The sequence below is a fragment of the Scleropages formosus genome, chromosome 6 (assembly GCF_900964775.1).
Source record: "Scleropages formosus chromosome 6, fSclFor1.1, whole genome shotgun sequence".
NCBI lineage: Eukaryota > Metazoa > Chordata > Actinopteri > Osteoglossiformes > Osteoglossidae > Scleropages > Scleropages formosus.
In genome coordinates, this window is record NC_041811.1 from 3,874,770 (window position 1) to 4,017,074 (window position 142,305).

The 142,305-nt window shown below is 42.4% G+C and overlaps 8 protein-coding genes across 32 annotated transcripts in view; 7 read left to right on the forward strand and 1 right to left on the reverse strand.

Annotated features, from left to right (window-relative positions):
• Window positions 1-1,574: 1,574 nt before the first annotated feature.
• On the reverse strand, window positions 1,575-17,437 carry piwil1 (piwi-like RNA-mediated gene silencing 1). 2 transcript variants are annotated; one of them, XM_018734403.2, is made up of 21 exons: window positions 17,287-17,437; window positions 15,562-15,645; window positions 15,363-15,450; window positions 11,812-11,940; window positions 9,782-9,996; window positions 9,537-9,658; window positions 9,352-9,432; window positions 9,019-9,216; window positions 8,814-8,922; window positions 8,259-8,385; window positions 8,060-8,177; window positions 5,470-5,584; window positions 4,686-4,873; window positions 4,492-4,564; window positions 4,022-4,222; window positions 3,097-3,200; window positions 2,871-2,941; window positions 2,630-2,783; window positions 2,264-2,389; window positions 2,027-2,174; window positions 1,575-1,923 (listed from the first exon to the last, which is right to left on the reverse strand). In XM_018734403.2, the coding sequence occupies exons 2-21, from the start codon at window positions 15,616-15,618 to the stop codon at window positions 1,807-1,809; spliced, it is 2,541 nt and encodes an 846-aa protein (XP_018589919.1). In that variant the 5' UTR covers window positions 15,619-15,645; window positions 17,287-17,437; the 3' UTR covers window positions 1,575-1,806. The 2 variants fall into 2 exon arrangements, with proteins under 2 accessions (XP_018589919.1, XP_018589920.1); XM_018734404.2 differs by lacking the exon at window positions 17,287-17,437 and adding an exon at window positions 16,912-16,958.
• Window positions 17,438-24,132: 6,695 nt separating this feature from the next.
• Window positions 24,133-26,846, forward strand: LOC108923619 (mucin-5AC-like). The gene is made up of 2 exons (XM_018734488.2): window positions 24,133-24,171; window positions 24,410-26,846. Exon 2 carries the CDS (start codon window positions 24,466-24,468, stop codon window positions 26,524-26,526), a length of 2,061 nt encoding a protein of 686 aa, XP_018590004.2. The 5' UTR covers window positions 24,133-24,171; window positions 24,410-24,465; the 3' UTR covers window positions 26,527-26,846.
• Window positions 26,847-33,625: 6,779 nt separating this feature from the next.
• LOC108923614 (protein phosphatase 1 regulatory subunit 3C-like) lies at window positions 33,626-36,740 on the forward strand. Of its 2 annotated transcripts, none has more exons than XM_018734481.2 (3): window positions 33,626-33,785; window positions 34,210-34,293; window positions 34,956-36,740. In XM_018734481.2, the coding sequence occupies exons 2-3, from the start codon at window positions 34,271-34,273 to the stop codon at window positions 35,854-35,856; spliced, it is 924 nt and encodes a 307-aa protein (XP_018589997.2). In that variant the 5' UTR covers window positions 33,626-33,785; window positions 34,210-34,270; the 3' UTR covers window positions 35,857-36,740. The 2 variants fall into 2 exon arrangements, with proteins under 2 accessions (XP_018589997.2, XP_018589998.2); XM_018734482.2 differs by having other exon boundaries at window positions 34,228-34,293.
• A 1,215-nt stretch (window positions 36,741-37,955) lies between these two features.
• gpat4 (glycerol-3-phosphate acyltransferase 4) lies at window positions 37,956-50,703 on the forward strand. 16 transcript variants are annotated; one of them, XM_018734508.2, is made up of 15 exons: window positions 37,979-38,086; window positions 38,727-38,785; window positions 38,912-39,013; window positions 39,682-40,026; window positions 41,731-41,800; window positions 41,908-42,214; window positions 43,876-43,950; window positions 45,158-45,247; window positions 46,345-46,438; window positions 46,541-46,656; window positions 46,824-46,879; window positions 47,033-47,118; window positions 47,233-47,361; window positions 47,453-47,532; window positions 48,135-50,700. In XM_018734508.2, exons 4-15 carry the CDS (start codon window positions 39,865-39,867, stop codon window positions 48,241-48,243), a joined length of 1,374 nt encoding a protein of 457 aa, XP_018590024.1. In that variant the 5' UTR covers window positions 37,979-38,086; window positions 38,727-38,785; window positions 38,912-39,013; window positions 39,682-39,864; the 3' UTR covers window positions 48,244-50,700. The 16 variants fall into 16 exon arrangements, with proteins under 16 accessions (XP_029108808.1, XP_018590024.1, XP_018590023.1 ...); XM_018734507.2 differs by having other exon boundaries at window positions 37,979-38,082; XM_018734509.2 differs by having other exon boundaries at window positions 37,979-38,076; window positions 38,912-39,023.
• Window positions 50,704-57,979: 7,276 nt separating this feature from the next.
• On the forward strand, window positions 57,980-80,960 carry LOC108923613 (vinexin-like). 3 transcript variants are annotated; one of them, XM_018734479.2, is made up of 20 exons: window positions 57,980-58,176; window positions 66,266-66,342; window positions 66,563-66,626; window positions 67,704-67,822; window positions 69,788-69,851; window positions 70,111-70,149; window positions 70,420-70,510; window positions 70,738-70,828; window positions 71,394-71,447; window positions 71,850-71,966; window positions 72,548-72,609; window positions 72,802-72,920; window positions 77,115-77,206; window positions 77,407-77,453; window positions 77,892-78,006; window positions 78,278-78,403; window positions 78,722-79,303; window positions 79,987-80,090; window positions 80,366-80,472; window positions 80,670-80,960. In XM_018734479.2, the coding sequence occupies exons 2-20, from the start codon at window positions 66,331-66,333 to the stop codon at window positions 80,729-80,731; spliced, it is 2,067 nt and encodes a 688-aa protein (XP_018589995.1). In that variant the 5' UTR covers window positions 57,980-58,176; window positions 66,266-66,330; the 3' UTR covers window positions 80,732-80,960. The 3 variants fall into 3 exon arrangements, with proteins under 3 accessions (XP_018589995.1, XP_018589994.1, XP_018589996.1); XM_018734478.2 differs by lacking the exon at window positions 57,980-58,176 and adding an exon at window positions 63,113-63,276; XM_018734480.2 differs by lacking the exons at window positions 57,980-58,176; window positions 70,111-70,149 and adding an exon at window positions 63,113-63,276.
• Window positions 80,961-82,813: 1,853 nt separating this feature from the next.
• Window positions 82,814-107,677, forward strand: LOC108923634 (PDZ and LIM domain protein 2-like). Of its 4 annotated transcripts, none has more exons than XM_018734527.2 (10): window positions 82,814-83,260; window positions 89,185-89,322; window positions 90,428-90,579; window positions 93,724-93,793; window positions 93,995-94,143; window positions 94,878-94,947; window positions 102,852-102,958; window positions 106,081-106,241; window positions 106,498-106,588; window positions 106,831-107,677. In XM_018734527.2, the coding sequence occupies exons 1-10, from the start codon at window positions 83,150-83,152 to the stop codon at window positions 107,021-107,023; spliced, it is 1,242 nt and encodes a 413-aa protein (XP_018590043.1). In that variant the 5' UTR covers window positions 82,814-83,149; the 3' UTR covers window positions 107,024-107,677. The 4 variants fall into 4 exon arrangements, with proteins under 4 accessions (XP_018590043.1, XP_018590044.1, XP_018590045.1 ...); XM_018734528.2 differs by having other exon boundaries at window positions 106,102-106,241; XM_018734529.2 differs by lacking the exon at window positions 82,814-83,260 and adding an exon at window positions 84,147-84,158.
• Window positions 107,678-112,971: 5,294 nt separating this feature from the next.
• rab11fip1b (RAB11 family interacting protein 1 (class I) b) lies at window positions 112,972-134,888 on the forward strand. Of its 2 annotated transcripts, XM_018734499.2 has the most exons (6): window positions 112,972-113,591; window positions 122,196-122,626; window positions 122,799-124,680; window positions 128,289-129,479; window positions 133,477-133,582; window positions 134,332-134,888. In XM_018734499.2, the coding sequence occupies exons 1-6, from the start codon at window positions 113,242-113,244 to the stop codon at window positions 134,533-134,535; spliced, it is 4,164 nt and encodes a 1,387-aa protein (XP_018590015.2). In that variant the 5' UTR covers window positions 112,972-113,241; the 3' UTR covers window positions 134,536-134,888. The 2 variants fall into 2 exon arrangements, with proteins under 2 accessions (XP_018590015.2, XP_018590016.2); XM_018734500.2 differs by lacking the exon at window positions 128,289-129,479.
• A 5,913-nt stretch (window positions 134,889-140,801) lies between these two features.
• Window positions 140,802-142,305, forward strand: part of brf2 (BRF2 general transcription factor IIIB subunit) — a 3,819-nt gene continuing 2,315 nt past the window's right edge. Inside the window, exons 1-3 of one of the 2 annotated variants that reach the window (XM_018734416.1) lie at window positions 140,802-140,878; window positions 141,691-141,883; window positions 142,284-142,305. The exon at window positions 142,284-142,305 is cut by the window's right edge and continues 38 nt beyond it. In XM_018734416.1, the coding sequence (XP_018589932.1) occupies window positions 141,715-141,883; window positions 142,284-142,305 (191 nt within the window). In that variant the 5' untranslated portion in view covers window positions 140,802-140,878; window positions 141,691-141,714. Of the gene's footprint in view, window positions 140,879-141,686; window positions 141,884-142,283 lie in introns of both variants that reach the window. The other variant, XM_018734413.1, reaches the window with a different exon arrangement.

Here is a 142,305-nt window from a genome sequence, read left to right on the forward strand (position 1 = left end):
ACTGGTGGGAGGGATTTGTCTATCCTGTGCACCGACTCGAACGATGAACCTCGGTGCAGAAAGTGGTAGGTAACAAACTAGGTTTGCTTGAGACTCATATCTGCAGCTACGTCTCCTTCTCTTAATGTAATGCATAAATTGTACTTTTGCCGAGATGTGCGTCGCTGGCGTCTGCTAAATGAATAAATGTAAATGACGGACAGAAGGCTCACCTCAGTGTAAACAGCCAGCACAAGAACTATATCTTAGTGTTCCCACAACAATCACTGATGATTTTAACTCAGCTGTAAATGTACAAAGTCACTAGGACTTCATCAAGACAAACAGCTACCGTTTGGTGGGTTTGCCATTTCCGAAACATTCCTACTCCAACAGCAGGACTCCCACCTAGGTTCTCTACAGATACTTGTAAAATAAATCCCCACTTTATGTTGCTAATAGGATCAATAAAAAAGGCTACCTAAAATATCACCAAATACATCCAGTTCTCAACAGTTTAATATTACTGCTCAATTGTCCTGGACTGAAATATTAAGTCCTACCAATTTCAACACAGTAAGACACAGGGATATGTCTGCTCTGGGGTGTAACTAGGCATGGGGGGGTCACAGTGGTGACCTTATGGTTAGTTTATCATTACAATCAATATTTGTACTAAAAAAAAAATTAAATGAAAAACAGGTTCCTCTATAAATGTTATGACACAGAAATGGAGTGCCATTTTACACTGTTGCCAGTTTCTACATGACTAGTAGATTTAATTTTTTACCATTTATAGAGACCTTAACTACATTTGTTTCACTGACCTGTTAAGGATGTTTTCTATTAAAAATGTATGGAATTAGATCATAGACTGAAATTTTTTTAAAGAATGTCTAGGTCATTTGTATATAGATTATTGGCATTATATGAAACATGAGCATGACTAAACAAGGTCATATGGAGTGGTTTTTCAAGTTCTTAATATTTACTCCATTTGCTCTTATTAGTGAGCAATCTAAATGTCCAGTATCTGGGTGTCTAATATTCTTTCTCTTCAGTGTTCTCTTCACTTTGTCCCCCAAACACTCTGCTCTGTCCTTATACACTGAACATCTCTGTTTTCACTGTGACAAAGATATGGGACTTGACTACAATAATTATCATTGCGCCACATCTTCACTTGGCTATGCTATGGATAATAATATTCACAGGGAATGACCACAGCAGATCCTCTCACTGCACACACCAATTTCTCTGGATACCACACAGGCAACTGACCACCCAGGACCCCTGGAACATATTAGCACTGTCATGAATACAGTACAGGAGAGTATAACTAATATTCTGGCAGTGAGGTTTTTGAAAGCTTTAGTCTAACAGATGTGGATTTACACTCATGCTCATGAAACAACCACATAAACAGTATGAAATCAGAACCTATCCATATCGTATTTCATAGTAGGAAAAACAGAAACTGTCTGTACTAAGTATAGATTGATGAAGGGAAAAAAAAAATTTAAAACAATTTTGAAATTGAGAATTTCAGTCTCTGAGATGAACATCGTCATAAAACGTCACGACCAAACACTGTCTATAGGATTTCAATGATTGGACCCTGAGTGCGCCAACTTTTATTCAAATGTTTTCAAACCCCAAAAACAAAAACACCAAGCCAAAAATCTTTCACACAAAACCGTGAAACTTCCAATGAAAATCGTTCCAGTGCACAGCAATGAACAGTGACTCACAAACAGTGGTGAACACGGGTAAACTAACTGAGCAGTGAACAAGCGCCCCCAAAACAGCATCCTTCCCTCCCCACAGCTACAGGTAGTACAGGAAGTCATCCAGGTTAACATTGGGCTGGCAGTGGATGCTCTGGCCAACAAGGAAGGCCAGCTTATGGGCGTACTGGCAAGGAGCTGGCACTCGGATGACTCCCTGAAAGAACAGGAGGTGGCACAGCAGTTAAGGAACTCCAGGCCAACTGGTATATGTTGTATTAAAAGCACATACTAGGGGGAAGTCTACATTTACAGCATACCTGCCAGTTGTAATACAGGTGGCATAGTTTATAGGTGAGCCTCTGCATGTGGTCAGGCTTCAGGCCGCTGCTATCATACACCACGTTGTAGTGGGTGGGTCCAACGGTGCCCAGGCGTACGGCCTGGCTGATTATGTAAAAGTCGTACCTAAAAAACAAAGCAGAAGCTTCTTGATCCCTGCAGACATCACTTCCATAACCTTGTTACACAACACCAAACAGCAGTTCTTTGCTTACCACTCAGGGCGGGTCACCTCTGTGTCAATGACTGTGCCAGGGGGCGGGTTTCCTAGCTTCCCATCAAGTCGAGCAAAGAACCGGGTAGCAATACGCTTTGTCACCACAATCACGCTGAGCTTTGGGCTGTGGGGGGAGCATGCATCTGCATTTCACCATTCATTGGCAATGTAATCAGGTAGCCACATGACCCAAGATCCATTGCAGCTCAATACCCATAACCCATGTAGGGCTCCGTTTGTTAGAAAAGGAGGACTGCAGATAGTGCCTTTGAGCATGACACCCTCACCTACAGCATTCGAGTACAAGCCAAAGCTGTACAAAAAAAGCAGGCCTAAAAAAACACTACACTCCAGGTAAACCCACTTGTAATCTTCCCCCACAGCACGGATGCACTCCATGATCTGAGCCACTTCGTAGTCCACGACACTGTGCAGCATGCCCTCACCCACGCCGTCCCGGTAAATGACGATGCGCTGTGGCATGCATCTGTTATACTTCATCCAAGTGTTGAGTGCCTCTGCAACAATGACCCGTGAGCATTTCAGTTAGCTTTCACTTGGAGTCAACCATCTGCCTGTCACCACTCTGTGACCTAGAAGCTTACCTCCCAGTGCCACCTTCAGAGCATCCATGATCTCCTGCCCACGACTCTGGAGCACACATTTTGAGAACCACCTGCCATTGGGGGGAACCAGATGGCACATGTAGCAGAAATGCTTGCAGAACCACATTGAGAAGTACAAACACACACACTGCAATATGGCTAGAAAAAAAAGGCATCAATAACACCCTCCATTTCTGCAGAGAACTCTGGGGCTCAGAGGTCTCACCTAGACATTCCCTGGTTGAGGCTGGCCACCAGTGCACCGATTGAACGTCTACCCGCAGCAGTGTCATGGTAGCAGTCGATACCCACCACCATCAGCTGCTTGAGCTGCACAACAGACGTTAGTCAAACTAAGGTGGCATGGCAGCACAGCAAGTAGCACTGCTGTCTCACAGCATCTGGGTTGTGTGAGAGGACATGGGTTCAATCCCCACTCAGTCTGTGTGGCGTTCACATGTTCTCCCCGTCTGTGTGGGTTTCCTCCAGGCACTCCGGTTTTTTTTCCCCCCCGACAATCCAGACATGCTGTTCAGGTTCACCCATAGCATTTGAGTGATAAGAGAAAGTGTGCTCTATTGATGTATGGATGAGTGACCCATTGTAGGTAGTGTATCTAGCAGTGTAAGTCACCTTGATGAATAAGGAGTGTAGGTTGATAAACACTACATAAAGTTCATTGGAAGTTGCTTGAGAAAAGCATCTGCTAAATAAATAAATGTACACTACCTGTGCAACCTGGTGGTGTGAATTATGACGTTACATACTGCCATTCTTCTGGACACAACCCACACTCTCAGCTTTATGGGTTCTTTAGAGCATGGAGTGCCATTCACACAGACTACTGGTTCTGAACATCTGTGGGTTTTAAGGTACCAGCTTTTACTATGTGTGGCTGTTCATATTGCACCCCTGAATATCAGTGAAAGGGGAAAGCACGTTCTGTTGTGTACCACTCACACACTGATCCTAGATCAGTCAAACAGTGAATCAGAGAAAGAAATAATGGCTGTGTAGATCTTAAATTCATACTGAACCAAAAAGGTAAACATACATGGCCTTTCCCAAAGCTACAGATATAGAACATGCAATCCACTTCTTGTCCCAAGGAGTATCACTGCCCCAACTACTTCTAGGCCAGCAGAACCTACCGGAATCTCCACGCTCCACAGCTCTCCCCCCATCTTGCAGTTCATTTGCAGGGCAATTTTGGTGGCAATAGTCAAGAGGGTCTGTGGCCGGCTTAGGGTGCGAGACAGCACACACTGGCTAGGTGTGGGGCACTCCACACACAGGTATTTCTTCACACAATCATATTTGTCCTTGCGGTTGCTGGGAAGGACACACACCACCTGACCAGAGAGGTTGAAAGAGTGCAGGGCAATCTATCATCACAGGCCTCCGTACATCATTTCCACTGCTGACACACCCAGGACTTTTCGTGAACAACCTCTTAGATGTTCAATGGTGCAACAACAGCAACAGTTTTTGCAGACTTTCACCTGGAGCCTTGAAACTGAAACCCCAGGACGTGCAGCCTTCTTCACTCTTGCCACACTTTATTAGTGACATGTGTCTCACAAACAGGGGGTGCTAAAGACTGAGTTTCACTGAGTCTTACCATCTCTGTGCCAGGACCCACATTCTGCTGTAGAGCCCTCAGCAGACCATCTTGTCGATCCTCATACTGAATCCTGTGAGCAAGAACAAGACAAGTGCTTTCACTTGGAAGCACTCCGATACGAACCAGGACACACGTGGCCCAGGTTCACACCAGCGCGTTGTGTGGGGTTTCTACATGTAGAGCTGTCTCACATGATGGGGCGCTGCATCCGAATGCCCAGTGGCTGCGATACTCGACCCAGTGCCTGCACCAGAGCCTGAGCCTCTTGGCAGTTACGCCGTATGTAGAAAAGAATCCAGCTGTCCAGAGGACGACTGCTGATCAAGGGCACACCTCTCATCTCCTTGGTCCAGTCAGCAGCCCAGGGATTGTACCCATACTGGCCAACAGAGGATCAGACACTATGATCAAATTGTACTTATTTTTCACTGATTATTTGTAGTTACTACACTGATCATGATTAGTTAGATGTATGGACGAGTGACCCTTTGTAAGTAGTACATCTATCAGTTTAAATCACCTTGGTGAATAAGGTGTGTGGACTGATACTACACAGAGTTATTGGAAGTCACTTTGGAAAAAATGCATTTGCTAAATAAATAAATGTAAAACTGGCCAGCTGATAGCAAAGTGTTAGTGTTGCTGTTGCTGTATTTAGTTCTGATGAATGCTGGTTCAAGATTGATCTACTGCTAGTACCCTTGAGCAAGACACTACCCATAACTGTTTCAGTAAAATTATTCAGTTGTATAAATGGGTAAAGAGCTGTAGATATTTCACCACTTCAATGCTTTAGGGAGAAGTGTCAGCAAAACATAAAATGGTGTTCATAAAAGTCTGTGCAACAAACCAGATACCTGGTTTTGCTCACTGCAGTGGAATAGTAGGGTATTTTTCCATGCAATAACATAAAAGTGGAGTACAGGAAGGCCTCTGAACATCCCCAATACTTCCTGTTGGACTGACACCCCTTACCACTCTGGGACCCTGCATGATCCTTTCGGTGGGAAGGATGCGAGCTGGCAGAGGAAGCAACTCGTTGTCAAAGTTCAGACCCCAGGTGTTTAGTTCCTTCTGCGCCTCTTCGCTACTGTAAAACACAATGGAGACATTTCGCTGCCCCGGTGCTCATCTGTGTGCTAGGGAAGCAGGAGGACACTAGACAAGCTCCATTTCTTTTAGCCATTTGTGGACGTATACTGGGATGAGTTTTTTTTTTTTTTTTTTTTGTCGTCCAGGAGTTTCACACTACTTCCAAATGAATGCCTTAAGTCAGTTCCTGTCTCAGGTATTTTGGGAGAGTGTATAGCCACACATAGGGATGCATAGCAAGGGCAGAACAGACACCATATCAACTTGTTCAGTCAGTGCAAATTTGCATTGTTTACATACACAGATTGCATGATACACTTGTGTCGCTTCTTGCATTAAAAGTTAATTATACATTAACTATTGTATGCATTGCGACACTTCTGAAAGTGATTAGAATGCACTTACACAATCATACAATTATGTAGATAAGTATTTGGACATTGACAATTTTAATCATTTTGGTTCTGTATACCACCACAATGGATTAATCAATCGAGGTGTGCTTTAAGTGTAGACTTTCAGCTTTGAGGGCATTTACATCCAAATTGCTGGAATGATATAGGAATTTGAGTGCTTGGTTTGTGTCCCCTGCCTTTAAGAGACAAAACATATTTGGACAATTGGCTGCTCAGCCATTTCATGGCCAGGTGTGTGTTATTCCTTCATTATTTCATGCACATGTAATCCAGATAAAACATCTAGAGCTGAAGTATGGCATTTGAATTTATAATCTATTGCTGTTAACACTCAATATAAAATACAAAGAGCTGCCACCATTGTTAGGCTAAAGGGGGAAAAAAAGCCTCAAAAGACAGCAAAGACTTAGGTATGGCCAAATTAACTATTTGGTACACTGAAGAATGAACAAAAACACTGGTAAACACAGGAACACCAAAAGGCCCAGGTAACCACAGGTAACTGTGATGGATGACAAGAATTCCCTCCAGTGGGGGGACCCTTACAACAGCTAGCCAGATCAAGAATACCCAGGAGGGACAAAGTAAACAATCAAGAGAAGACTTCAGAGTAAATAAAGAGGGTTTACCATAATATGCAAATAATTGGTAAACCTCAAAAAAGAGGAAGACCAGTTGAGAGTTTGCCACAAAAAAAAAAAAAAAACCCGCCACACAACACACACCATCTTAAAAAAGGCCTGTGGAGTTCTAGAACAGCATCCTATGGACACTTCAGACAAAGATCAAAACTGTACCAGAATTACTAAAAGAGTATGGAGGAATTAAAGGAACTGCTCATGAGCTGAAGCATACTACATCTGTGAAGCATAGTGAAGGTGGTGTTATGGCATGGGTATGTATGGCTGCCAGTGGAACTGGTTCCCTTTTTTTTTTTTTTTTTTGACTGCTGACAAAAACAGCACAATGAATTCTGAAATGTATAGGGCTACATTATCTACTCAGATTCAGCCAAATGCTCCAAAAGTCATTGGACGGAGCTTCAAAGTGCAGGTGGACAATTATCCAAAGCATACTGCAAAAGTATGCAAGATTAAGGCATAGAAGTGGAACATTCTGCAATGGCCAAGTCTATCACCTAATCCGAATCCAACTAAACATGCATTTCACTTGCTGAAGGCAAAACGCCCCAAGAACAAGCAGGAACTGTAGACTGCTGCAGTGAAGGCCTGGTAGAGCATCACCACAGAAGAAATAGCATCTGGTGATGTCTATGGGTTCCAGACTTCAGGCAGTCATTGACTGCACAGGATTTGTAGCTAGGTTTTTTTTTTTTAATTAAAAAAGGCAGCTTAATAAATTGTTAGTTTGTCAAAACTCTTTTGAGCCCATAAAATTAGGGGGTTATGTATAGAAACGGTTGCTATTCCTACAATATTTGACAAAACCTTTAAAGCTGAAAGTCTACACTTAAAGCACACCTTTATTGTTTCGTTTCAGAGCCATTTTGGTGGTGGTGTATAGAGCCAAAATGATGAAAACTGTCATTCTCCAAATACTTATGGCTCTAGGCATCTGTGATAATTCTATAAATGCGACATATTAGCTTTCGTCAGTGTACCATTTATCTGTACACTTTTGGCCCTCTGCTGTGCATAAAACCAATTAAAAAAATACTGAATATTGATTGTTTGTTAGCAAGGTTTGCTTCTGAGGTGCACAGTAGACAACTACAAAGTAGCTGAACAAGCCCATGTAGACGTCCATGCAACATTAAGAGGAATTAATGAAGGGAATCTGCTTCGATACATTATGCTATGATAATCACTTCAATAATCAACTTCATTTGTGTCCAATTTAAAGGGATCCGATGTTTTAGCCTAAATGGTTCTTGCATGTAAAAAGTTACCATTAAAAATTATGTTTTAAAGTTATGAGAGTGGGCAATATGAAGGGTTTTTCCAGTAATTATTACACCTTTGTAAGGCAGGGAAAGACCGCAGTCAAAGTAACTTTTCTGTCTAAACATTCCACTTGTCACCCCTCTCCCTTCATACTTGTGGATACTGTTGACGAATCTGAGTAGGCGCCTCTCCCTTTGCTCGGGGTTCAGACGGGTGTGGGCAGACAAGTCCTTCATGATGTTGAAGTCATTGCGCATTTTGTCCGTCAAGCCTGCACAGCTTACAAAAATCATCTTTAGAGGGGAATCAAACACCCTTTGTCCAGGAAAACAGCAAGAGACCAGAGCCATACCTGTCAGGTAGCAGAACTCCGGGACCAGCATGGCAGGGCCAGGCGGCGGTTTACCTGATGGACCCAACCTCTTCACATAGCTGACAAGGAGGACTTGATTTAAGTCAGTGACCTCCAGCCCATATTGCTGTGAAGAAGCAAAGATGTTGTTCTTCACTGTTGGATGAACATGCTGTTATGCATCTCAGAGCCCAGCACACCAAAGAGAACTAAAATGTACTAAAAAAACAAAACATCTTTTCCATTATTGCTATATGGCTCATCTCCTTGGCTTCCTAAGGACACTCAGGTCCTGTGGCAGATGCAGGCTTCTACTGCAGATGTTCTACCAGTCTATGTGTTTGACAGTTGATACCAAAAGGCTCAGTTCTGCCAATCAGACTGGACTCCGAGGAGTTTATACAATGAAGGACTCAAACGCCTAGCCATTATGGACTAGGACTCAAACCCTGTGCATGCCACCCAGCCTAAACAAAGTGCGGTTTCAAGGAGCAAATGGACCTTCTGAGCTCAGGTCCTGCTTCAACCCAACATGCTACTGTAGAAGAAACCCACCGTCTTGAAGTAGTCTTTGAAGCTGATGACAGTGCCTCCCCTTGTGAAGGTGTTGCAGGGTGTGTGGTCCCACGCAATGTCATCAACCCTGTAGGTTTTGTTGTTGTACCTTGACAAACAAGTACAGCCTGCTAGCAACTGGGCATGTACCAGCCTCTCTTTTATATTGGGGCAAAAGTTGGTCCCAGATGAGCGGCAGGCTTACTTGGTCAGCACAACAAGCCCCACCAGCTCCTTCTTACAGGTCTCAACAAAGAGCTGGGGTCCATGCTGCTGCTGCATGCAGGTCATGTAGTCGAGCACCGTTTCACTCCGCAGCACCTTGTGGCTGATGTCTGAGCACAGCATGATGCTAGACTCGTATTGCCGAATGGTGGTAGTGAAGCCCGGCCAAATAGTTAATCTGGTCATAACAAACAGACAGAGAGAACAAAGGAGGATATGAGTTGAAGCCATGTTGCAGCAGTGCAGTTTATTTTCACGGCACACTTTAAAGCCAGTTTTCATCCCCAGTTCTGAGACACAGGACTCAACCAACCTGTGCTGTGGAATGTTAAGAGGGTCTTGGGGGTTGTAGTAATGGCGGCCAACCTGCTGCATGTTCAGAATCCTCAGGACTCTAGAAAAGGAAAACAGATCCACTAAAGTGTAGTGTGAACACACAGACACAGCTGTAGTATTACAAGATAATTAAATTTTAAAGAAATAATGCAGGGGGAAAACCTCCTGAAGATGATGTTATAAAACTGGAGGCACACAGGTGAGGTGGGAGGCAGCTCATTGGTCAAAGTTACTGTGATCCTGACCTTCTCACCATGCCTGGTCTCACTGAAAAGAACCGTCTCCTGCAAACCGACATTTACAACACCATTTTAACCCCTCATGATCTACTGCATCACCTTGCTGTTATAAAAAAGAAGTTCTGCTTGATCATCAAAAGAAAAGGGAAACACGAGTCCATATATTACCACGTCATGGAGCCTCTTGGGCAGGAAGAGGATGGCTCCATCAAAGGTGCGTGCAGGTCCCAGTGCGTCTTCATGCTGGAAGAGTAGCGCCGAGCGAAGGCGGCGTGACTCCATTTGAGGGTTGTAGTCCACATGGTACTGGTAAAGCACCCACTGAGGATGGGACAGGATGCGGAAGAAGTTGGCTCTCAGCTCAACTGCAGTTCCAGAAACACCTTGGGGAGAAGGACAAGCATTACCTCAGTATCTGACTGTGACCTACAATCAGTTCACATCTTCATCTCCTTTATTCACAAGGGTCAGGTTGCCAATACTGGCACTCTTGAAAGTGTTGAAATAAAGTGGCTTCTGAGTTGCACGCTTTTGAAGACACCGACCTCTATCAGGGTTTTACTAGTCTAATTTCTAAAATTTAGATCTGTTGTAAAGTGAAAATGTCTTTGTCCTTTTTGGCAGTAAAATGCTCCCAAACAGAATAAGAGCCAAGATGAACAAAACGCAACACACAGTTAAACTGATCTACATTACTGTGACTTGGGGGTGGAAGTCACTCATGGAGCTACAAACTGACTTCTGGCTCCACTTGTGTTCGTAAGTGGAGGAGCTACTGCATTGAATCACAATTTGCGAAATTATACCATGAATGCCATATCTGCTGCCATCCACCTTTCCCTAACCCATCTGGACAAAAAAAAAAAAAAAAAAAAAAAAAAAAAGACAACTATGTAAGGATGCTGTTCATTGACTTCAGTTGAGCATTCAACACAATCATCCCTCAGAAACTGATTACAAAGCTGAGCCTGCTGGGTCTGACTACCCCCCCCCCCGCAACTGGATCCTGGACTTCTTGACTGGGAGACCTCAGTCTGTCAGGATTGGCAACACCACCTCCAGCACTACCACACTGAACACCAGCACTCCCCAGGGCTGTGTGCTCAGTCCACTGCTGTTTACTCTGCAGCACACTCATGACTCAGTAAAGTTCAGTTCAAATCATATCATATCATCAAGTTTGCTGATGACACTACAGTTGTGGGCCTCATAAGCAACAATGACGAGTCAGCATACAGAGAGGAGGTGACCCAGCTTGCAGAATGGCGCAAGAACAAAAATCTCTAAATGTTGACAAGACTAAAGACATAATTATTGATTTCAGGAGGACCCAAGTAGACCACTCACCTCTGCACATCAATGGAACAGCTGTGGAGAGAGTCAAAAGCTCCAAGTTTCTTGGTGTGCACATGACAGAGGACCTCTCCTAGACCCTGAACACTACCTGCCTAGTCAAGAAGGCCCAGCAGCGTCTCCATTTCTTACGAAGGGTGAAGAGAGCGAAAATCCCCCCTCCCATCCGCACTATGTTCTACAAGGGGACGATAGAGAGCGTCTTAACCAACTGTCTCACCGTGTGGTACGGGAACTGCACAGTCTCCGACCGTAAGACCCTACAGCAAGTGGTAACAGCAGCTGAGGGGGGGGGGGGGGGGGGAAGAGTTCCTCTTCCCTCCATCGACTCCACATACAAAAACCGCTGCATCTGCAAGGCCAACAGCATTGTGGACAACCCCTCTCATGGACTCTTCGACCTGTTGCCATCTGGCAGGAGGTACAGGAGCATCCGCGCCACCCCCAGCAGACTCCTCAACAGTTTCTTCTCTGAGGCAGACTTCTCAACACCCAGCTACTTCCCAATGCTCAACTGGCTCCATTGACCAATTAACTTAGCGCTACACTACTCCACAACTGCCTACAGCTCACAGCCATACCCGTGCCCTATCCTTTGTATTTACTTATTCATTGTCTTAAGCTATGTTCTGTCTTGCATCATGGTCTCTGAAGAAATGACATTTTGTTCCACTGTACACAAGCTGTATGGAGGAATGACAATAAAAACTACTTGTAAACAAGAAGTCAATTTTATTGATATGAGCAAACCTCATTGAAGAATACAATCCCCTCAACGTGGCCCTGCCATCTCTAACCCAGAATAACAATGCTTTGTCCCCATCTGGACACACAGAATCTTCTACCTGTCTTGGAATCCTTCACATGGGCCATGGCCTGTCTGGTGTTCACTCCAACATCAGGGAATTCCCGTCGGCGGCCACCCCTCTCAAAAATCTTCACTTGCTGGAAGCCAGCAGAGATCTGATGCAAAACTTCATAAAGACAAGCAGTAAAAGATCAAATGTTAGAGTGTGGAGAGCAGCTGAAAACCAAGTTAGCTGAATGAGTTAGTGACCATATTGATTAACATTATTTCCAATATTTTAAATACACACACACCCCTCTGCCTATTACCATAGAGCTAGTCACACATTTTTCCACCCAAATTAACACAAGAGTTAGATGCTCAACTTACATTAACATTTTATTGACAAACAGCACTCGCATGTGTAAATGATACTCATTTCTTCTAATGCTGGTCAGATCTCCATTGTTATGTTACTGTGCTTGATACTATAGACCATATCCCACTGAATAGACTTAAAAGCCTGGCTGGTCTAAGGGGTACTGTTCTGAAGTGTGACTCATTTAGCTAACCATGAACAATGTTTGGAAATCTGATGACTGCACCCTCTCCATCTCAACTACGATTCGATATGGTGTGCCACAGAGCTGTGGTAGGTCCATTGTTCTCACTCTATATGTCACCATTTTCTTTGCAAACACAACGTAAGTTTCCACTCATATGCCGATAACACACAGCTATACATTTTTTTTTTTTTTAAGCCCGATGACCCACTACATGTAGTGTGTTTAGCCAATTGTTTTACCAATATAAATCCACACACACACACACACACACACACACACACACACACACACACACAGTCTGAAGCAGCTTGTCCCAATCAGGGCTGTGGCAAACCAAAGCCTAACCAGGCAGCAGGGCAAAGGCTGAAGGGGGACACACCCTGGACAGGACACCAGTCCATCCCAAGGCACCCCAAGCAAGACTCAAACCCCAAACCCCTCCCAAGAGAGCGGGACCTGGCCAAACCTGCTGCACCACAGCACCTCCCCACTAATATAAATCTATGGATGACTACATTTTTTTAATCTCTAAATGCCACTAAAAGAGGTATTTGTGGTGGGTAGTGATGCCAAAACACTTGACACAGTCACACCAATCTTTACCACAAATGGTATTAGCTTCAAGTGTAGAGATTGAGTGAAGACTTTGGGTGTTTTGTTGGACGACAAGTTGTCATTTATATCGCACGTAAACGCTTTGACTAAATTGTGCTTTCTTCAGTTAAGAAATATAGCTAAATTAAGGCGATTCATATGTAGGCAGGATGCTGAGAAACTGGTTCATGCTTTTGTTTCAAGCAGGCTGGACTATTGCAATGCTTTACTATCAGGTTGTCCACAAAAGACTGTATCCAGGCTACAGTTGGTACAAAATGCTGCTGTGAAAATTGTCACTAGAACTAGAAAGCACAACCATATAACACCGGTACTGAAATATCTGCATTGGCTCCCACTTACATTTAGAGTCGATTATAAAATCCTCCTTTTGACCTATAAGGCATAGCTCCGGCTTACCTTTGCAAGATTATTGATTCTTATATCCCAGGATGATATCTCCATTCGTTGGATGCGGGTTACCTTAAAATACATGTTATCAATAAGACCTCAGTAGGAGGTCATGCCTTTAGCTATAGAGCACCTAAACTGTGAAATAGTCTACCAGTTACTGTCTGAAATGCCCCATCTGTCCCAATCTTCAAATCTAGAGTAAAGAGACTTACCTGATCACTTGAGCATATCACCACAAAATTTAATTCCACTCAGCTGTTTTTTTAAGGTTTTTTCCCCCACCGCTGTGTCAATACGGATTAAACTTATTTCTTCAAGTTATAAATTACTAATTATTTCTTATTGAGCATTGTTCCCTACGATAAGACCAGAGGGGACTGGCCGGCAGACGCACCCCATACTGACTGAAGATGACCAAGTGCCATGACGGACGAGACATACCTTGCTGAACTGGGAAATCAAGCTATAATATGACAACAATGCCATTATTACTTGTAACGTGGATCAGAATTCTTGATCTAGAATGCCCAGGAGAGGTGAGTAGCCACTGGCACCCACCCCCCCAAGGTTTTTTCCCCTCCCTCAACTTTCAGTAGGGAGTTTTTTTGCTCCTTTCCTCCAGGGCCAGTAGGCATACTTATAGCTTTATAAAAGCATTGGATAATGTACTACACCGGTCTAGTCAATTGTCTTCTTTGTTTCCTTGAATGATGCATTTGTTTCTTTGCTCTATGCCTGTGTCTAGATGCTGTATCACTGCAGAAGAGTGCTCTATAAAAACAAATTGAAGTGAACTGTTTAAAAATAAAAAAATAAAAAAAAAAAGCTTATTAGCTGATGATAGTAACTGAAGTCTAAAACCATGTAAAAAAAGGAACAACTTCAAAATGCTTTAACCTTTCCCCTTTAAATAAGCATTTGAGAAAGAAACTGCAGGAGTGGGATTTTTAAACTCAGAATCCCCCATTTCATGACTTAGGACTCCACATTTTAACACTCCCCTCCACCAAGATGACCTCAGAACACCAGATTTGTACACTAAGTTAACTCAAGGGAACTACATGTGAAAAAGGATTCAAACCAAGAGCCTTCACACTACAAGGTAAAGTGCTAACTATGCCACTATACGGCCAGTAATGAAACTGCATTTCAAAAATGAAAAACTCAACAACTGATAATATGAAGGTTGTCAATTCAAGCACCACTCCCCCAACTGCTGGAGGAAACATGACAAAGGAAGTAATTCTGAGCATTATACAGTCACATTTATTCATTTAGCACACATTTTTCTGCAAAGCAACTTCCATCAAGGTGACTTACAATGCTAGTAATGTTATGGTAAAGCTTTAAGTGTGATTTGTGTATGTGACCTGAAACTAACCCAGGAAAGAGTAAACACAGCTGAGGTGTATGCCCTGCGATGAGGGTACTTTAAACCAGTGACAATCAAGGGGATCCCTTGAAGGCAATTGTGCCTGTAAAACATAATAGTGGAGCAGTGAGACTAGCACATGAGGAAGTAGAACCCCAAAGTTACGATCCGCATCAAGCTAAGATGCAAGCAGGCTACGGTAGGCACCACTGTGACTTAGGACCGTTTTGGTTAATCGTCCTTCAAAATAGCGGCCAGATCCAAGGATCTGGACCGCATAATAAAAAAAAAAAGTGTCTGGTTAATCCAAAATTGTATAAAAGGTAATGTTTGCAAGTTGTCTGGCAGTTGCTCTGCAGACCAACTCGGTTTTATTACTCTCTAATAAAGTCTACTTGCATTTACAAAGTACCCAAAGAGTCTGATGTGTTGTCTCTGGAAACCACAACACTATACACTACTCGCAATGGGTCACTCATCCATACATCAGCATAACACATTTTCTCACTCACACACTATGGGTGAACCTAAATAAAGTCACTTTGGGCTCATCCAAGCAATGGAATGACAACAATGGCAAAGCACATCTATACTGCACACCCTGAAAGCATTAAAACCATCAGTGGCACTGAGTCCCTCCATTCTGCCGACTGGGTCCACTACCTTCCTCTGCCATTGCTCCAGGCGCTGCTCTCTGCCTTCCCCTGCCCACCAGTTCAGCCACCGGCCTTGTAACCTCCTGTTGGGCAGGCTTGGAGGTCAGGAAAGAGAAGTGACAGGTCAGGTAAACAGATCTACACCACACTCCAGCCAACCACTTTTTCCATTTTTTTTTTGTATTAGCAGCCAAAGGTGGGCTCACCATGCCTGGAGGTTGCATTTCACGGGCTTGGCTCCTGGCTCTGGCTCTTCCAGTCATCTTGAAGTATTCTTAAATTGCCTTTTTCTAAAACAGAGATGATGACCAAAGTCTTTAAACTGTACTAGAAGGAAAAATTAACATTTAATCTGCATAACTACTACAATTATTCAGTTTCACAGGGCATTTTCCATTAAAACCCAGGTGGGGCCACTTTACCTCAAGTGACTGTGCTGCAGCTTTTGAATGTGTGGTTGGAGGAGAGATCTCATGACTGCATGCCCTTTCTGATGTCAACCCTCAATATTTACCAGGGCTTGGGACTGCACTGACCATATACACACACACACACACACACACACACACACACACACACACTTTCTGAACCACTTGTCCCATACGGGGTCGCGGGGAACCGGATTCTAACCCGGCAACTCAGAGCGTAAGGCAGGAGGGGGAGGGGTCACACCCAGGACGGGATGCCAGTCCATCGCAAGGCACCCCAAGCAGGACTCGAACCCCAGACCCACCAGAGAGCAGGACCCCGTCCAACCCACTGCGCCCCCCCCTGACCAATATAGTATCACCATTTAATCTGAAGCACAAGTCTTTGATTATGGGATGAAACCAGAGAGTACCTGTTGGAAATCTAAGCAGCACAAGGAGAACATGTAAACTCCAGAAAGGTTGGGAACTCAAGCATACCTGTGAAATAACACCTGCATTTTATGTATAATAAGGAAGTATAATTATATACCGTTCCTTCTTACACTAGAAGGTCTACAGTTTTAAAGACTTTCTTAGAAAAGCTAAAAACTATCAACCACACGACACGTATGTGTTGCTGACGTCAGGAAATTCCTGAGAATGCAACACATTGATTCACTAGAAGAATGCATAAATGAATGTGTCCAAACCAAACGTGCCGAAATAAAGGAGGACAAAACTGAAAACATAACTGACACTACGGGGGGGGGGGAACGCATAAGTTAACACCTCTTAGCTATCGTGTTACTAACAGCCCGAATAGGAGCTGAAGGACGACTTCCCGCAAAGGGAAATTTAAGATGATTTATGGCCACACATCACAAACCGAGAGCGTGATTTTCGGTATTTGACTCAAATACTGTTTTTCATAAGTGAGACAAACTAAATTTTGAGCTAGTTTTTTTTTTTTTAATTTAAAATTTGGTTTTTAGTGTAACTGTAAGTCTCACTTATGAAAAATACTACTAGTACATGAGTTTTAAATTACGTATTATTCTAACACCGAGAAAACTGAACACGACGCTGGATTAGTTCACGTTAAGTTAAATAAACGTGAAATTCATTTCTCGACGACTTCTCATCTACCTCCGTGTTCGCGCGGACTGTCCAGGCGAGAGACAGACTCTCACAGAGTGAAGGACAAAAATTAATACGCGCTTCATCACTGATCCCGCGCGATATCCCTGCGCACGTCTCTCACTCTCACACCTTCCATGAAATCTGCTGTAACCAAAAAAATATCTTTTCATAGTCATTTAATAAATAACTACATTAATTAATGAACTGCCTATATTTGCTAAATACTTAGTAACGTACTGGGATCTATTTTTCTCTAGAACTAGAGATTTTACCGGTCGTGCTACTACGTAAAGATTGTCTTTTTTTTTGAGCCGAGTTAACAGAAACCTGTTTTACTAGCAACATAAAGTTTTAAAAACCAACCTGAGTACGTATACTTACCTAAGTTACTGGCCGTTCACACACCAGAAACCTATCAGCGGTAATTAGACATGGGTTTTTAAACGAGCAACTGATGCTGGTGGACGGGGCGGAGTGACGTCAGATGGATGACACGAGATGAACGGATAACCGTGCACCTAAAGATAATTATTACGTCCTATATATCAGCCCTCTCCCCTACTTTCCCTTTTCCGCCGTTTGAACCACAGTTTTTTTAAAGTGCAGGGATATAGGGAAGTTCTGCCCGTTTGCATCGCTTTCCTGCTAGAAGTGAATGTGGAAAGCCTTTAAATCATTTGTTTTAACCTGAAACTCTTCTCAAGTATAATACTTAAAGAGAGGTCTTTCTATGTGATTAGTGTACCACATGGGCACGATGGTTGAACGTGATCTGTGTTAATATTTAACTAAAATACAAATATTTTGTCCATGGAGTTTTGTCTGAGAATGACTTCATTAGCATACAGTATCTTCTGTCCTTCAGGTAGGTCATTGTAAGAGACGAGGCAGGAGAGAAGACAAGAGGTGCACTTGCCCCTTGATGAAGGCTTTATTTGCCCTTAGAGAAGGGAACAGGTAGGATGAGGTTTCATGCGAGGCTGGGAGAGTCGGGTCGGTCGGGACGCGTGCGTCGTCTCTGGGACCAGATTCGAGCTCGGGTTCGTCTCTGTCTCGTTCTCCTCCTCGGTCTCTTAGGGAGTGGGAATAGGGGGTGTAATCAGCCCCAGCTGTGGCTGTTTTGCCCCCGTCTCCGCCCCCTCGGGCCGCCTTGGGCTTGGCGTGCTGCAGTCATGTATGCCATTGTGGGCTGAAGTCGGTTGCTTCATATGTTGAAGGTAAATGTGTTAGTATGAGAAGATAAACTGTTTGGTGTGGGTGAGGCAGAGTGATGTGATACAAGTGAACATGATGAAACCCAAGGGAGAAGGTGAAGGAATGTATAGCACACCATAGTCATGTTCTGCTGTGGCACAAAACCCCATGTCAGAAAACAAGTACTGTATTATAGTCATTGCCCGGTTAACGTCACAGTTAGTTAGGGACCAAAGCTCCGCCCCTTCCTGTACTTGTCCACTAAAAATGCGACTGGGTTAAATGTTTGCTTCTATGAGGTCTTATGACTTGTAATGCCCTAGCTAAACAGTTTAGAAATGGCAATACATAACCATTTTATTATAAAATTGTTGGATTTCCATATTACACATTAAGAATTAGAACCAGTATTGCAAAATGGATTCATGAAGACCTAAAATATGATGCCCATATCCTGAATTGTCAGCTGCAGATGCAGCCATGGTATTCAATAGACTGATAAGGGAGAGGAGTCATCACACTGCAAAGCTTAGACTGGAGTTGCTGCAGTTGCTACTGAAAGCTCCTGTTTTGTGTTATCTCCTACTGCGCTATTTGTGTTTTTAGTAACAGTATCAGTCAAAGCTGTGTGTTTTAATTCATCCATCTTTACCTATATGAGCGTGGCCACAAATGTGAGCATTAGAGAACAGGTCTAAAAATGGCATTATCATAAAAGTCTGCCATCATTGACTAAATATGACTTTACAGGGGCTAACCTGCAGTGGAACCGCCACTTTATGATAGCAGTTCATCGGGTTCCTATTAACCAGTGATTCTCGCTCTGGAAAGAATGGATTGTTTTTGCAAGCATGTAACTTATAATCATGTTGATTGAACTTGAGGCAGAGTAATACAATGGTTAGTCGATATAAGCAGGAGAGACTAAGGAGACGGGAGCGCAGTGGTGCAGTGGGTTGGACCAGGTCTTGCTTTCCGGTGGGTCTGGGGTTCGAGTCCTGCTTGGGGTGCCTTGCGACAGACTGGTGTCCTGTCCTGGGTGTGTCCCCTCCAGCCTTATGCCCTGTGTTGCTGGGTTAGGCTCTGGCTCCCTGCGATCCTGAATGGGGAAAAGTGATTCAGACAGTGTATGTGTGAGTGTGAGAGTGAGACTAAGGAGAAACCACCAGATCTCCAATCTGGAGCATGTAGATGAGAGAGCTGGTGATCTGGTTTCATGTGGACTCCTGCGGTAAAGTATTAATTCCACAAATCCTGCTGTGTCTCCTTCCTGTTATATGAAATGGAAGCATAAAACTCAGATGGACTGCAGTGGAAAGTGGTGAATAATTAGAGGCAAACCTAGAGCCCTAACTACCATGCAGCCCCTGAGTGCCTCACAGTGTGATGGCAGCCCATTGCACAGCCCTCAGATTTAAAGAAAATCTTTAGTCGTAATCTCAAATTTTTATTCATTTAATGCTTGTCAAGTATTTTTTTAGAAGAAACTACAGTTGTATCACATGATATGCATAACATTTACATATTTTCTCCTATTTACAGGAGAAAAACAAGTCCTAGATAGAAGACTGAGAACAGTTCTCACAAAACAAGATGTATCAACCTGATCAACACTTGTGGTTCACAGTCATAAATATTCTCTTTGATGTCATTTGCTGTAGTCCAATCCAACTTGAGTTACTTGTTTTGAATTTATGAAGACCAAGTTTTTTTTGATTTTGCATGCCTCTTGACAGTCTGGCTCCTGTAGCGATATAAGCAGGGTGTGGCAACCAAGGATGAGATATTAGTCTAATCTAACACTGAAAGTCACTTTGGGGAAAAAAGTGTCAGTGAAACAAGCAGATAAAAGTAAAGTAAAATGCAGTTAAAAAAACAGAAGATGTTAGATTTTAGAGCTTAGTAGCATTGCCTCAATTAGTTAGCATTCTGAATTACAAATGACTGGGACACAGAGAGGACTAAGGAAGATCGGAGTAGCAGAAGGTAGCTTGCATTAATGTGTGTGTGTGTGTGTGTGTGTGTGTGTGTATGTATATGTATATGTATGTAGGTGAGTGATTGTAGGTAGTGTACTGTATTGTATCTACTACTGTTAGTGACCCTGGATGAGAAAGGTGTCTGCTAAATACTGAATAGTATTCATTGTACATCACTTTGGTGCAACGTGTTTGCTAAAGAAATAAATATAAATGTAAACAATATCAAACTTACTCAACTTTTCACATGCAGACAAAAGTCTGTAGAGACAGTGTCTTCATAGCTTTTTAAAGCACAGGAGTAGTTTCCAGAGTAATTGAGAGACTCAGGATTGAAGTGAAGTGTCAAGTGTGTCTCTGGGAGGTGCTGTTTGTGATTAAACCAGGTGAACTCCGACTGCCTGAGAGAGCATCTCTCTGTGGTACAAATCAGTTTCACAGTCTCCTCCTCTTACTGTTCCATTTCCTGTAGATGAGGTCATGTTCATGCTTAATTCTAAAGGAAAATATATAACCCATTAGAATAAATAAAAGAAATATCTTTACAGCAGCAAACAGTGCCTTTCTGTGACCCTACTTTTTTAATGTTTTGTTATTTCATATTTGGTAAAGTATTAATTTTAAAGAATCTCAATATACTGTAGTTGATCAGATAACATTGTTGTGGTCTGTTCAACATTGTCCAAAGCTATACCATGAACATTGTAATTTAATCAAGGCTTACCAAGAACTTGAGTTGCTTCATGTTTTGCAAACCATTGGTCCTTATTAGTGATAAATCTGAATGTACACTCCATCATCTGTGTGTCTGATGTTCTTTATCTTTGGAGTGCAGTTCTTCTCTTTATCCCTCAAACACTCTGCTATATCCTTATACACTGAACTAACATTTATATTTTGACTTGGACACACGTGAGGTTTCTATATAGTTTTTATTATAACACCACATCTTCATCTTCACTTGGTTTCCCTTTGGATAATATGTACAGGGAATGACCACAGTAGATCTTCTCACTGTACACACTGGTTTCTCTTTGTCCCATACATCCCACTGTCTACCAAGCACTCCTGAAAGACATTAATTATAATGTTCAGAAAACACACACAGTCTGAAGCCACTTGTCCCGAGTGGGGTCGTGGCAAGTCAGAGCCTATCCTAGCAACGTAGGGCTGTGGGGGAGGGGACACACCCTGGACGGGACGCCAGTCCGTCACAAGGCACCCCAAGCATGACTCGAACCCCAGACTCGCCAGAGAATGGGACCTGACCAAGCCTCTGCATCACCGTGCTCCCCCGTTCAGAAAACAATGTAGCAAAATTCCAAAGTCAAAGTTTATTTCATACAAAATACACATTTTAAGTATGAGATGCAGCAATATATTTTTATAAAAGACAATGGAAACTGCTTTGATTTCACATTTTTATTGTACACCAGAAATTAGCACTATGTAAGGTAAATCTTATATAATCTCTGGTTATAAGTCTATTAGTTTTTACCCATCTTTCTATAATTCCTCTATATTTTAAATGGAACAAGGTTTATGGACATTGACTTGATGGCAAATTGATTTCACAGTTCCAAATGTCCCTCAGGGTTTTTAAGCTCATCATAAGCACTGACAGAAAAGTGTATTGTCTTGACTCAGTCCAACACAGTCCTGCTGCCTATGAGTGTTTGGAATATGCAAATTATGTGTGTGTACTGTTATTACTTGTTGAGCCTTTTAGTCCCAATACTGCAGTTGGTCAGTAATGGTCCCACCAGGTAGGATGACCAGCGTCAGACACCAAAGTACAACTTTCCTGCTGCTCCCTTGTCTTGCTCTGAGCTCTTTATCACACCGTCTCATCCATATCTTCCCTCTGTACAAGCTGTGCAAAATGTGCTCTTTAAAAAACAGCATCAGAAAAATGTTCACAATTTTTGTTAGTTTACACAAACCAGAACACACCATCACTAAGAAGGCGAATTCTCTTTTCGGTAAGTTCTGCATTTACTTGTTTTTTTCATTTATTAACTCGTGAATATGTCACAACACAAAGTTTACAACACACACTGACAAGAAAAGGTGAAGAAAAGTATAGTTGGAGTAATGCTGATGGGCTTCACCGCAGGGATTTAAAGTAAGCAGACAGTGATGGCTTTCTGCATTTGTGCTACAGATGCAGGACTAAATCTTCCTTAGTGTTCCTCCCTGGGTTACTTCCACTCTTGATTTTGTAGCCACAAGCTTGACCTTCACGTAATTTTTACTGCATTATTTGCCATTACTGCACAAATTAAAATAATGCACAAATAGAATTTTGCTGAGATGTATGTCACTTTGGACAAAAGCGTCTGCTGAATGAATAAAAGTAAATGTTAATGTAAATGTACTGTTTACTTTTCCGATTGCACCAGGACCCTCTTCCTGCTGTTTTTCTCATGTGGCTCAAAGAGGGACATTCCCTGTAACTGCAGTATTTCCAGAAAAATTTGAAGGAAGAGAAAATAAATAATTTGAAAACGTTAGCAAAAAATTGATTTGACAGCATTATTTTTAGCAATTATTTTATGATGATAATGTTTAATGATGAACAATAATGGCCATCATTGTGATTGCTCAAGATAGATAGATAGATGTCCATGGAACATTGTGTACTGAACTGGACTGTGTACTCTTATATGCGAGAAAAAAAAAGTTTTCACCATTTACCCAGGCCATTTGAAAAGATATGCTGTCATATTTGGAGTTAATAGGCATCAACAAATCATTCTACATAGTCAGGAGTGGAGATTACATTTACATTTATTCATTTACCTGACATTTTTCTCCATGACTTATAATGTTAAGGTTCCAATTATTACAGGCTTATAATTATTTACCCATTTATGCAGTTGGGTAATTGTACTGGAGCAATTTAGGGTTAGTACCTCAAAGAACTACAGCCAAAGGTGGGAATTGAACCTGTGCCCTTTGAATCTGAAGACAGCAGCTCTAACCACTATGCTTCCAGCTGAACCATTGATGTGCTTCAATTAATCTGAAACATATTTCATAGATTAACTGCTGAAATATGTTTTCACCATATGTGTAATTTTCTTTTGAAATTTTATGTTAACCACATTGTTACTGGTTGTCCAAAATGCATGAAATTAATTCCTCTAAATGATATTTACGATCTATGTGGTGGGTCCATTGGTGCTGCAAACCACAAAGGCTTACATTACAACACCACTGCACACTACTACACACAAGATCTCCTTCAAGACTGGTTTTTACAAACAGGCTTGTTTAATTTCACATTTCACTGCTAGATAACATTTTCATTAATAGTAGCCTGTAAATTATTTCATTTATGTAATATACATTGTTTGCATTATTAATAATAACAAATTTTTACTATTATTATTTTTCTAAGTAAAAATGAGTTACATTAAAATTGTGTTAATTATAGTTTTACTTTTAAATGAACATTATTATTACAACTTCAGAAATTAATAAACATATGAAACATATAGTTGTTAATAACACTATGCCTCTCCTACAAATCGAGAAGAAACTGTGTGAGATGGGAACTTGCAATTCAACTCTAAGAAATATTTTTATTTCACAATAAAATGGGTTAAAAATAAACCTTTAATGGCCATGCCTTGCTGATCCACTGCCGATAGTCCTGAACATGTCAGCTGCCTGCTCATCATACACTAATTCTATAGTTAAGTGTTCATCGTGGAATAAATGGATAAGAAATATCTTAACACATCCAGTGAAAATCAGCATCTTACAAAACAGTGTGCTTAATATGATATAACTATCCAGTGTTCAAAGTCTATTTTAAAGTAAGATATCTCAAATAAGATCTCTGTCTGTGCATTGTTAGTCTTTTAAAGCCAATCAGCCTGTCTGGATAAATTAAATCATCATAACTAGACCCACCTGGCAGTGGGTGGGATCTGTGTGCATGGACCAGATCCCTGATGCACTCAAGAGTGCTTTTATGGCAGCAAAGGGAAGGATGTGGGATGCTTTGTACTTGCTTTTCTGAGCTTCATCATGGGGTATAGGTGTATGCTGCTTTGGCTCCTCCTGTGTTCCTTATTGCAAAGAGGTATATAATCCTCTCTTCCTTTTTTATGCATTGTTCCCCTGTGTGTCATCTAAAGAAATGTATTAAGTATACTTTTTCTGTGTAAGGCAGACCTTTTTTTTTTTTTTTTTTTTTTTAAATTTAAATTTTGTGCCCAAGTCCAAAAAAAAAAAAAAAAAAAAAAAACTGCTGTTATTACACTTAAGGCAAAAACTGTTTATCTGGTTTATGAAATGACTTGCATGCTATCTATCTATAGGCTTCCTGAGGCATCTTACACCCTTCCTCAAGAAAACTGACAGTCAAGTGTTCCTGATGTCTGCAAGTAAAGATGGGAAAATGGTGCAGGATGTGGAACGGCACAATCAGCGTGATGGTGTAGTACATAAAGACCGTTACGTTGTGGGAAATGAAACTCGCCAAAATGTTGAGGTGCACAACGCTCGCCGTAATATTGTGTTCCATAATGGTGATTTTCATGGTGTGGAAAATGATGCCTTCCAGGAAGTTGAGCTGAACAATGCCCGGCATGATATTGTGGTGCATAAGGGCCGCTTTCATTCTGTAGAGAATGATGGTCAACAAGAAGTTAAGGTCCATGATGCCCAGCTCAGTGTTCTGGTGTATGAAGGTAGCCCTAGCGCTAAAGATACTGGCACTCAACATCTCATGCAGCATGCTGGGGAGAATGCTGTAGTTGGTATGGACCTTTCAGAGCTGCCACCCAGCCAAGTTATCCTCAGTGTCTACCAGTCAGTCCCTGCAGCACGAAACCAAACTTCCCAAGTGACAGCTGCCCGTTCAGTGCAGCACGTTGCATCTGTGACCACCACAACTACTGCTGCCCCCTCTGGACATGCAAGGGAACCCCATTCTCCTGTGACTATGGTGGCTCTGTCTGAACCTGCTGTACAGCACAATGCATCTGTGACCATGATGACAAGCACAGCTGCTGTACAGGACAATACATCTGTCACCACCATGACAGCTGCTGCTCCTCCTAAGCATGCAATGGAACCTCCATCTCCTGTGACTAAGATGGCACCATTTGAACCTGCTGCACAGCACAATACATCTGTGATGACCACTGTGACAATTGCTGCTCCCTCTAAGCATGCAATGGAACCCCATGCTTCCATGACAAGCACAGCTGCTGCCCCATCTAAGCCTGCTGTGGAGAATAATGCATCTGTGACCATGACAACAGCTGCTGCTTCTAGGCATTTAATGGAACCTCACTCTCCTGTGACTATGGCACTGTCCGAACCTACTGTGCAGCACAATGCATCTGTGATGACCACTGTGACAATTGCTGCTCCCTCTAAGCATGCAATGGAACCCCATGCTTCCATGACAAGCACAGCTGCTGCCCCATCTAAGCCTGCTGTGCAGAATAATGCATCTGTGACCATGACAATGGCTGTTCCTTCTAAGCATTCAATGGAACCTCATTCTCCTCCGAGTATGGTGGCTCTGTCTAAACCTGCTGTACAGAACAATGTATCTGTGATGGTGACAACAGCTGCTCCCTCTGGACATGTGATAGAACCCTATTCTCCTGTGACAACTGTGGCTCTAGCGAAACCTGCTGTACGGCACAATGCATCTGTGACTACCGCAACTACTTTTCCTCCTGCGAATGCAATGGAGCCCCATGTTGCCATAACAGCTGTCCCTTATGAGCATGCTCTAGTTCACAATACATCTAAAATTGCCACACCTGCTGTGCCATCTTGGCATGCAATGGAGCACCATGCTTCCATGACCACACTTGTGCCACAATGCATGCTTGATTGGGACTACAATTCCTCTGCAGTCACAAGTACTACCCCATCTGAGCCTGCTGTACAGCAGAACTCATCAAAGATGAGTACAGAAAGTACTGCTCCATCTTTGCGTGCAATGGAACCTCATCCTTCCATGAACACAGGAGGTGCTCTGTCTGAACCTGCAGTACGGCACCATTCTTTCATGAGAACCAAAATGACTGTTGCCCCGACTGAACTCTCTCACCATGAGCACCGCCATGCTCCTGTGACTAGCAAGATCCCAACAGCTGCCCCATCATCTCCTTCACTGAAACGCCCTTTGTCCTTTCCACAGCTCCTTGCTTCTGTTTTGACTATGGATCACCCATCTGAGCCTCCAGAAGAGCTCCTTGCTTCTGTTACAACACAGCCCCCATATGAATTGGAAGAGGAGCAGCAGTTCATGTCTATCACCACAGCCTCAATACCTGAGCCTGAAGAGAAGCAGGTCATCCTTTCAGTCACCATGGCGCAACCAGCTGAACCTCAAAAGGACCAGATCCCCCTTCCTGTCACCACAGTACCACACTCTCAACCCAGATGGCAGCAGCTCCCTACCACATTCTAGTGTAAGTGAGCTTTGATAATGTTAAGTAGTTGCTGGAGGCTCTGTTCTTGTCCTTGTTCCTGCTCCTTATGAAATTTCAAAGTAATCTTCATTTGAACTAAGTTTCTTTGTAGGCTTTCTCTTATGTTGATTAAAGTGTTTTTGCTCACTTGCTGTTAACTACATACTGATTAAATTAGTTGTGACTTTCTGTTAGTGTATAACTGGTATTCAAAATATGGTTACCTTCATACTCTAAAGCAATGAAATGAGCCTCTGTGTTCAGATGAATATCAAATCTCATGCTGAAAGCTGAACTGTGGCAAAATAAAGCTGGTACATTAATGGCTTCTAGTAGCCTTTTTTTTGGTCTTTTGTCCTCTGGCTGTATTGAATTGCTTTCTGAAGTATGTTTGTGTTGGAATGTAATTAACCCCTTACCCAATAATCCCTTCAACATGACGTAGAGCACGCACACGCGTGCTTTCTGAACCGCTTGTCCCATACGCGGTCGTAGGGAACCGGAGCCTAACCCGGCACCTCAGGGCAGGGGGGGACACACCCAGGACAAGATACCAGTCTGTCACAAGGCACCCCAAGTGGGACTCGAACCCCAGACCCACTGGAGAACAGGACCCGGTCCAACCTACTGCACCACCGTGCCCCCCCTCCTTCTACATCTCTGGAGTACTTATTCTACTCCAGCATGAAGTTTTCACAAGACTACATTCCAACAGGCCTCCCAAGTCCTTGACACACTCTGTACCGTTGAAGCTTTTGCCACTTGTGGTAAAGATTGGTATGACTGTGTCAAGAGTTCTCGCGCTGGCGCCCCCAATTACACACACATCCACATCATCTGAAACCACTTGTCCCAAGTGGGATCACGGCAAGCCGAAGCCTAATCTGCCGCCACCACATGGCGCAAGGCTGGAGGGGGAGGGGACACTTGAACCGCAGACCCACTGGAGACCAGGACCTGGTCAAACCTGCTCCACCACCATGTCTCTCCCTTCCCACAATTAGTGAATTACTGTTAAACAGTGATCTTGATTTCTTTGCACACACCTCTGTCCATAACTTTCAGCAACTGTACATGTGTAAAGTTGTGGGAGGGGTACACTGCTTTTTGAATCTTTGCAAATTTATAACTGATTTGTCTATTGTTGCTGTAGTGTCTAGTACAGAAAATGTTACAAGGCTCAGGTCTTCTACATGGTGACCCTACTCAGGACTTCTGACTGCTGTGGGTACATTTCTTGATGTTTTCCCTTCATCAACTTAGACTATGAGAATGGGCAGCAAGTAGTTTGCCTCCACATGCCACCTTATTTTTAATCAGCAGTCAATCCCTTCCCCTTTCAAAGTATAGTTTTTGTTGGCATTCCAGATTTTTTTTTTTTAAAATTCAATTGAAGATGTTTATCGTTTGCAACACATTCCCAGCAGAGCCTTCATCACTTCATTCTCATACTTATGGTGTTTTTCTCTTCTTCCCCTTCTCTCTTTTGCTTCTTCTCAATTCTATCACCAAGTTCTTAGCCAGTGTCCCTTTCCCAAAAAAAAGTTATAGGCTGTATGTTCCAGTTATCTGTATTCTTTGATCCTTGATTATCAGTGTGGCTTCAAGATCAACCATTCCACTCTGAATGTGTTCCTTACAGGGTCATGCTTCCCAGCATGCTAGAATAGTCTCACTTTTGTTAGTCCTCATTCAGTTTGACCTCTTCAGCATTTGACACTGTCCACCACTGGATATAGCTTTGCTCTTTTGGACAGTTTGGAAGCAGTGGAACAGCAACAAAAAGGTCTGGTTCTTACCAGTCAGGTAGATCTTACAAGGTAGTTTTTTGCTCCTTGTCTTCGGTCTCAGCTGGTGTTCTCCAGGGCTGAGCTCTGGACCTCTTCTTAATCCTCACCTCTTGTTTTTTTCATTGACATGTGTTGTATGTGTTGTGTCGCAGTTTTTTTGGCATACCTTTTTTTTCTGCCACTACAGATGTTTTATGTCGTATTGCAGCTTGCCTCTGGAACATCTGTCCTTGGAAAATTAGTCATAATCTCGAACTTGCCCGCTCCAAGACAAAGATCCTTCTCCTCTAAGCAGGTCCATAACCTATTGGGATCTCTGTGAAACTGGACAATTTGTTCATTTCATCCACTTCATCAGTTAAGGGGAGTATTTCTTCCCTCAAGTTTTTGCTTTTTTTAACACATTGAAGCCATAACACAGTTGTACAGATATATCCTGTGCATAATCCCCAAGATCTGCCCTTATCTCACAAGAATACAGCTTCTGATTCAGATCATGACGATAAACCACCTGCACTACTGCAGCTCTCTTGTGTGTAGTCTTGTTTGCTGTCAAACCTTTCCAGCTGATACAGAATGCCCCAGTATGAGTTGTTTGACCTGCTAAAGCATTGTCAGGTGTCTGATCTCCTTATCTCTCTGTATTGGCTTCCTGCCGCTGCCTGTATTTAACAGTCTGGTTATAGCCTATGACACAGCACCAGATAGGTACCTTGATCAAAGGTACAACAGTAAGAGTTAGGGTCAAAACCTAAAACACAAGAGGCAATAACTATTACTCTACCCTTTTTAGGGGGAACTTACAGTGTTATAACCAGAACTCTTATCTTTGGGTCCAAAGGTTGCTGGTTTGAATCTCATCTACTGTTGTGCCTTTGAGACAGATACTTACCCTTAATAGCTCCGGTAAAATTACCCAACTATACAAATGAGTAAATAGTTGTACCTATCCTAAGCCACTTTTGAGTAAACCATCAGCTGAATGAGTAAATGTATCTATCAAGACTAATTCTACCTTTGGTGTAACTGGTTAAAATCCTAAGACCAAAGTATTGCTTTCTACAGCCTTCGCTCTACATATGTACACATTTTTATTAACTGCTGGTCTTTCTCAGCATCTCAGCGGGCCAGAGCCTAAATTGGTTAAAAAAAAGGCTAAGAAAAATAAGAGAAAGGAATCTTTAAGCATGGATTACTCAGATGTGCTGTGCTACTGCAAAGCAGTTTGTGGGCATGAAAGGAACAGGCTTTGTAACCAGTTCCTCAACAAAAACATGATGCTGTTAGTCCACCCAGCTTTTCTTTCCATATGTGTTTTTGGGAATCATGGCAACTGGACTTAGGCTCATCTGAAAATTTGGTTAGTCCTTAGAGGCCAACAATTCTTCATTATTGAGAATAAGCCGTAATCCATGGTACCAGAACTGATTAGAATACATATATCTGTATGTATACACACACACGTCATCTGAAACCACTTGTCTCATATGGAGTCATGGGAACCCAGAGCCTAACCCAGCAACACAGGGCGTAAGGCTGGAGGGGGAGGGGACACACCCAGGACGGGACACCAGTCCATCACAAGGCACCCAAGCGGGACTTGAACTCCAGACCCATTGGAGAGCAGGACCCGGTCAAACCCACTGCGCCACCACACCCCCTTATGTATGTATATTTTAATCAAATTTTATTCATTATTTATTTAAATTGTTCTTTCTGCTGCAGTTTTCTGAGGGTTGCCACACATTTCATTGTATTGTATACAATGACATAGTATCTTATCTTATCTTACTTCTATTAAAACTACATCCAAGTGCCAGCCTTTCCCTCTCCATCAGCACATACCCCACTTAGGAATTAGCTTCGAAGTCTTCCCATCTTCCCAAACACTCACTGGAGGGCTGCTTGACCGGGCTTGAACTGGCCTATTACGCTACAATGCCACTCTTTCATAATTTTCATCTCTGTGGGTCGTAATCTTTGCCCTAGTTTGTACCACCATGCTGGCTGTTCCAGTGTTATGGGAAGTGAACCCTTTGACTCAGCACAGATCAGCTTTCCATTTCTTAGGCCAAGACAGCATATATCAGCTTTAAGTACCTTGCTCAGTGGTACTATAGCCAGGGTGGGGGTCAAACCTGTAACCTTTGGTTCTACACAGATAGTATATCCAACCACTATGCAACCATCTGTCCCCCTTGTTTAAAGTGTTGAAAGATTTAAAGTGTAATAGTTTCAATTTCTTAGTAGCGATGTACTGTTTGATTTCTTTTAAGAGTGCTATAAGGTCAGTGTCATGCTTGCTTTGAGAGAAGGACGGACTCAAATGCAGAGTAAAGAGATGCGAAGTTTAATAAATCCAAATTGGTATCCAAAATCAGGTCGTGGGTCAGGCTATCGGCAGACGTTATACGAAGGACAAGAAAAACAGCGTGGTCAAAAAAACTGGGGCTGGGGCTGGGGCTGGGGCTGGGGCTGGGGCTGGGGCTGGGGCTGGGGCTGGGTTCACTGTGGCGACGTCGTACGGGAAACAAGAGAGGCAAAACTAGGTTCCGCACCCCGGCTTGCGCGTCGTCCCTCTTTATGCTCGCTTCCATCAGGAAACGGCAGGTGTAGCCGATGAGGTGGGTGCGCAGGATGTAACAGTCAGGTTTGTTATTAGAAAATTTGCATTTACGGATTTGAAATTTGGTTTACCATTAAAATAATTAATTTGTTGTCCTCCTTCCAGAAATCGAAGAAACGAAACAGCACATTTTCCCCACAACTGTGACAATGATTTGCGATCATGAATATTTACACTGATGTAATTTTGCACTTTTTGCCAAACTTGTTACAGTAAATTAGTACTGGCAGATTAAATACAGAATACTTTCAGTTTGGAAGGGGGTGCGGTGGCGCAGTGGGTTGGACCACAGTCCTGCTCTTTGGTGGGTCTGGGGTTCAAGTCCCGCTTGGGGTGCCTTGCGACGGACTGGCGTCCCGTCCTGGGTGTGTCCCCTCCCCCTCCAGCCTTACGCTCTGAGTTGCCGGATTAGGCTCCGGTTCCCCGTGACCCTGTATGGGACAAGCGGTTCTGAAAATGTGTGTGTGTGTGTGTGTACTTTCAGTTTGCTCTTCTCAGAAACCATAGTTTGTCTCTTTTGAATTTCTGAAGATAATGACTTGCTGGAGAAATTATATGAATCAGCTGACACCTCTTTAACCTTATTTATATAGTAGATACTTCTATGGTAACAACCATATTTTTCTCCAGCCCACAGGCCTAATACTCATGAAAGAATTCCAGTATGAGACAATGTAGGATATGGAAGTTACATCTTGTTGGAATAAGCCCAGAATGGCTTTGTTATTGTTTGTTGAGGTTAGGGAGAAACAAATCTTGTCACCTGATTACTCTTTTGGATTGAGTTATAGCAGTTTAACTGAGAAATGTCTGGGGATTCTTAAGAGTACCGGAAGGAATTACCTTGGTTGATATGGGAATCTGAAAATGATCAATGAATTCCATGTAAACAAATAAAACTCCTTCAGAACTGTACAACTGAGTCACCAATATAATGTCGTTATCAATAACCAGTTCTTATAGAATTGAGACTTCTTATATAAGACATTTCTGTTGTTCCATATAAAGTGCTGACAAAGATGACAGTCCCCTAGACCCAAAGCAAAAATGCTTACATATATATACATGTATACTTTTGCACTGATGACATTCATAGATTGAGACATTTGAAAATATTGTATTTCATTGCATTTCATTTTGTAAAATTAGTAATTTGCCCTCCCTACCTTCCTAAAGACAGTCAGATGCATTCCCTACTTTTTAAACCCTCTGAATCTTAAACTATAAGTCAGCTTCACAGAACCTATATTGTAACATTGCGTCAAAGTGTTCATAGCAGTTATTGTTTGGGCATGTTCCAAGAGTTGCAACATGTATAATTATATCGCTGAATAGAATATCAAAAGAACAAAATGTCCCTCCTTCAGGATTGTACAATTTATTCAAGTGATCAGATAGTTCTTTCCAAGGCGTGCTTGGGTGTCAAAAAAGTGTCTATCCTAAAATAAACAGAAATATAGTTTAAAAGTCTCTGAGACGTACATTTCTTTGGAAAAATGTGTCTGCTCAATGAATAAAAGAAAATATAAAAACTATTGAAACTGTGCTATATAGAGGAATCTGTCTGATATGCAGTCACCAAAACCGGATGACTGAAATGTGAAACAATGTCACTAAGACTTAGCGGCTTAGTGGCTATGCTGATGGCAGTTAAAGAAACTGGTGTAAGAACAATTAATTCATGGACTAATATTTCCTGCATAGATCGGTGGTGGTGGTGCAATAGTGTGAAGAGTGTTTTCTTGGCACTCATTACATTTTAGAACATCCTTTGAATGCCACAAAGTACCAAAATACTGTTGCTGACCAGGTGTGTCCCTTCATGGTCAGACTGGCCTTTTTCCAATAGATACTTCCATCAGGACAATGTGTCGTTTCATAAAGCACAGTCTGTCCAAGGCAAATAACTCTTTACTCAGAATGGTTCCACTAACATGAAAGAGCTTGTTCCAATGGTCTGCACAGTCCCCATCTCTCAAGACAAAAGAGCATCTTTCACTGAAGTAGAATATTATGTTAACACTGTAAATGAAAACATAATATTAAATGGTTCTAAATGATGTAAATGTTTCTATTTTTTACACATTTAAAATTTATAAAATTGAAATTAAGTGTAGTGGTCTGATCTTCAATTTTTTCCTTAATTTTTTTAAATTTTGGAAAGTAAAAAAAATATTGTGATACATTGGACTGTATGGTCATTCTCATATCTGGTCACCTCAGATCCAATCATGTAGAGATGAATTTTCTGCATATGGAATGATGTTTATATGTATTCTGTGTTACATTCTGACTGTATTTTTGATATATAAATATTACTTTGATATATATGTGTCATGGTGACTGTACTTTTCAGTAATCACTAGACCATTGGTTAACATGTAGTTCATCTTTGGTGTTTTATCCTCACATGTACAGTACTTTTTATACTTGTACCTAAACAAAGAATAGTTGGACTGCAAACTGAGTTATGTGTTGACTATGCTGGGAAAACAGTTGAGGAATGACGCATCCCTGGGTCGAGGGGAAGGGTTATGTACGCCACAGCATGCGTCATGAGAGAGGTATTCTCGTGTGTGTGCTCTTTTACTACACAGTCACACCCTAGCACTCTCATTGGGTTGCTTCGCACAAATAGAGGCAGCTGATTGGTAAGAAACTTGTGTTCACCTGTAGGCCACACCTGTGCATGTCAATGCCTTTCAGTCCACTTTAAAATTGCAGTTTTTCCACTGAAAGTTAATACTGGAATCAATTCTTCAATAAATCTCTTGATAGTATATTTGCGGACATAGTCACACAGTGTGAACTGAAGGATTGACTACTTTGCTTAACCAAGCCTGTAAGTTATGTTTTTTTTTTATTTTTTATTTTATGCAGATTAGATTTTAATTTAATTTAATTTGCCTTTATACTTCTTTGGCTTTTATTTTTTGCAAAGTTTCCTTTCCCCTAGCTATACTAAATTTGCACATATAAAGACAAACCACATTAATTTACATTTTCCCTAAAGGACTCAGGCTTTTCATTTAAAAAAAAAAAAAAAAGCTGTTAATGTCTAAGTGTGACCAAATGGTTTTTAGATGGATGCATGGATGGATGGATGGATGTTGACAACTTGCAATCGTTTGTATCAACTTCACATGTCAGATTTAAGTGGTTGGTGTGCAGCATGTGTTTATCGCAGCTAGACTCTGTTTCATACTGCTTTAGGCCTAATGTTGATGGTTAGTATAATTTGTTATTTTTTCTGTTTAATCCTGCAGCTGTCCTCATTATTCCAGGAACCCCTCTGGTTGGAAACCACTCTGTACACTGTAACACTGAATGTTGAAGGCAAACTGCTCAAAGTAAGGAAGTGAGACTTGTCTTCAGGGAGACTTGGTGTGATAAGTGTATGAGCTGTAGATTGCATAATGGGGAAGCAGGTGGTGGGATGGTTAAGGATAACCCCTTTCAATTGAAAAGCAGAGTTTCAAATCCCCATACCTTGGTCAAGGAACTTACACTGAAGCGTACAGTAAAAATAACCCTACTGTATTGTAAAAATGGTGAATCATTGTAAGAAGCTTAGTATCTTACTTTGATTGTTGTTTTGGAGAAAATGAAGTAATAAATATTGTTATTAATATTTTTGTAAGCTCTAATGACAGAATAAATGGTTCACATTAATGCCAATATTTAAATGGATATTGAGTTCCTCTAATAATGTTTAAGAGTTTCATTTATTCATATTTACTTGGTTGCTGCTGTTGTGCCAAATGGCACTCATATGAATTATTTCATCGCGACTTGATCAAACTGCAGTTTTAGCCCACCATTCAAATATATGTTTTAATTCAGGGTAAGTACCTTGCTCCAGGGTGTCGCAACATGTCATAACAGATGTAAACCTGCACATTTGAAAAGCTTGTGTGCCATCTCCAACTGAATGTTTGCACTAATAAGTACAACTGAGTACTCTGATATCTGCTTCTTCTGGTCCATGACCCTCTTCCCACATTGTCCCTAGAATGCTGCAGGTTCCCGAGAGATGCTGTTTTCAGCCAACAGTCATGCCGCTGAACTTGGAGGTTCAGCTGTGTGTGAGTCAGAATGCACCCTTGCAACACTTATCGGCCATATCCTCACTGAAACTCCTGCAGCCTTATGATTATGCAGCTCCACTGTGCCACCCTCTGGCCTCCCTGCTGCCTGTCCCCAACTTGAAGGGCCACGCAGAACTGCAGCAGTTGATCGCCACCTCCTGTGACAAGGGGAGCTTGAATCAAGAGAAGAAACGTGTGACATTTTCTGATTCTAAGGGCCTGCCACTTACGATGGTCCGCTACCTCTCAAATTCCAAGGATTCCATGTCTTCTGAAAGTGAAGAGGACCTAGAGGTGGCACCAGGCCAAGGAGCCAAGCAGAAAAGGAGACTGGGACGGAGACGGCGGAAGCTGAGGCCAGACTTTCACAAACCCAAAGGAGATCACCTGGTGCAGCTGGAAGAATGTGTCACGATGCCACAGATCTTCAGTGGCACAGTACGAGTCAGGAACACAGGGTCTCAAAAGGCTGTGAACATCTGCGCCACTTTTGATTCCTGGCACAGTTATTGCCATGTGCCCTGCACCCCACTGCAGCAGAACCAAGAGGGTGGAACCACCAGCCTGTTTGCTTTCAGCATCCCCCTTCCCCTAAACCTCAACCCTAGGGGGCGATTTGAGTTCTATGTCTACCACCCTGGAGCCTACAGCTTTCCTGTGTGGAACAACAATATGGGCCAGAACTCAGGACAGGAGATCCTATCAACCCAAAGTTCAGTTACTTTAAGGACTCTCCAAAGTAGGATAAGGAGGTGTGTCCAACCTGGAGATGCAGGACACTGGTTAAACTCCCCAATGTCTGAGCTCTTGGTCACCAAGTCCTGATGACATGGCCATCAGTTGTGGTTAGTAGTTAGAAGTTTAGGGTTAGGGATAGGAATTAGGGTTAGGAGATAGTGGTTAGAGTTAAGGTTGGGGTTAGAGTTTAGATGTCAGAATGGAGGGGTAGAAGTTAGGGTTAGGTCAGCAGCTTGGTGATGCTCTGGCCTAGATCCTGAACTAATTTTAGCCTTGGCTTCGTACTGTGCTCATGGGTTGTGACTGGTTGGTAATCAGCTGTCAATAAGGATTATGGTTTGGGTTAGGTGTAAGGTTAGGACAACAGCTTGGTGGTGCTCTAGCCCATATCTCGGACTAGTTTGAACCCTGATCCCCTACTGAAGTTATGAGCTGAGACAAGTGATGACCAGAATTTGTTGAAGATTAGGGATTAGTGTTGACTGCAAGTTTGGACATTGATGTAGTATTAAGACTTTCTGAAGCTGTAGATGTTTGGGATAGGCCTGGTGTAGTAAAGTGCATGGAAAAGCTTGAGGAGCACTTCCATACCACCTACATTTCATTTCAACTAGGTTAGAGATATCCAGGAACACACTGTGAGCCAATTGGCCTTCATGGTGGATTCATGGGACCAAGAACCTAAACCTGTCTCTCGTTTAGTTGCTCATGTAGCCTGCTGGAATATGGTTGTGGTTAATGGATTTAGGGTTGGGATATGTCCTTTTGGGTATGTCTCTCTGATGGATCAGGACATTCTGCATGTCCAGTCTATAACCTCTATCTTACTTAGTGGCACCAAGAACATTTTTTCATGGTTACTAAGTGCACTTCACATCAAACTGGTCAATAATTGGAGGTGCTCTGACTCAAATGTGCTTATTTATTTTATTTAATTTTGTTTAACTTTATTGTAAACTGCAAAGGGGGGTGCGGTGGCGCAGCGGGTTGGACCGGGTCCTGCTCTCCGGTGGGTCTGGGGTTCGAGTCCCGCTGGGGGTGCCTTGCGATGGACTGGCGTCCCGTCCCGTCCTGGGTGTGTCCCCTCCCCCTCCAGCCTTATGCCCTGAGTTGCCGGGTTAGGCTCCAGTTCCCCGCGACCCCGTATGGGACAAGCAGTTCAGAAAATCTGTGTGTGTGTGTATAAAATTCCATGCCATGCTATGCTTCCTTATTTATTTGCAATAGCATACCAGAATGTATTTAGTTTACAGATTTTGCCATCTTAACCGTGTCCTCAGCTCTCATCAGTTGGTTTTTGTATTTTTGTCATTTCCTATACTTTTGGAATTTTGTATTCCTGCACTGAGATTTGGCCTGGAAAAATATGAAATGCCAGATTTACATAAGAATGTTTTCATTAACAGAGGTCAACTTTTATTAATATTTATTAATAAAATATAAATCTGATTGATTCATGGAACTGAATAAAGACTGTACAATGGTTGAATTTGTTTAATAAACATAACTGACTCTTTATTTATCTCACTCCTTTGTCCAAGGTGATTTAAAATTTTAATCAGCTTTACACTGATTTACCCATTACTACTGTACTCAGATCAGTGCATGATTTGACACCTTCTGAATGGAAGGATACCACACAAAGCACTATGCCACCTGCTGTCTCTGAAGTCATGAATCAAAAAACTACAAAAATATAATGAAATACTGAATAAATTGAAGTGTGTTGAACTGTTGAGTTGATGTGTATTTAAATATGTAAAAAGGCATTTTCATAGGTTTGCTGATGTGTAATTGTGGTCTAGTCTGAGGTCTTACTGGTCCAGACTGAGGTGTGGAAACAGACACTTATACTCTAGTGTCTTCTCATTATTTACAAAGCTGCGTTTTCCGCAGTGTACAGTACACACCCTTAACAACCAATAATAATATTTTTGAGTTGCCATGGTAACTTGGGAGCAGTAGCTGATGCAGAATCATACACCTGTAAAGTGGAGGTTGCTGGTTCGAGTCTCACTGCTGCAGAGGCCTTGAGCACAAGGTACTGATATCTAACTGCTCAGCTTGAAACCTGAATACTGTACATTAATAAATGTGCAAATGGAACAGTCATTATCAACAGTTCTGCTCTCCGCCACTGGGTGCCGCTGGCGAACCCCGGCACTGCGTCCGGGGCGCACGCGCGACCCCTCTGACGTAGCACGACGCGCGCCGGCTCGGGCGGCGTAGGGATGCGGCAGGTCGGTGTTCCCAGGACAGTCATCAGTAGAAAGTGCTGAAGGGCGGCCTCGTGCGCGTGAGGACAGGGTAAATGTGTGTATGTTTGCTGTGTGTGAGTACGAGCACGCAGTGTTTAACTGTGGTGTTAGCCGCGTTGCTAACGGCGCGTGAACAGGATTGTCCGGAGGGAGGGAGGAGCGGGCCACTCCGCACGCGGGCTGTGACGGCGCCACTAATTGTTCCCTAGGCGTAGCTGCCTTCGCCCGGTCTTCTTTGCGCGTGTACATTAAACGACAGCGGATAACAGTACACACTTAATAATACGTTGTGTGTCTAGCGGTTGTTCGTGTCAGTACCGTGTATTCTGCAGAACAGAGAGACAGTAGTGACAGTACAGGTTTGATACTGAGTGGGATGATGATGACTGAAAGAGGTTGTTGTTGTTCATTCTTGCTGCTTCATGCTTGTGTCCTGTACAGATGAGCAGCAAAACAAAAGTTTCAGACTAGGTTGAAGGTTTGAATCTTTTTCTGCTGTATTTGATAATGTACCCAAGTTGAGCAATGTACCTATCGCTTCAGTGGAAATTACTCCACTCACTGTATAAAATGTGTAAATCAGTGTAAGTAGCCTAAGTGTAAGCCGCTTTGGAGAAAAGCATCACCTAAATCACAAGGTTAAGGTGTGTGTGAGAAACACACACCAGCCTGTCGAGCTGATTGGTGTTGTCTTTGCAGCTGTGAACATCCAGGAAGAAATGCATGCGGTGATGCTGCTTGGGATGCAATGATGCATGGTCAGCCAACAATTGAATTAGCATTTTCTTGCATGCACGCACGCATGCGCACGCACACACACACACACAGCCAGAACTCTGAGCCCAGTGCAGTTTTTTTTTTTTTTTTTTGTCACATCATCACAGATGGAACACAACCTTGTGGGGACAGCGAGGTCTCTGCATATGGACCAAGACTGACAATAATCTCCAGGAGGTCTTCAAGTTGCCATATGTCCTTTTAACCAGGTTGTTACAGGTTCGAAACCCTGGTCCTGGCAGGCTGCAGTCCTAACTAGTTAAACTTGTTAACAGTTTAAACAGAAATAGAAATCTAGAGCAGAGCTGAGAACCACTCATGTACAGTGTGCTCTTTATATTCAGCAGTTCTCCCACAAATAATAAAGAAATAAATGTCCAAAAAAAACAGGGCACAGATTAGTATAGTACGGTTTGTTCTATAATTGTAAGAATATTTTACTATATTATATTTTTTAAAATTTGTCTCTGTCGTGTTATTGAGTTCCATACAATATGCTCTGTAGCAGAATAGCTGGCAGTGTCCTTCTGTTTTGTGCCGATAATGTGAATGAATAGCAAGGACTCTTGAAACAGAAATATGTCGTGGAGTGATAATGGAGCTGCTGTACTGTGTGTATTCTGAAAAACACCTGTTTCACTGCTGTATGTTGGTGGTGATAGATTAGTAAAAACAGGAATGATCATTAAGCCAGGTCTCTGGTTTGACACCCTTTGGTTTAACAATAAATCAAGGCTGATGAGTAGCTCAGCTGGAGTACGGACCAATAGACCCCCACCAGAACTGGAGTTACATGTGTGTCCCAGCGTCCATCCATGCTAAACAATGCTTGTCTGTTACCTTTATAGACATCTGCAATTTTCCTGTGTCACCACAGAGACAGGGACCAGTGTCCAAAGAGATGGCTCTCCACCATTCTGGGTCGAGGAGTTTGATGTTCCAGGGATCTTCATGAAGGTCCGATTGCATCACAGGCTGCAAAGACTGAAACCGTACTGGGTCTGGTGACACCGAGTGACCTTTTACCCTGCAAAAGTCCTATCCACACGTAGCCATCAGGATGGACTGGTTCCCTCTGGACAACCTGCTCTGCATGCTCCTGGGCATCTCATTCACAGTATGGTTCACACTGCTACTCGTCTTCATCATTGTGCCTGCCATATTTGGCGTCTCCTTTGGCATCCGGCGGCTCTACATGAAGACGCTGCTGAAGATCTTTGAGGTGAGTCTTGAAGGGCTACATGGGGTCAAAGGTGCAGGCAGGGACACACTGGAGGGCTAATTGTACCAAATTCCATGAGAGGGACTGTAATTGTATTGTTGAGAGAGGCACCACTGCAAGTCCGTGTGTTGGAAAGTGGATCTATGGTTGTTATACTAAATTGATGCAGTAAAAATTACCCAGCCATTTAAGTGAGTAAATCACTGTAAGTCGCTTTAGTGTATAAACTTCACATCATAAGTCAACCTTGCAGAAAAGTGTGAGAAAAATGAGTTATACAAATATGTTAATTTTAGTGTTATAATGTTAAATTGCGTACAATGATTTACCCATTTAAATGGCAAGGTAATTTTTATTTATGCAGTTTAGGGTGGGTGCTTTATTTAATGATGCTGCAGTGGGAGGTGTCACTCAGACTTGCTTCAAATGTTTCATTCCACAATTTGATTATGGTATCATTTCTGTACATGACCCTGCAGTCCACAGCTTCTTGTCTGCTAGAAATACAATGAAGTTTAAAATGTTCACCTGTATATTTGTGTTTCATTTTAGGCCGCAGGTGTCGAAGTGGTTAAGGAAACAAAATTGGATTGAAAGTTAGTTTTCTTTTTTTTTTTTGCGCCCAACTGTTCTTTAGTTTTCAGTGTCACATTTAATACAATCTGGGGAAAGAAAAAAATGATCAGCTCTTGGCAAATGTTTGGGGGTTTGTCCAGTGTGAAAGACTCGATGAATTGGACTTGGTGTGATGGGAGCGGAGGCTGGTGTGTGTGAGCTCAGAAAACAGAAACGGCTACTCGCTGGACTTTGAGTGGGGGAGCAGAGAAAGCTCTAGAGTGAAAGATGGTGTGTGTGTGTGAGAGAGAGAGAGGTGGAGGAAAGACTCCCAAGGACAGACCATTTCTTTGTCACTGAGGAAGGTCCAAAGGCACTGTGTGAAATCCAGACTGCAGTATTGCTGCATGCAAAGACAGGGCTGGGGGGAGGAATGTGGAAGGAATGAGACAATGTGATGTGTGGGGGCATTTGCGCTCCAGCTGGTAATGCTGATGACTAGTTGGGACCACTGTGTGACTCTCCACCCACTCATCTGCTCTTGCATGGTATCAGACCTTGGTGCACGTGCCAGCTGTGCCTCTTCTCCTTTTCCTCATACTGCTGTTCGGACAGTTATTGATCAGCACTGTAATGATCATTGAACAGCAACTTGGGAGTCTGATGGAGCAGGTTGGCTGAGGCTGGTGTCAGGGTAAATCCTGGGAACTGGCTTGAAATGTTGAAAAAGTGAATGTCCATGTGGTCCACAACTGACTTTGTTTGGGACAAAAATAAATAAAAGAATTATTATATTCTCTCTTTTCTCGATGGCTACCCTATGAGGAGGTTTTACAGCATACAGAGCCCTGGACTCCATTGACCCGAGTGTGTCTTGTCAGGGACCCCTCATCTGCTCCTTGTAGGGCCTTCATTCATCCCCAGGGAGAGTCAGGAATACTGCGCTTCAAATAACATGAGTACCATTTCATGGGCAAAAAGGTTGCTGGGGAAACAGGTAAACTATTTCCAGAAGTACATACCATGTTTTTTAGTTGATGGCCATCATCCGCTGCAGCATCACTTTGTCCCACCAGTGATTGGTCTCACGGAATGAAGGGAGCATTCAGATTGGCTGTTCTGAGCGTCTGTCCCCCCGTGTCATTGCAGTGGGCCACACTGCGAATGGAGAGAGGGGCCCGTGAGAAGAACCACCAGCTGTATAAGCCCTACAGCAATGGTGAGGTGCTTGCACTGATAGTCCTGCAGCATGTGTGCAGTCACTTTACTTGTGTGTGGAACCAAACCTTAGTATTTAAATGTTTATATTTTCGGATGCTCCACCAGGCATTATTGCGAAGGAGCCCACCTCCCTTGAGGAGGAGATCCAGGAGGTGCGGCGCAGCGCAAGCCCCCGTGAGCTTGATGCTAACGGCACACCTGAGTTTGACATCTCAGACATCCTGTGCTTCTGTCGGCGTGGTGTGGAGAGCATCGTGGACGACGAGGTGACGAAGCGCTTCTCAGCTGAGGAGCTGGAGACCTGGAACCTACTGACACGCAGCAGCGCCCACTTCCAGCACCTCAGTCTGCGGCTCACCTTGTTGTGGGGGCTCGGTGTGCTCGTGCGCTATGGTGTCCTGCTGCCGCTCCGGTGAGGGGGCAGAGCTGTGTGCTGCAGGGTGCTGTACCTGGGTGTAGGCTGTGTGTGTTGCAATGGAGCAACCCATGCAGGCAGTCTAGTTTAACCACTTTTTTTTCCAATCACAAATATTAAGGAACATGCCCATAGCAGTCCTCAGGGCGGTGCTTTTGCCAGTGACGAGTGATCAGATACACCCGAATCCCCAGCTATTGCGGAATACCTGCAGGGCTTTACCTGCTGCTCCCATCTGGTTTGTGTAGTACACTGGCACCTGAACTTCAGAATCAGTTAGGACCAGAAGTCTTTGTACCTGCAAAGTCACAGGAAAAGCTGAATAACATATGTTCCTTAAGTTTTTAATTAATTAAGGTCCATAAAAACCTCAGGAAAAGGTTTAATAAAATGTAAAAAATTCTAATACTTCCATCCAGCTTTTTCCAAAAAACACTGTTTCAGTTCACTGTTGATGTGTAAGGCAGGGTACGCTCTGAACATACGCTACATCACAGTGTAATACTGTGTTTTTTTTTTTTAAACTAACTTCAAACTGCATTGAAATTAGAATTTGTCTAAAATGACTGAAAATAAAAGTCATCTCCACAACCTTCTATTCTGTGCTGTAGATTCATCACATCTGTATGTCCAGTGTCTTTCAGCTTTGGGCCACATTCAACTTTTATCAACAGTTGCTGCTTGATTTATTTACTGGTAAACTTCTGCAAACATTTTTGATACAGCTGTAGTAAATATAAATACTTTGAAAGGATTTTCATTTTGGTATTTTTATTGCAACCATGTGCAGCCTTATTACTGATCACTGACTCAGATACACCAGACGTGCACTCTAAACACTGTGGAATAGAGTTGAATTTAGCCACTCCCACACTACTTTTCTGTTTGGATGCTCTTGACTGCCATCCTTCGGCAGGGCGGCTAAACACAACAAAAAGAAATTTTAGAAAATAGGTAAGTCAAGAAAGTTAACAGAGGTGACATCTTGGTCTCACATTCCTACTCTAAATGTAGAAAAGAGAATGGCAAAGAAAATTGTTATAAATAAACCGGTGAAAATGTTCACATCTTTGAAAATATGTTGCTTGAACATCGGTAATACAAGGGGCTAGTAAATTACTCAGCACAGTGAGTAGCGCTGCTGTTTCGATCCCCGCTCAGTCTGTGTAGAGTTTGCATGTTCTCTACGTGGTTTCCTCCCACAGTCCAAAGTCATGCTGTTCAGGTTCACCCATGGTGTGTGAGTGACAAGAGCATGTGTTCCACTGTTGTATGGATGAGTGACCCATTGTAAATGGCGTATAGTTCTAGCAGTGTAAGTCACCTTGGTGAATAAGATATGGGCTGATAACACTACATAGAGTTCGTTGGAAGTTGCTTTGGAGGAACCCATCCACCAGAGGTTTACTATGAAAAAGCACATACCAAAAAAAACTGCTGGATGCATGGGTACTGAATAATTTAATGACCCCTTGTGTTACCGACTTTCAGTAACTTAACCGCTCTTCTGTCTCTTTCTCTTCCTGTTATGTGCTTAGTTTTGGATAAAGGGCCAGAGAAGCATCACTACAAGTGCATGTGAACCAACAGCCCTCTGTTTTTGTAACTCATTTCAGGCCCAGGGCCTTAACTTCTGACGAGTGTTCTCTGTCTTTCAGTGTGACACTGGCCTTTACAGGAGTTGGACTCCTGGTGGTGCTGACTACTATTGTGGGTTTCCTTCCTAACAGGAGGTAGGTGAGACTCCACAGCTGTGACACTGCAAAGCACACACACAAAACGACATGTGTCTGTGTTTGCTGCACATCTTTTAGATTCACAGCGATACGCTCTTTAAAAGTAATGTCTCACTTTACCTTTAATCTCTTTCTTAAAGTAGACTGGACAGCAATGCACTGTTTCCTCAACTTGCTAACAAAATTGGAACTGAATTTAATTGAATTGTTTTTTTCACAACTCCAAGCTAACCCCCAAGTCAAAATCTGTAAAAGCTTAAATATACAGCCCTAGCTTTATTTGTTCGTAAGTTAGGTGTTGTAAAAATTTCAAATACAGAAATACAAAAATACTGCATTATACTCACTACCCGCTTGTTCTGTTCGCAGGTTTGCTCATTTGCTTGAAATACAGTGTAACCCATTTTTCACCATTCACGGGCAGCTCGTGGCTATTCACGGCCATGTGCAGTAGGCAAAAAAATTCTTCAAAAAAAATTCACAGCGTCTCAGATTGGCTCCAGCAAGGAGAAGCTGCTTCTTTGTTCTTGCAGCTCTCGTGTTAACATGTGCTTGTTGTAATCCACATTTTTTTGCAGTTTTGCGCTGTTTTTGCTTTTACGCATCCAAGCGAAGTGCAAGTGAAAGTATGTTGGCAAGTGATCCCATGCAAAAAAAAAAAAAAGGCTGTAATGAGCCTCATTGATAAAGTACGAGGGTTAGGTAATCTTCTTTCTGGGATGTGTGTAGCATCTGTAAGCCGTGAATTCGGCGTTAATGAATCCGTAATTCGGTCGATCTGCCATACGGAAGAAGATATCCGTAGAGCTTTGTGTGAATTGGCATCTGAAAGTGCATAAGTGGTTCATGATGAGGCAATGTGCTACTGTAATATTACAAAGAAAACGGCGTACAAAAATACCTTAATAAAATGCACAATATAATAAGGTCTGTTCAGCTGAGCGCACCACCCTCTGTAGAGCCCGTCTGTCCTGCTGGGTGCTGTTCCCAAACCAGGCTGTGATGCTTCCTGTCAGGATACTGCCGTTTATCAACGTGGAGGGTGTTTGCATTGATTCTTGTACAAAGATCAGAAAATAGATGAGTGCAGAAAATATGTAAATAAAAATAAAGTGGAAAGTCTTTGAAAATTTGTCACTTGACCATTGTTAACACAGGCAGCCAGTGTACGTGGTTCTGTAGAGAGCTTGTGTGTTTCCTACAGGCTCAAGAACATCCTCAGCGATAAGGTTCACCTGATGTGCTACCGCATTTGTGTCCGAGCACTGACCGCCATTATCACCTACCACGACAGGTGGGTGCTCTGGGAAAACCTGTTCTTAGCCATGCCAACGCATTGCTGCTTGCACGCACAGATACATCACTGCCACTCCTATAAATGTCCTCGCCCAGGCGTGGTTTGTGCCATGTCAGGTGGCGGTTGACAATTTCTCAGTCTGCAGATCAACTGGCACATTCTGCTCTTGTCAGATGTGCAGCTTTGTCACCCCCCCCACCCTCTTGTGCTGACATGTCATTATTCCTCCTGTCTTTGAGGATCCAGATTTTATGCAAGGGTTCTTAACCTGGGGTCCATTGATGAGCTTCAGGGGCTCTGTGATACAATAAAAGTTTTAAGTAAGGCAATTACAAAATGGCTGTATAAATGGGTAAATCAGTAATCCACTGAACACTGTGTTGCTTTGGAGATATCAGCTAAATTTACTGTTAATACTATGTGTTACATGGTTCTAAGTAGAAAGAGAGTTTCAGTGCAACAAACTGAGTTGCAGTTTTCTTTCTGTATTAATTTCTTAACTTTTTTTAGGGGTTCTTAACTTTCATTACATGTTTAAAGGCATCTGTGGCCAGAGGAAGGTTAAGAACCCCTAACTATTTACCCTTGGTGTCTGCTGAGATGTCCCGCATTGTGTGCTGTTTATCGGCTCAGCCTCACCAGTGTGTCTGCCATTGTTGTTAATGACACCTCCCATCTGTGTCAATGGTTTTTCACATTCATGTGAATTGGAAGAAACTTTGCTTCAGTTCTTGCAGTAATCCCTGACAACCAGGAATACCTTGTTCATCATAGTTTAAATTAACCTGAAGTGTCTCATATTTATTTTTTTTTGACTCTTTCTCCTAAATGACTTACAGTGGAAGGTCAGACTTACACCAGTTTATCAGTCTATAGCAGGGTAATTTTTACTATGTTAATTCAGGTTTGATGTCTTCATTAAGGGGTCTACAGTAGGAGTGGGATTTGAACCCAGGACCTTCTAATTGAAAGACTGCATCTCTTAAACACTTTAGTATTTTGCATGGCAGCTGCAGGGTCGTGGGTGTGTGAAACTGTGAGGCCATGTGACTGCGAGGAGCTGATTTTCATGTTGTCCATTGCTCCATCCATAGGGAGAACAAGCCGAGGAATGGTGGGATCTGCGTGGCCAATCACACGTCTCCGATTGACGTCATCATCCTGGCCAGTGATGGCTGCTACGCCATGGTGGGTACAGCCCTGGCCAGGGAGGAGTTTGTATATGTATATATGAGTGTATGTGCAGGTAGGCTTTGGGGATGTGACCCTTCTCGCTACCATGTTTCCCAGGTGGGCCAGGTGCACGGGGGACTCATGGGCATTATCCAGAAGGCTATGGTGAAGGCATGCCCACACATCTGGTTTGAGCGCTCAGAAGTCAAAGATCGACACCTGGTGGCCAAACGGTATCACTGCATTGTCCTTCTTAGGCCACGCCCACGTGTATCCTCGGTCTGTTGTGTCTCTCAGAAAATATGTTATGACTTTTTTGGTGCCATACTTTTTTGTCCTGTTGTTTTGTTTCTCTTTGCTGTAGGAGGTGATTCTCTTGAACCATGTCCTTCTCTTCCAGGCTCAGTGACCATGTGAAAGACAGAGGTAAACTGCCCATCCTCATATTCCCAGAAGGTGAGTCCACTTACTGTGCTCAAGGAGTGGTCACTCAAGGGCCAAACTGATCTTTCTCTGTGTATGTGTAATTGTGACTGTTTGCTAAAATTTTTGTTTCTGTGCATGTAGTGCCTCAGGTGTGCTGAAGTTGTGTGTGTGTGGTTCACACAGGCACGTGCATTAACAATACGTCTGTGATGATGTTCAAGAAGGGCAGCTTTGAGATTGGTGCCACCGTGTATCCGGTTGCCATTAAGGTAGGAGCCACCTGCTTACTCTGTCCTTCATGTCCTACTGGCCTATAATCCCAGTCATTCCTCTCATGCCACTCCGTCTCCTGTTCCTGATCCCGTTGCACGTTCGGCATGCAGTATGACCCACGCTTTGGCGACGCCTTCTGGAACAGCAGCAAATACGGCATGGTGACCTACCTTCTGAGGATGATGAGCAGCTGGGCCATTGTGTGCAGTGTGTGGTACCTGCCACCCATGCAGCGCCAGGTGAGGAAGCCCCATGCAATGCAATGACACTGCAGTCATGTAGCCCCAGGTCTGACCTTCTCCTCACCAAGTGCCCTTTCTGCTCTCACAGGAGGGTGAGGATGCCGTGCACTTCGCCAACAGAGTCAAAGCAGCTATTGCCCAACAGGGGGGGCTTGTTGACCTGCTGTGGTGAGCGCTTACCCACACACGCCACCAAACATATTGTTTCTACATTTTCCCATCAGAACTGGCAGAATTGACCTGTTTAAAGGGTGGGTTCCCTGCACATTTGACCACCCTCCAATAACAAGCCGTTCCGTCTCATTGGTTTAATAAATGTGACACACTTACAATAACAAAGTAATGGACAAATAATCATACGTACAACATTATTGTTTTAAAAAGTTTTTTCCAAACTTTATTAAACACACTGACCACAACACACCATGTCGATCACTAAATTGTCATTCCCTAAAACCCAGTGCAAATTAACAAAAACACCAAAACTTTCAGATGAAAAATACTTCCAGGAGACACTCATTAAATGACAGACATTAATCTCACGGTAAAGAAAAGTCTTAAAATATGTTACATAAAGCGTAAAGTCTGTCGTCTGTACTGTTCTTTACATAGAAATTCAGTGACAAAAAGCAACGTAGGGCACTCTAAAATTTTTGTTAAATCTCACCAAAAGCTGAAATAAAATTTGCAAAAATCAAAAACACAAATATCCCATTACTTCTCTATTCCTCTTTTGCTAACCCTCTCTCCCCCTCCCCTTCTCTCTTTAGGGATGGGGGGTTGAAGCGAGAGAAGGTAAAAGATGTGTTCAAGGAGGAGCAACAGAAGCTGTACAGCAGGACACTTGTGGGGACCCACAAGGACCGCAGCCGCTCCTGAGATGGAGAGCAGAGTGTTCGAGGCTCAAGTACACGTCCCCTGCACGGACAGCCTGACTCTGATTGGCTGTCATCCTGCCAGTCACGCTCCGTCTAGTCAGAATTTGGGAACACTCCTGTTTTTCATTTTTATTTTGAAATGTTTGTTTTGCGTTCAACAGTCATAAGCAAAGCCCTGCAGGTTTACAGCAGTTAGTGTTGATGAGCACACCTTCCTGGCTAGGGGTGGTGCTATTTCCCCAGTCAAGAGACTTATATATTAAAGTAAAACATACTCAGTAAACTTTAATTTTTTTCATATCCTTCCTGTTACCACAGCTCATGTTAACTTTGTTACGCTACAGACATACATAATGGTGATGTTGCTGCTGTTCTTGTTGTTTTGAATTAGGGAGGGGGTTATGGTGGCCAGTACCAAAGCGGAGGAAATGAAGTCATGTGATTATCACAGGATTGACCTTCTGCGTGAGCCTGGCCCTCCCATACCTAGCAGTGGCATGGTCCTTTGTACCTGGGACTTCCTCCCTGTGTCAGTTTTATAAAAAAAAAAAAAAAAATTAAAAATGAGCTCCCTTCTCCTTTGACCTCTGACCTTTCTGTGACAGAGAGGTGTGTTGTATGTTGTCTTCTTTTTGGCTGCCCAGGATGCACATACACTGATATGTTGTCTCCATGGGCATGGTAGGTTCTTGGTGGGCGCATCTGCCCACTTCTGCCATCAGCATTTGGAGAGAAGGTGATGTCAAAAGTCAGCAGATTAGGGTAACCATGGGTCCACTCTGTGCTGTTCACCACCTTCGTCTGGACTTAAGTAATTCACCTCAAGGAGGAGGCAAACACTCTTGTAATGCGTAAAGTACTGAGTAAATTATATGAAAGACTAATGAGGCCTGTTGTGATATCTTTGCATACTGATATCTCAGTATGCTCCATTTAAATTTTCAGTTTTCAATTCCTTGTACTGGCAAAAATTTCAATTATGTATTAAAGTGATTTAATTGTTAAAGTAATGTCCTTTCAAGCCCACAAAGACAATTGGATTCTGTCCTGGGGACATTCGCGCATATTTCTGTGTTCTCCACTGTGGCATAAACCGATTTAAATGTGATATCGATTGAAGTTATTTGGGGCATGAAAAAAATGCTACAGACAGCTGTTGCAGTTTGTGACTCACAGCTTAATTGCAATATTGACATTTTATGAAGTCATGTATACATATGTATGTTTGATTAGGTGGACTTACTCTTCCAAGAGAATGCATTGGAATTTATATGTTTTTCTGTGGCCCTTTTGTGTGGTTCTCCAAGTGTAAATTATCCATTTGAGTAACAAGAAATGTATTAGAATGTGTCACCTTGAATGAATGTGTATTTCAGTTGTTCACTGCCAATATGTGTTTGTTATGGCTGTAACCACAGTGATCAAGTGTGTTATATCACACATTTAAGCAGTCAGGACTCTGAGGTCCCTGCTATCCCTCCTATTGTACTGCTGTGACACACGCTAAAATATACCATCGCTCTCTGAAAAATGACAACAGCCAGTGGTCGACCACGAATGAACCAACCCCCAGAAGCCGCATTGGTCACAGTCCCGGAGTTGACAGGGGACTAGCGCTTGTTTATGATGCTGTCTTTTTAAATGAGCAGGACAGTCACTTTATGGGGTCATTGCAGTATCATTTGTGGCATACTTCTTGTGACCGTGGCTACTGACTGACACACTTGCACCCTTAGACTGCATAACTGGTGTAATATTTGATAGAGGTGTCAGACAAGTGGTGTAACATGCCTGGCTACTCATATACTGAGGGGCCACATATGAACTGAAATAGTGAGAAAGCAGCAGTTGACATTATTTGTCCATTTGTCGGCCACTTCTCTAAAGAAACTTTCAGCATGAGGGTTGTTTGCCGATCCACTTGCCATGATTTTACCCATTTATAAAACGGTAATTTTTATTGTATCATTTCTGGGTAAGTACCTTGATCAAGAGCACTACAGCAAGAGGGAAGACTGGACCCCAGGTGCCACTTGCTGCTTGTGTTATAGGCATCCACAGAGACATATGGCTGTGCAGTCACCGCATTGCTACTGTGGTTATTGTTTCACCAGTTCTTATATTGTTAATGTGGAGGCTTTGCCTGGATTATGTCCTTGGAGTTTGACTTCTGCCTCCAGCCTGCTGCTAGCGCCTCATCACTACTGTGGTCATGTTTCATACTGAAAGGAAGTGTTTACACTCTTGCGCACACATCTGTAACCACGTTCTTGAGTTTTATTGCAGCCATTGTTTGCGCTGTCATTCAGCTTACTAAAAAGTACATTCAAGTGGTCCAGACATGGCATTATAGTTTAATAGTATATTATAGCACTTTGGTGGCAGGCAGCACTACTGCCTAACATCTCCTGGGCTGTGGGGTTAGATGCTGGTTTGAATCCAACTCAGTTTGTTTGGACTTTGCATGTTTGCTGGTGTTTCCTCCAGGTGCTCTGCTTTCCTGCCACAGCCCAAAAAGATGTTTTAATTGAATTTGAGTTTACGTGTGTGCATCTGTGTGATTGTTCTGTAATGAAATGACATACCATGCATGGTGTCTTCTGCATCACAACGTATACTTCCTGAATAGGCTTGGAAACACCCCGACCATTCACTATCAAGTTGTTACTGATAATGGATGGATGAGTAAGTAAGAAAAATTACCTCCTTGACCTGTATGGTTTCACCAGTTTATCCATTTCATGTTCATCAGTCCGCTTGTATTTCTCTCTAAAATGTATGTTGCTTTCGAGAAAAGTGTCTGTTAACTAAATAAATGTAAATGTCATAAATGAACATACCAGTATTCACACACACACACATTTTCTGAACCGTTTGTCCCATACGGGGTCGCGGGGAACCGGAGCCCACCCGGCAACTCTGCATAAGGCCGGAGGGGGAGGGGACACACCCAGGATGGGACGCCAGTCCGCCGCAAGGCATACCAGCATTCTAAACTGCCAAATGGGGAGCTAGAAGATCTGGAACTTAAGGATTTGCAGAAATTCATTTTGTACCTTCATTCTTCATGCAGGGGGTGTAGTGGTGCAGCGGGTTTGGCCAGTGCCTGCTGTGTGGTAGGTATGGGGTTTAAGCCCTGCTTGGGGTGCCCTCTGGCAGAGTGGCATCCTATCCAGGGTGTGTACCCTCGCCCCTGTACTCTGTGTTACTGGGTAGACTCTGGCTTTCTGCAACCCTGCTTGGGGCAAGCAGTTGTAGACATTGGGTGGTTGGTAGTTTCTATAAGTACCAAAGCTACAGTATGAACAGTTTGAGAAGGAAAATGCTGGCTGTCATTTGCTATTGGCTTTTCAACAGAACCTAAGCTGTGGACTGGTACTTCTACCAGGTTTGCACAAATACATTTCTCCCTTTTAGCTAACTCATATGGGAATCACCTAAAAAGCCCTTCTGACCAATTAATCCACTCAAACAGTATGCAAACTCCTTATTCTCTGGGCCAAAGGATTTTTCACTCACACTAACTATTTAATTTCCCACACAGTAAACATACAGTACATTTCTGAACATTTCCTCTTATCACTGGGTGTGTTATGTCTTTAACGACAGAGATTTGTTGTCAACAATTTAGAGGCAGGATTATCTCTTTTGTTCTGTTATCTGTGTGGCCACAGCCATTATTGAGGGTTTGTCACCACAGGGTGACTCAGGGCCTACGCCTCCTGTCAAAGGAGGTGTTTGAAATTTGCAGGCGTTTATTCAGCAGTTGGACTCTACGTTCACACCTTACACTCATAGCCTGTGGAGAATTAGAGTGAACCTTGATAACGTCTAAGGTTATGGTGGCCTCAGTGGCATCACTGTGAATCATGGATTCTTAAAGACAAGGAAAGACTTCTAACAGGTTCAAAAAGGCACTTTAATATACAAGCTGATTTTTTTTTCCCCTCTTTTTTTTGCTTCCATGAAAAACAGTTTATGGGAAGGTCATTTGCCTTTCAAATTTGGCAATTTGTGGATCTGGAAAGTTCTGTAAGTTAAAGTTGAAAGTTCTCTCTGTACATGGCTGGAGTTCATATTTCTGATTATGCGCACACAAGGTGGGTGCAACCAGATTAACCAGTTCAGTGTCCTGCAGATTATCAAAACATCTTCATTTTTCAACATGCCAAACAGTTGCAGCAGCATCACATTGCATCCCAAAAGAGGGATTCTCAATGTTCATTTCAGTCTTTTTTGAAAATCCCATGGCATGTTCGTGTGTGTGAAATAAAACTGAACTCTCAGTGTGTGTACTGAGCCTGGCACAGCCTTTGCAAATCAGACATGGTGTGGCCCTGTCACACAGAGAAGGTGGGGCGCTGCTTGCGGAGAAGTTCTCGCAGTTTGTTGTCGTCGTCATCCTCGTCTGGGTCCAGTGGTTTGTTGTACGCTTCATCCTCCACCTCGGCCACAGCTTGCTGCCTAGGGGATGGCTGCGTGGAACTGGGCTCCACTGTGCTCTTCTTCCGCCATTTAGTCCGTCGGTTCTGGAACCACACCTGGAGAAGGAGTTCAGGTGACAAAAGAGGGGGGCTTCCAGATCTTGCTTATTCTGAGAGGTGGATTCAACCTGTTTGCATTTGGTCAACTCTTTGTTCTACTGTACAAGAATTGTTGAGTGTGACATTAAGAGTTAGATGTCACTTTGACTGTATTTTGATAATGCTGCATACCATGACCCTAAGATTTGATGATGTTGATGGTGTACAATGATGTGTGTTCATGCATCTGTCTGATGTTGATCCACAGTACCTTGACCTGGGACTCAGTCATACCGAGGGAGCGAGCCAACTTAGTCCTTTCAGGTCCAGACAGGTACTTTGTCTTTTCAAAGGTCTTCTCCAGAAGGAAGATCTGGTGCCCACTGAAGGTGGGCCTGGTATGCTTCTTTTTACCAGGCATCTCACCCAAGTGACTGCAGTCTGTTTATGATAAACATCCCATACTGTCACGGATGTAGATGAGATGTCACAAAGGTAACTGATCTTCCTGTGCTTCCTCACCATTTCCACCAACAAACTGTTTGAGGTTTTTTCAGCAAGAGCAATAAAGTCAGTAGAAATTAAGTTTCAAAATCAAGAGGTAATGGTGACATGTATAGAAGTGTTTCACGCAAATCATAGACTTCACTTTCTTCTGGTCCAGGATCCTAGTCTGATACACAATTCTGCTGTATGAGTTGTGTTTGACCTGCAAAAGTGTCCCCATGTTTCTTCCCTCCTAATCTCTCGCCACTGGATTCCTGTGACTGCCTATATCAAATTCAAGTCTCTGGTTATGGCCTACAGTATCATTACTGGGTCTGCTCCCCAACATCTACAGGACCTTATCGTTCACTACACCCCAAAAAGGCTGCTGTTATCCTCCACTTTTGGCCGCTTGATGGTCCCTCACACAAAAAGTTCAAAACCAAAAGCCCAAAGGTTTTTGGTTCTGGTTCCAAAGTGGTGGAATGATTTCCCTCTCTCATTCAGAACTGCTGAATCCTTCTGAAGAAGGGTGTCAGAATACAGTACATCTCTTTCAGACTCAGACTCTCTAGTTTTTCTGTATGTTCCATTAATTAAAAATAATTATTTTGTCTTTGTCACAAGTATGTTTGTATTTCTTATCAACATTACATGTAACTACCCATGTAATTTATCCTGGTTTAAACAGTAATAAATAGCAGCAACTTCATAAAGGCTATAAGGAGATGTACTTCTTGGTAGTAAACAGCAAATATTGAAGGTATTTACATTGCTTATCAGAAAAATAAGATTTTATTATGGCAGATACAGTCCTTGTAGTATTTCTTTGTTTTGTAACAAATTGATACATAAATCGCTTATAAATCCTTTTCAGTGTCACAATTAATATTAAAAACCTAAGATGATGGAAGTTCCTGGAGAAGAAATATAGCATACTCTCTTCAAAGGATGTTAGCAAAATAACGCTAATTTAAACATCAGAAACAATGAGTCAGAGCCTTTAGTTGCAGGACTAAAGCTGAATCGGAACAGGAACCTGATACTCACCAGTGTTGAACTGCGGTCTGCCAGCTCTCCAGTCGCCTCCTAGATCCAACCTGCAGCCACTGATGATTGGGGCACCTGGGTCTGACTTGGAAAGACCGTATAGTGAAGATGTGTAGTCCCAGCCAAAGTGATCTCCTGGAGTAGAGGTGGGCAGGGGTCCAACCCGCATGGGACATCCACTTGAATCTTGGGTGAAGACACTTTTCGAAACAGTGGTTTGCATGGAATAAGGGTACATTGATACCTGAAAGTCTGGAGTGAAGTGTCCTTGGCCACCCAGCCAGAGAGATCCTGTAGTGTTAGGGTCCATGATGACGCCTTACATCTGGTTCCCTCAAGATTTCCTTGCTCTTGCCTACAATGCTTCCCTCCCCTCTGACAAGGGAGCCTTTTAGTTTTATCTTTCTTGTCCCTTATCAAGAATGTTTCCTCACCCGCACAGTATTTGGTTTGGGAGTCACGGCTTCCAAGTGCTTCCTTTTGGGTTATTCGGCATCTAAAATTCAGACAAGCTCTTGGTGGTGATCCAGATAAATTGGCTCCCTCAACTTAGTTGAAAAAGACCACAGAGATTTATTTGCAATGAAGTGGCGCCATTGTAATAGTATCATCCCCAAGAAATCCAGGTACTGCTGTTTGCAGAGTGGGGTACCTTGTCACAACTGGTTCTTAAGACTAATTACAGTAATTCTCTCCAGCACCATTCACTTAAAAAGTACTGACAACTTTTTGATAAAAGACACCTGATTAGAATTCAAACAATGATTGGTTTGAACTTCATTACAAGTCGCTCATTGGCTACACACAATAACTTTTTTTCCTTAACACGACCCATATCCTATAGGCCTTGTGTATTCTTAAAAGGCAGTGGCTCATGAAGACCAGCTTGCAGCAACAACCATGTGGGTTAGGCCAGCAGGACAGCCACAGTGACCTAATGCATGGATCACTGCCCTTATTCCAGCCTTGTGACTCTATATCTTTTCTTAACATATTGAAATCTTCACTTACAAGCTGCTTTTTTTTTTGGGTTCATCTTGTGTATTTCAGGAGTAGCATGTAGTATAGTTGTTAGGTGTAACTTTGGGATTAGAGTCCAGGTTTTGAATCCCTGCTCCTGCTTTAGTTCCCTTAAAGAAGGTACTACAGAACTGAATGTACTCTTGGTTGATTCAGTAAACCTTATTCCCCTCTGTAAACAGGTGAGTTGTTCTAAGTTGTTTATTGTACAAACCCAATATTTGAAGTTGCCTAAGACAGAAAGATCACTTTACCAGATTATTATTGATTATGATGGGTGGCATGGTGGCACAGTGAGTAGTGCTGCTGTCTCACAGCACCTGGGTGGTGTGAGAAAACTTAGGTTCAATCCCTGCTCAGTCTGTATGGAGTTTGCATGTTCTACCCATGTCTGTGTGGGTTTCCTCCCACAGTCTAAAGACATGCTGTTTAGGTTCCCCATAGTGTGTGAGTGACACAGAAAGAGTGTGTTTCACTGATGTATGGATGACTGACCCATTGTAAGTAGTGTATCTAGTGGTGTAAGTCACCTTGGTGAATAAGGTGTGTGGGCTGGTAATAGTATCCATTATAAGTTGCTTTGGAGAAAAGCATCTGCTAAGTAAATAAAATGCAATCTATAGGTGTACATCTTTTAATTTGCCTTCACTATGGATATATTAAATATTTTATTCATGTGGGATTCAAGTATTTGTTCATGCTCATTCTTTCAGTCTAAACAAAACCCTGAATCCAACAATATCAGTTAATTAAACTGAATATTCAGTACTGCGAACATCTGCGTTTTTCAGCACTTTTATTCGAAACATGTAATTATTCCTGTTCAATCAAAATGGCTCCAGTAAAAATGTTAGAACCAAGGGTAAGAGCCTTGAAGTCGAATTTGATTCATAGCGCCTGCTTGCATGATTTTAATTGTAACAGAGGGTACAGAAGTGGTTTGATTACTTTCTTCTGTACGTCTTAGACTGACTGAAGAAACTTACACACTATGAAGAAGATGAAAACCTCTCACAGACTTAGCTGGATTCAATGCCAAACCCACAGCCCAGAAGCAGTACCATTGCTACCCCCTGTGCTACTATGCCACTTAAAACTTAACATACTGTATTTCAAAGGAACTGCAAAGATGTTACAGTGACTAGGGACTTTTGCAATAGCTATAGTTTGCAGTTTGCAGACACAAAATCACAGATATTGCCAAATTCTCTGTCTGTGTCTGATAGGGCTGGCAGTCATTTCTCCGACAGACACACCTGTGAAAGTGTTTGCTCTTGGCACATTGCCAAGTCAACACGGGTTACAGGTCAATGCAGGTCAAGTGCTCTAGTTACACCCAAAGCAACTTTAAACTTCCTTTCCAGTCTAATCCTGGTTTGTGCCTTCTCAGACAATAGGGGGTGTGGCCAGCCTACACTGATGAGTGACAGAATTTACTCACTCCTCCAAACATTTACATTTCATTTACATTTATTAATTTTAGAGGCATTTTTCTTCAAAGCAATGTATAAGTGTAAACAAAAGACAGATGAAGAGCTTTCAATGCAGAAATGGAAGACTCTATGCACAACTTGTCTGATAGCACCATGTTGCTGGTTCACATCACTTAAAGTATCAGCCTATAGAAGAAACATTCGAACAGTAAATATATAGTTGTAGTAGATGGTAATGAACTCATTTACGTAGCTGTCAGGAAATCAGAAAAGAAGTGGTTATGAAAGAGAATAGTTTGAGACCCTTCTTGAATGCTGGCAGGGATTCAGGAACTCTGAGCGACAGAGGGAGATTGTTAAAACACATCAGGGTCGAAACTGAGAACTGATGGGGTTTGAATTTTGATGCCCCTGTACCATTAAGTGGCCATATGTTGAGCGCAGTAGTGTTGCTGGGATGCAGGGAGTGATCAGGCCATCTAGACCCCCACAAGTCATGAATGAGTCAATATCTCTGAGGGAATTCTGCTTCGCTGTTTCTGCCAGTCAGTTCTATAATGACTGTTTAGTTTGCGGAAGGCGTGTGAGATCCTGTAACGTGTTCATACTATCTTCTCAGCAAAATTGCATAAAGCCATCCTACAACACTTGTTTCTCTTTCTTTTCCCAATACCGCCCTCCCATGGTTAAATCGCACTCCAACATTAGACCAAAAAACCAGTTGATTTTATCAAAACACAGCTTTTCTCAACTTAAATGAACATTCTCATTTTTCTTCCTATTCTATCTCACTGCATCAAAGATATGTTCTCAACACCAAATTTACTCTTAAATACACATTGTCCTTATAAAAATTTGGAATTCTGATGAGACTTCAGCCTGTAGAATTCATGCCAGTTCCCTCTCCAGTCCTCCTCCAACAAAGAGAACCAAACCGGTCTGATCGGGCCCATTTCACCCTCAACAATCAAAAGGCTGATCATTTATATATTCTCCAAGATGACTGTGTTGGAAAAATCAGCGGCGCATGGCATCACGAGTGTAATTACACGACTGGTTACTGGAGGACAGTGAACTTTGTAGGGGGGTCAGCAGCCAGGGAGTTGCGTGTGTCCCACAGCATGAGGAGCGCTGAAAAAGCTGCAACCTGGAAGCTAGCACTGAATGACTTCTGCATAAAGCAGATTAGTGGACAAAGAGGACCTCAGCCCTCAGAGCAAAAGGGGAAGATGAGAAAGACGGGAGAACACCATAGACATGACCTTTGACTGCTTATCGTGTTAAATATTTATCTTGGACGGCGTGGCAGGGCACAGTTGAAGTGCTGGGGAAGCGAGGAGTGGAGCTCTGCTGGAGAGCAGCTGGATGAAGACATGTGCCTGTGGTGCAGTGGACTGGACCAGAGCGAACTGAACCACTAGGGTAAAGCTGCTTGGGTTTGAGGTTTGGTAAATGGGAGCCATGTGAACTTGGTTTGTGTTCCTCCTTGCAGGTTGTTAATAAAAGTACACGTCTAAGAGAGCGTGGCAACAGACCCTGTTGTACAGAATGTAAGCATGGAGAATACAGGGTTGTATGTAGAGAAGATGTTTTTCACTGGTTCCTGTGGCTGAGATATTACACTCAACCAAAACTGGACCAATAGCTGTAGCGTTTAGCCACTGTTTCGTTGCTCCACTATGTACAGCAATGACTTAGCAGGTCAAAAGTTGGACTTCAGAGTCCTATTTGTTAACATTCCTGCTGAGTTCTAGTAAAATTTGACTGATTTACAATGTTCAGGTATCATTGCTATATTTTCTTTTATCTGATTTCCATACAACTTAGTGATGTACACCATACCAGGCATCTGAATACATCAAGTTATTGATCACCAGTTTTATCAGATTTTGCCGATTTTATACATTTGCTTATTTTGTACGTTTGTGGTGTTAAATCATATCTGGCCAGTTGCAGGAAATCAATGGGTGAGATTATAATAATGAGCAAAGAGTAGAAAATGCCAAATTCAGGAGTTTCACACACACACGTCCATACAGACGAGCGGTATCATTTCAGGTAATCGATCATAAATTCCAAAAGAAATGATAATGACAAGGAATGAGGTTTGTTAAAAGGTGTAACAGAACATTAGGTGATCATTTATGTTTTTTAATTAAAATAATAATATAAAAAATAATAATTAAAAAAATTGTTGGAAGGTGATCAGGAATCGTCTATTAAGATTTATGCAGCTACTCGTGTGATGAACATTAGTGTATATAGTGGAAAGACACAAAGTAACTTTCCTTAAGAATCACACATCTGCAGCTATGTTTCTCCTAACGTAATGCATAAATTGTATTCTCTGAGATGTACGTCGCTTTAGAGAAAAGCATCTGCTAAATGAATAAGTGTAAACCTAATTGCTTAGTTTTGGACAGGAACAACAAAAACAGGAAGCTGTCTCGAACACAGCACAAGGCTTAAACAGAAGACTGTGCTGTGTCATGTCTACAAGACTACTTTTTCCACTTTTTGCTTTTCTTTTCTTTCCTTGCGTTGTGTTTGTTGAATGATGAAAGTGATGATTGTCTTAAAATTTCTGCCACTGCAATCATGGATTACTTTTGGAATCTAAGTCTCATTATGACTATGCCATCTGAGCTGTGACGTGGTGCTGCAGACCCAAGAAAAACTTTTTTTTAAGCAGATGGGTTTAACCAGAATATGCATATAAATGTTCTCAATTTCCTTCCTGATTATTTCAAGCAAAAAGCAATGCAACTGAATCTTCCTGGAGAAGATGCACTGAGGTGGACCAGGCAGAGGGCCACTCATTTACCTGTTTTAACTGTGGCTTATCATTGTCCAGAGTCAGTCAGATGACATTTATATTTGGACAGTAGATGGTGCATCCATTAGAATACTTCCTTTCAGTTGAAAGACCCAGGTTCAAAACCCCTTCCTGCTGTAGTACCTTTGATCAAGGTACTTACCACAAATTGTTAACACAGAAATGACCAAGATGTATAAACAAGTAAATCATTGAAAATAATTCTACAGAAGGAAAGTGTGGGAGTGACTAAGCTACCTTACACTGAGACACACACAAGTTCACAGTCTTCAGCATGCCATTTCTTGGCAGTATGCACAATCAACAATGTGCACATTATAATCTATATCCATACTTGAATGTACATTTTGATACCTCTATCGGCATCCAGCTATAAACAGATTTAATCCCATTGAAATGTGAACTTGTATCATACCAACTACACCTATTTATATTTAATCTCATTTCTTTTTCCACCTCTGTGCTCATATTACATAGATAAGCTCATACACATCCCTATAGATAACCGTACTGTTTATATGCTTATTGCATCATCTTCTTAATTTGTTTGACCTTTTTCATACCGTTTTTCTGTATGTTGAATGTGTCTGAAAATGCATCCAACATGTTAAATCCTTATTGCTGCAAACATACTTGGTGTTAAAAGTTATCTTATCTTATACACTATGACACACCCTCACACATAAACACACAAACATATCTACAGGCTCTGTGACATATGGAATATGGAAAGCTTAAACTACTTCCTACTCACTCTGAATTTGAAAGACTGCCAGATCATCTTATATATCATGTGATTCAGTCCTCTGTTGGATCTTCCTAACTTAGAGCAACCTGCAAGACCTGGTCTTCTTAGGATCAGGCAAGGACAGTACTACAGTGGAGAAAGAGTGTTTACTGGAAGAGCAGCTTATTTGTTACAAAAAAATTGTTGGACTGTTTTGAAACCATCAAACCATCAAAACCCTAAATCAAAGTTGACTTAATCGCACAGAAACAATTCAAGCAGCGCCCAGAAGACAACCTGCTAATCAGTCATTAAGCCCTATACTGTTGCTTTGCTCAGATGCATTACATTTATTCATTTATCCGATACTTTTCTACAAAGTAACTTACAATGTCAGGGTTACAACTATTTACCCTTTTATACAGCTGGGCAATTTTTTTTGACTGGAGCAATTTAAGGTAAGTCCCTTGCTAAAGGGTACTACAGCCAGAGGTAGGGATAAAACCTGCAACCTTTGAATCCAAGGGCAACAGCACTAATCACTATGCTACCAGCTGTGCCTAAGATGATTATGAAGTCGTAAGTTGCATTATTACACACCTGGGTTCCATAACTGGAGCAAACAATTATAAAACACCAGTGCCTTGGCCACACCAACCAATTCATCCTTCACAGTACGTGATCTACAGAAGCTCAACAGTTAACCTAAAGTGGGGCATCTGAAGAGCCAACAGACCACTCTTGAACTTCCTTTTGCAAAAGCTACTGACTTCCAGCTTTTCAAGCCATAGAAGTTTTGTTTCTGATGCTCCTCTACATTCTATCCTTTTTCATATGTAATATTTATTTTTATGTGAGATTCTGTACCTTATGTCTCCTTGTATTTCTGCACAGTCATGACTGAACATTTTGAAACGTTCTGAGGAAAATGCTGCTGTATTGAAATACCTCCCATATAACAAGGAAACCTTTTATGGTCCCATATTGTCTGGAATTGATTGAACAAGGTAATTACCATCTTGGACTCCATTAGTGGTGATTTGCTGTGTTAGTCTGCAGGCTCTTTATTGCAAATTGTATACTACCAGCATTGACAGTTAGCAGATCATGCCACTGGAGTAGATATATAATGCCTCACTTTCCATTGCCAAGTCATAAATTCATGTGAAGAACATACAGTAGATGTTCATACACATTCTTCATGGATCCTCAGCAAGCCCTAGTGTAAAGCATTGCATTATTATATATATTTGGTGGATTCTTATGGCAGAGTATCACTTTTACATGATAAGCCTTTAGCTCTTCTTGAATGAGAGAATAATATGTGTTCTGAAACTGTCAAGAGTATACCCTCCATCCAAGTTTTCTTCCCAGCACACTGCTTCAGAGTCCCTAACATAGAAGGATTGTTCTAAAATACTAAGATACAGCAGGCGGCATAGTGGTTGGGTCTGGCTTCTTGCAGGTTGAGGGTCCCTGGTTTGAATACCCCTCATGCTTTTGTATTCTTCATCAAGATACTTAGCCTGAATTGATACAGTAAAAATTACCATGCTGTATGAAAAGGTAAATCTTTGTAACTAGCTTATACAAACATGAAATTGCAAATTACATTAAACAAGTGTATTTGATAAATAACTGTTAATAATACCAACAGCAATAGAAGAGATGTAGCATCAGTAAGATCAGTACACAGATACAAGTGGCTGAAAATCCCTGCTTAAATTCTCCAAAGCAAACATATTACTGATTCTGACTCAACATACTACTGATTCCTGATGCTTGTGGGTAACCAGCTTTTGAAGCCAACAGCCCTGGTTCCTGTCAAAGTCTAGGGATAACTCTGTCGCCATTGAATCATTTTCTGCTTCTCTTGATCCAGTATGCTTACTGCCCATAACCACATATGCTGCAGCGCTATGTGTGGATTTGTGCTTAATCTTAGCCATACTGTTGTCCTTGTCTTACAGCTCTGAAAGAGTTATACTTGGCAGGTGTCCCTTGCTGAGAGGTTGGGCTAGCTGCATGCTGTTCTTATTAACTGCTTCCCACAGATGGTGCTGAGAAAGGAAATGACACTGGAAAATTATGGTGAATTATTTATTTCTTCTTGCGACAGACTGGCGTCCCGTCCTGGGTGTGTCCCCTCCCCCTCCGGCCTTACGCCCTGTGTTACCGAGTAGGCTCCGGTTCCCCGCAACCCCGTATGGGACAAGCGGTTCTGAAAATGTGTGTGTGTATTTATTTCTTTAAAAGACCCTCAGAGGTTTAACATAGAAGCTTGATACTGAGAGATATAATTCTGTGTCTTTTTCAATAACAACAGCTATTTTGCATCTAGTTCAAGCTTGTATACTTTTGCATAATTTCCTTGAATGCTGAACCATTCCCAGTGCTGACTGGGAAAACAGTTTAAAGGTGTTCAGAGTGCAACATACGACAAGGTCAGCTGCATTTGTATCAGTTAGACCACATTATATCAAAAAATTAATCATATGATTCGTCAGATGATTTCACAGGCTGTGAAATTCAGAGGGTTTATCCACCTCCCCCTACCATGGTTTCTCTTCCTTTCCCAAATCGGGCCCCTTCTGAAGCAATACAGAAACCACAAGAAGTGAAAGAAGGAGTGAGTACTCAGAGAAAGTACTGAGAGTAGGCAGAAACAGTGAATAAAGTTACCCAGAGTTTTTGCAACCTCATTTCAACAAACAGCTTCCTGTATACTTATGCCATCACATGGTATCAGAAGTGGGATTACGAAGACACTCTGAGACACTGCCCCACAAAAAAAGCAGAGATGGTGTGTAGTTGGGGGTGGGCAGAGCTGCAGAATGAAAGAGAAAGGTGGGAGGGCTCACAGTGAATTCTGTTCAGTCCAGCAGTCGGTGGGTGGAAGGGAAGATCTATATTTTCTCTGGACTCTAGTAAGCTTTCCATCAAATCCGACGACTGAATGGTGAGTTCGACTTCAGAGGAGACTCTCACCTCCAACATCTGCTCAGTTTGGTGAATGGGTGTGACGCGGTGACTGGTGACATACTTCTCTATTTTGGTCCTCGTGATCTCCTGTGGATTCAGGTTTTTGTGACTGGCTGAACTCTTAATTGTGTTGGATTGAGTTGCTAATTGAATTCATTGCACAATGATGATACTCTTAAACTGAAAGGATTGTCTGAAGATGCAGTATCTTCAGTAGTAAAACTGTAACAAAGATGAATGTTTCTCCCTCAAAATATAATTGTGATTTAAAAAAGTCAAATTCTAGGACTATTACAGTCATCCTTTATTAGTAACTGGGGTTGATTAATCTAGAAGAAATTCAAAAATAATGATATAAGTTTTGCTTGATTTTTAAATATGGACAAATAAACAAATTGCCAGAGTTAAATGCAAAAGAGTTAACTTTTGCTTTGCTCCAGTGAGAAGGTCCTCCTCCTTCAGTGGTCCTAAGGATGCAGTGCTGGTGGATGGACAGCAAGAGGCAATCTCACAGGCTTTGTACCTCCTGCTATTTTGTTGCTGTAGTTTAACTGGGTGGCACAGTGAGTGAGCAGCGCTTGGGTGGTGTGAGAGTGGGTTCAATCCCCACTCAGTCTGTGTGGAGTTTGCATGTTCTCCCTGTGTCTGCGTGGGTTTCCTTCCACAGTCCAAAGACATGCTGTTCAGGTTCACTCACAGTGTGTGAGTGACAGAGAGTGTATGTTCCACTGATGTATGGATGAGTGACCCATTGTAAGTAGTGTATCTAGCAGTGTAAGTCACCTTGGTGACTAAGGTGTGTAGGCTGATTACACTGCATAGAGTTCATTGGAAGTTGCTCTGGAGAAAGGATCTGCTAAACATGTATGCATTCAATTCCTATCTAATTCCATTACATTTTGGAGTCAGGCAATTAGGTGTGAGGACTGGGTGTGTTGGAAAAGAGCAAGATATACCAGAATGAAATTTGAATATTGATTCCAAAATATGTAAATGTTGAGTATAGTTATGTATTTAAACTGCACCCTTAATTCTTTTACAGCATAGCTTTCTGGGATTTGCAAGGAGGATATTAACATGTGGTGGCATCCATGTAGCATTGCACACCTCCCCAACCCCAAGCAGTGGAGGGAGGCCCTGTTACCATAGTTACACTTCCAGGGCAGTTTAAACAATACGGTCAGACAACCAGTTTAATGTTGGACGCTGAGGATTTCTGGTGTTTTCGAAGCAGGGAACAGGGCCGACTCGGGAAAAATGAGCAGACCATTGCTTTCTAACCATAGACCACAAAGAATGTACTGGACCCTCCTGTGTATGGTACACACAGTTTGGAACCATTATTAGTGGAGATTTTGATATGAGTATAAAGTTTAGTGGAGCCATGTTGATGTTCAAACTGCTGGGAAAGCTGGAGAGATAGACTTTCTGGCCTTTTAAGGTGTCGGATAGATTTTTGTTTTACCACTAGATTTTGAGCCTGCATTTTATGACTTTCATCCAGATGGCTAGGCTTATACTGAAAATTAGCTGGACTAATAGAAAATAAACATACACTGGAAAAAATATTTTCAGTTTCTGTCCAAAGGATGAGGGTGAGCTGTTTGTGTCCAAAGGATACAGTCGATGTAGTATTAAATCCAAAATAAATGTACTAATTACATTACATTGTACTAATTAAATGTACAGTGGAAAAAAAAATGTACCCCAATAAGACTCAGGATGTAGTCATCACTGGTCACTGATAGCTGACTGTGCTAATTGGGCAATGAAGCAGAGCTGTACTGCTGAACATTTTGTGTCTCCAGAGTTTAAAATGTTAGCAATGAAAATCTAAATATTACTATTTCCGGAAATGGTCAGATGCCCTCACATGACCAAATAGGTTATGACTTCCTGTAAGTTGCAAAATAGTTTTGCATTTAATGTAAATTAGGGTATACACCCACTGCTTCCTCACTCAGAACTGCTGAATCCTCCACATTCAGCAGAATTTTCAAAACACAAATTTTGTACCCAACTCTCATCTGTTTTGCTCTATAAACCTTCCCTACTTAAAAAAAAAAAAAAAACTACTGTCAGTTCTACATATGACAGTTGTGTCATGTTTCCTGGTTAAATTGGTAAATCACATGTCTACATCTATATCATTTCATCTATTTCTGAAATGCACTTTATTTCACTCCAAGGGATATGCTGCTTTGGAGGAAAGCATCTGCCAAATGAACAGCTGCAAACATTATAAATGTCAATTGGTCCTGAACACAGATAAACCCAAAGGCAGGAAACTCTTGACAAGTTTACTGATGGATGATAATAGTTTTCATTGCTGTTTCTGTGTGTTGCGTGTGCGCAATTGTGTGCCATATATCAGCATGGTTGTAGGACGATGGTGTGGCAGGTGTTTTCTGCACCCTAACACTCACACTGTAGTGAATGAGACCTGCATGTCCATCTGTCCAAGGGTGGGTTCTTCAGATGCACTTATTCATACCTTCCTGGAAGAGGTGTTTACCCATTGCTGAACAGTCTCCTCTTTTCTCAGTATAGAGGGAGCTGTCCTGCCTTGGAGGTATCAAACATAACGTATTCTGTTTGCTCACTGTCAGTGGAGGCCGCAGAGGATCACCAAAGACCACTGAAGCTGCACCTTATGTGTGTGTGCGGTGTTTGAAATGTAGAAAATCTGCTCTCGAGTCACTGACAACACTCTGTGAACAGTCCTTTTTCACTGGTCTGTTTCACATATTTCCCATTACTCTTCATGGGAACATGTTTTTCAAACCGAAGCTGCAAACATAACACTCAGATGTGAAGTTTGCAGATATACCTTTGGTCTTGTGGGGGTGGCAATTTAAGAAGGTTAGGGTGGGAACGGGTCACAAACTGAAATTTACATCAGCACTGTTGCAGGAAGATGCCCTCTAGCGCTCTTCATACCTACTGTTTCTATTTTGTGGGATTAGGCATTGAAGACACGAAGGGCAGAAGTGTGACCAGGCCAAAGAGACACTGACTGCACATCTTTGACATGCTGCCTCAGGTATGGCAATGGGGGGAAGGGACACTGACAGCTCAGAAGATCAGGGCTAGCTAGGGGATCATATCATAAACCCTCTTTTTCCTCTGAATTTCCCCCATAAGCAGCTAAGTCAAATTTCTAAACATACATCTAACATGACAAATTAATTTCCCTACAAACCCCTACATGTGTCAGTGTAGGCAGTCTTTCTTTCTGTCTGTCTGTTTTCCCCCCTGAGCAGGTGGTTGGTGGAGACTCTCATACCCTTAGTTTTGGGGCCAATGATGATTCATCAGGGGCACAAGGTAAGGGCCATCAAGACATGGAGACAAAGTGAATTATGCTGACTCAGGAATTGACTTCTCTGATCCAAATTTCTTATGTCATTTGCTTTCTTGCTTGAGTCTCTGCTTTATGAGTTTATGTAACAGCTGGTAGCGTAGTGGTTAGACCAACTGCCTTTGGCTCCAAAGATTGCAGGCTTGATCTCCACCACTGACTGCAGTACCCTTGAGCAATGTACTTACCCTAAATTGCTCCAGTAAAATTACCCAGCTGTATAAATGGGTGAATAATTGTTACCTTAAAACTGTAAGTCAGTCTGGAGAAAAGTATCAACTAAATGTAACACTTTTCTCCACAGCAACTTAATGTTAAGCAATTTGCCATGATTTACCCACTTATATACCTTGGTCATTTTTATTGTATCAGCTCAGGGTAGGAGCCTTGATAAAGGATACTATAGCAAGAGGTGAGATTCACACCTGGGTCTCTGGATTGCTAGACAGCAGCTCTAACCATTGACTACCATCATACCCAAACCTGTCCTTCTGTTGGTATAATGCACCTTGTGTATCGTTATATGTCGCTTTGGAGAAAAGCAATTGTTCAACGAATAAGTGTAAACATAGTTAATTTTTTCAGATGTTCTGTCCAGAATCACCCAGATACCCCTCCAGGATTTGAAGCAGCACTCTATAGTCCCAACCCCAGTTCCTTAGGCTCTAAAACATACTTTGTTGCCTTGACAGTCCTTAAAAATTTAGCCCATCCTTCCATCAATCCCACCCCCAAGGAAAAACTTAAGCTTGCACTACAGTGCTTGACAAAATATTTTTGTTTAAACCTTTTCATGCAGGTAATATTTCATAACTATAGTAACTGGGTTATTTCTAAAAGTAATCAGTTTTTTACCCCAGATTGTCTCCTGATTTTTCATTCCAGCAAAGCAATTTGGATTTGAATATGAATGCAAGTGTATTTAGTAAATCACAGGTAATTGGATACATGTGTTGATATAAATGCAGCTGCAGATCAGTTGAACAGAAGCTTAAATAATTAGAAGATAAAGTTTTTGTCATGGTCTCACCCACTGGTTACAGCAAATCAGGAAAGACGGGCTGCCACGCTGCCTCGCCGGGCCCCCTGGGAGGAACGCCTGGTCAAGTTCTCTGGCATTGGCCCCGTTGATGAGACAGGCTTGCCGCTGGCTTCCAGATCTGTGAGACGATTTCCACTTCATCTTGAGGAACTCATACTTGGGGGGGGGGAGGCTTACACCTTAGAAGCATTTAGTTTATTTCTTCTTACACAGATGAATTGTAGCCAGGACAAGTTTCTTTTTAGTCACACACTTTGATTTGATAATTAAGTGACTATCAGTTACTCAACCTAGTTACAGTATAAAGCAACAGTACTGTTTCTAATGAAAGCTTATTATAATGTCGCTAGTCATGCTCCTGTTTATAGCACAACCTTGTTATAAGGCTACTAGCAAGGTTACATTGGAAACAGGAGTTTAACTAGTAATCTGACAACATTGTTAGAAACAGAAACTAAAAACTTTTCCAGAAAAGCTGGGACACTTTCTAAAAATGCAACAAAAACTAAAAACTAATCTGTTCATTCACTTGAACCTTTATTTAACAGACAAAAGGACAAAGAAAAGCTTGTCAGTATTTTCACTGATGAACTCAATTCTATTTGTTAAATATAAACAAATTTAGAAATTGATGCCTGCAACACACTCAAAAAAAAAGTTGGGAGAGAGGCATGTTTACCACTTGGTCACATCACCTTTTCTTTTAATTACACTTTGTAATCATTTGGGAACTGAAGAAATCAGTTGTTGCAGTTTTTCAAGTTGAATTTTTGCCCATCCTTGTTGTATGCAAGACTTGAGCTGCTCAACAGTCCGTGGTAGCCGTTGTCTGATTCTCCTCTTCATGATGCACCATACATTTTCAATAGGAGAGAGATCTGGACTGTAGGTAGGCTGGTCAAGCACACGCACTCTATGCTTCTGAAGCCACACTGTTGTAACTCGTGCAGAATGAGGCCTGGCATTGTCCTGCTGAAACAGACATGGAGTTCCTGGGAAAAGACGTCGTCCTGACGGCAGCATATGTCTTACCAAAATTCCAACATAAGCCTCCGCATCAATGGTATCTTCACATATATGCAGATCACCCATGCCGTGGGCACTGATGCACCCCCATACCATCACAGAGGCAGGTTTTTGCACTTTTCGTTGGTAACAGTCTGGATGGTCGTTTTCATCTTTGGCACATACAATCCCAAGTCCGTTTTTCCCAGAAACAAGCTGAAACAGACTCATCTGACCACAGAACACATTTCTGCGGCGTTTGTGCGCAAAATTAATAAATGACTTCCTCTTTGCATAATACAATTTCAAGTTGCATTTCTTGATGCAGCAGCAGACTGTGTTGAGTGACAATGATTTTTCAAAGTACTCCCGAGCCCAAGTGGCTATGTCCATCATGGTAGCATGACGGTTTCTCAAACAATACTGCCTGAGTGCTCGATGGTCACATGCATTCAGCAGCGATTTCCGCCCTTGGCCTTTAAACTGCGAAATTTTCCCTGACTCCCTGAATCTTTTCATGATATTATGAACTGTAGATAGTGAAAGACCTACATTTTTTGCAACCTTGCTCTGAGAAACACCGCCTTTGCACTGACTCACAATTCTATCATGAAATTTGGCACAAAACAATAAACCACGACTCATCCTGCTTGCAAAGACTAAACCTTTGGTGGATGCTCCTTTTATACTCAGTCTTGATAATCTCACCTGTTACCAGTTAAACTGCTAATTGTTGAACCTTCCAGAACAGCGTTACTTTTAACCTTTTCAGTCTTGTTTTGCCTCTGTCCCAACTTTTTTTTGAGTGTCTTGCAGGCATCACATTCTGTTGTTTTTTATATTTACAAAATACAATTATCTGTGTCAGTGAAAACACTGAAAATGTTTTTTCTGTACTTTTGTCAGTTAAATAAAAGTTCAAGTGATTGAACAAATTACAGTTTTTAGTTTTTGTTGCATTTTTAGAAAGTGTCCCAACTTTTCTGGAAATGGGGTTTGTAAGTTAATGATAAGTTTGTGCTAGAGACAGGGGGTAAGTAGTAACTGCTCTTGTTACACTCATGCACTTGGTCCTTGCAGAGTGTGAACAAGCCCAGGGACTGGTACCGAACCATGTTTCGACAGATTCACCAGACATCTGAAGGTAAACACTTGGAAAGGCCTGGATCATCTGTGTCTTTCTCAGAGGCTAGAGGTCAGAGGGGGACACACACAGGTGTCTCTCCTTTACTTCCATACATATTAAATGTCCTAATTTAACTTTTTTTGTTTTAATTTGAAAGTCAGTAATTTAAAATGAATGTGTAAACGTAGCATTGGCCCAGTCATTCCCCAAGTTCATTCATGGTCCTGGTTTCTGTACCCTCTGTCAATCCCATTTTTTTCTTTGTCCTGCATTCTAGAACTGTACCATGAAGATTCAAAGACAGGAATTGTAGATGGTCAGTAAAACATTTGACAATAATATAATGTTGGCACACACTATATCATTAAGGTATTATCAGAATCAGTGCAGAGGGTGCTGGGGCAGAGAGTCACCCAGTGTGCATTAAAGGTCATATAGTCAGCTGACATGTATTTCGTATCACCAGTCTACAAACATCAGATATTATTTAATATCAGGTGTTGAATACAACTGTTTGTAACTGGAGAGCTTCCTTGACAATGACCAGCTGTCCCATTCTGTCCCCCTTGTACACACTGCATTTCAGACTCCACCTACCCTGGTAGAACTGGAGACGATAGGTGTCCTTCCACGAAGGACCACTTTACTTCTGTCCACTGTGGAGTCCCAGCCAATCAGTGAGTCTTACATGGGTGCCATATCACTACCTGGGGTCAACAAGGCACTAAGAAATCTTTTATTTGTGAATATGAATGAATGTATTACGAGTATCATGGCTGTTGGTTACACTACTGTAATGTTTTATACAAATTCATTTTTGCTGGTGTTGTGTATTGCATTTGGTGTTTTTAAATACTGCATTGTACTTAATAAAGTTGGAGAAATGTCTTTCTATTCATTCCAGGAATGATGTGACGCATGGGGAAGTACTGGAGCCCAAGAGTACATTGGACTTCATGCTGAGACAGGCTGCGGCCCCAGTGGATCAGAGTCAGGTTGGTGGGAGACAGCCTCCTTGGTGTACAAAATACACATTTGTTAAATTGTCTTGTTGATTGTGGTATTCTTTCACGATGTACAAATGCATGCTCTGTGTATTGGAGGTGAGGGGTGACATCACATTTAAGGAATGTATTAGTAGAACATTGGAAATTCAGTCCCAGGAACATCCTTTGTATCCTTTGATGAGACCTTCTTTGTGAATTTAAATGTCAATTTATATAAAATGGTAGACTTTGGGGGGGTGCAGTGGCGCAGTGGGTTGGACCACAGTCCTGCTCTCCGGTGGGTCTGGGGTTCGAGTCCCGCTTGGGGTGCCTTGCGATGGACTGGCGTCCCGTCCTGGGTGTGTCCCCTCCCCCTCCGGCCTTACGCCCTGTGTTACCGGGTAGGCTCCGGTTCCCCGTGACCCTGTATGGGACAAGCGGTTCTGAAAATGTGTGTGTGTGTGTGGTAGACTTTGGTCCCATTTTCCCCATCTATCTGAGCTTGGGGATTTAAGCTACATGAAAAAATTTCTGTGTGTTTCAGTGTAATTTTATTTACAATCCCTCCAACCAGGCTCAGCTTTCACCTGACCTGCTTCTGCCCAAACCCCGGCCATCTTCTGCAGAGGTGAGAGATGGTCATTAACCAAGGATTATAAATCCTCATCTTCATTATACAGCTCAATCCCAGTTGGATTCAACCTGTTGGTTCAGAAGAAAGGGGGGAAGTGGTGGCGCAGTGGGTTTGGTCTGTCCCTGTTCTCTGGCTTTGAGTTTGAGTCCTGCTTGGGGTGTCTTGCAACGGACTGGCGTACCGCCCTGGGTGTGTCCCCTCCCCTCCAGCCTTGTGCCCTCTGTTGCCGGGTTAGGCTCTGTCTTGCTGCAACCCCACTCGAGACAAGCGGCTTCAGACAATGTGTGTGTGTGGGTTCAGACAAACCAGGGTGTAACCCAGAGTTTCATTGCTTCTTTCTGACTTGAGTCCATTCCGGTTGAGCTGTAGGATATTTGTTACTGTTCTCCTTTCCAGGTGAGCCTGGTTTCTGAGCTGAGTCAGTTTGAGGCTGAACTGGACTCCGATATCCAAGTTCTGGAGCAGAGGCTGTCTGAGAAACAGAAGCAGCGACAGCAGCCAGCCCAGGGTGAGGTACTGAGCCCATACCGTGCCATCTAGCTTGGCCCTCACCCATCCAACAGTACAACAGATACATTGCAACTGTAGGGGACACCTTTTATTCTTTCTGAGCTCTTCACTGCAGCACTTCTCTATATTATTCCATTTCCCCATTAATTTGCTAAGCCAGGATGAGTCCACCTAGGCAACACCTGTATGGGATAAACTAGAAAGGAGAGTGAGAGTAAAGCAGGACATGTGCTTCCTACACCTCTGTGAATGGCTCCAGAAGAGCTGTGAAGACATGGCATTGTTAACCAAATGTATCATGGAAAAGATCAGTTTCAAGAAAATGTACTTGCATGTTAACTTTCTGGAATGTGTATTCACATTTCAACTTTTCGGAATGTTCACTCATGCTTTTGACTAGGACTGTAGTATGAAGTAGAAATACAGGGAACTGGGAACGTAAACATGGTGTGTGCAAACAGCCTGATAATTTGAACCTACTCACTTAATAGATTTTGCAATTTTCAAGGTCAATCATACAGTGTACACGATGACACTGAGGGGGCTTTCCATCCCAGATGTGAGTGTCTTTCCTCTTTTCCTAGGAGGATCGGAGAACCAGTGTTGATGAGACACAGGGTACTAGTGGGGTCTCAAGAGGAGGCAGGTAAGTGACAGCCTGCATGTACTGTATGTATGTATGTGTGTGAAAGACTCATCCTGCATCATCATGCATGTTCTTTGCAGCACACACACCAGTGTTCTAGCATCACCAGAAAGATTGTTTCAGTTCACTCTACCATACACACTTTTATTTGTACCAGATATGAAAAACAATATTGTGACTTTCTTTTCATAGCCCTTTGCCTGGAGCCATAGCACCAATCACAAAAGAGCTGGGCAGGACATCTGTCAGCCATTCAGCTATTAGTTCTGTGATTGGACAGAAGACACCAGTCTCCCCAGCACATGCAGAAGGTAATCTATTCATTATTATCAGTACCCGAGCAGTCAATATTATAATTAACTTTCAGCTCACATCTTTCTCACAGGTGACTTGGTGTTCATACACTAGACTACCAGCAATGATTTAGCAAATAATTGTAAGTACTAACTAAACATGTAAGGTTGTTTTTGAGAAAAGCACCAGCTTCAGAATAACACTAATTAGCCACATGACAGTACAAAGAACACCAAAATGTTACAATACTGCAAGCACTAAATTTAAAAAATACTATTTACTGTCCCTTCCTGGATCGGGGCCTTGGTGTGGCGAAGGGCTTGATTGATCTAGGGATCTCCAGAGCTATGTCATCAGGAGCAGTATGCTCCTAAGGCAAACAGGTCTGGAGTGAAGATCCAGACTAACACAATCTGAAAAACCCAGGAACAAAATGGGAACAAAAGAATGTTTACCCTGCCCAGAATAGGGTCACTGGGACCTACCCCTGGAGCCTGGCCTGGGGGTAGCGTTCCTAGGTGAGCACCTGGTGGCCAGGCAGCCAACGTAACCTGGCCGGGCTCAGTATGAAAAGGAATTATGGGGGGGCCATGTGGGTCCACCACCCACAAGGTCCTACATGGAAGTTGGGTGCATTGTGTACCAGGCAGCGGGAGGGGGCGGGGTGGCACATGGCGTCGCGGCCTCTCGCGACAGAAACTGCCTCTTGGTACGTGGAATGTTACCTCACTGGGGGGGAGGAGCCGGAACTGGTGCGGGAGGTTGAGAAATACCAACTAGATATAGTTGGGCTCACTTCCACTCACAGTGTTGGCTCTGGAACCAAACTCCTCGATAAGGGGTGGTCCCTCTCCTACTCAGGAGTTGCATGGGGTAAGAGGCGCTGGGTGGGTGTGGGGATACTCACAAGCCCCCGGCTGGCTGCCATACAGTTGGAGTTTGTCCCGGTGGACGAGAGGGTCGCCTCAATGCGACTTAGGATCGCAGAGAGGAAAACTTTGACTGTTGTGTGTGCTTATGCAGTTCACAGTATTTGACCTTCTTGGAGAGGGTAGGTGGGGTTCTGGACAGGGCCCCGCCTACAGACTCCATAGTCCTGCTGTGGGCTTGAACACTCATGTTGGCAATGACTGGGAAATCTGGCGAGGGGGTGATTGGGAAGAACGGTTTGCCTGATCTGAACCCAAAGGGTGAAATGTTATTGGACTTCTGTGCTGGTCATGGTTTGTCCATAATAAACACCATGTTTGAACACAAGGATGCTCATAAATGTATTTGGTACCAGAGCTATTTGAGCCAAAGGTCAATGATCGACTTTGTAGTCATTTCATCTGACTTGAGGCCATATGATCTAGACACTTGGGTGAAGAGAGGTGCTGATCTGTCAACCAATCACCATCTGGTGGTGAATTGGATCAGATGGCGGGGAAAACTGATGGACAGACCCGGTAGGCCCAGATGTTTAACGTGGGTGTGCTGGGAACGACTGTTGGAGGACCTCGTCTGGAATGATTTTAACTCGCACCTCCGGGAGAGCTTCTCCCATGTCCCGGAGGAGGTAGGGGACATGGAGTCTGAATGGACCCTGTTCGAAACCTCCATTGTGGAAGCAGCCAGGCACAGCTGCAACCAAAAGCTTCTTAGTGCCAGCCAGGGTGGCAACCCAAGAACCCGCTGGTGGACACAGGTGGTGAGGGAAGCCATCAAGCTCAAGAAGGAGGCCTTTAGGACTTGGTTGGCTCTGGGGACTCCTGACTCAGCAGACAGGTACCGGCAGGTGAAAAAGGCAGCAGCGGCTGCTGTTTCAGAAGCAAAATCCAGGGCATGGGAGGAGTTTGGATAGGCCATGGAAAATGACTATCGGTTGGCTTCAAAGAGGTTCTGGATAATCATCCGGCAGCTCAGAAGGGATCGACGGAGCTTCGCTCAGGCTGTGCTCAGCAGGAGTGGAGAAACTCTGACCTCTGATGAGGACATTGTCGGGAGGTGGAAGGAGCACTTTGAAGAACTCTTAAACCCAAGTGACATGCCTCCCTTACAGGAGTCAGGGCCAGAGGGTTCCAGGCTGTCAAAATCCATTTCCCTGGTGGAAGTCACTGAGGTAGTGGGTAAGCTCCACAGTGGCAAAGCACCGGGGTGGATGAGAGCCGCCCAGAACTGTTTAAGGCCCTGGATGTTGCAGGGCTGTCATGGCTGGCACTCCTCTGCAATGTTGCATGGACCTTGGGGACAGTGCCTTTGGATTGGCAAACTGGGGTGGTGGTGACTATCTTTAAGAAAGGGGACCGGGGAGTGTGTGCCAACTATCAGAGTATCACACTTCTCAGCCTCCCTAGGAAAGTCTATGCCAGGGTGCTGGAGAGGAGGCTCCAGCCGATAGTTGAACTTTAGATTGAAGAGGAACAATGCGGATTCCGCCCTGGCCGTGGAACAGTGGACCAGCTTTTTACCCTCTCACAGATAATTGAAGGGGCATGGGAGTTTGATAATCCAGTTTACATGTGTTTTGTGGACTTGGAGAAGGCCTATGACCGTGTTCCCCGGGAAATTCTGTGGAAGGTGCTTCGGGAGTATGGGGTACCAGGGCCACTACTGTGGGCCATTCGGTCTCTGTACATACGGAGCAAAAGCTGTGTCCGAATACTCAGCATTAAGTCAAACCTGTTCAATGTTGGTGTTGGGCTCCACCAAGGTTGTGCCTTGTCTCCACTGTTGTTTGTGGTCTTCATGGACAGGATATCAAGGCACAGACGAGGCCAGGAGGGCATTCTTTGTGGGAGTCGGAAGGTGACGTCTCTGCTTTTTGCAGATGACGTTGTCCTTTTGGCACCGTCACGTGATTGTCTCCAATACGCACTGGAACAGTTTGCAGCTGAGTGTGAAGCAGTTGGGATGAGGATCAGCACCTCAGAGTCTGAGTCCATTGTTCTCTCACGGAAAAGGATGGCATGCCCCCTCCAGGTAAGGGGAGAAAATTTGCCCCAGGTAGAGGAATTTAAGTATCTTGGGGTCTTGTTCACGAGTGAGGGGAGAAGGGAGCGTGAGATTGGCCGCAGACTGGGAGCAGCGGCAGCAGTAATGAGGTCACTGTACCAGACTGTAGTGGTGAAGGGGAAGCTGAGCCATAAGGTAAAGTTCTCCATTTACCGGTTGATCTACGTCCCTACCCTTACCTATGGTCATGAACTTTGGGTAATGACCAAAAGAATAGGATCGCGGATACAAGCGGCTGAAATGAGTTTTCTCTGCAGGGTGTTGGGACTCACTCTTTGTGATAGGGTGAGGAGTTTGGACATCGGGAGGAACTCAGAGTAGAGTTACTACTCCTCCACATTGAGAGGAGCCAGTTGAGGTGGTTCGGGCATCTGATAAGGATGCCGCCTGGGCACCTCCCTTTGGAGGTATACCAGGCATGGGACGGGGCCCCGAGGTTGGCCCAGGACCCGCTGGAGGGATTATATCTCACAGTTGGCCTGGGAATGGCTGGGGATCCCCCAGGCTGAGCTGAAGAAGTTGCGGGGGACAGGGGTGGTTGGGCCTCTCTGCTCTCCCTACTGCCACCGAGACCTTATTAGGACAAGTGGGATAGAAGATGGATGGATGGATGGACTGCTTAATGTTATTTATATGATGCCTTTATCAAAGACATTTTTGGGTGTGTATGCTGAGCTATTTACATTTACATATTTAGCAGACATTTTTCCAAAGCGACTTCCAAGGAACTCTATGTAGTGTTATCAGCCCACACACCTTATTCACCAAGGTGACTTACACTGCTAGATACACTACTTACAATGGGTCACTCATCCGTACATCAGTGGAACACACACACTCTATCATTCACACACTATACTTTCAATGATTTCATTTAAATGTGTGGGTAATTTTTACTTTACTAGTTCAGGATATGTACCTTAATCAAAGGCACTACAGCAGAAGTGGGAATTTGAACCCAGGTCTTTCACCTGCAAGGCCACAACTCGCTCCACAACCTGCTGCCTGATTTTTAACAGTGATATGGTCACTCAGCAGTCTCATCCTGACTGGACAGTACGCTGATTGATTAGCAAAATTTTCCAGAAGAGTGGATTTTGCCTTATGGGGCTGCAGAAAATTCTTCCCCCCCTCCCCACAATTTGCTGCCTTTGAGGGTTCTATTTGATGTTCTATTTGCCTTTGAAAGCTGATTAACTCCACCCCCACTCTTCCAGGTGTGCTATCCCCAGGATCAACCATGTTCTCAGTCCTGTCCCCCATGGGTAGCCCAAGAACTGAGGAGAGCCATAGCAAGCCTGGTGAGAAGGTGAGTACCTGCCGATCCCTGCTGCATATTCTGCTCATCCTCTTAATTCCTCCCTCTCTTTCCATTATTTATGCATTTTCAAAAAAATATTCTTTCAAGGAAATATGTGAGTGTGACTTGGTCTCATCTAATCTGGTCAGTCATTTTCCTGCAAACCTCTGGGATTAAACTAATACTCTTTGCCTCTTTTGCTTGCACAGATGAAAGCTGCAAGGGCCAAATTCCATTTCCGGGCACAGCTGCCCAGGTGAGTAGTGCCGTCCACCTATTTACATATGTATATTGGAGTGGTTTAGGCTTGGACACGTTCCCAAGGTCATGACCGCTTTCTAGGGGTTATTAACTGCCCTCAGGGAGTACAAGCACATAATCATGTTTGGATATCTGGAATTCTTGTACAAAAGGAAATGACACATGTGACATGCATTTCTGAGCACATTCCTAACCATTGATTGCAGCTGAGAGAAGGAGTACACAGATGCCACTCAGCTTTCATCCCTTATTTAGTAAGAGTCACATTGTTGTTGCTTATTCATGTACTACTGGGGGGAACTCTTGTTCCAAATGATTTGCATGCCCTCTGTTGTCGCTTGGTCAAAGAGCTGTATTTGTGTGTAAAAACACAGCCCCACTTTGTGGTTGCTTAGTGTTCATTGTGGTGCAACCCCTGACCTGCCTCCCTCAGCGAACTGACCCTACAAAAGGGGGATGTGGTCTACATTCACCGGCAGGTGGACGCCAACTGGTTCCACGGCGAGCACCATGGGAAGGCCGGGCTCTTCCCAGCCAGCTATGTGGAGGTGACCTGTCCTGTCCTCTCCACATGAGGATGATGAATGATCTCCATAAATCATAACATCCAGCACTGTTTTGGTGAACATCATGGCTGTTGGTCAAGCAGATGATTACTAGAAGAAGATGTAATGTTGGGGCTCAGTGATTATTTAGAGGGACATAAATATATTACTTTCCCCAGTTATGACACACCCAGCACCTCTACAGCTGGCATTATATGTTGCTGCTGGTCACTCCGGTAACCCTGCATCTCACCTTATCTTTCCCCCTCTTCAGATCCTCCCACCATCAGAGAAGCCCATGCCCATCAGGGTGCCAATTGTCCAGGTGCTGGAGTATGGGGAGGCAGTGGCACTCTACAACTTCACAGCAGACATGCCTGTAGAGCTGTCCCTCCAGAAGGTCAGGGGTCATGCAGCCCCTCTAATGTCCTCCTGAGGGTCAACCATCTTTTTTTTTGGTCCATTCTAGCAGACAGAACATGTTAGTGTATCTCCTAAACTGTACGTGCTTACCTAATACAGGACATTTTTTTTTTTTAATCATGCTACATTTTGGGGGTGGGGCTTGGACAACTTCCTGTATCACAGAAATATGTCATGCATATATCATATGTTGATTTCTATGTATGATACATTTTTCTGTATCATTCGAGACAGTTAAATATATATTATGAAATGCCAAATACAATATCAATAATTCTCTTCCCATGTGTCCCAGGGTGAGCGGATATGTGTGATCCGATGTATCGATGAACACTGGCTGGAAGGTCGACTTCCTAATTCCAGCCGGACTGGAATCTTCCCCATCAGCTACGTCCAAGTGATAAAGATGCCCCGCACCAAGTCTGTGGAAGACAACCCTATCTCACATTCCTCCATTTCCATCAGCCCCTTGAGCCTAGGGGTCTCTGACCACAGCCCCCAGTCATTCGCAGCCCAACCAGATCCAGAGCCGTGTCTCCCACCCTTGCCAAAACAACCCCCCTTCCCAGGGAGCAACCCCAAATCTCTGTCTCCCCCAGGCCACAGGGGAACGGTGGCATGCCTGCTTCAACTGCCACAGTCTTACTCCCCGTCCTTGGTATATTCACACACAGAGCCCACCCTCACTACAGAACTCTCCAGTCACCTGCCTGATTCCACCCCCAGCCCCACCTCACACACCATACAAACAGGAGTTGTGACCAATCAATGGGGTGGAGCTCAGCTTGCAACATGCCCGTCTGTTAACAGAGAGGATGGTTCAGATGTGGCCATGTGTGCAACAGCAGCTAGACGGACATCAAACACAATAGCTCAGGTCTGCTGTTCTTCTCCAGTAGGCTTCCTGTACATCATGCATGAAACATGTAATTACTGGCAGCTAATGAAAATAATTAGTAATGAATTCAGTTTGAGAAAGGATCTGCTAAATGAATAAATGTAAATGTGATTAAGCTAATTTGTAACTTGCTATTACTATATATAAATTACCATTCATGGTGACAGGAGGATGTCTAGTGTATTCATTCAATATTGTAATCCAATGAGTCTAAATTTTTCAAACACAGGTTGACCACTGTGTAAGTGGCAGATAGTTGTGCTACTGAAACAGAGCTGACAGTTTGTTTTCTTGTCTTTGTCAATTAAGACACTAGTTTTGTTTTTCCCTAATCAGGTGCACTGGTTCCTCCTGTTATGTCAGAGTTAAAGTTCAAGAAATTAACATTTGCAGTTAATTTTTAACTACAGTTTAATGTCTGTTTTAAAAATTTCTGTCATTTGCACCTAAGACTTTGGCAGATCATAACCAATGAATATGTACAGGGGCATCACTATTGAGCTTTTATTGATTGTGACTTAGTGGAAAGACTGACTGGAGATTTAGGAACAAATAAAGTTACGAACAAACTTTCAGTCCCGGTTGCATTGGTAAGTTGAGGAGTTAGTGTATTTGGAAATGTAAGCTTACTTTTTGGTCCCCTCCCTTTGGTCTTTTTTCAGAGTGATTTTTACTCCACAGCTTTCCAACTAGTAGCTCCTGAAATGGGTCCACCCACAAAACAGGAGCCAACCAGTCGCAGTTTCTCAACAGTCCTACCACAGTTGTGAGTGGCTGGGTGGTTCCATTAACTTTTTTGTTGGTGTTTTTGGTTTCTTCAGGCTGCAGTGTGAAATGGGCACTAAGGGAAAAGCTTATGAAACTAGCATATTCTGAACGGGTCGTTACTTGGTCACTTAGTCTGTTTAACTTTGGAGTTTGAAATGTGACATTTTCCTAAGTGACATTTACTCAGAGAATATAGGTATAAGAGACCAGGTTCTCCAGATCCTAACCTTTGACACCGCCTGTGACGTGATGTGCTGTATAATCTTCCTTCAGGTACAGAGCAGTGTACAACTACATCCCTCAGAACAGGGATGAACTTGAACTTCGTGAGGGGGACCTTGTGAGGGTTATGGAGAAGTGCGACGATGGCTGGTTTGTTGGTAAAGTGTCATATGTACACCTTTAACCCTGGTGTTAATGGATAGAGTCAGTTTTGCTGTTGCCTTCTGCTGCTCACTTTAAGAGCGCACTGGGCAGTCATCAGGATGTCACTTGAACTTTGAAAGAGTGTAAAAAGAGCATGAGTTTTTCAGCTTGTGACAATGCATTGATAATAAATTATCCTCCCCTTTGACAGGTACATCTGACAGGACAGGATTGTTTGGGACATTTCCAGGAAATTATGTCACCCAAGCCTAAGCCTCTTCTTGTTCTTCAAAGTGGACAATTGCCTTGAAGATTCTCGTGCAGATATCTGGACCAGAAGCTTTTATAAACACAGCATTGGGATTCATACATGGGCAGATCACGCTGATGCACCTCAACACCATGAGGACTCCTTAACATCCAGTCACATGACATCCAGACTATCAAGCTGCTTCAAGTATCAACGAGCTCAAAGTTCAGTATCTGTTGAACCAAAATTCCATGTCTTCCATCACCTACCAGGACCTGGCAGCAAAGTGACTGTGGAGATAAGAGTGTAGGGTTCACTTTTACTGTGTGCAGCATGGTAAGAGTTTACCCAAAAGCATCTGATAAATGTGTTTTCACTATCCTTGGTATTCATTTCTCACCTTTTGGGTTAAACTTTCACTCAAGTTGCGTAGAGACTCTTGGATCTGTCTGGTTTGTCATGCCTTTATCATCTATCATTCTTCAGCTTGCTTTGCAAACCAGCCCACTACCATTCTGATCTGCTTTTTCATATTTAATAATCATGTGCTACTGGTCTCTGATTTATTCCATTTATAACACATAATACAGTGAGAGAAATGTGTCATGAACTAATTTGAATCAAGAGACTTCCTAACATCTTCACACTCTAAAATGGTTTATTATCCGGTACTCAGTCAGTACATTCCAATCATCTTCTTTATGCTGAACATGCAAGATCTGAAAAGTTTTTCATCTTCTCTGTTCACGTGTATATGTCTATGTGTAATATTTGCTTGTAAACATACTGTATCAGACTGTTGATTGAACTAAATAAATCTTGGTCAACAATCAGAACATCCTTTGTTTTTGTTTATAAAAAAGCTCCATATCTGAACATATGCGGTTATGGCTTTTGAAATATGGCAATTCATAAATGTTCTCAAATTCCATTCTAAAAGTGGCTGTGTGATCATATCTCAATGAGGCTGGGACCTGTTTCCTGTTAGCTTTCATACAGTAGCTTAGAGGCTCCACTGGTTAGTGGGTGCAGTGTTCAGCAGCCCCATGACTGGCTGTCACACATAGACTGTGAAAGGTGTGCAGTGTTCACTGTCGAGGGAAAGACCTAAAGTTGGACAGAGAGATAATCATGCAAGTTCTGAGGGAGAATGTCAGAGAAAGACTAGTAAAGGAGACTGGAGAGGACAGTACTGAAAGCAGAATGGGGAAGGAAAAGTAGTAGAGGGAGACTGCAGGACGGAGACTGGTGAAAGGGGATTAATAAAGGGATACGGTGGGAGAAAGAGTACAGTAGAGGAAGAATAGAATAGGCAGACGGGGAGAGAGGCACTGGTACAGTGTGACTGGCAGAGAGAAAGAGACTCGGGGACGCTTTAGGTACCGATGCGCCTTTACGCACGCGGTGTATCCGCGGGACAGCCTTGTTGCAGCCCGTCGTTCTTGAGTGACTTGTGCAGATTTATTTACGACGATATATGGAAGGCGTTTTTAAAAGATATACTGCCTGGTTTCGGTGATATCGAAAGAACGTGGGATAAAAAATACTAATCGATCGATGTTCGTCGGGAAATTTAAAATTCATAAAATTTTTTAGTGGAGGAAAAACCTGTCAGACGGTGAGGTCAAGCGGCGTTCGATGTTGTGAGCTTTAAATAACTGAAAATTTGAAAGTCATGTTTTTTTATATTTTTATATTTCTGTTCAGACAATTTATTTGAATTTGTTAAGTTCAGCTAAAAAAACGGAGCGTCCTGTAGACCTGGCTGCAAACATAACAGAGAACTGAAATGAACACAGAACGGGGCCAAAGGATGGTCACGTATTCTCACATCAAACATTTATTAAAATACGACCATCTGCAGAGAACATGATTATTCCATGAATGGTGTGCTACTAGTAGGAGAAGCAAAACGGGTCCAGCTTGAACATAACGCTCCTTCACACCTGACAGTTGTAGAAAGGCTCGCTCTCTCTCTCGCTCGCTCGCTCGCTCTCTCTCTCTCTCTCTCTCTCTCTCTCTCACACACACACACACGCAGAGACAGACAGAACGTCTCGTTTGAATCTGCAGGTGGCGCATTCAGGACCCTTCTTCTCTTTTTCTAGTCTTTTCGGTCACAGTTTCGCCGGTCCAAGGCAGCTCAGGAGGAACATTTGAAATCATCAGAGGTTCTTGTCTCTTCGCTGCGATGACCACGAGCTTCCTGAGCGTGTGAAACAAAGCGTCATCATGATCATGAGGTGTCGGTCCATGGTCCCTGTTGGTCACTGATAATGATTGAATTACTGATGGTCAGTGACGGTCAGTGATGGTCACATGGACAGCAGAACCACGCAGGCAGTGCAAGCCGCTTGTCATCTCACGAAACCATAGAGCTGAAAGCAAGAAGGAGGAGAAAAGAAGAGAGAAGATCGAGGTCCAGGAACTCCGGGCTCTGCATGTCCTCACTCCTCCTACACAGATCTCTCAAACATCTAACAAACTTCCAAGGAACATCCTCTGACAGAGATCTGACTCTCGTGTCTCTTCAGACCCTCGGACGCTTCTCGGTAGGTCTCTTGTCTGCACGCCACAGCGTCTGTTTGTTTGTGGAAAGAGATCTGTTGATTTTTCCACACGTGTGCAACTGCTGTAAGAGTCACACTAGGAGTTCCAACACCAGCAGTAGCTGGAAACTCCACAAAGCTTTTCGAACATCTGTTCCCGTGTTTTTAAACATGATGATTGTTTATGTGGAGTATCTTGATCTGGCCTTCAGCCGCTTATATTCATTTATTGTCTACAATTTTCATAAAATAAATAACTATATATTCATATTGATCTTCTGTTAGGGAGGCGCGGTGGCGCAGTGGGTTGGACCGGGTCCTGCTCTTCTGTGGGTCTGCGGTTCGAGTCCCGCTTGGGGTGCCTTGCGACAGACTGGCGTCCCGTCCTGGGTGTGTCCCCTCTCCCTCTGGCCTTATGCCCTGTGTTACCGGGTAGGCTCCGGTTCCCTGCGACCCTGTATGGGACAAGCGGTTCTGAAACTGTGTGTGTGTGATCTTCTGTTATATTTTGTTACACAATAGTTCCTTCCTTCATTCTTCATTATCATTTCATTATCTTGTGACTTTCGAGGTACTTTCTGTACTAAACAAACCCAACAGCAGCAACAATAATAATACACACACACACACACACACACACACACACACACACTTTCAGAACCGCTTGTCCCATATGGGGTCATGGGGAACCGGAGCCTACCCGGCAACACAGGGCGTAAGGCCGGAGAGGGAGGGGACACACCCAGGACGGGACGCCAGTCCGTCACAAGGCACCCCAAGCGGGACTTGAACCCCAGACCCACCGGAGAGCAGGACTGTGGTTCAACCTACTGCGCCACTGCGCCACCGCACCCCCCTCACTACTACTACTACTACTACTACTACTACTAACCACCTAAATGTGAGTAGACTGTATTGAAGTATCATGCCCCAGGTTTGGACAATTCCATACTGTATTATTTTAACTTGGGCACGTGGCAGTCAGGTGTATAGTTGGTATTCAATCTATTTTATGTTTTAACATTGAAAAACAGAAAACAGGTTCGACTTAGTGTGCGAATCCAGTTAAGGGTGTGGGTGCTCTAGACCCCCTGGTATTTATCAAACTTAAGCAAAGATGGTGTACACAAGCTTACCGAAATAGTTATATTTTTCGTAACAGGACACTGTATAACTATTTCAGTAAACTTCTGTGTGCTTTCCCATCTTTGCTTTATGTTTTAACATATACAGTTTCTAATATTATGCATTTAAAATACGTTGTATACATTCACCTTGACCCTACGACTTCTGGCTATTGGGTGGCAAACAGCTGCTCTAAAATCTCAATCCATTGTATTCTCCAAAGCAACACATAGTTACTACACTCAGCTACTTAAACCAATTTACTCATTTAAACAGCAGGGTAATGTTTATCGTTTCAATTCAGTAAGGGAACAGTTCCAACTACCATACCACCTGCTGTTTTAATATATTTTACAGTAGTAGTGGGATTCAAACCCAGATCCTTCAGCTGTAAGGAGGTGTCATGAATCACTGCAGTGTCAGCTGCATTCTAATCTCTATAATATATATCTAATTTCTACCCAGTAGTACCTCTTAAATTGCTTGGTTAAAGGTCAGAGTCACGGGTCAATCTCAAGTACTAACACTGCAATTATGAATATAATAAATTATATTTTATCATATCAATATACAGATTTAGGTGTCTTTTTTACATTAGAAATGTATTAGTATATAATAGTTACTTAAACAATTAACCAAATGCAACCAACAGTTTCTTCAGGAAAACAGAAGAGCCAAGAGGGAGGTTCTCATTTGCATGTAAACAATGAACACTGTTTCAGAATAAACAAACATAGGATTTTTTGCATCATTAGCGCTTGGAGTTTAAACATTTACTCCACCAAGCTGCGTAATTATTGAAGTGGTTTGATTTTAGGTTGTCCCCCATGGCACTAAAACATGGGTTGAACCTGCAGCCTATCCAGTTCCTTAATGGTTACCGAACTTTGAATACCATCCCAGTATTGGTTTTAGGGCTGGGATGTTTGGGGTGGGAGGGGTCTGCTGTCTGCTGCTGTGTTGCTCAATCTGAGGAATGTCTGCAATGAACGGCTCAGTCCAACGGTCAGGGCTGCTGAAACATGGCTGACGTGCACTGCACAACCATGATTCTTCCCACAGCAGCTCTGCTGTGGGGAGAGGGCAGTGGTTGGGGGTTACTTGGTTGCCACAGGGCAGAGAAGTTAGTGCAATTCTTCCCTTTCCTTGTGATAGAAATGTTCTATGAATACACATGTACACATATATAGTACATTCATGTGTGTAGTGGCACCCAGCAAAAGCTATGGTACAATATGTGTATTGTATTATACAGTACAGTAGTACAGTAGCAACACTTTACACTGAGGATAAGCAGTGGCTCACAGAGATAATCTCTAGTGCTATAATAGCACTGAAAAATATTAGCACACCACCTCTTTAGCTTACCAACACAACTGGGGTCAAAAGTAACTTTTTTTGTTCATAACCCCATAATCTTGCCACTAAATCACAATCAGTAGAAATGTATATATAATACAGACTTCTCTCATTTTATTTACAGACCAAGGTTTGTAAAAATCTTGCAAATAAAAATACTTTCATAATTTCACAATTTGGGGGGTGCGGTGGCGCAGTGGGTTGGACCGGGTCCTGCTCTCCGGTGGGTCTGGGGTTCGAGTCCCGCTTGGGGTGCCTTGCGACGGACTGGCGTCCCGTCCTGGGTGTGTCCCCTCCCCCTCCGGCCTTACGCCCTGTGTTACCGGGTAGGCTCCGGTTCCCCGTGACCCTGTAAGGGACAAGCGGTTCTGAAAATGTGTGTGTGTGAAAATTTCACAATTTTGTTTACTTAGAGCCACATTAAAATAAGTCATTTAAAATGACTAAAATGTAAACACTCTAAATAGCGTGGAAGTGAACTGAATTAAGGTGGACTCACACTTGTTTGAGTACTCTTTCCTGCCATCTACAGTATCTGCTCAGAGGATAAACATATATTATGTCTTGTCAGATACAAACTGAAATTTCTAAAATTAGACAAGCAAAGAAAACGTAAAGGAAACATACATTTTCAAAAATTTATCTCAGTTCATTACACAAGGAGTTTGTACTTTGGAAAACCAGATGTTAAAATAGTACAGTTGGGAGAAGTTATTCAAATTTTTAAACTCATCTGTGTGTATGTTATGCAGGGGAGGTTACAATATTTTACCATGAGTAAGATGGCCAGCTGAAAACTGATGTACCAGCATGTGAACGCAGATTAGGAACCCTATCCTATTCTTATAGAGAGAGCCGACTCCCCTACTCCAGCAGCATATCCATCTTTCCCCTCATGCCTTGAAGTTCTGTCTTGGCCACGCTCCACCTCGGCTCCAGGCCCAAGAGGTGGAAACCATCTAATCCCTCCGCTGTTTTCCAGGAGCTCCATGGCAGATGCTTTAGGAAGAATTCATCCTCTTTCTGAACTTTCTGCACATAATTTTAATCAGACAAGGAAACAGTGCACTCATTAAGACCTGAACTTGTCCATCATGGTCAACGGCCCACGTCCATGTTGGACTGGTGCTAGCAGACTGCCTGTAAAAATAGCTGTCTCACTTCTCATCACCTCCCAAACCAGGTACCCTTGGCTTGCTACAATGGCTAAGACTGTGGACTCTCCAGGTTATCTCACAAGCTTCAAAAAATTAAAAAATTTAAAACTTTGCCATTCATCATAAATGGATGGATGAAACAATCTTTAAAAGCTTAATAATACATGTTGCCCTCAGTTTATATGTGGGTTACACTCTATGAAATCCTCATATGTAGTGACAACAAGCAAAAAATATTCTTGAAAAATGTTTAAATATGATTAAAGATTTTTATTGCATTACATTACGATTCTTTTCAAATTGTTGAAAATTACAATATTTTGTCTCCACAGTCTACGTTCCAAATTATGTCATTGATCACAAACACTCAGGAACAGGTGATCAAGAGCTGTAACCACTGTGGAAGTGAGCTGAATCAAGGTGGTATCAAACTCCTGTTCTGTTTATATGCTCTTTACTGTTATCAATTGGCTGGGTGCATAAGCACAGGCCATGTTTGCATGGCTGTAGACAGAAATTTTATAAAACAAGTATGGTTGAAGCATGGGGGTGTAGTGGTGCAGCGGGTTTGGCCTGTGCCTGCTCTGTGGTGGGTCTGGGGTTTGAGTCTCACTTGGGGTGCCTTGCAATGGACTGGTGTCCCATCCTGGGTGTGTCCCCTCCCTCTCCCCCCTCCAGCCTTGCACCTTGTGCTGCCGCATTAGGCTCTGGTGTGCCGTGACCCAACTTGGGACAAGCAGTTTCAGACAGTGTGTGTGTGTGTGTGTGTGTGTGTGTGTGTGTGTGTGTGTGTGTGGTTGAAGCAAAACTCAGGGCAAATTCTTGCCTGACAGGAGTGATCACATACAAAGAAAAGTACACAAAAATATCCCTGCAGTGAGTGTATTCATATGTCATAGCCATGCCTCTAATAGATCTGGAATTGCTAACTGGACAACAAAAAGTGCAGAGGGTAAGAACATTCTGCTGTGGTGGAGCAGTAACAGAGGGTGGTCAAAACAGCTCAGGAAATCATCGGCACACAGCTACCAGCAGTCCAGGACACCTACACCACACGCTGCCTCAGAAAGACGATGCGCATCATGAAAGATCACAGTCACCCTGCACAAGCACTTTTCTCTTTTCTGCTATCTGGAAAGCGGCTCAGGTCTGTTCAAACCTGCACTGCTAGGTACAGGAACAGCTTTTACCCCACTGCTGTAAGAGTATACAACACTCACCAACGTGCCACCTTTAGTAACTAGAGTTGGACTGCTCCACCCAAGCACATTGGTTGATCACACAGTAACTTTAAGCATTCTCATGTTCTAAGTTCTCTGGCTGTATACTAGTATTATTGCTGTTACCATTACTTATTGTTATTGATATTTGCATTATTCACTGCTATTGCCATTGTTTTGTTTTGTGCAGTACTTCTATTGTCTTTGTCCATAGTCTGTGGAGAAGCATTCAAGAAGAATTTCATGATACTTGTACCTACGACAATAAAATTGAAATTTGAAACTTGTAACCTCTGGTTTCCTCTCATAGTCCAAAGACATGTGTTTCAGGTCAACTGGTAACTTTAAATTGCCCTTTGTGTGTGTTAGGGTGTGTGGGATGGACTGGTGCCCTTTGAAGGGTGTCCCTTGCGATACACCCTATGCCTAGCGACAGGCTCTGTACCACTACAACCCTGCAATAGAAAAGCAGTTTTTCATAGTTGGTGAATATTTCTTAAGGCAGTTTACTCTTCAATCTGCAACTTGCTCCCTCCACTGCAAATGTAACCCTAAAATAAATACCAGAAATAATGGCCTTCTCCACTGTTTTAACTCACCTCTTGCTCTAGTAGCCTTGTACTTGCCTTGAACGGGTAGTAAAAATTATCCTGCTCTGTAAATGGGTATATCAGTGTAAGTAGCTTATGTCACCCTGGTGAAAATTGCCAGAGAAATGAATAATAATTATTTGGCAACAGGTGGTGTAGGGGTTAGAGCTGCTGCCTTGCACTTGAACAACCTAGGTTTGAAACCTGCTTTCAGATTTAGCACCCTTGATCAAGGTACTTACCCTGAATATATACAGTAAAAATTACCCTGTCGTATAAATAAGTTGATCAGTGTGAGCTACATTTGGGAAAACTGCCCCAACTAATTGAATAAATACATTTATTCATTTAGCAGACGTTTTTCTCTAAAGTGACATACATCTCAGAGGATACAGTTTCTGCATTACATTAGGATTAAAATAACTCAGTAATTAAGTCATGCCCTCCATTTCTCTCTCTCCACCCCATGCACACAGGTGGATCATCGGCAAAGAGAGCAAGTGACGGACTGTGGTCACATGATGGCACTCTCGGTGAATCTGACTGGCCCATCTCCTTGGGGCTTCAGGGTGTCTGGTGGGAGGGACTTCAAAAAGCCCTTAACAATCTCCAAGGTGAGAGGCCTGTCCACTGTTCACTGACCACTGAAGTGCCCTAACATGGGGCATCATTCCCCATAGCACCTCCTTCCTGCCAGTTTGAGGAAGGGACCAAGTAAGCAAATGATTACATTACTGGCAAACGAAGGATGAAGTGCCAGCCTTTTGTTGGCTTTCGTTTCGTTTTGTTTTACAGCTTCAGTATTTTCTGGGCAGGAACAGGAAGAGGAAATCGGACATCTGCATTTACAGTATTTTGGGAGGGAAGCTGCTGCCCAGAACAAGTTCACACAGTGATTTGGTTCTGATCTGTGCACTCTGTGTCATTGCATGAGAAGAGCGCTGTATAGAAATGAATTGAATTGAATTGAACTGAACTGAATCTGAGCCCTGGAACCCGTTTCCCACAATGGGCTATCAGAAGCCAAGGTCCCTCTGTATTAAATTCAGTTCATTTTATTTTATAGAATGCTTATCTCACGCAATGAAACAGAGTGCTTTAACACAGGCGTAAGGCAAGAAAAACAAATACTCTATTGTGGTGTGTGCTGATGGGATCCTATGAAGGAGTAAAATCTATGTCCTCAGTTTCTGTGAAAGAAGACAGGGCCTGAGTGAGAAAGCCACACAGCATTTTGGGTCACCATGGCAATGGTTATCTAGCACTCACTGAAACCCAGACATTCTGGCAGCTTTTCCGGTTTGTTTCTGGTCAAACCGAAGACACATCATTTTCTCCATATTTTTCACTGGGCTGGTGTTGGGGACAGTGTTTTGGGGCCCTTGGACAGGGCTTAGGGTTGGGACATAGGCGGGGATTGGGGGCAGAGCTTATCGTAATATCCGAGACCTCTCTGAGGTTGAGTTTCGGTTGCATTTGGGGTGGGCCCTGGAACACTTGACTGTATTTTGGGTGATGTTTCATCTCTGTGATCTTTTTGTGTATATTTTTTTTGTATATACATTTGCATATATGTACTGTACTCTCTGCATACATTGCATTTTTTTGGGTTGGCTTGTTGTGGATTTGTCTTCTGCATGCTTTTCTCTTGGTTTTATGGTCTGTCTTTGCTTTGTTGTGTGTTCCTCCCTATGCATACCTGTCTGTGTACCTGCCCAGGTAACTGGGGGCAGCAAGGCAGAACTGGCCAACCTGCGGCCTGATGACATTATCCTAGAGATTAACGGGGAGAGTGTGAGTGAGATGCTCAATGCAGAGGCGCAGAATAAGATCAGGAGCTCCAGAGAGCAGCTGCAGCTCCTGGTGTTCAGGTGGGAGCTCTCTCTTTACCCTCTGTTGATGTGCTGACCCCATCTAAACTCTCAGTCCTCCAAATCTCCATCCATACCACCACCCTACCTGTTCCCAACTAGCCTACCTTGACTCACTCTCTACCACAGCTCCACAGACATCTTTTCTAGTAGTTTCCAAGTGGGAGGGATGCTCAGCCAAAGCACACAGCTGCTAGAATCAAACAATGTAAAATTGAGGCGACAGCCTATCCCTGAAAACAGGCCTTCATTTGACAACCATCAAGACAGAGCTCTAACTGGTTCCATCCGCACTGATCTCTCAGTGGCCAGAGCCAGGATGACCTCTAGGGAAACAATAGGCTTCATTATCCCAGCATATCCTGGGTTCCCATTGTGCCTTGTCTGTTGGCTGTGATATCATTTAAGTTGCACCCTCCACTGTTCCCTGCAACACTCCAAATAAACAGACCCCCAAAAAGTGACATCACCAAACACCTGCAGTTACAAATGGGTTCAGTAGCTTGAAGAGTCTACAGTTTTGCTGTTCAGCCTGTTTGTCAAGGTCAGAGAAATAAATAATGCATTTCCTCTGATTTTGCATTTTCTTGTCCTGCTTTGGCTTTTGCTGTAATTTGTTGTTTTTTCAACTTCTTGCTGTTTAGTCCTGTTTTTGATTGCTGTGCTGCAGCCAAGTCAGGAGATTATCTAACATTCAAAGAAAGACAGAAACAATCAAGTTTTGGCTCAGCATTTCAAAAAGAATTTTAGTGTAAAGGTTTTTAGTATATTAATTTTAGAAATCTGACTATTATATATGTGGCTGGCTGTTAGCAAGCTGGAGTTTACTGTTGTGGGGTGTTTTGAAGTTTGAACACACAGAAGTGTGAAAACAATAAGGGTGACCCCTGAACACAACAGTATAAGGGTCTTCTGATGATCAGTGACAGAGGTTGGGGGATTTAACTCAGGATAGCTGACTGAAGCTTTAGATGCTGTGTTATTAGATAAAAATGGTGCATTTAGCAGAAGTCAGTCAAAAATATCTGGTAAAGGTCAATAAGGCCCCAGTTTAGAAACATCCAGGATAAGGCAGAAATGATAAAAGCAGGCATCATCAGAGGATCACCTACCCCTATCTATGTTAACATAAGGGGCAGCAAATGATGTTCTGGGTAAAGCTTTTGTCTTGTGGTCACAGCACCTGGGTTCAAATACTTTTTCTGCGGTAAAAATTTCCCAGCTGTTTAATCATTGTGAAGTTGCATATCTTGCAATGAACATCACCTGAGATAAAAAGTGTCAGTTAATAATGGTTAATACTACATGTGCATTCCATAGTATTAGTTTTGATACTACAAGTGCTCTTTGACCTACACAGGAGGTCTGCTCCGACAACCTCGTAAATTGACTTCATTACAAAATGTAAAACTCTATTATAGGAACTTAAGGACATATCAACAATTAACATGTATGAATGATACAGTATCTGTATAATAGGGTGTTTTTACTTTTCACAAATTTAACACATTATTCATGTTAAGACATAATTATTATATAAATATAGTACAGTGTCATATTTTCATGTGGCACTCTCATTTTCATTTCTAAATCCGTTTTGTTTTTCTTTTCTATACCAACACAATATTCATGTTTCAGCTTGCTAGACTGTAAATAAATAGTGACTTGAATGGAACCACAAAGTAAATGTTCTGCAAATAAAACGCTTTCATAAACAAAACACAGTCAATAACAAATATGGTGCCCTGTGGCAGCATGACCAGCCAAGGAAATAGTGCATATATCGTACAACAGGCGAAGTGGTTGGTGATAGATGTCATGAACAAATGATGGGACTCAAATATAATGTGATAAGGTTAATAGTACAGCTGTTGTAAGTCGCATATGTCATAAGTTGAAGACCACCTCTATTTATAGTTTTGATTACACTTATTCATTTAGCTGACACTTTTCACCAGAGCAAATTACAGTATTAAGGAAAATTTTACGGGAGCAATTTAGAATAAATTGCGTGTTCAGTGGTACTTCTGCCGGAGGTGGGGATCAAACCAATGACTTTTGGATCCAAAAGTAGTAGCTCCAACCACTCCACTACCAGCTGTCCTGATATAATAAGCTGGCTGTCTCGGTGCCCTGATAATGGAGACATTTGATAGCATAGTGATTAGAGCTTCTGCCTTTGGATACAAAGAGTGCAGGTTTGAGTCTCACCACAATCTGCAGTACCCTTGAGCAAGGTATTTACTCTAAACTGCTCCAGTAACATTTTCCAGCTCCATAAATGGGTAAATAATTGTAGGTAGACTAATGGTGGAAGTTCCTTTGGGGAAAAGCATCAGGCAAATGTAAATGATAATAGTTTGCAGAATTACCGTATAACACTTTGACCTGCTGTACACTGGAATATAGTCAGTAATTAATTGTGTCAGTTATATTATCTAATCTCTGAAGTATCCATCCATCCATTGTCAACAGCTGCTTGTCCCGAGCAGGGTTGTGGCAAGCCAGAGCCTTCCCCAGCAGCGCGGGGTACAGGGCCGGGGTGGAGGGGACACACGCAGGATGGGACACCAGTCTGTCGAAAGCTACCCCAAGCAGGGCTCAAGCCGAGTACCTGCCATACAGCGGGAACTGGCTGAACTCACCAGGCTGCCACACTCCCCCTCCTCTGAACTATAGCTTTAAAATGGTACACCATACCTAGTAAACCCTTTTTTAATTAAAAGTAAGACCTTGACCGCAGGGCTTTGACAAATCTCTGCTGAAACTGCAGTCTTCAGCCCCTTAATTGGTTTTGAAGTGTTTATTACTGTGCATTCATCTAACTCACACTTTTGTTTAAATTCAGCTTATAACTTGCAATTATTTATCCATTTTTACTGCTGGGTAACTTTTACTGTATCAATTCAAAATTACTTCCTTGATCGAGGGTAGGGCAGCAGGAGCACAGTGTAAACCTGTGTCCTTCGAGCAACTCCGACCACTACATCACCTGTTGCTCCTGTGTAAAGTTATTTAATTTAAAGATGTACATTTGGTATACAACTAAGTAAAAATACAGCATTTACCTGGGATATCCTCAAATTGTCTCATTAGGAAGAGTGTCTCTGACTGACTACCCCTTTGTGTCACTGCCTCCCACAGGCTTGAGCTGCTGACCTCCAGACAGACAAATGGAATCAATACACCTGAGCCGACAGCCAACCTCTGTGAGGTCAGTTGCCCTTTGCAATTTTCAATAAATGATGACTTATTATTTGTGTTAATTATGAGTTCAAGCACTGACTGAAGGTATTGATGAAATGATTGGCTTTTAAAAGGTTACTGTGTTCACTGTCTTTCAATTCTTTTGACGTGGAGACAGAATTTGTTGCTGTTTTAATGTTTTTTTTTCTATTCTCCCATACTGCTGGAGGAGCTGCATGCAAACCAGGATGTGGAGCAGAGCCTCAACAAGCAGCTGGTCTCTAATCCAGTTTCCCAGTTGCTAATAGCTTGCTCCTCTGAGCCATCTGTCACCGCTCAGGGAATTGTGGGGTTGCAATCACCTACTATAACCAAGAGGTAACTAGTTAGACACAACATGCTGACAGAGGCCACCACTCTACCAGTTTGTTTTCTAAAATTCTGGCATGAATAAGACCTGTGTTGATCCTCCAAGACAGTAGATGGTAGGAAAAGGCACCCAAACAAAATTCGATTGCAAAATTCCTGGAATTCAATTAATTTATATTTACATTTATTCACATAGCAGACACTTTTCTCCAAAGCAATTTACAATGGATACTTTGTAGTGTTACTAGCCCACAAACCTTATTCACCAAGGTAACTTACACTGCTAGATACACTACTTACAATGGGCCACTTATCCCTACATACAATTCACTTTCTCAGTGTTTACGGTTTGTGACTGGAGTTCCTGAACCTTAGTAATTAGTGACAAGATCATCAGTGCCTACTGAATAGAAGTTTGTGGAGATTATATATTTTTTACTTTGAGTCACTTTAAATTATTTTTAATGTAGCTTAAACTATTAAAAATCTTGAAGAGTATTTTCTAAACATAAATTTATTACAGCTATACCTAAGATTCTTACAGAACCATACTGCCAAATATTTTAAGGGAAATTTCTGTTGTTAACCTTTTATTGAATGTGACTTAGTAATAAAAGTGAGTTCAGAGTTACAAACAAAATAATTCATGAGCAGACTTCCCATCCTAATTGTGTTCACAAGTAGAAGACCCAGTGTTTATAAAATTATTGTCTTTGCTTGTTCTCTGCTACCTGGTTTTGTAGCATCCATCCTCAATCCTGGTCTCCAGTGGAGAAGCCCTCCAGCCCCAGGGTCTCCAAGTCCATTTCACAGGTATGTTGTTGCCTGTCCTTTATATTTTCCTCCACCAGGTTCCTCCATCTGTCACCTGCCCTTAATTAACTTCTGCAGCATCTCCACCCACCCACCCACCCATACGTAGCTTTGCTCTACCTGTTTCTCCCCTTTGTTTCTGCACTCGTCCTCTGTGTTCTCCATGTTACGTAACTTCTTCCACCATAAACTTGGTCTTTCCAGCAGAAACAAATATTTTGACTGTTTTATTATTGTCTAAATGTCAAGAATTTCCTGAAATCATGTCTGAAACATAATGAGTTCTGATGTGACTTGGAAATTCTTTTGGGTTTTAACTCCTTCTCTTGTATCAAAAGTAAAAATGTTCCTCTTAGGAGTTGGTGGGCAGAGCCACTGGCCTCCTGAACTTCATTTGTCCATGAAGTCACTCAGGGTTTTTTGGTGTCTACAGACAGACATCTGTCCATCACCCCTTATTCTTGTATCTATAAAGATACATTTAGATATATAGGATTAGGAATATTTTAGATATACACACATGCAGATCATAATGAAGATAAAATGTTTTTTTAAAGTAATTATGATTGCATATATATGAACATATCTGCATAGAAGACAAATGTATATTTTGACAACTGAAAATGGGCTGAGAAACATATTTTCATGAGTGAAGCTGCTTAAAGGAACCAATAGATATATACTATTTACTGCATAGAGTGACAGCTCTGATTCGTAGAGTTTGTTTCATAGATAATGTCACCCACAAAGTTGCATTTCAAAGACACAGAGTGGCGATGCATCACAATTTTACATAATATATAGGGCAGCAATTTTCTATAAAATCGTTTCTTTATTACAAAGCAAGTCTTTAAAATTTTTTCCAATATTACAATTTATTTTTTGTGTTTAGTGGTAAGATTCGGTGCCCCCAAAATTTAATTTCCCCCTTGCAGATTGCATAGGTTTGCTTATTTTTAAAACCATTCCTGGAGTCAGTAATGACATGAGCTGTGACCAAGGCTGCCCTGTATCAACAGTACTGGCACACTTTGCTGGACCTCTGTGATCCTTCTGAGGAATCAACAATCTACTGTCTGGTGTCCTTTTGAGGGGAGAGAAAGAAGCTAAATTTTCTGTGTTTCCATGGCACTTCGGTGAGGGGTAAACTGAACAACCTTGCAAAATTTGCCGTCGTGTATACAGGGTATGTGATCTTGAGCTTGGAAAGTTTGGAGCTGCTGGAATGTTTTCCATTGGACTTTGGGGAGATGTTGACAAGGGACTAGATAGGGCTTTTGTGAATGTCTTTCACCATGTTTTAAGGGGCTAGATAGAGGTATGCAGTGAGAGGACCATAGCTTCTAAAATGTTCTTCTCGAAAACTTTGTCACGGAGATGCTTTTCGGTGCCCATGTTTTGTTTGTGTGGTTGTCGTCAGTCACGCGGGCTGCTGGGAAGCCAGCTCTACCGTTTAGAGATCAAATTAAGATGTAGTTGGAGCAGCATAAGAATGCTTTGAACAGTAAATGTCTTCGCAAAACTGCAAATCCCCATCTGAGCGTCCAGCTCTACAGTGAAGCAAACACTGCAGACACAGCTGGAAAAAATTATCTTGCCGTTCTTTTTTTTATTTAATTTATGGCTGAAAGTTCAACTCCCATCAGAATCAGATGGTAGTGGTGACAGGATCGAAGTAGAAATGGCGCTAATGATCTGGATGAGGCCCAGGAGTATCCCACCTCCCCCAGCACTTGCCCACTCTCGTAGAGAAACGTTCCCTCGGGGATTTAAGGTCATGCAACTGGGGCAATGTAAACTCATCTTCCAAAATACAAATGGGGAATCCTTCATCTTTAAGACTCAGCAGACTGATCTTCTGTAAATGTTTTTGGGGAGGAACCTACTGCCAGTGAAGGCTGCACAGACACACTAGGACACAGGGGTCATTTGACATGCATGCAAAGTATGAGGGCGGCACATGGTCACTAGCTATTCTGGGAAACATGCTGATAGTCTTCCAGCTACCCGATACATGTCTTTGCACATGCAAACTGGTTCTCTGGTCTATCACTCTTAGGTAACTTGGTGGCTGTCGGAGACCTCAGAGATGGTGAACAAGGGGTTGTTGGTGTTCGTGTGGTAGGTGATTCACCTGAAGGTGGTGTTCTAAGGAAATGTCAGTCTTTTCAGAGGTCATGTGCCCCTGGGGAAGAAAACTAAAGACAAAAAAGAAGAAAAGGAGGTGGGTTTTCTAAAAAAAATAACAGGGATTTCTGGGATAACAGTTTTCTCACCGTTTTATCAACATTATACCCCTAGTGTGTGGAAAAGTGCACAATGTGCATGTTCCTAAATAGCTCTTTACTCCCAGCCCACCCAAATGACTGCCCCATCCACACTTCAGTCCTCTATAATCTCCATACATACTGTTTCATCCCCCCTCATCCACATCCTGCCATCTTGTCATCCACAACTGATCATCCCTTCATCATCTACCCATCAACACTCTTTTGTTGCCCCCACTTTTCACCCATAGGAATCCAATCATCTTCTGTTTTGGAATCAAGGAAACCCTGACACTATTTTATTTATATTTCTTTATTAGTCAGTAAGATCACGGGAGACACACATATGAGTGTACCTGAGGATCATCCCACTATCATCCACACACTCAAACCCTATCATTTTTACATTACTCACCCATCAACACCCCATCATCCCTGCATCAGTCTCTTATCCACACAATCTCAGTGCCTACACAGGTCCAAGACTATTTCTGGGTCACAGTTCCAGTTTGCTTTGACAGGTTCAAGGCATAGCACTTGTGTGGGTAGGTGGGGGTGGGGCCTCATTCTCCTGGACATCTGAGTAGCCAGGCAGAGGCCCACAGAAGCCCCCCAAGTTCCTCTACTCTGAAACTTTCCAGTGAACTGAACATGCCTAACCAGCCTGACTGAACAACTGGTTTATTTTTCCAGCTTCTGATGTGGAAAGACAGGGTTCCATTCAGTCAGAGTACCCCACCCTTATTAGGCTCCACTAGTTCATAGCATCTGTCGACTGTCGGCCTGTCAGACTGGGACTAATGCTGGCCCAACCCGTGACTTTCCTTACATAAATGTCTCTACGTCACTACCAGGTGAAATAAGGGAACAAGAGTTTAGTGGCATAATACCAATGATAAAGGAAAGGAAAGTTAGGTCGACCTTCTACAGCCAGATGTCAAGGAGACTGCATGAATTTTGGTTTGTTCCATGATGTAAAACTGTAATTGTGGCTACTGCCGAAATTTGATTGTATGTTCTGATGTCTCTACCAGTGCTGCCTTTGTTGGGTTTCTCTGAGGGTTCCACTGAAATGGAAGGTACTGCTATCGGTGTGGTCCAGAACACTGAGCTCAAGGTTATTTACATTTAAATGAGGCATGGTTCAAATGGTGCATGACCGGCATTCGTGGCCTGGAAAGCAGCAAAGTACTGGAAGTGACCATTATAGTGTTAAGTTGCTGGCATCGGGTACCTTGACATTGTCTGCTCTAAATCTAAATGTCATGTTCATGGGCTACAGATGGAAATGTTCTTCAGAGGAGTCTAAACCCTGGCAACAGTGGACCTTCAGGGGGTACGTAGACGTCTCAGACAGCAAAATCTGTATGTGCTGTGCACAGGAAATACCATGTTGATATATACTGTAGAAAGCTGGCCTGTAGTGTTTTTTACACAGCAGGAATGAGCATTTTACAGCTGAGGGATCTGTAGGCACAGACTGGATATAATCGTACAATCCTTATGCCTGTGTTAAAAGCGCTCTGTGTCACTGTGTGAGAGGAGCACTCTCTAAAAATACACTGAATTGAATTGAATCATGACTCTGATCAAAATCATTTTGGCTTCCAGGGGTTCTCCCAGCTGACATGTTTTCTTTTCACCTTTGTACACACTGATATTATTGACAGTTGCACCCAAACTGCTATTCTTGGGGGCCAGTTGAACATCAAATTCAACCACCAGAGCTATCTTCTCTTTTATCTCTAACACTGAACATAAAAGCCCCAGTCATTGGAAATACCAGTTAGTGTCATTGTACCCTTAAGGAAGAAACCAAATTTCTTATTTAAACATGAAGGCTGGTTGCAGTGTGAAATAAACAATAGGAACTTAAATACTGTTGTACCCTGAGATATGGCCATATGGCTTACAGAAATTTGACTTTACTTTTCATTTAGCACCCTCACTTTGGCTTATGAGGCATTACTTTGAGACTTACACTGACTATCTCTAACACAGAACACAACAAGCTCCATGATCAATATGTAGAAACTTCACGATTACGTTGTAGAGGTTCAATGATCAGGGTGAACAATCTCCATGATCAGGTGTTAGCTGTTCCATGACAAGATTGAATAAATTCCTTTACCAGGTTGTAGAAACTCAAAGACCATGCTGTAGATGCTCTTTCACCAGATGTCTGGGCTTTAGAACTTCCATGTCCAGACTGTAAAAGCTCTGTGACCAGATGACAAGTCTATAGAAGCTCTATGACCACATAGAAACTCCTGGAACAGAGGAAAACTTCCTAATTTCACCCAGAAAAACAGTTTGGGGCCACTGCATACAATGTGAAGACAACCAATCCCCTCTATTTACATTAGGGCCTACAAGGATGTCAGACATGACCTGCAGATGCTGGTGTGTGTGCATGGTGTATGATGAACATGGTAGGGAGTGACTGTGAGGGTGTGAAGTGAGATATGTGCATAATGTGGACAATGGAGTGTGTATGGTGCAAAGATACTCTCCATTGCTTGGTCCTTTTACATTTATTCACTTAGCAGACACTTTTGTCCAAAGCAGCTTACAACAGATACTATGTAGTGTTACTAGCCCACACCTTATTCACCAAGGTGACTACACTGCTAGATACACTACTTACAAGGGGTTACTCATCCATGCATCAGTGAAACACACTCACGCTGTGACACTCATACACACTATGGGGGAACCCAAACAGCATCTTTAGACTGTGGGAGGAAACCAGAGCACCCAGAGGAAACCCACACAGACAAAGGGAGAACATGCAAACTCCATATAGACTGAGCAGGGATCAAACCCACGTTCTCTCATGCCACCCAGGCACTGTGAGACAGCAGCGCTACTCGCTGTGCCACCGTGCCACCCATGTTCTTTTCTAAGAACTCGTAATTCTACTTTGGATTCTACTCCTGCTGCTGCTCCATCTCTTCATAGCTGCCTGTGGGACCAGGACCAATTACACATTGGCTCTTTTTCAGCCACATTTCCGCTGCAGCACTACACATCAACACAAACAGTCTGAGGAATTGGGACTCCCCATTGTTCTATGGGGCTCCAGCATGGGTGTCCAAGAGTTTCTGGGGTGGGGAGGTGCTCGCCACCGTTTGTAAACTGGTATTCGAGGAAGCTCAAACATGCCTATAAAAGGTGAGGATTTAACCAGCGCTGCTTTCTGATCACACAACATCCATCACTCCCTTGCTGACCAAGGCTGCCCTGTGTCATGGGACAAGGGAGCAAGAGCACATGCTGGCATCACTTGATCTCTTATAGATAAAGAGGCAGCAAGCAGTCATTGGAAATATCAGTTGTTGTCATTGCACCCGTCAGCAAGACATCACATTTATTTAAATGTGAAGGCTGGTTGCAGTGTGAAATAAACAATAAGAACTTAGTCATACCCTCAGATACCTCCATTTACATTTAGCTAATGCTTTTGTCAAAGCAATTTATGTTAATCTACCTACCTTTATTTACACATTTATACAATTGGGTAAATGCTTTTGTAAACTAAACAGCTTATAGGAATTTGACTTTACTTTTCATTTAGTACCCCTACTTTAGCTTATGAGTGTCTTACAGAAGGGGCTAGAGAGTAGAGGTGAGGTAATAGAAGTGGGGGTGGGCTTTATTTCAGGACAGGTTCTCTAGGACAGACAAAGGCAGTGGTCAGGTACAGGCAAGGGTCATTCAAGGTTCAGGTGTCATTACATGGGCAAAGCAAGACTCAGTAGTCAAACACATGGAAGTCAGAACACAAAACAAGCCATATCCCTGATCCTGCACAAGCCACTCAAGGAGGCATTTACAAGAGTCCACAGTGTTGCATGGTCACGGAGCTCCCTTTATACCAGGCTGGGTTAACAAGCAGCAGGTGCGGTCGCTTGACTTGATCCCGGGGGCGTGACAATGAGACATTACTTTGAGGTTTACTTAGGCTTATGAGGCATTTCTTTGTATTTATGAGGACCAGATTTGGATTTCACACCTCCCAACAGTAGTTTGTCCCCTGTTGCGTTAAGTTCACAACTTCTGTTAGACATTTTTTTTCTCATTCTCCATCATCCATTGTTTGCTAGTTTCACCTGTTATAACCTCACTGATTATAACTTTGTTTGAACTGTCCAAACTTTGTCAGCCTTTCCTGAATGGGAATTCACTTACATTGTTTTCATTGATTTTTTTTTTCTGTCCTTACTCTTCAGTTTTTTTCATTAAAGGATGAATTAATACTCAAACACTGAGTATCATAGGGCTACATGTACTGTTCCTCATTATTAAGTGTACAGTATACAATTGCTATTTAAGGTCTGAATGACTGCAGGTAGACAGTCATACAATATTATAGGGTAATTGTTGTGTTTACGGGTGCAGTAACTACACTCGAACACAAATAAAGATAAGACGCGATGGATAATGTTTTCTTTTTCCTTTACTGAACCACGTGCAGCAACAACTCTTCTACCCTTTTCTGTACATATTGCCGGCCAACCAAACTCTAACCCATGGTACTATTAAGAGTGGCCTATTAACACTTAGCCCGGAGTTTTCACTATAATCAATACACAACAGTAATTAAGGTAGAAAACTGCATTTTATGTAGATTTATAATAGCTAATTAGTAATAGTTAGAAATTCTAATTAGTATTAATAGTTAACTATTGAAGTAATAATGTCAATTTTAATGGGATTTGGTGATATTTTAGTATAAATGGGTATTATTTTTTTAGCTCACCTGACAAAAGGTTTTTCATGTTTTTTGTAAGGTGGGGAAGACTGTAATAATATGTAATTATGTGCAAAACAATGAGGAATGATCATTTTTACATTTAGAAGCTCCTTGTAAATTCATCCCCTTTTCTTTTGTTTCTTCAGTATCTGCCCCTGTTAGGATTCTTCAACTGAGTCATGCAATAATGTTCTCACAGCACAGTTTCCCTAATGTCTCAACAATGTTCCATGGCAGCTCAGCGCAAGCTGATTGGGTGCAGCATGGCTGCACATGCTGCCAGTGGCGATGGTGGGTAGGAAGTGGGCAACCCTGCAGGATGCTGGGATTTTGGTTTGAAGGCTGTGCCTTATTGGACCTTATTCCCGGAAGTTCAGCAGCACCAGTCAGGTGATGGCTTGCTCCTAGCCAGCCTGTCCCGCAGTGGTGCACTGTGGGAAGGCGAGCCTGTCGTGCACCACTGAGGCCCCTGTGTGGCGCCTGCCCTGTCACTCTGAGTCACTGGTGGTGTGGTCAAGCATGCCAGACCACATCAGAGCTCTGACTGCTCACACTCCATCCTTCCCAGCTGTTGAAATGCACACACTTCCATGCACACACACTGAAATACACTGTCCCACCCATAAGACTGTAGCACTTTCACTAAACTGGCCATGATGAAATCTACTTTAGTATACATTTGGAAAGAGCATCCTCTTTTGGCCAGATGAAGACATGCACCCTGTATTAAAACAGCAACTCAGGGAAAGAACTAGTTGTAGTAATATGAGGTTATAACTCAGTAGCAGGTTTTCCAGTTGGAGGTGCTGGTCATGATGCCGTCAGAGGTAAACAAGTGGAGGTGTGGATGTTCTCTCTTACTCACCCCCACATTTTTTCAGGAGGTCTCAGCCTTCAGTGGCATCTCTTATTGGACCTCCACCCCTTTGGAGGGTGAATTGGGCCAAAGTCCCACTGAAAGGGACCTATCATCTCCCTGTGGGAACAGGTAAGGACATTCTCTCAGTTAACAGAGATCATGATAGTCAAAAATCATGTTGACTAAGTTGTGCATATTAATAAAGCACAACTAAGATATTACCAAATATACTCACTCCAAGTTTTGTAAATGGTCCAGTCACAAATTTAGAAAGAAACAAACATTTTCATGTTTATTTTCACTTGCCTTTTATTTGCTATCTTATTTAATAGAATTTCTGTTTGTAGAGGAGCAAGCTGGATGTTTTTACCTTCAGAGCCAATAAATGATGGTAAAGAGCATGGCAGTATCTGTCTCCCTTAATTCAACTGACTTCCGTAGTGTTTACAGCATGTGTCTAGTGTTCCTGTGTGTTAGTGATCAATCAACAAGATGATGAACAACCTATATTCATACATTCATTTTAAATTAGTTGTAATGAAGTTTAAAGTTAATAAAAATATTCAAATAGTTGTACATGTTTTAGTAAATTCTGGTTATTCATGAGATTTTTATAAAACCTAACATACAAATAAATTGAGAAATGATTCCAATATTAACATTTTGTTCAATGTGAACAAGTTGCAGACTTCCTGTCCTAGTTTTATTTGAAAGAAAAGCAGAGAGTGTATTTGCAAAAAATTTATCCAAATTTACTTTCGATTTGGATTCGTAGATTTTGGATTTGGACTTGAAGATATTAAACAGACATGTTTCTAGGCTACTCTGACCTTGAGGATTTTGTTGAGGTAATTACCGAGTTGCTGGAAGATGTAAAAATTATTTTTATTGAATACTTTACCTGAAAGCAGTTCACCTTTGGGACCTGCAACAGTTGGAGTCGTAGTTCCACTTTCATCTCTTGTATTAGACTCTAATATTATCCCCCCTCACTCTCTAACTGGCTACTCATCCCCTCCTCCTTCTTTAATTAATTCTGTCCATCATCCAATCAGGCTAATCCTGCTCCGTTTGTAATATCCCAGCCAGTGAGAGGCTGTCTTGGGGCACACACTGGGTACACTGGCGTTCATCTCTCTCTAGAGTGTGTGTGTGCGTGTGCGTGGCCGGCCAATCAAGTCCAACACGCTACGCTGCAGTCCTGCTTAAACTCTTGTCTTAAGGTCCAGTGAGCTGAGCAGAAGCTTCAGAGGTAAGCTGTGCATTTGTTTCTGTCCCTTTTTCAACTGTTTAGTTTATTGTAAAAACGTTGAACAGCTGTTTTTCCATTGTCTGTGGAAAATATCTTCTTTTTATTATCTGTACAGTATAATTGCCATGTTTGCCTGCATATACCATGATTAAACCAAGAGCGCTTAAGGTCTCTTTAAACATTTTGAAATCACTCTCTGTGATTTATCGCTGGGAGAAGTTCGTGGAGAAGTTCACTTTGATCACTAAAAAACTATGTCTAAAGTTATGTACAGTATAAAATCAGAGTACTGCAGAGCAGGTTGATGAATACAGAGACACGAGTGTTTTTAGCAGGGCTGTTTTCGGTTTTATTCTGTGGTTGCCTCCTTCCAGATGGGCCAGATTTTTGGGCTGGCAGCTGGGACAGGAACACACATATTTATACTTACTCAATAGGCAGACACTCTTCTGAAACCAAAGTAATGCCCGCCATTAGGCTCACTCACTGAAAAAAGTGCATCAACTAGAGACAAAGGTTTATTGACACAGCTTGTCTGTCTGATACCACTGTGTTGCTGTTTCACATTCCTCAAGTAGCTCCTTACAGAAGTGACTTTCAGATACTAAATACATAGATTATCATAGCATATGGCGTTGGACTCAATTATGTAGCTGTCAGGAGATCAGAAGAGAAACAGCTCTGAATGAGATGGGTCTGAATCCCTTCTAGAATACTGAGAGGGATTCAGCAGCTCTGGGGGACAAAGGGTGTTTGTTCCACCACAATGGGGAACTGATGTGTGTTTGATTTTGGATGCCTCACACATATATACAAGTATATGCAAACACACTTGTGCATGTGCACACACATGTTCTTTAGCTTATCAAGGGGTAGACATATTTAATTAGATGTGCCCTCAGTCCTCAGCTGTCAGCGTCTTAAACATGATAAAAGGACTTCCTCAGATCTTTATGTGAATGTGTGTGGATTTTCGACATGTTGAGGGTAATAAAAAGAGGTTATTATTCACAACAGGAATAACATTTAAACAGCAGTGGCTGCAATTTTCCACTGCCTGTGGTATTTTCTCACAGTTGAACTCACGCCCGTCAAGTTAACACCCATCAATTAACTAATGAGGAAGCCAGCCAAGGCTGCTGAAAGCGTTCATGATACAGACTCATAAAGCCACCTCAAGAGTGTGTAAAATCACAACAAACTGGCTGCAGGGGTTCATGGCTTTTAATTTGACAGTTGATTCGTGTGGAATAATTGTAGGACAGAGAACATGCATAACAAAATCAACCACTGTGCATTCTTCCTGTTGGTTTTTTTCTTCCAGCTTGTGTGTGGAGGTTTTTGACAGATGAGACATTTGAAGAAAAAAATATTTTTTTTATTCAGATGTCTGGAGAGAAGTGTGCACTGGCTTCTCAGATGCTGAACGTAATTGTTGCTGGAAGCCTCTTCCTAATAATGAATTGTTGGTTACGCCAAAGTCTCGTTTACAACCGAGTCATAATTATTAAAAGTTTAATAGTACATTTCTTAAATTGTTCACAGGTTAGGTTCTGTAAAAATTTCAGATGTAGTAAAAATAAAAAATTATGAATTTTAGTACTTTAGAAAAAATGACAGCATAAAAATACATTTTATCCACAACCTTTTAACTAATGCTGATTGTACATCACTTCATCCCATAAATTTGCCAGCACACAAAACACTGTAAACACTGAGGTGTAACTGGGCAGAGCTGTAAACACTGCACAAAAAGTTGAAATAAGGTGGTTTTACGCTCCTGTTCCGCTGGAGTGTTCTTTGCTTCCATCTAATGGCTGGATAGGTAAAAACACATTGTTTTTACTGTTTACTCAGCTACAAATTGAAATTTTTGAACACACAGACAAGTGAAAAAAATGCAGATAAATATAAGCAATCTGGAAAATGTTTGTACCTTTGAAAATTTGTATCTTGACTGCTTTTTGCATGACCAGCAAGTATTTAAATACCGCTGCAGACCCCTGCCCATTTGTTCCAGTCGTGACACAGCCATGCAGAAGCTCGACCAAGACTCGGAGGTCTACAAGATGCTGCAAGAGAACAGGGAGTCACGTGCTGCACCACGACAGTCCACCACCTTCCGCCTGCTGCAGGAGGAGCTGGAAGCTGAAGAGAAAGGTGAGGCCAGAGATCCCAGTGACAACCAGCAGGGGGCACAACTGCTCATCAATTTGTCTTAGGCTTGCTTTGTATGCAAGGCAGCAGGGCAGCTGTAATTTAAAAAGTCTTTTTAAAAAGATTTAATTTGATGTTTTGTGATTTCAGAAGATTTTCTTGTTCACTTGTACATAGGTTATTTGGTTTTACCAGAGAGTGGTGCGTTAATTTCCCTTGTGCTTCCCCTGCTGTCCTGCATACTGTCTCTTTGTTCTAGGGGCAACCATGCGGTTCTCAGGGCGGCCCAAGGCCTCCTTTACCGGGATACAACATCTCCACACTTGCGAGAAGTGTGGAATCAGCATTGTGTAAGATTTTGAATTAATTAAAACTAATTCATAAATAATTAATAATACAATACTGGGAGAGCAGGTAGTATAGTGGCTAGAGGCTTAAACTTGAAGGACCCAAATTCAAATCCCACCTCTTTCTGTAGTAGAACTGATCAAAGTACTTACCATAAATTGATAGTAAAAATTTCCCTGAGAAACAAATGAGTAAGTAATTGTGAATTGCTTGCAATTAACTCTGTGTGTGTCGCTCTTCATAGCACTCAGGCGATCCGCATCACAGAGGGTCGCTACCGTCACCCAGAGTGCTACGTGTGTACCCAGTGTGGTCTCAGCCTGGACATGCGTGGACATTTCTGGGTAGAAGATGAGTTGTTTTGTGAGAAGCATGCTCAGGAGAGATACCGTGGTCCAGGCAGAGGCTTTCATGCTACTATTTCACCCCGCCATTAGGCTCTTCCCACTCCTGCCAGATAAAGACATGTTCCTTCTTTACCATACACGTGGGTCCACACAGTATTCTGTGGTGTCACCTCTGCATTGTCCCTTGTTCTCTGCAAGCCTTTCCTCACTCCAGCCTTTGAAGCTACTTTGAACCCTGGGACCCTCCAATTTTCAGCCTTGCACCAAACCACACCCACACTAGCAGCTCCTACCACATTACTGGACTTGATGCAGTGCACCGCTTATCATAAGAAAAGAGGATGTTCTGCAGCAGAAGAGTTGTGTTTCAAACCCACTGGTATGTGGGCTTTGGAACACTTGGGGGAGTTTATCTTTGAACTCAGGGGCTTTATCTTTCTTTCACATGTAGTTTTTTTGTAAGTGACAACAGTTCAAGTTCAGATCATCAGGTTATCAACTCCTTATGAGAACAAAAATTTCCGTTTGAAACATAAGCCTTGCTGACACTGAGCACCACACATGGTGAACAGCCCCCCGCCCCCACGTCTGGAGCCGGTTACCCTGCATGTCTGTCATCTTGTTTCATTGCTCGGAAACCTTGTGACTTGTGAAAGAAGACAAGTTTTAAAGAATAAGCTAAAAGAAACTGAAAAAAATGAAAAGACAAAGGAAAGCCTTACATATCAGTTTAAAAACATTAACGTTGCAATTATTTACCCATTTATACAGCTGGGTAATGTTACTAGAGCAATTTTAGGGTAAATACCTTGCTCAAAAAATCAAACCTGCGACCTGTAGGTTTAAAGGTAACTGCTCTAACCACTACACTACCAACTGTCCCTTAGCAGACACTTGTTAACACATTTATGTTTGAATACAGAATTTACAATTACAGTTACAATTATGCATGAGTATTGCTCATCTAAACTTTGAAATTATATTTTTCCCAGGTTTAAAAGACAAGGCAAGAGTTTTACATGTTAGGTAAAAAAAAATGGGTGACCCTTTTGTCACTCAGGAAAACCTTATCTATTTTTTTATTTAATTTAATGGTGATTAGGAGTTTATTTTTTGAAAAGTAAGGTATAAGCAGAGTTTTAGGAACAACTTATGAAGCCAGTATTTCTTCACCAGATTTACTTTGAAGCCAACAAACTTAAACTTTTGACTGGTACTTTCAGTAGCTGAAACTATAAGATGCTTCCATAAATTAATCATATTTTCATGTGTAATCAAACTGTGCATGAGTTCAGAAGAAGCTGTGGACACACCCTACTCTTGCTGAAGTCATGAATAGCATTGTTGTGGACGCAAAGACGATTTTTCTTACGTTACAGTGATCTACAGCAGTACGAGTGTTCTTGAATGATAACATGATGCATTTGCTACTTTGTCCTAAATGAAAACATCTAGCAATTACATAATTAAACAAACAGGTGTGAAAAGCTTTTTGGCTGCACTGCACGGGTTCTATCCTCTGGTATTCTGCTGTTCTGCTGGTAGCAATGCTCTCAGACTGACCTCTGCAAATAAAAATGTGTTTTTTTACTTGAGATGTATTATTTCTTCTTCATTTCCATTTTGTTTCTTAGACAGATACATTTATTTATTTAGCAGACACTTTTCTCCAAAGCAACTCTGTCAATGAACTCTATGTAGTTATCAGCCCACACGACTTATTCACCAAGGTGACTTAGACTGCTAGATAGACTACTTACAATGGGTCACTCATCCATACATCAGTGGAACACACTTTCTCTGTCACTCATACCTTACAAGTGAACCTGAACAGCGTGTCTTTGGACTGTGGGAAGAAACTGGAGCACCCTGGAGGAAACCCACACAGACACAGGGAGAACATGCAAACTCCACATAAACTGAGTGGGGATTAAACCTACATCTTTTCCCATCACCGAGACACTCAGAGACAGCAACACTACTCACTGTGCCATCATGCTGCCCAATTAAATGTTTAAATTGGTAATCTTTAATGTTAATGTTTAAACACAATGTTAAATGGACTTTTTAATAATTTGGTTTTCATTACTTTGATTATTCAGCAGTTTTTTCAGATTTTTTTAAATTCAAAAATATTGTGATGCACTGGACTGTCCGTTCATTCCAACGGACACCCACAGTCATAAACATATGAACTGTTTCTTTTTCTAAGGTTGCAGGCTGACAGGGAGCTGAATGAGTGGAGCCTGGTCACCCATAAAAACTAGGACATATCCTGGATACTCAGAGCCATTTAACTTGTGAATTGAACTATACCAAAGATTCAGCTTTTTCTGTCTGATTTGGTGAAGCACTTTAGTTCCAAATACCATTTTACACAGCTTATAGTGTGGTTGTTAGAGCTGCTCCCTTGGGATCTGTAGGGTGCCAGTTCAAATCTCACCTACTGCTGTAGTACCCTTGAGCAAGGTACTTACCCTGAATTGCTCCTGAAATATTACCCACCTCTATATATGGGTGAACAGCTAAATGAGTAGATGCAAGTTCTGAAACAACATTTTACCATCATCTAGAGTTTCTCCTACAGGGTTCTTCCTACCGACTATTGTGCAGCTCATAGATATTGTGTTGATGGTCTCTGGAGGTTCTCATTCTAGCCAGACTCCACCCTGTTTGCCAAAGGGGTATCCCAGCATGCACTGGGCTGTGTTCCCAACTTAGCAGGGATTTGATTTTTTATAGCACCAGAGTTCATTCCACACTGATGACTCCTGCAACTTACACTGGTGATGTGCCAATACACATTGGTTAGATTAATGCACCATGGTTGCTTTTTGCCATTAAAGGAGTCAAGGCCTCCTGGTCCAAGTCATGTCCACTGTTTGGTACCATGGCGATTACATCACTAATGGGTTGCTGTTTCCGCTTGTTGCATGAGTTATTAGCCATGTCTTGGGAGGGGAGCGTGCAAGCGTGTGGAGGTTTCAGGGTGTGTGTACCATTGAGTTTTTCTTTCCCGAAATCCTAGTCTGAATTATGATTATTCATCTCTGCATGATTCACAAACTTAGCCAGCTGGCTGTGTGTTTGATCACAACCTACTGTATGGGTTGCTGTGGAGAGATGGAAAATTAACCATGAAACAAAAATGGAATTTTCTGCCACAATGATTCTATCTTCCAAACTAGACACACACATACTGATAATTCATACGTGCACATACACACACTTAGTGATACAAAAAGCCACTCAGCCTTCTCTGTTTCCATACACTTTATTGCAAAATGTTTTGTTGTGGAAGATTTCATTTATTTATGGATTTTAAAATGTCACAGCGGCGGACATAGGTTGTCCAGGTGTCAAGGTGAGTCCAAATTTGTAATGAGATGTACTCACTGGGGATGTTTCCCCAGCCTTTTTTTGTAAACAGCCAGTAGAACACACCCTCTGTTATGTCCTTTGGGCCTACACACCCATGGGAGCTGGGGGGGGGTGAGATATGAGCATGACCCAACTGCCAAAACCCTCCCCCAACCGATGGATTGCATCAATAGCATCAATAACAACTTCCTTCTCTGTTAGCATCAATAACAATTAGGGATTCAAGGTCTTTTCTATTATCTGATACTTCTGAAAATAAAAAACACTTTCCAACCCATCTACTGTCTTTGTTTAGGCTTTACAGTTGCTGTATCTGAGCACAAATCCACAAAACAACCATACGTAGGGAAATTTGCATTCTGTTTCTCGCAGACAGGGTTAGATTGCCACCATCTGGAGCTAACATGTCACTATGCTTGAGCAGATGCCTGTCCCAGCGAGTGGCAAGCACAATTTCCATATAATGTTGGAAAATGTCTCTGATTGGCTTGAGGTGCTTGTTGAATAAGAAGGATAAAAATCATTTGCACTGCATCATCTCATGACAGACACCTTGCGGACACCTTGCGAAGGTCAAAAGTCAATAACTCCTCTGTTTATGCATGTTTGTCTCTCACCATGGCATGTTTCCACATAAAATCCCAGACCTGACCTCACATCTGGACTGCAATTCGCCGCAAGCTGGGGAATGATTATTCCCCCAGACAACAAGTCACAGACAATCAATCAATGGCGACGTGCACGGTGACCAAACAAGCGGAAATTACTGCACTCTGCGACGAGTGACTCTATCCAAAATCACACTGGATTCCAGGTGGACAGAGAAGGAACTTGCAGAAAGCGAACACGAGTTTTTCACCTGCCTCAAAGGGGCGAGACAATGGTTACTTGGCAACCAGTCTCCATGGACACGTCATTCCAGAGCATATGATGAGCAGCATGAAACTCATGGACTATAGCCTTATAGAAGTGCATTAAAGAAAAACATTCAACCCTGCTTACACATCAATAGTGAGCACTTCTGATATTTTGTAGCGGGACTGACGTAAAACACCCACTCAATACACAAATAACTATGAGTGCACAAACGGCAAGAACAGTCAATTTCCTCTTCGCCAGACCACTTCCTCAATTACCAACATGACTCCACTTTAAAAGTGACCTGAGTGTGACAGCAACACTTTTGTTATCCAAAAGCATCTATTAAAAAAATATGTATATCTATTAACATATTATTATTTATGCTCCGGGGGGGGTGCGGTGGCGCAGTGGGTTGGACCGCAGTCCTGCTCTCTGGTGGGTCTGGGGTTCGAGTCCCGCTTGGGGTGCCTTGTGACGGACTGGCGTCCCGTCCTGGGTGTGTCCTCTCCCCCTCCGGCCTTACGCCCTGTGTTGCCGGGTTAGGCTCCGGTTCCCCGTGACCCCGTATGGGACGAGCGGTTCTGAAAATGTGTGTGTGTGTATTTATGCTCCCTAATGAGCATAAATTTTATGCAACTATAGCCCAAGTGTGCTAAAGCAAACAAGTTTAGAAAACAGTCAACATTAAGCTCATGTCAAGGAGGAAACACTTATGGATAAGGTAAAGCTACCTGTTTAGATCATATGTTTTTTGGTGCAAGTGGTAGCATAGTGGTCACCACCTTGTAATTACAAAAACCAAGGTTAAAATCCCCACCTTAGCTGTAATACTGTTGCTAAACCTACTTACCCTGAGTTTATACAGTAAAAACAATCATTGTTAAATAACTGAAATCACTCAGCATACAAGTATACTATAACATGCAAAATCCTCTAGTATAGGTGTGCGTGTGTGTGCGTGTGTGTGTGTAAAATTATATCCGGCTCAGTCGTTGAGCTGATTTCTTCCGGGTGCTCCGGTTTCCTGCCACAATCCATAAACGTGCAGTTTAGGCGTACTGGAGACGACGCTAAATTTCCCATAACGTGTGTGCTTCTGGCTATCTTGCAATGGACTGGCGTCTTGTCCAGGGTTTACCTTCGCTCTGCCTAACATGTCTTTATTAATTAAAGGAACAGTTACTACCACACTACTTGTACAGTTTTACTCCATGCAAAACTCACTTTCAGAACGCTCGCTACTTCGGAAACGTCCATCTTCCACTTCTGTCCAATACCGAGCCAGGATGTAATGACTGATCGTCGTCAAACCAATAAGAAAACAGGACTGCCCAGGATAAGGAGTGGGCAGCAGTGCGTGTAACTTTCCTGGAGAAGCTGCGTAAAGGCGCAGATGGACTTCGGGGGACGGTAGGGGGATCCTGGAGTCTGTCTAAGCGCGTGCGGTTCGTTGTTTTTAATATCAGACTGTAATCGCGAGAATCATGGACAGTTAGGAACTCATCGTTCAAGTTACAGTAAGAGAGGCTGCGCCCTTCAAAGGGACTGAACTAGTACTGCAGTGTGTGGGAAAAGTTTTCGGCGCAAGAGGATCTACCTGTGTGTCACTTCACGCACACTCAGCATCTGATCTGGACCTCCACTTTGGACACTTCTGACATACTTCTGTTCTGGACATCTGGATCTGCACCTGGGACACTTTTCACAAACACTTTTCTGGCGTCCAGGATCTAACTTTGGAAATTTTTCTTTCTATATTGACAACTGTCCTCTTTAGATACTTTTCCCCCTATATATAACACAAACTGTCCACTTAGAGGGTTTTCTGTGCAACAGACTATCCACTTTGGAAACTATTCTGTTGCAGCTGGATGTCCACTTCACAGGCTGGATTTTTTGTGCAGGGGGATTTGCACTTTGCAGACTTTTGAGAAAGACTTATTTGTGGAAAAGGATCTCCATGCTAGTGCGTTCTACTGCCACTGCAGTTTCAGTGTGAACAAGGCACGGTTTGTGGGGGATCCTCTTTCTCTAATCCAGGACTCTCAGCCTCCAGCGAAACAACAATGTCTTTGGCAAACCAGAGCCAACAGTGGTACCCAACAAGCGTGAAGGTTACTGTCATCCAGGCAAGGAACCTACGGATCAAGGGCAGGAATGGCACCAACGATGCGTATGCCATCATGCAGGTGGCCAAGGATAGGTTCTCCACTATAGTGACTGAGAAGACTGTGAACCCAGTGTGGAAGGAGGAAGCCACCTTCGACCTGCCCCTCTTCCACCATGGTAATGCCGAGCGCTGCACCCTCTGCGTCCAGGTGATGCACCGCGTCCAAATGGGATTGGACAAGATGCTGGGCCAGGTGATCGTCAACCTGCTTGACCTGGAGGAGGACAAAGACCGCAATAAGACTGAGTGAGTGCCTTCAGACTCGCACACCATAATAAAAACAGTTCTTAGTGCAAGGGAATTGGATTTTATGGTGTAAAAAAGTCCGTGTAACGTGCCAGCAATTCCAGGTTCTAAGTTCTGCAAGAAACAGGAACTGCACGTAATTAAAGACCCGATGTACTGAGAGTGTCTCCACTACACAGACTTCTGAAATTTTCCTCCTTGTTATATTTAGTTTGGAAATCGGTGAACTTTAGCTTAGTTTGCTGTTGTAGCTCAGACCTCCTGATCGCTTTTTCTTGATCTAAGGCCTTTGCAGCTATAATTGTAGCATATTCCAGAAAGGAATGTACAACTTCCTAGTACTGATATCATTGACATTCCTCTGTGTTATGTCATTTCATCCCCCCATAACACACACACACACACACACACACACACACACACATTTTCTGAACCGCTTGTCCCATATGGGGTTGCGGGGAACCGGAGCCACTGGAGAGCAAGACCCAGTCCAACCCGCTGCGCCACCGCGCCCCCTTCTCCCCATAACAACACATCAGAAATGTAAATTTGTGAGTGCTGGGAGGAGAAAGACCTGACATATAAAGGGACCTGGAACTGAGATTATGATGTTTCCAAATATAGCATTAGTTATGTGTCTTCTGTTTCGACAGCGCACATGAAAGGCATTAGTTTAGGGTAGTTTAGGGCATTAGTTTAAGGTAGCACTGTGTCCAGTGTCCGGGTCCTGCTTTCTGGTGGGTCTGGGGTTCGAATCCCGCTTGGAGTGCCTTGCGACGGACTGGCGTCCCGTCCTGGGTGTGTCCCCTCCCCCTCCAGCCTTACGCCTTGAGTTGCTGGGTTAGGCTCTGGTTCCCCGCGACCCCGTATGGGACAAGCGGTTCAGAAAATGTGTGTGTGTCCTGTGTTCCATCTAATCACATTAAACCATTAGCCCCTTTGTCCTTTTGGAGCCAGTGAAATGGAGAAGCTCTGTTTGTTTTTCGTACATGGTGTAATGACTGGGATGGGAACAGACGATCAGTTGTTTGGGCTTGCTCCTGGTTCAGCCAAGGCGGCCAGCATACCGAGTTTTTGTGAGATGCCCTTCAAGTGCCAGATCCTTGGGGCATTAGTCAAAGTGGAAATTCCATTTACATTTATGTTTACATTTACATTTATTCATTTAGCAGACACTTTTCTCCAAAGCAGCGTACATCTCAGCAAAAATACAATTTGTGCATTACATTAAGAGAAAGAGACACATCTGCAGACGTGATTCTTAAGTAAACCTAGTTTGTTACTTTCCACTTGATGCACCGATGTTCATTGCACGAGTAGGTGCATAAAATGCAGGATAGATGAATCCTGATAAAAAAAATTGTAGGAAGGTTATTTTTTTATTTTTTTATTTTTTTTTTAAATAAGGTACACAGGCTCATCTGGGGATGATCATAAAGTTACGGTGCATGAACATTTACACCATACAGTGTCCAGTGCCCAGTTATCTCAGATCTATTCTGAGGACTGACTCGCTCTGCATTGAGGAGATTTGTTGGTTGTATTTTCAGTCCTGCAAGTCTGGAGTGCCTCTTTAGCTTGGCCTGCTTTTTCTTTTGTGGAGCAACATGTCAATTTAGCTCGACAGAAGGTATTTATATGCTTAGATGAAGCAAGCCTTTTATGAAAATTAACCAAGTGCTTGCCCGTGTAGCATGCTGTAGCATGATGTTTTTATAGATTTATTAAGGTTGCAGCTGATGGACCCTCAGTGCTCTGTATGTGGTCGAGTGTTGCAAGAAGTGCTGCTGTTTATGCACCGTAACTTTAAGATCATGCCTGGCTAAGCCTTTACTCAGCTACGCCTGTAATGTGCATAAATGTTTGTGTATCTCAAAAAAAAAGTAGGAAGGTGATTAGGAATTGTCAGTATCCTGAGTTTTATGCAGCTACTCATTTGATGTACATTGGTGCATGTGGTGGAAAGAAACAAACTAACGGTACCTAAGAATCACATGTCTGCAACTACAGTATGTCTCTCTTTCTCTTAATGTAATGCACAAATTGTATTTTCTATGGGATGTATGTCGCTTTGGCAAAAAGCATCTGCTAAATGAATAAATGTAAATGCAAGAAAGGCTAATCTTCATTCTTTGGGGAATTCCAGACATTATCCAGCACTTGACTTATCTTAGAGCTCTTAAAACCTAGAATGCTTTACATTCCCACAGGCGATAAGGAGTAAAGTTTCTCCTGCTCTGTGTGTTTTCTGTGAAATAGAATTTGAGCATTATTATTGACATTTCGGGGGGGGGGGGGGTATGGTGGCGCAGTGGTGCAGTGGGTTGGACCGGGTCCTGCTCTCCGGTGGGTCTGGGGTTCGAGTCCTGCTTGGGGTGCCTTGCAGCAGACTGGTGTCCTGTCCTGGGTGTGTCCCCTCCAGCCTTATGCCCTGTGTTGCTGGGTTAGGCTCTGGCTCCCTGCGACCCTGTATGGGACAAGCGGTTCAGAAAATGTGTGTGTGTGTGTGTGTGTGTGTGTGTGTGTGTGTGTGTGTGTGTATTTACATTTCTTCTTTTTTCCAAAGTGATGTACAATAATATTATGTTGTCTTTTCTAACATCTTTATCCAAGCTACCTTACAGTGCAGGATATACTACAGTATACTCCTTACAATCATTCACATATTTATACAGTACAGCAAAGTAAAATACACACACAAACAAACCATGGGTATTCATGAGGTAACATAGTTGTCTGTAGGCTGACTATTATTAGTTCAATTCAAGCTATTTTTATAAGGCGCTCTTTTTACACAAGGACAGAGCGCTGAACAAAGGTATAAGACAAATAAACAAATAAGACAGTTGATTATTAAAAAGCTGTGTTTAACTGACATCTTTGTCCTCTTACGGGATAGGTTAAAAAGACAAAAAAAAACTCTTTTTTTCCCCTGTTTTTATACAAGTAGCATTAAAATGAATAGATTATATTCTCACATTTTTTCAATTTGTTGCAGTAAAAATCACTTGTTATTTCAATGTGAAAATTCCATAGTGATATGTAATCAGGTGTGTCTGTGTGTTCTGGTATTTGTGTGCTGACTCGATTTGCCCTGCCCATTTAAGCTCATGTGTCACCAAGTTTGTCTTAGCTGTCCTTGGTGCTTCTGTGTCCTCCACTACCTTTGTCCTGCTATCCTATGTCACCTGAACCCAATCAGACCCATGTAACCAGCCTATTGCCTGGCCCAGGTTTGTGCTCTTCTTTTCTTTGTATCCTGTGTTCGAGCTCTGTTAAACATTTGGTGGAAGCTCCTGGCTCTGTGTTGGGATACAATTCCTATATAGTGCCGGTAATGTCCAGCTATAGCTCTTCAGTGTCCGCCACCAGTGGATGGTCAGATGATAGTTAGGACACTGATGTCTGAGCCGCAGGTGATGCAATGCCCAGACTACACTGCCTATTTAGCCTCTGTTCAGTTGTGCATACAGTTTTGGGCATAGGTTTGAATCCAGCTCCGTCTGTGTGGGGTGTACATGTTCTCCCTGTGTTCAACACAGTCAAAAGATGTATTTCAGGTGGATCGGTGACTCTAAATTACCTGTGTGAATGTTTGATGGTGTAAACTCTGTGCTCCTTATCTTGTCTTGTCTTTTGTCTTCTCTTCTCCCTCAGCCTGCACCGAGAAGATGCCAGCCAAGTACAGTGCTTCCTGAGTGTTTATCAGCTGAAAATAAGCCCCTCCTTGGGATCACTTGCTTTGTGACTGTCTAATGAGCTTGTGGCCACATCTTGCTACACCTCTGGCCCTGTTGGCATTTAATGTTTTTAAAATCCAGTAGCAGCACTTAGTGCTCCTGCCGCCTTGGCACATGATGCTTTCAGGCACTTCTAACTCATTCAAAAGTTACAAACTGACATTGAGTGAGAATGGTTGTCTGAACTGACATGTTCAAAAACATGATGAAAGCAGACATGTGCCTATATGTGTGGCTGCTCAGAGTCTGTGTTGAACCTCTTTTTCAGCTGCGTTTCATTCCTGCCATTCTAGTGTTGAGGTCCCACCCTTTCCCCTCAAAGGTACAAGTCATACTCCTGTCTGAAATGTTTCCAGAAATTATGGAATTTTCATCAGGAACACAACAGAAATCTGAGTTGCTGTAGATGGATTTTGGTCCATGTGGACTGGTGTGAGGTGCTGTAGATAGGTGTAGGCCTGGTCTGAGGTGCTATATGTGCTGAAAGTCTATATGTGCTGAAGAAACTGTACCAAGAAATGTAATGGATTTTTCAATTCACTATGCAACGTCTTGAAGAAATTTCCTGTGATTTTGAAATAGACCCCACACCCATCTGTGTTGCACACAGTGGCTGTTTCACAGGAGAAAGTCTTTAATGAATTTCTTATAACTCATTAACAGTGAACAGTGAATGCTCAAATTGTCCCTCCTCCAGGCAGCTCAGTCCTGTGATATTGCACATTATTTCATATTGCTGATCTGTTTCCTGTTCCTTTGCTCACATGGATCCAGTTCAAGGTTTCCTTTTTTTGATGGATATTACGTTTGCTATGTTTGCAGAATAGTTGACAACAGAAATATTATTTTAACTGACACTTTTCTCCAAAGCAATTTACAGCTGTACATTTGTACATTAAGCTACTTGTGATGATTTACCTATTTATACAGCAGGGTAATTTTTACTGTATAAATTTAGGGATTGATTAAATCGCTTTGCTGCTCATGCTTTGAGTTTATCTCCTTTTGTAAGAAAGTTTCTCCAAAAACTGATAAGCATCTTATGACCATTGTACCATGTTAGTAGCTACTGGTTAAAACACCCTTGTAATGAGGTCATGAACAGGGATGGGGAAACTGATAACAATTTACTCCCTTCAGCCCCAGTGAAATCTTGGAGCCCTTATTTTTGGCTCTTTCCTTGAGATGGTTCACATTTGTCAGCCTTTCTCCTCCCACACATTTTCACCCATCAGTCTTCTTTTAAGAGTATTGTCTTTAACACACTGGGGGGGGGGGGGGGGGATGCGCAGTGACGCAGTGGGTTGGACCGGGTCCTGCTCTGTGGTGGGTCTATGGTTCGAGTCCCACTTGGGGTGCCTTGCGATGGACTGGTGTCCTGTCTTGGGTGTGTCCCCTCCCCCTCCAGCCTTATGCCCTGAGTTGCTGGGTTAGGCTCTGGTCCCCTGCGACCCTGTATGGGACAAGCGGTTCAGAGAGAGAGTGTGTGTGTGTGTGTGTGTGTGTGTGTGTGTGTGTGTGTGTGTGTGTGTGTGTGTCCTTAATGCTGTTTTTCACTTTGAGTTTGGTTCAAAGGTCACGTCCATGTTTGGGGCTCAGGTTCACATTCTGTGGATTCTCATCAGGAATGAGTGCTTTTCTGCTAGGCAGCTGCTGCCTAAGCAAGTTGTACATGTGAATATTAAAACAGCCTGCAGCTGGAAGATGTCAAAGCACTCCCTACAGTTTGTTTTTGTAACAAGGCTTGTCCTGACAAGTGGGATGGTATCAGAGCAGGGCAGAACTGAAGAAAAACTAAACTGAAGGTTTGCGCACACTGTCCAGGAACACCAGAACAGAAGCATCTGGAGTCAATGCTAATGTGGTTCACACACACGTGCCCTACAGCCTACGCTGTGTCCCACATTTTCACTGAGGAGTGCTTCCCTGGAACTGTGCCTTGTGGTAAACCGAATGGCAAACTGACATTTACACATCTCTTGTGATTAATTGCAACTTGCAATGCTCTTACAAAAAACCTTATACTTCTGGAGCTGCTAAAAGAGGGGATAAAATGTTTTGAGGACAAATTAATTACAAAGTAAAAAAAAAAAAAAAAAAAAGCGGTACACGCAAATGCTATCACAGAAGGGTCTTTTTTACACACGCACAAACACGTGATTATGCAGAACCATGCAGTAGCCTTCCACAGCTGCTGTTTATGATATAGAAGCGCCTAGTCATCCTAGCCCCATCTCATCCTTGCTCTTAGAACATGGGAAGTTGAGTAGCTGGAGAGAATAACAAAAGAAAAACATAGCACAGCGAAATAGCGGCTTGTGCTGACATGTCAATGTACTTCCTGTTGTTGTGGCTCGTCTCATAAAAGGGCCCAAGTAGGGGAGGGGTTAAGGAGATCAGGACAACACAATGTAAGCACAATTCATATCAACCTTTAACCTTTTCTGACAGGCCCAAACCTGAACCTGCAGTTTGGGTGGCAAAGGTCTCTTCCATGCAGGAGATCAGATAGGGGACAAAATCTTCATTCTTTTGATAGTGGAGACTTTTGGATACACCTGTTGGGTGCACATTTGTCCACCCCTGTCTTGGTGATGCCTTCATCACTGGACATGTTCTTGCTTTGGCATAATCACAATGCCAGGCGAGGTTGTATGGGAAATGTATAAATAAGTAGAGCTCAGTACAAATCCAAACTGGCTAAACTAGAACATAGTTAAAATGTCATGGATATTAATGAGCTAAAGACTTGCAGCGAAAAGTTCAACCAAAAAGTCCCATCGACCTGCTTTTCTGCACTCCAAACAAACCTGCTGATGATGAGAATTTAAACCACAAGTGTAATTGTGATTCGACCTCATCTCTTCCTGTAAGTCCATCTTATCCTGCTTCTGGTAGTGTTCCTGCTGATCTCAGCCTACTGATGAGTGATCCTTGATGTTTTTCTGACATCTATTTCTCTATACCTATATCTCTATCTCTCTCCCAAAAGATATTTTTCTGTAATGAATCCTTCAGTCAAATCTTTACTTGTAGATAGCTGAGAGGGCAAGTTTCACTAAAATGAAAGTGACCTGAAGTTGGCAACCTGTTGGTTACCAGCTGCTGTTTGCAAGTAAAACACAACTAGATGGATAGACTCAACCATAGTGACAATTGATACCACCCTCTCCAGCCTAAGGAAACACAGAGGATGGAACTTGTGGAGTATGTATTTGGTTCCTTAGAGTCAACATTGTCTCACTAGTACTTAACTATGATACAAGTTACAAGCAACAAAGCTTGTAGAAGTGCAGCCCTCTAGAGTTGAAGTACCTCCTATCTTTCTTTCACCCTCCCCCCCAAACCCAGCTTCTCAGCAGGAAGTGTGCAGAGTCTCCTGGAATTCAAATGTTCATCACAGGACCAAGCACACAGTTTTCTAGTATGCTGTTTTGTGTATCTGCATTAAATCATGCCTTTGCTTCCCAAGAAAATCATGCGCTTCACTCGTGTCACCATATTGTTAAAAAAGAACTCTCATTTAGATTTAGTGGAAAAAGAACCAGCAAAACAAACAGCAATTATTCCACACTTTAGTGTTTGCTACTACAGGATAATTGCCAGTTTATCTGTAATTGAAATTTATCTTACTTCTGGCAATGGCTGCAGATGAGATTAGGTGCTTTTCAAGAAAAGTCTTCTAAAGACAAAGATTCTCACTCAAACAAGGAGTGTGGCATTTTCAGTTTGGACTACTGAGTCACACATAGCCTTTTTCTCTCTGCCTTTCTGTCCTCTCGTCTGTTTTCTCTCACTCTCTCATCCACACACTTTGAATACATACTACACAGCAGGTTATGGAGGACAGTTTATGGTCAGCAATCTCCTCTGTTCCACACCAGCCTGCCTACCAGTTATACCTCATTATCTTTACTTTTAATTCTGGTGAAATTCTTTCAGATAATGGCATCAAAACAGGGCATTTTTTTGAAAACAGGCAAAGCAAGTTCCACTTTCATTCCTTCATTATTATTAACTATTTTTACAACAATAATGGTGTTAACTGTATAAGGAAACGGGGATAAAGAGAAAAGTGGCACATTTTAAGGGAAATGCTAACTAGTTCTCATTGGTGTGACACACCCTTCCTGGTGGCTTGGGTGTTTTGTAAGAGTGTTTTCATGCTAGTCTGAACATGTTTTGACACACCTGCCCTTTACTTTTTCCTGTCAGTCAAATTCAGAACAGATTTAGTCTGGTTCATGATTGACTCCTCCTCTCAGGTTGTCTGCAGAGGTGGAGACACAGTTTGCTATGGCCTGTTTTTATTGGGAATGATGTTTACTCTAAAGGAATGTTATAGTTGTTATCATAATTCTTTGTACCATTTATATATTCCATTATCATTACATAGGCCAGCTTTTGAGCATTGTGTTTGACAATTATGTCCTTCCATCAAGATGTTTCATTAAGAATTCAAAGTGCATTCTTTTTTATTGTTATTGCTGCCACTGCTGCTATTGTTATTTACTGTCATTGACACTGTTTTGTTTGTCATTGTTTTGTTTGTGCAGTATTCCTGTTGTCCTTGCCCATAGTCTGTGGAGAAGCATTCAGGAAGATTTTCATGATACATGTACATGGTATATATGGTATCTATAACAATAAACTTGAAACTTGAAACTATTAGCAGTCCTCACATGTGACAATATTGTCAAAAGAAATGACACAAGTTGTTTTCATACACTGCCCTGCTCCAGATACAGCCTCAGAGATTTATTAATCCTGTTGTTTTTAACATCTTTGGCCTTCGAGTGATGATGTCTTACTAACATTCCATTATTTGAATTTAACTGATTTGCCTCTGTTGCTCTTTCATCAGATGGTTCAAGCTGCTGAACAAGGCAGGGAAGCAGGACAAGGAAAGGGGTGAGGTGCAGCTGGAGATTGTGTTCCTGAGGAACAACATGACAGCAAGCATGTTCGACCTCTCCTCACAAGACAAGCAGCGTTCGCGCTTGGGCAAGCTGAAGGATAAGCTCCGTGGCAAGAAGAAAGAGAGCATGTCGGACTCTGCCTCTGCCATTGTGCCTTCTGTCACTCAGAATTTGACAGACAGTGAGGAGGAGGGTGACACCCACCCAGATACTCCCAGTGGGGACAAGAAGTCAAAATTGAAATCACTTTTCACACCCAAGAGCAACTTGCACCGTAATGTCTCGCAGTCCATGTCTACACTGGGCTACCCCTCTGAGTGGGACACCCCCAGCGGAGGCAGTGAGGCCCCAAGTGTTCAAGTGGAGTTACCTGAAGGTGAGCAGCAACCGTAGAGAAACTGCATCTCTTGCTAAAATAAAATTGTATGACACCTACTGTTGTACCCTCTCTTAATCAATTAAGGATCATTATTATTAACCAGATACTGTGGTCCAGCTTTTGTATGTTTTGAACTTGATTCTTACAATTTTTCTTTTGTCTCTGCTAGGAAAAAAGTTTGCTTTCCTGACCCATAAGCCCACAGGAAGCTCAGACAAGAAGACCACTCAGGGGACTCTCTCACTGCTGGGCCAACCCAAGTCAGGAGCAGAAGAGCAGATCAAAATTTGCATTAATGGCAGTCATGTGTATACTGACCAGCCTGAGTCTAGGCCAGCCCACACTGGCTCTGCCCTTGGTCTCAGTGGCTCTATGGAGGACATGCATGGTGGCAGGATAAGGAAGGAGAAGCTTAAGCAGGAGGAGCAGGATAAAAATAGACAGGAGAAGGTGAAACAAGAACATGGAGAACAAGAAAGGAAAAGACAGGAAGAAGAAGAAAGGATAAGACTGGAGAAACTTAAAGAGAAGGAACAAGAGAAGGATAGGAAGGAGGAAGAGGAAAGGATGAGAGAAAAGATTACACAAGAGAGGAAGAGGAAGGAGGAAGAGGAGAAGTTGAGGCAGGAGAAGATTAGGCTGGAGGAAGAGGAGAGGAAGAGGAAGGAGGAAGAGGAGAGGATCAGGCTAGAGGAACAGAGGAGAAAGGAAGAAGAGAGGATTAGACAGGAAATGCAAGACAGGAAGATGAAGGAGGAGCAGCAGAAGTTAAGGGAGGAGAAGATTAGGAAAGAGGAACAGAACAGGAAGGAGGCTGAGGAGAGGATCAGAAAAGACAAAATTAGACAGGAGGAGCAAGAGAGGAAGAGAAAAGAGGAACAGGAGAAGCTGAGTCAGGAGAAGATTAGGGAAGGGGAGAAGATGAGACAGGACGAGCAAGAGAGGAAAAGGAAGGAGGAGCAGCAAAAGTTGAGGCAGGAGAAGATTAGGCTAGAGGAACAGGAGAGGCAGAGGAAGGAGGAAGAGGAGAGGATCACACAAGAGAAGCTTAGATGGGAGGAACAAGAGAGAAAGAGAGAAGAACAGGAGAAGTTGAATCGGGAGAAGATTAGGCAAGAGGAAGAGGAGAGGATGAGACAGGAGAAAATGAGAGAGGAAGAGCAAGAGAGGAAGAGGAAGGAGGAGGAACAGAGGAGAAAGGAAGAAGAGAGGATTAGACAGGAAATGCAAGACAGGAAGATGAAGGAGGAGCAGCAGAAGTTAAGGGAGGAGAAGATTAGGAAAGAGGAACAGAACAGGAAGGAGGGTGAGGAGAGGATCAGAAAAGACAAAATTAGACAGGAGGAGCAAGAGAGGAAGAGAAAAGAGGAACAGGAGAAGCTGAGTCAGGAGAAGATTAGGGAAGGGGAGAAGATGAGACAGGACGAGCAAGAGAGGAAAAGGAAGGAGGAGGAGCAAAAGTTGAGGCAGGAGAAGATTAGGCTAGAGGAACAGGAGAGGCAGAGGAAGGAGGAAGAGGAGAGGATCACACAAGAGAAGCTTAGATGGGAGGAACAAGAGAGAAAGAGAGAAGAACAGGAGAAGTTGAATCGGGAGAAGATTAGGCAAGAGAAAGAGGAGAGGATGAGACAGGAGAAAATGAGAGAGGAAGAGCAAGAGAGGAAGAGGCAGGAGGAAGAAGAGAAGATACGGCAGGAGGCACAAAGGAAGGAGAATGAGGAAGAGAAGAGGATCAGAAAAGAGAAGATTAGACTGGAAGAACAAGAGCAAGAGAACCAAGAGGAACATGAAAGGCTGAAGCAAAAGCAAAAGGAAAAAGTGAGACAAGAAGAAAAAAGACAGTTGGAGAGGATGAGGGAAGAAGAAAAAAAGATTTTGTCCAGGAAAGAGGATCAGAGTTATCTGGAAGAGCCTAAACAAAGGGTAAAAGACATTGCTTGTAACCCTTTCTTTGAGGCACAAGGTTCCAACCCCTTCGAAGAGAACTCTTTGGAGACTCTGCCAGATGATTCCAACACTGGCCACATGAAGGTGTTTGCTGTAAAACCCAGGTGAGGTCCAACAACATTATTTTGGCATTCACTGCAGGGGGAGACTGGCGAACTTGTCTTCATTGCAGAGTTGACCATGATGTAACCTTGTAGTGAGCCAGCAGTCACCACACACTTTAAACTGTTTGTGCAAGGAACCAGCTGTAGATAACTCCTCATGATCACTCACTAACACCTCATCTGTCAATGGGGGTACTAGGTGATATTTGAGTTTTGCAGTTAGCACTCATCCAGGTAGGTTGTGGTATTTCAACTATGTCTGTAACTTTGCACATGGGGAAAACATCATAATCACTGGTGTGCTGATTCGTTGGTTCAAGGCTGTAAACTGTGTAGGATGGTGCCTCTAAGCCTGAGGGCTTCACAGATACAGCATTGTGCCACCAGTTTCCCAACTAGTGTTTCTACTTCCTTCAGCTTACGTCTTCAACAAAAGTGACATAGCTCTTGAGATAATGAATGTGCAGCATCCAGGACGCACCCATCTCTAAGGTCCATTAGCCTTTGAGTTGAAGACTACAGGAAGGTTATTAAATCTTGGAGGCCATTAGGAGTGTGGCAGTTGGTGGTATTCTGTGGTTTCTACACACCTTTCTAAAAAGAGGTTATAGAAACCATTGGAGCTGGAATGTTTTCATGTAATTTTGGGCCAACGACTTGCTAACTGGCTTGGAATACATCATTATGGGTTCACACCATGTGACAACTAAGCAGAAGCATGCTTCCTCCACCATCCATTCAATTCTTTCATCCAGTGAGACTAGTAGTTATTCAGTTCGAAATCATGTGTAGTTGTCTCTGAGCAGTTTGCCTTTGTCTTTCTCATGCCATGTCCATCTGCTCAGGCCTTCATGTCTGTGGGGATGTTGTGACCCCATCTCTGCCCTCCTCAGTGACCATGAGAGCTGGGGTGCCAAATCTGGGGGCTGGCATAACAGCTCAAGAACACAAAAGACTCACCCAGATATGGACTTGAATTGGCCAAATGTCCACTGAAATTTTTTTCCAACAATTCTTGCCCTTCCCAAGCAGTTCTTTGTCAGTAACACAGTTATCTTTCATCTGCATCTACTCCATACCTTTCATCACCTCCATGCCTATGGTTCTAACAACAATAAAGAAAGACACTGTTGTAACGAGTCATCACGGAGCTATGTGTGCTGTCAGCTTGCATGTGTGTCTGTGGTCCTGCTGGTTCACAAGGATTTGAAGGTTCAAAAAGGTTTTGAAGACCTTGGAGGGTCACGCTCTCCACCTGTTCTTTCCCATGGAGATCAGATGGACCAAAAGCTGAAAAGACTCATTACGACTCTCTGTGATGACAGGGCTCTCAGTCTAAATTACCAGCACTGTCTCGTTATTTTATCCATTAAAATGTGCATATTAGATTCAGGTAGAGTTAACAAATGCATTTAATGACAATGAAGAATAAATGCGTGTTTGTATACATGTAGTAAAGTAATGCACTGGGTTTTGCTGAGCCAGAAGTACGTAGTGTGCAGATGGTCTCACACAGGCCTCATTCATGAACCATTAATGGAACACACTTTACATCAGTTCATGTATAACAAAAGATTCTTTTACAAATATTTCTGCATTGAACACTTTTCAAATGCCAGATATGCCAACATATCCAAATTTTACACCTCTGCTAGTAAGCAGGTATATTGTGGGTGAAATGTGAAATCCAGCACCCTTGTTTTTAATCATATTAATTTCTAAGTTACAGTATATTCACAGAACTACTTGCTTGTTTTTTTATATCCATTGCATATATATGTTAAATCTAAGCAGCAATAGACTGAAATTACTGGGTTCGGCGCAACCACCCTGAAATTCATAATTTTCCAATTATATTAATTGGATCTGAATAAATCTGAATAAAAATTTATTTGAACAAACTTGCTAGCGAAAAGGCTCCTCATGTCTCTAATCTATATAACTATTGCAGATCTTGCCTTTATGAAAGGCCAGGGTTCTAATTAAATTAACCTCTTTTTGACTACCCAACCCAAACCAGTTCTCTTGCATGTTTTAACTAATTCATAGTGTGTTTCTGGCTGAACAGACTGGTTTAATGTCTTGGGTGGACTTCAGATAGTTAAATTCAGCAGAGGTGCACAGTTAGCCCCACATGGACAAGAGGGAATTACACATATACATTGTCTGAAACCGCTTGTCCCGGGTGGGGTCGCAGCAAGCTGGAGCCTCACCCGGCAACACAGGGCACAAGGCTGGAAGGGGAGGGGACACACCCAGGATGGGACACAGTCCGTCGCAAGGCACCCCAAGCCCGGCGGGACTCGAACCCAAGACCCACCAGAGAGCAGAACACGGTCAAACCTGTTGCGCCACCACACCCCCCAAAGAGGGAAGTAGGAGATGAAAAACCTTTTAAATCTTTTTAGTCCACCATAAGTTTAAAACACACACACACATTGACTGAAACCGCTTGTCCCAAGCGGGGTTGCGGCAAACCGGAGTCTAACCTGGCAGCGCAAGGCACATGACTGGAGGGGAAGGGGACACACCCCAGATGGGACACCAGTCCGTCACAAGGCAACCCAAGCAGGACTCGAGTCCCAGACCCACCAGAGAGCAGGATGCTGTGCCCCCGTGCCCCCCGGCCCCCCAGTTTAAAACACTGACATACATTTAAGATCTTAGAATGCACAGCTTGTTGTTATTTCACTGTTGTGGACAGGTTGGTGGACAGCAGTTGCCCTTGAAGGCTATTGCTCGTGGCTCTTCTGGCTAAACTGCTGACTGCTAGTGAGGTGCACTGAGCCACTCGGTCTATAATTGAACACATTAATGGGGTTCTCATGGGTTGCTGAGTGTGTTTGGACACAACGGGCAATACCCTGCAGTGTAAATCAGAGGAGATGTGGAAAATTACCACAGCCTGCTGTGCTCTGTGTGACAAGGGCTCCAGAAACCCAGCATGAACACAGTGCGATGTAGCAGAAATCATTAACTGTATGTTTCGAAAGATGAATGCACGCCACATTTTGACAGACTATCTCAAGAGTGCATGGAACATGGTAAAAAATATTTCCAGAGAAAGTCTTAAGTCTTTCAGTTCCTTCTATTTTAACAACATGTTGGCTTTGCAAGTTTCCATTGCCAGTTGACAACCTTTTTATGTTCATGGCATTTCATGAGTATGACTTCCACCTACTGAAATGTTAAGCACATGTATGCAAGGTTGGAATTCATCTATGTATATAGATATCTGAATACAAATATATCTTGTGTATACCTTTAACATGACATGAGTGCCATTCTTTGTGGAGACTAACTGACTTACAATGGTTTCATTAACGAGGCCTGTGAAGTGCACAGTGTCCATATATACTGTTTGTAGCACTAAATATGTGATACATGGCCTTTTATTCATTATATAAAATGTTCACCCCTGTGTATGTAAGTGTGTGAGACCAGTTCTACAGTGAAAGCACTGCAGTCAGTAGCCAGCAGGCCTTCGTCTTTGATCATATGGTAGAAAGATGTTGGTGACTTGCAGCCTATTCCCTCTTACCTGCCAACAGGGATAGTCAGACTAAGTCCTTTGTCTCCTCCCCTTTGTCCAATCTTTCATCTTATAGCACCACCACTCTGCAATCTGATTTGTTGGCCAACCTGTCAGGTTCTCAGTGTCCTCCTAAGCCCAAAGCAGGCCTTTCAGAGTCCTCTGTCCGGCACACAGACAAGAAGCGTCGAGCCCCTCTCCCACCTCTGACAGGGAGCCACATCCCCTCTTTGCAAGCACTTCCAGGAACACTTGATCTGACATTCCATCATGGAGGTGATTGCTCCAAGAAAGCTGAAATAAAAAATTTCCACGAAGGCAAACGGTCTGCTCCCCAGCCTCCTGGTTGCGCGCCACTGCGGCAGAACATGCAGCAAGAGGACAAAGTGAATTCCATAGGGATTTCACTGCAAAAGTCAAACATCTATTTTCCCATAGAGTATATCTTGAAAGATGTGAACATGAAGGAGAACAGTGCTGATGTAGCACAGAAGGAAGTAGGTCTTTTTGATGATCCTTTAATAACAGAAAGTGATCGATTGGAGGTAGAAAATAGCAAAAAACCTTTATTGAAAGGAAAACTGGAAGAACCTAGGAAGTGTATTGGAGTCCTGCTCATCCCTGAAATTTCATCGGACCAACCACAGGAGCTGTTCCCTGGCAAGGATTTGCTGAACAAAGACTGGAAAGAGAAGTCTGAAGAGGATCTCACTGATGAGAGACTGGCATCGTGTGATGCAAGTGCAAGAGATGGGAGTGATCAGTTCAGGATGCTAGAGAACATGGCCAGCCATGAGCAGAAGCCTTCAGAGATGCCCAAAGCAATGGACACAACTGCCGATGACTGTACCAGTGTACTGCAGGATGTCTTAAAGAAGAAGAGACGTGCTCCTCAACCACTGTCATTACTGCAGAGTGAGTCCACAAAGGTTAAAGACCATGAAATAACCTTAGCAGGCACAGGGAACCTGGTACGCAAAGGCATGCAAGAAGACAAGCATGATTTTGGAGCTAGCTCAAAATTTTCATTGGCAAAGCAGACTGTTGGCACTTTTTTATCTTTCTCTTCTCCTACATCCTTTTTGCTTACTTCACCTGAGCCTGTAAAGACAGACATCGACAAGGAAGAGCATGTCCCTTGGCCTCTGTCCATCACCTCCTCTGATGGGAGGACCTTACTCCATGCAAATGTTCCATCATCAATGGAGACACAGCAAATCACAGAAAATAGAGATGATGACATCACACTTGTCTCAAAGCCATGCAGGTGAGGGTAAATCTCTCTCTTTCTTTCTTTGTCTCTTTCATTCAGTGTTTTCCCAATTAAAATTATCTAGGGTGTAGCTTTTCACATAATTGTTCTGAAGAAATATAAGATTTGCGTATGTTGCTGTGTTGGCTGTGGTCTAATGTTTCATTTCCCTGGTGGGCTTGATGAAGATTGCGTTGTTGTGCCCCATTGCTCACAATCTGCATAGCACTGTGTCTGCGTATCACTCAGTAAAGCGCTGATCGAGTTTAGTGACAGTTTTAACTGTCGTGTCTCACCTACTGTAATGAAATTACAATGTTTTGGTGGAGTGCCTCTTCAGCTGATACCATGAGGTAATTATATCAGCTACTGACATGCCTTACAGTCTTTGTTTTGAGTGAATTAGCTGTCAAGTCTGCTTCTCCTAGTGGTATAGAATGGACAATGAATAGCTTGCCCACCCAGTTGTGCAACTCTTGAGTTTCCTGTTGAACTAGTGTGGCTCTCAGTCTGTTGGCTGGGCTAATTCCTTGCTTATTAGAGGAACTTGCTGTTTTTACACTGGCATAGTGTAACACCCTGTCTTCAAAAGTCTGCATGCTGACTTTCAGCACTTTATGGAGATGCAGGTCTAGACTTGCATATGCACGAATGACTTTTTCTTTTATGTAGCAGAGAATGTTAACCTAGGAGTATGTTCATTGTTCATTGTACCAGAATTTCAGAGCACATAATTCCAGTGTGGACAATCTCCAGACTGTCCATATGGCATAGAAACCAAGTTTAGATCATACATTTCAATGTATTTCAATATTAGTTTCCTCTAGGATTATAGCTTAGTGCTCTGCTGACAGATATGTTACCAGTTAAGGAAGTATGTGTATTCATGCTTTGTTTAATGATGGGTCAAAGTAATATCACCCATACTGTATGTAATATACTGCACATAATTACATACTGCAGTCATCATTACCTTCCCATATCTCTACTCTTCTTCCATGTTTATCTCTTAAAAACTGGAAATCAATTGTCTACACAGGTAAAAAGAACTTGTTTATTAGGTCTTAGTGTTCAAGGCTTGAAATTTGCAAAAGGGCAATACACCAATTACTCACCTGACTCATTTGGGTTCTGACAATGATGAAGTCCAAAGACATGCTGTTCAGGTTCACGCATAGTGTGTGAGTGACAGAGAGAGTGTGTTCCACTCATGTGTGGATGAGTGACCCATTGTAAGTAGTGTATCTAGCACTGTAAGTCACCTTGGTGAAAAAGGTGCGTGGGCTGATAACACTACATAGAGTTCATTGGAAGTTGCTTTAGAGAAAAGCATCTGCTAAATAAATAAATGTAATATAATGTAAATACTTTTTGCGGATGATGTTGTCTTTTTGGCACCGTCACATGGTTGCCTCCAACATGCACTGGAATGGTTTGCAGCCGAGTGTGAAGTGGTTGGGATGAGGATCAGCACCTCAAAGTCTGAGTCCATGGTTCTCTCACGGAAAAGGATGGCATGCCCCCTCCAGGTAAGCGGAGAAAATTTGCCCGAGGTGGAGGAGTTTAAGTATCTTGGGGTCTTATTCACGAGTGAGGGGAGAAGGAAGCGTGAGATTGGCAGCAGACTGGGAGCAGCGGCAGCAGTAATGTGGTCACTGTACCAGACTGTAGTGGTGAAGGGGGAGCCATAAGGTGAAGCTCTCCACTTACCGGTCAATCTACGTCCCTACCCTTACCTATGGTCATGAACTTTAGCTAATGACCGAAAGAATAAGATTGCGGATACAAGCGGCTGAAATGAGTTTTCTCTGCAGGGTGTTGGGATTCACTCTGCATGATAGGGTGAGGAGTTTGGACATCCGGGAGGAACTCAGAGTAGAGCCGCTACTCCTCCACATTGAGAGGAGCCACTTGAGGTGGTTCGGGCATCTGACAAGGATGCCCTCTGGGCGCCGCCCTTTGGAGGTATATCAGGTACGGCCAACTGGGACGAGGCCCCAAGGTCAGCCCAGGACCCGCTGGAGGGATTATATCTCACAGTTGGTATGGGAACGGCTGGGGATCCCCTAGGCTGAGCTGAAGGAAGTTGTGGGGGACAGGGGTGGCTGGGCCTCTCTCCTCTCCCTACTGCCACCGCGACCCTACTAGGACAAGCGGGATAGACATCATTGTAAGTGACATCATTGTAGGAAAGGGACACTTTGAATTTCATTGTGCCTGAGCACCCACACTTAAAAGTTATGCCTGCTTGAAACAAGCAGGGGCACTGCTGTTCTGCCCGTGTTGGTTAACATTGGTCCAATGAAACATTCAATATGTGATTTAGTATAAATCCTGAGATTCAATGAGGAACCTATTCTCTGTGCTTAAATTCAAATAGACGAGGCTGACTTGCAGGTTGCAGGTTCAAGTGAGAGGACAAGTATTATTTTTACACTATTACGCAAAGTTCTGTGCTATGTATTTGTATAGCTAGGAGTATTCACTTGATCAGTTCAAGTAAATACCAAGGGGTACAATAACAGAGATGTTAAGCAACAACCTTTAAGTTGTAAATCTATCTCCCTGACTACTGCTCTACCTACTGCTTGGTGATGGAGTGGTCTTGTGGAGGGAGTAAGTGATGAGGTATCGATTCACTGTTTCTTAAAGTACCCTTGATAAAGCTACTTACTCTGAATTAATCCAGTAACAATACTGACATGTATAGATGAGTAAGCAATTTTAAATTTCTCGCTGTTCAAACCTAACACTATGCGTCACTTTTGATAACAGACACCATTAAACAAAAAAATATTTGCATGTATAAGAAGAATCTTGGTTTGAGATTGGCATGCAGGTTTGTACTTGACAGGAGGGACTAAGAGTTGATTCAGCTGCTGGTGATCAGGAGTATTGAGTGGTTTGTTGCACTATTACAGCTTTCCTCATCCTGCCATGATTCAGCAGTGCTTTTAATCTTTGTCTGAAGTACTTTTTGGTCCATTTGCTGTTCTCCTTCAGACCAAGATAAATTTAAACATGCTGGTGATCTTAAAAAAGGAGCAAAATGGCATTTTGCAAAGAACAGTGCAGTCCTTGTGGAATTTTATCATCAGTGTAAGCCACAGGAGTGCTTGGGTAGCCAGCCACTCAGAGGCCAAACTGATGAGAAAAGAGCATTTATGGATTCTAGGGAGAAAATATTGAGCTTTGTAGAATGAGTCCAAGCGGTATTAGTTGGAAGAGGTTAAGAATTTGCTAATCTCTGAGAGACAGGGAGCATTTGCTGAGGTGGGGTGTAGTTGTGAGGGTATTACTACAGAATTATTTGTCTTTTAAGTTATTCTCTCAGTTGGTGAGAGGCTTACTCCTGCAACTTCAAGGGGACACATTTGATTAATAAATAGATGAATGTATAACTTTTGATGTTAATGAAAATATGCAGGAAGAACTCCTCAAAGTATAAAAATTCTGTTTTCAAGAGAATTTTTTAATAAAAATCCACGTTCTTCTCTGAGCACATAGGCTGATTGCTAAACAGAAGACCTGGAAAATAACTAAACTGAAATTTACTATTTTGTAATAGACACATTCACACAGGCCCTCTGTCCCCACAGTACAATACCCAGAAGGAGATGGGCAGCCACTGGTATTGCACCATAACCCTTGTCCATAAAGGTTTATTTTTCTAATTTTCTTTGCAGTAAGGAGTTATTTTGGTTTGTTTTCCTCTCCTCAACTGCCAGATGGATTACTGTAATAGTTAACTAAACATCTGCTTATCACACCGTGTAACACTAAATCATTCCCAGTAAATTTTTTCACCACTCTATGTCAATCTGGTGGGAGGAGTGCTCTGTAAAAATAAATTGAATGTAATTGAATTAAAATGGCCATAGCTTATCAGTTTGCTGGTGGATTCTTATCTATGAATAATATTCACAGGAAAACTTAGAACAGAAACCCTTTAGCCCAGTAACCACCATCTCTCTGCATTCTGGCACTGACATCCCTCTCCCTGTTTCTTCAGACCACACCCTGTGAAGCCCTTGAATGCCTCAGAGAACCAGTCACTGGCAAGGCGTGTTGCTTTGAAGCCTTTGGAAGTCCTAGCTGGAATACCAGGAAAAACAAAGGTACTACCAACAATCCCAGAGCTGTTTAAAAGGAGATTATTGAGGGATTATTGGGAGTCAAAGTGCAGGAATCAAGGAGGCCCAGCTCAGCATGGAGCTCTTCAGAAAACTTGCATTTTTTGTTTCCTGATTTGTTTGTGTCTTATTTGTTGGTTTGTAATTGATGTTATATACAGACACTCCTCACTTAATGACCGAGTTCCGTTCCTACAACTAGGTCGTTAAGCGAATTGGTTGACAAGCGAGGAGCCGCCCCTTACTGATATTTCAAGCATACTGTACTGGTAGTGGGTTTGTGTCAACCATCTTTAGATATTGTTTTATGTCACCTTTGCACCATTTATAACATTTTTAGTATATTTATAGTATATTTAGCATATTTTCGCCGACATCTTGTACTATGGGGTGCACAATAAAGTATAAATTTATAGACAAAATATGTAGTCTTGGAGACTGCGAACGCTAGTGTAGTGAATACTGACCAACTGTGGAAATGAGACTGAGACTGAGAAAGGGTGATGCGAGATGACATGCTTGACGTTGAGACACCGCGCTGCCATTTCCACAGCCAAAGTTCTTGTACAGTGTACAATACAGACTGGTCGGAGAGCTAGCCATTAGTCCACGCGGTCGTTAAACAGGTATGTCGTTAAGTGAGGAGTGTCTGTAACCAAAACTGCAGTGTATCAAGACTATTTACAGTACAGAGTCATGGAGCCTTTACTGTGTCCTGCTTTTTTTACCCCAAGGAGATGGAGACTCGGGGCAATGGTCCCTACTCCCAGCTCACACAGCCAGAGCTGATCTCCATGGTGGTGAAGCAAGAGGCCCAGATTGCTGAAAAGAACAAGAAGATCCAGGACCTAGAGGACTATATTGACAACCTGCTTGTTCGCGTCATGGAAGAGAAACCCAGCATCCTCATGGCTATGAACTCTCCCAAAAAGTCCTGAAAGCTCCCATGAAAGATCTGAAACAAGGGAGCAACTGGGCTCACTTGAGTCACATACAGGATACTGAACAGCCAAAGTCCAAGGTGGTTCATACCCTATATTGAATAGGGTGTTCTTTGAAACCCTTAGTATCTCATGAGGATTGACACATCCTATTGTTTTAGGAGACAAAAATTGTCTAAATCTTACTCAGGTGATGATACAGATTGATTGCAATAGTCTGTTGGGTCACAATTCTCACATTATTCAGGTGTTTTCCACTGCTTTTCCAAACACAAGCCACTTTATTGATGGTGTTTAACTTTTCATTCTGATCCTGCAGAAAGAGTTGAGTTACTGCTGCATTAAAAAAAGCTGTACAGGAGTTCTGAATGCTTATGTAGGGCTTGAAAGTAATGTTGTGTGGTGGGTGGTTTGGTTTCTTCTGGTTACTGCTAAAAAAGTACTGTCAATTACAACCCACTACCTTAGAAACCAGGCACCTGCATTTGTCAGGGCAACCTGTGGTAAATGATGACCAAAAACCAAAACATGCACTAAAATTCTTAAGCATTAACATTAGTTTTTAATTTCATTTGTAAATACCAATGGAGCATCTGATAAATCATTGGATAAACATACAATCAGCAGTTGTTGCATTACAAAGGAGGTTTGCACTTTATTTTAATCAAATACTGGAATTATATCATTTTCATTGCCTTTCATTTATGTATCAGAATATATTTTTTAGGGAATTCTCACCTTTAATGGCTTCTTCAAGACTTCAAGGCTCTTCCCTCTCAATTATAAAACAGTGCTGTGAAAAATTACAGTCATTACTTTGGATAATTAGTGTAATGTTTGAACATTTCATGAAAATGAACAAAATTCCATAGGTTATAGTTAAAGAATAAACCAGTTTTTAGAGTTTGAAATTAGTGACATGTATGTATAGTAGAATGTGAGGGGTGGGACTAGTGCCTTAATTGCATTTTGAACAAAAGTAATAATAGGTCTGTGAGTTATTTGAAATGAATTATATGAGGAGTGTGACGGGAAGGTTGCTACTTCAGATGGGTGGCTTGTTTTCACTTAGTTTTAATCAAGTAACAAACTCAGTTCCTTTAAGACAATGTGTGTTTCTACCAGCCTTCTAATTATCCCAGTATGTTTTTAAATAAAGGTTTCTGACACTTTAATAATTGTCTCTGTGACGTTACCCCATTTAGTGGGGCAGGATTATATGGGGGTCAAATACCATAATTTTCATGAGAATAAAATAATGTATTAATGGAAAAATAATAAGAACATCAAAATAAGGACATTTTGCAACGGTCACACCAGCATATTTTATCTATTTGTCACAATAATTATTGAAGATAACTCATTTACATTTCCACAAAGTACAGCTGATCAAGGTTGGTGCTAGTGTTTTTGGCTGTCCTTGGCAAAAAATAATGCGACACCCCTTAGTTTCCATCTCTAAATTACTAAAGACACACAAATATACAAAGACAAACAAATATATTCTTGTAGTGATTCATGACCATGCATATGGCATCATCCTATATGCACAGAAACACAAATGCATATTTTAAAAAATGAAAACATACAGAGAATTGAACTTATTTTCAATGGTGAAGTTTGTTTAGCAAACAAGTACATTCATACTATTCACTAAATAGACCGACAGCTTGTTTCTTAGAAAATGTTATTTACAAAGCTGCAACATTTCAAAGACATAAGGTGACAATGCATCATACCATGTTAACATCATACTGTATATAAAGTGGCAGATCTTTTCTAATAATGAACAAAAGTTTTCAAATGAAATTGTTGCTTTTTATTAAGCAAGGTTTTTAGTTTTTTCCTAATATTACAATTTACAATTTATTCTTCAAATTGTAAAATATATTAATCATCATAATATATTTGAAAAATTTCAGTCTCGATTTTCCACACTGGTCACAGCACTGAAACGGCGCTCACACACGTTGTTAATGATATTCTCATCTCTTCTGATGCTACTTCAGATGCATTCTTTTCTTACTGGACTTGAGTGCTGCATTCGGTACTGTAGACCATAATGTCCTACTGAGTAGACTTGAAAACCTGGTTTAACTAAAGGATACTGTTCTGAAGTGGTTTGACTTGTATTTAGCTAACCGTAAACAATTTGTACTGAAATCTGATGACTGCACCCCCTCCATCTCAACTACGGTTCAATATGGTGTGCCACTGTTGTTGTCATGAACCACGTTGCAGCTTCTCAAGTTCGCAAATGAGGAGACCGACTCCGGGGTTTCTAATAAAACGTTACATTTAATTAAAATACCAACAAACATCCGTTGCTCCACTTGTACACTCTGAGGCAAACTCTTCTTCTCTACTTCTCTAGCATTTATGCAAAAAACCAAGGAACGTAATTAACGTATGGACATCTAGTGGCAGTTCTATAAATCGCATTTCAAATTGTACAATTAAACTCAATGCCAATCATTCATCAGCAATTACAAGTTGACAACCAAATACAAACAACACCTTTCCACACATCAACAACACCAACTCAAACAATAAAAATACAACAGCCACAGTGCTCTGTGTTGGGTCCATTATTGTTCTCACTGTATATGTTACCATTTGCTGACATTATTCACAAACACAATATGAATTTTCATTCATATGCCAATGACACACAGCTATATGTATCGTTTAAGCCTGATGACCCTGATGTCACATGCTGAGTTTTTAGCTAATTGTTTTACCAATTTAAAATTATGGATGAGTAAAATTTTTTTAGTTCTATATGCCAGTAAAACAGAGGTACTTATGGTGGGTGGTGATGCCAAAACTATTGACATAATCACATCAATCTTAACAATGAATGGTTTTAGTTTCAAGCATACAAATTGTGTCAAGGATTTGGGTGTCCTGTTGGATGGAAAGCTGTCATTTGTATCTCAAGTAAATGCTTTGACTAAGTCATGCTTCCTTCAGTTAAAAAACATAGCTAAATTACGGCGATTCCTGTGTGGACAGGATGCTGAGAAATTGGTCTTTTGTTTCAAGCAGGCTGGACTACTGTAATGCTTTATTATCGGGTTGTCCATACCAGACTGTATCCAGGTTACAGCTGGTACGAAATGCTGCTGCGAGAATTGTCACTAGAACTAGAAAGTATGACCATATTACACCCGTACTTATCGTTGCATTGGCTCCCAGTGGCATTTAGAGTTGATTATAAAATTCTGCTTTTGACCTATAAGGCAGTATATTGCATTGCTGCATCTTACCTTTGTGAGATTATTGATTCTTACATCCCAGAACAATATCTTCATTCATTGGATGCAGGTTACCTTAAAGTACCTATGATCAATAAAACCTCAGTAGGAGGTTGCACCTTTAGTTATAGAGTACCTAAACTGTGGAATACTATACCAGTTACTATCAGAAATGCCCCATCTGTCTCTGTCTTCAAATCCAGACTAAGGACTTACATATTTACTCAGGTATTCCATCTTGAAATGTAATTCTGCTTGCCTGTGTTTGTTTTTACCACCTTTATAGCAATGCATATTAAATTGACTTGTTTAAGTTACAAATTACTAACAAATTACTCTGTTCTTTCTTCTTGTTGAGCATTGTCTCCCTACATAAGACTTGAGGAGCCTGGCCGGTGGTCACCGACGAATTCCAAGCTGACTGAAGATGATGACCAACTGCCATGGTGGACGAGATGTACCAAGCTGAGCTGGGGATTCAAGCTACCATATATCAGTAATATCATTATTACTTGTAAACTGGCTTAGAATTATTACTTAATCTAGAATGCCCAGGAGAGGTGGGCAGCCACTTGCCCTTGGACCCCCAGAGGCTTTTTTCCTCCCTCGATTTTCAGTTGGGAGTTTTTGTTCCATTCCTCCGTGGCCAATAGGCATACTTTTCGCTCTCTCAAAGCATTATATTATGATAATCGGTAGTCAATTGTCTTCTTTCTTTTTTATCTGATGTATGGGACAAGCGGTTCTGAAAATGTGTGTGTGTGGTTTTTTTGCTTTATGCCTGTGTTAAAGCACTCTGTCACTGTGTGAGAAGAGCGCCCTATAAAAATGAATCAAATTGAACTGAAATTTTAATTGAAAAATAATAGGTTACCCCAATTTTTATGACCTTGGCAGTCACCTCAGTTCACTCAGTTATAAAAAAGCTGCAGATTATGTTCAGCACATGTCAAAGTTCTGAAGTAATTTGAGTTGCTGCTGGTTAATGTCTTCAACCCACTGGTATATGGATAAAGCATGTAACAGGCAACAATGCTAGTACACGGAGTCAAAGGCCTGTTATGAGAACCAAAAGTGACCTATTTTCATATTCCGTTAACATCAAACTGTGCTGGGGAATCCTGTTCTGTATGGGATGATTGCATTTAAAAAGACAAATCATACATTTACTAATTTGACAATTTATTCTGGAGCAACACTGTATAAAAACAAACATGCATATACCATTTGACATTTATTTATTGTAGTTACATGAGTGGGAAACACATTGTCTGATAAATTAGTGACATCCTTTTGCTCTTTTCATGGTATACATATTTTCTTTTTTTAACCCAATTCTTCAGTGTTTTCTGAAATATTGAAAATATAACCAATATTCAGTTGACAAAAACAGCCCTTAAGAAAGTGGTTTAACAGCTTCTTATCATCCAGATATAGTTTGAGCATTTTCAAACTTCCTTAAATATATTTTTTTCTGAAAGAAAAAAACCATTTAAGCTTATTCTGGATGCAGAATGAAAGCTGAATTTTCAAGTTCTGTCACTGAAATCAAAGGGGGGAACTAGCTGTCTTCCCTTGATTAAACCTAACAATAAAAAGAGTAGATGTGACACAATCTAGGCTGCGATTAGAGAGGCCCACATGCTATTTGGGCAAACACAGGTAGTCAGAGCCCAAGGAGATGCAGGTCTTGTAAAAAAAAATCTGAAAAATTGAAATGGAAAGTGTGGCAATTGAAAGTCTGGTGGTGGCATCCTATAAACAACCATCTACAGAAAATGTCAAAGCAATTTCTCACTGAATAGATACTTCCCTACAGTTTCATTCAAAGACAGGAACACATTATAGGAACAATATGAGCATTTTGTCCTTTGTTATAACCAAAATAACAACATTGATTTGTTGACAAACGTTCAGAGAGGGTGTAATGCTGTAATTTCTTTTGTATATAAATACACATAAACATAATCGGAATGAGGACATAATACAGATATGTAGTTATGATGTTATACTGTATATTGGTAGTATTTTAACATAAAATAGCCATTTTATGTAACAGTTCTGGAAAAAAACCACAAAAACAAGTTATAAAATATCATTGTGTCATAAAATGGCACGACGAGCACAACCTTTAAAGACTACGATGTTCAAGTCGTTCTGCTCTCTTGTGTTTTAAAATATTTTGACAAAATTTGACAGTTTACATTCCCTTCTTGGAAATTTACTGTTTCTACACATTGTCACTGCATGATGTTCATACAGACGACAGCAATGGTGATGATGATTAGGCCTATTATTATTACGCAGTGAAATGAGTTATAAATGATGTTAAAAACGATCACTGATATCATAACAAAAGCATTCACCCACCGACTTTCACTCTGTTTATCAATAAAACTATTTATCGGCTACTACAAGCCAGCACGTATTGTGGCGCGCGGCGCTCTGGGTTTGCGGGGTTCGTGCAGACAACATTCATAATCAAGGTTTTGTTTGAACACCGGCATACAGAATAATACTCTCAGTCTAAAGACCTAATTTCCTCAAGGACCTACAAAAGCAGCTTTCTCAGCCTCCTTAGCACCCCAAGGCTTTTTCTTCCAATTCCCAAGCACGGTCACCTCATCATTTTCCCCAGAAGTCCCCCCAGTGGTTGAACACGTTATTTACAATTTACCCACAACGTAACTATATACATAAACGCATTCCCCCCTCGAACTCGCAGTAACGCGGTCGTTAGTATTGTTGCAGCAGAAATAATGGCTCATGCTTGCACTTCATATTCAGAAAAAGTACCTAATGGACAAATAATTATATAACTCATAGTTAAATATATTAATCATTTAATAATTAATTGATATAATTAGCTAAAGCAGGTTGTGGTTTCACTCGTTCTTAAACCGCTATGTTACCACACGGATTACAATAGCGGTACACCGAGCTCCCGGAACTTCAAACAGTAGGGCTCTTTCGTCCACCCGGACCTTAATATGGGTACACGGTGGTCGGAGGAAGCTAGTCGTCTGCTGTTTACGCGGTAGAAACGCAGCTGGTTACAGTACAGGAGGAGTTGACGAAACTGGGTGAGATAGATTAATTTATTTATTCTCGTGGTAGCATTTTGCCGATGTTTTTTTCCGAAGTGACTTAGTGATTTTTTTTTTTTTTTAATTTATACTGGGTTATCAGTTCTTTTACTAGATTTATTATTATTTTTTTTTTTTTACCCCCGGTAATTAATTCACTCCACTACATCTCAGATCTTATCTTACCTTCAACTTTCTTTACTGTAATGGAGCCATCTTTACAGCTATGCGTATATACACACACACACTCAACTGCATAAATGGGTCATGGGTCAATGCTTCTTATAGGAAGTTTATATATTACATATATCATTTGTGACATATATATCATATTATATGTATATACATACACAGAAGTTACTGAGGGACTTGAGTGGAAAGTGACAGCTTTAACCACTATGCCACCTGCTGACCACCCCATAGCAGTGACAGGGAATTGGTACAGATATTCAGTTGCTGTTTTAAAAGTTTAATTCAGATTTCAAGTTGTTTTTTAGCAGTTTTTTTTTTTTTTTTTAAATGAAGTAAATGTAGAACTGTAGTGTTAGTTTTGCTGCTACCTTTTTTATTTTGATAACTATAATGTCTGTATATTTATTATTGTATGAAAACTATAAATACCCAGCTGTACACATCAGTGAACAGCTGTAAGATGCTTTGGATAATTTGTACTATTTTGTATGTAAAATGGAGCTATTTAAATTGGTTAAAAGTTATTGTTTTATTTCAATAAAGGCCTCAGTTATGTAACCAGTCAGTTGTGATCAGTAATCCTTTTAAAAAACTGATTCATTGTACCTGTTAGGTAGATACCTGCCGACTACCCACTGGCGATGATGGCGACTGGTCAGCCTGTGGGTCAGTTGTGTCGTGAATGTGGCTCGTCCAACGTGGTGGAAGATGACCTGTACTCTCAGCCGCAGTGGGTGTGTGCCGACTGTGGCTCTGTCTTGGCTGAGGGCCGACTGACCACTGATAGGACTGAAGAGAATCAGGGCACAAGTACGGAACCGGGCGACACCAGCCCTGGGGGTCAACCCCAGATCTAACTGGCATTTACTCTGTATGCAGTTTGTTTGCATGCATGAGACTGGTGCTCTGTACTGCCAACTATTGGCTGTAAAGACCACCAAAACTGGAGTGTGGGGTCTCTTTGATTCATCTCACTTCTGCAGTGTTTACTGCTTGTGTATGGTGTTCTTGGGTCTTGATGATAAATAACAAGATGAGGAAAGTTGCATGTCTGTGGGTTGAATGATTTAGTTTTTGGATGGAGTTTAAATTTATCAACAAACAGACTTCCAATCCCACTTTTGTTCGTAAGTTGGGAAGCAGGTGTATGTAAAGATATTGTTAAATTAGTCGTTTTACCTTAAGTATTTTGTGTTTTCACCTCCTGAAGATGTCCAGTACTATAAAAGCAC

What these genes read in the sequence shown, in the direction of transcription:
- rab11fip1b (XM_018734499.2), top strand. Translation starts at nt 113,242, where the DNA reads ATGTCTTTGGCAAACCAGAGCCAACAGTGGTACCCAACAAGCGTGAAG. An exon ending in CTTGTCTCAAAGCCATGCAG is followed by an intron (nt 129,480 to 133,476) that starts GTGAGGGTAAAT and finishes CTGTTTCTTCAG; the next exon opens with ACCACACCCTGTGAAGCCCT. An exon ending in GAATACCAGGAAAAACAAAG is followed by an intron (nt 133,583 to 134,331) that starts GTACTACCAACA and finishes TTTTACCCCAAG; the next exon opens with GAGATGGAGACTCGGGGCAA.
- piwil1 (XM_018734403.2), bottom strand. Translation starts at nt 15,618, where the DNA reads ATGACTGGAAGAGCCAGAGCCAGGAGCCAAGCCCGTGAAATGCAACCT. An exon ending in TTCGTCAACAGTATCCACAA is followed by an intron (nt 5,585 to 8,059) that starts GTATGAAGGGAG and finishes TGTGTTTTACAG; the next exon opens with TAGCGAAGAGGCGCAGAAGG. An exon ending in TGTGGAGCGTGGAGATTCCG is followed by an intron (nt 3,201 to 4,021) that starts GTAGGTTCTGCT and finishes TCTGTTGTGCAG; the next exon opens with CTCAAGCAGCTGATGGTGGT.
- LOC108923619 (XM_018734488.2), top strand. Translation starts at nt 24,466, where the DNA reads ATGTCTGCAAGTAAAGATGGGAAAATGGTGCAGGATGTGGAACGGCAC.
- LOC108923614 (XM_018734481.2), top strand. Translation starts at nt 34,271, where the DNA reads ATGTTGAAGGCAAACTGCTCAAA. An exon ending in TTGAAGGCAAACTGCTCAAA is followed by an intron (nt 34,294 to 34,955) that starts GTAAGGAAGTGA and finishes CATTGTCCCTAG; the next exon opens with AATGCTGCAGGTTCCCGAGA.
- LOC108923613 (XM_018734479.2), top strand. An exon ending in AAAGACAGGAATTGTAGATG is followed by an intron (nt 70,150 to 70,419) that starts GTCAGTAAAACA and finishes ACTGCATTTCAG; the next exon opens with ACTCCACCTACCCTGGTAGA. An exon ending in ATAGCAAGCCTGGTGAGAAG is followed by an intron (nt 77,207 to 77,406) that starts GTGAGTACCTGC and finishes TTGCTTGCACAG; the next exon opens with ATGAAAGCTGCAAGGGCCAA.
- gpat4 (XM_029252975.1), top strand. Translation starts at nt 39,865, where the DNA reads ATGGACTGGTTCCCTCTGGACAACCTGCTCTGCATGCTCCTGGGCATC. An exon ending in GGTGTCCTGCTGCCGCTCCG is followed by an intron (nt 42,215 to 43,875) that starts GTGAGGGGGCAG and finishes TCTGTCTTTCAG; the next exon opens with TGTGACACTGGCCTTTACAG. An exon ending in ATTATCACCTACCACGACAG is followed by an intron (nt 45,248 to 46,344) that starts GTGGGTGCTCTG and finishes CTCCATCCATAG; the next exon opens with GGAGAACAAGCCGAGGAATG.
- LOC108923634 (XM_018734527.2), top strand. Translation starts at nt 83,150, where the DNA reads ATGTCCTCACTCCTCCTACACAGATCTCTCAAACATCTAACAAACTTC. An exon ending in CGACAGCCAACCTCTGTGAG is followed by an intron (nt 93,794 to 93,994) that starts GTCAGTTGCCCT and finishes ATACTGCTGGAG; the next exon opens with GAGCTGCATGCAAACCAGGA. An exon ending in TCACCTACTATAACCAAGAG is followed by an intron (nt 94,144 to 94,877) that starts GTAACTAGTTAG and finishes CTGGTTTTGTAG; the next exon opens with CATCCATCCTCAATCCTGGT.